This window comes from Lepisosteus oculatus, chromosome 12 (genome assembly GCF_040954835.1).
Source record: "Lepisosteus oculatus isolate fLepOcu1 chromosome 12, fLepOcu1.hap2, whole genome shotgun sequence".
Lineage (NCBI taxonomy): Eukaryota > Metazoa > Chordata > Actinopteri > Semionotiformes > Lepisosteidae > Lepisosteus > Lepisosteus oculatus.
The window spans coordinates 18,118,226-18,262,404 of NC_090707.1; the positions used below are offsets into that span (position 1 = coordinate 18,118,226).

The following is a 144,179-nucleotide window of genomic DNA, read 5'->3' on the forward strand; positions in this document are numbered from 1 at the left end:
CAGTATGTCTAAATGGCTTTACAGTTATTTTGAAATATATAAATAACCAACATCCATAATTCAGTTAGTGGCACTCTCAGAATAAAAGTGATCGTGTGGACAAAATTTAACTTTTCATACTGATTAAGCAATTGCCTGGTCCACTGTTAACAGCTAGGCACTATTGACATTGATGTCTTATACAGGTACTATATAAGTACTATGTGCATTTATTACGCATTTTATAGTGTCCAACTAAACCATAGTAAACCAAAAGTTGTAGAACATGTTATTCGGAAGAGCATTATTTATAGAGGGTTTGAATCTTGCAAGGATTTTGTAGTTGGCTGTACACGGATTTGTGCCTTTTTCAACTACATGTACTACACCTTTAACCTGTGGAAGATTCCACACTCAGGTGTGGAATGCCACACCTGAACTGCTGCAGATTTTGTGAGGGAAGTCATCACTATAGGAGACGTCTAACAGGATATCCCAAATCATGCCACTCAGATCAGTTGGGTACATTGCCAACGAGGTAAGTTGAGCCTGTCCATAATTGGTGGTGGTTACTGCTACAAAGTGCATAGTGAGCTCAAATAAATTACCAACCATGTTAATGAGCTAATGAATGACAGCACTGAATACCAATATCTCAGTTGTGTGAAGCTGTGTCAAAACCACGACAGTTGTTGAATGCTACACCAATGCCACCAACAGTGATGTTGCTCATGTTGATCACGGATAACTATGATAAAAAATACCCATCATGGTTATAACAGAACTCAATCATAATGAATCAAACCAGATCTATAATAGAATGTTACATGCTATTATCTCTTGTGTTTAGCAGATGCTCTTATCCAGGGCAACTTTCAACATAAAAGGTTTATAGAATTGTACATTAAGATTGTGAATTGTACAAATATGTGAATACAATTAATTGCATTAATAAAATACCAATGAAGTTAGCCCAAACTGATCAAGCAAAGTGTCACACAAATTAAAGGGTAGAAATTAGAACAGTGTACACATAGTGCAGACACAACAGTATATACAGTAAAACACCCTGTAGGTACTGTATGTGCACTTTGCTTACAGTGTATAAGTTCATTTGACAAGTTGCATTGCTGAAAAGACATTAGCATTAATAGAAACTGAAAAAGAATACTGTAATGCCATGTAAGAGTAAAAGATGTAGCTGAAAGCTAAGTGCACCATTACTGTCTTAACAGATTGGGGGCACATGGCAAAAGAAGGTCAGGGACTGAACATTTCTGGTTTTTGTTTTAGTTTTTTCGCCATTGCGGACCAAGGACGGATAATCAAAACAGTCTGACAGTGAGAGACCTGAGAGGGGTACATAAAGCTTGTTAGAAGAGGAAGATCTGAGAAGGCAGGAGAAGGTTTAGAGATGTGACCAATAGAAAATCTATTGTTAATGTCATTAACAGCAATCAAACCATGAGATTCAGTATCTTGCAGTCAAATAAAGTATGAGGCAAAAATGTTTAGTACAGTACGTCTATTTTCACTCCATATTTCACACCACAAATCTATTTCAATGCCATTTTACAATTATGCTTTGAAATCTATTACCTGCATTTATGAATATACAACTGTTTACTGATGCACAATGAACACACAACTATCTAAATATAAAACTAGTAAAATACTGTTCAAGACATGTTCATTCTTTAAGAGAGTGATTGTGACATCACCTATAATAGTTGTTCTCAGAATGCCTAGAGAGTGTGTGAGAGAAGCTGTGTGGAGCATGATATATTCTGCTTTTATATTCACTGAAACCAGTCTAAAAAAAACAAGAAACTCCAGTGGGGATAGGTCACTTCCTGGAAAACAGAGGGTTGCTACGTCATCACAATTATTTGATCCACCAGCGTAATGATTTACAGATTATCATGATTAAATCACTAGAAATCCCAGAAAGAAATAACACTTTCCAGACCAGAATGCCTGTAGCTCACCAATTCAATTAAATCCAATGAATTTATTGGTAAGACCTATGAATTACAGTATGGTCAAAACAGATAGAATTAGCATAACATCTACAGGCTTAACAGATTTACAGTACAAATACAGTACATCATCGGATGTTTACATACAACATACAACACAGAGTAAATGATCTGCATGCTTGGGGCAACACTTAGACAGATAGGAAAGAGTTTTGTCATTTTTTGTGGAGCTGAGGGCATCGGAGGTGACAGCAGAAAAACCTTAGTAACATTTAGTGACAGGTGGATGCTGCACATTGGAGGGGAGTCCCCATTACCTGTAATGCGATTTGAGTGGAGTGTCCAGATAAGCTCTATGTAAGTGTAAGCAACTCTTATAATTAATTATTAGTAATTTATTCACCGATGAATGCCATTTAGCCTTTGATGTGATGTAAACTTTGACCCTGTCATTTAAAAATTGCAGATTGGAGGCTTAAACCATTAAGAAAAGGGATCAATCGACACACATTTTTGTCTCTTTACAAGTTTTCCTCCATTGCTTATGAAAACAATATGAAATGTGAAATACTTTTTGAATGCATAAAAGAGACAATAAATTTTCATTAGGGAGCAAAAAGAGGTTAATTCCACATTGATAAGTAGTGTGAAAAATCATGCTTCAACTGATGAGCCTTCTTAAGGTTAGAGGGAGAGAGAGAAAGGGCACAGGAATATAAAACAAAGAGGGACAAAAGAAAAAGCATGTAAATGGACATGGCAGGCGATAAAGTGTGTTCAAAGAAATGGAAACCAGAGTGGACAAACTCTGAGATAAGTGTGAAAAAGTGAAATCTGTAAATGAATGGAGAGGTTTTGGAAAGAAATGAGTGTATCATTGAGAGCGGGTAGAAGGTGTCATCCTAGTTTGAGGATAATCGGCTTCAACAGTTGAAACATCATACAGTATGTCTTCCTTTATACATTTTAGCATGGAAGTAACCTCTATTTGCTCCTTTGCAGACTGCATGCTGACACATGACTACTCGATTTACAAGAGAAGGGGGCACTCCAGTCATAAGACAGTTAGCGCTTCTGTCACAACTTTCTTGGGTTCTAAGTTTCATTCAGGAATTGGTACAGCTTGTTGCAGTTCTTACCAAGAATAAGTATCTTTTTATAATGGATGATGATAACAATGTAATATATAGTTGTTTACATCCATATAAACCACATAGATCAGGGGTGACCAACCCTGGTAAAAAATAATCAATTTGTAAAGACTTGGGACTTATGAGTTCTTATCAATTTACCAAGTTAATTAGTTAAAAAAAGTCAGAAATAGTTGACTGTAGTCCACATGAGTGGGTGGTATTTTAATTTCAGACCATTTCTACATTCACTAGTTCAATGGGCAGCTGAGCAAAGTTTGGGTTGATAACTAACACTGCACCATATTAAGTAAGTTTAAGTTCAAGTTCACGTTTATTATACAAGTATACAGTGGAACAAAATATAGTTCCTCCTGGTCCACTGTGCAAATATAGACAGGAAACTGACATAGACATTTTAGACAGGATACACAAAGTGCAGACAGTGCAAACTACTAAGGTAAGTACATAATACAATATACACAGAAATACTGGGGGAATTTAAGACCTGTTTCTGGAATTGGAGTGGGTGCAAGTAGATTCCAGGATGTTGAGGAGCCAGATACAGCCTTACGGGAAAAAGTTGTTACAGAGTCTGGTGGAGCTAGCCCGTATCCTGCAATATTTTTTTCCAGATGGCAGGAGGGCAAGAGGTAGGAAAGTGTATGGGAGGGGTGGGAGGGGTCATCTACTATACTGGAGGTCCTGTGTATGCAGCATATAATACTGTAGGTAGGCAAAATTGTAGGTAGGCAGAAGAGGTTGAAATTTGGATTTGACCTAATCTTGAACTTTTGTCTAATTAAAAAAAAAATGTCTCTATTTGTTAAAGGAGGACTACATTCAAGCCAATACAATGTATTTCTTGATGTTGAAGGATTTAAGAGTCTCCTATTTCGGTGGCATGGTGGCACAGTGGTTAGCATTGCTGCCTCACAGCATTGTTGCCTAGGGTTCAATTCCAGACCTGGGGTGCTATCTGCGTTGAATTTGTTTGTGCTCCCTGGGTTTGCCTGGGTTACCTCCAGGTGCTCCAGTTTCCTCCCACAGTTCAAATACATACTGGTAGGATAATTTGTTTCTGGGAAAATTGACTCTGGTGTGAGTAAGCATGTTTGTTTCTGTATGTGTCCTGCAATGGACCAGTGTCCCATCCAGGGTGTAACTGCCTTGCTCCCGTTGCTTGCTGGCATAGGCTCCGGCTCATCTGCTACAGTACCTTGAATTGGATGAAGCAGTTAGAAAACGGATGGACAGTGTGACCTACAGTATACACCCTGCTTAAATTATGGCTCTCCAGGACCTAGGTATGCCACATAGATCTTGAAAACAGTAAACTGTTTTACTGCTGAATCTATTAATTTTCATATAAATTATCTGAAAAATATCCTCAAATGGTACAGTGCCTCTGCAGTCAGTATATACAGTGCCGCACAGTATGTTAAAGATTTTTACTATAACATATTCAATTGCAATGTTTAAAGCCAAGCACGTAAAACACCACAAGAGCTGGAAATTTATACTTAGTACTGATTCTGAAGCTCAAGCTTAAGTAGTCACATTTGAGAAAATATAATATTTTCCTTTTTCAATGATTTCAATGAAGTATAATGAATGCCAAGAGTGGTTCATATTGAATTGGCAAACCTTGCTAAGAAAAGAAGAAGTCTTGTCAATCCTGTTTCAGTTGAAGATTTGGTAAACTGTTTCATAAAATTAATCCTTTTCAAGTCCCAAGTTCTCCCTTTTTCAACCCCTTCATATTACCAGTACCATTCTCTACCAGATGTTCCGTTTGTTTCAAAGATAAGAGGAAACCAAGTTAATAGGCACTCCTTGCCCTTTGCCTTATCATACCACCTTTAATAATAGTCAATCCCTTTTCTGTATTTGAATGCAATAATGGAAAAGCCAGCAAGAGGAAATTTAACAATTTCATTTGTGGTTCCCAGAGTAAAGGTTAATAGAATAATGAATTTCTCTGAAACTAAATTCAGATTCTTCCTATCGTTCAAACAGCAGGTGTGGAATGACTTGGTTGTAAAAAACATATATCATTTGCATTCTTTGAACACTAACTTCTATGAGAAAAACTGGATTTCATTGAAACAGTTTAATGAAACAATTTTTTTCAACTTATGAATTTTACAGCAGCTACGGTTTTCTACAGTAGCTGTCAAGAATTGCCTGGTTTTGAATAACATGTTTTTCCATGTTTATTACTGTAAGGTGACCTGGAAAATAGAATTTCCTAATCTCTTTCTGCTTCACAATGGTTAGACAGACAGAGCACAGTCTCTGGGAGTGGAGGGACTAATTGTGGTCAGTGAACTCCAGTGCATTTAGCAGAGAAATACTGTATCCAGTTCATGAGTCAACTTTATGAACACAATTGCTCAGCTGGTCATAAAATAAAATTATTTTACAACAGTTGAGGACAGAAAAGCTGAAACAAATCTGCACTTCAATAATTTGCTACAGTTTAAGAGCAGGTATGCATGTCATTATAATTCTGGGCCTCTTTAACTTGCAAAGGTTTGCTTGGCCTCATTTTCTTTTTTTCAGATGCCTAGTCTTCTACCTCGAATACCTGCAGGACTCCAGCCTGTCACTGGTTTCTCCTTAAGTGAAAAGCAGTTTCAGTTGTTGATTTGTTATCCAATTACATCTGACAACATTCTACACTCTCTTACCCCCAAATTAGGTCAGGTCTCCTGATGACCTGCTTAGTTTGTGAAACCCAGATAGGGGGTCAAAAATAATCCAAAGAATAAGTTTTTAAGAACAAATCCTGTCAAAACAGTTTAACAAAAATAAACTAGAATACAAAGCCTTACATACATACAACCAACAGAGAATTCATGTCAGATGAAAGCAGTCATCAACTTATATGACCCTTGCAACCAACCAAGTTCAAAGAAAAAGTTTTGAATTGTGGGTATCATAATATAAAGCAGAAATAAACGGGGACTATTGCAATTTAAAACCTCAGAAACCAACTCATATTCATACTGATAGGAGTGTAAAATTAATATTGTCTTGTTAATTTATTTTTTATATTTTAAAGTAAATTAATACATGATATAACCTTATTATGCATTAGATACATGCATTATTATGATTAGATAATGTCAAGTATGCCTCACAGAAAAAAAATAGTAAGAACAGAGTTAAACTTTTTTGTTGCATAGTTTTATAATTACACATACATGGCTAATAAAATAAAGATAAAAATGAGTCATCATTAATGAGATGGATGATCCTGTTTCTTGGAAGCTGAAGTATATATAAAGATGGTGAAGATATTTTCATTTTAGCCTAATGAGCACCAAAATTCCACTTTTGCAAAGGTATCTTGTGGCAGGTGGCACTAAAATCATGAATTCCATGTGCAACAGCAGAGGACACACTGATTTCATTTGAGTCCAAAACTATGGCAATTACTTTTGTTGAAACGCATTCTTGTAGACACCATTATTTTTGACGTCAGTGAGGCTTTCTTGCTCATTTATTGTCAGGTCATGTGGGAAAATGCAGGAGAATTTGAGAAAGGGTATCAAGTCAAGTTCTATACGTTGTCCATTTTAGGAAAATAATGTAACTGCTGTGCCAGGTCTGTGATAAGCTGGCCAATTTCACATTTAATGTTATCCTACAGTTGAAGGTCATTCGTTTTCAGGAATCCATGCAGGCTTGGAAACACCTCTATGTTCTTATTTTCAACACAAAAGAGCCCAGAAACACAGTTTTTCAATCAGTGTTTGGTATCAGTTTTATGTTGCACACTAAAAACTTGTTTGTTTCAGCGCTCATAGACTAGGACTTAACTCATTTAGGTAAGTGAAAATGTTGGACAGAAAACCTAAACACAAGAGCCATGCAGCATTATGTAAACATTTAAGGAGAGGGAAAAGGTGATTTGTGAGGAACAGCTTGACTTTAGAAGGTAGGTAGAAAAACCTGGTCAAAGCTTTGTCCCAAGACAGCCAACACACATTTGTGTGGAGCAATAGATTGATGTGTTTTGCTTCCCATTTTGTCACGCAATTCATAAAAGTTGTGAGAATTCAAAGGATATGCTTTTCTAAAATTTACAGCATTGTCCAATACTTATCTTACGTTGGCAGGGATGTGTTTCTTTTTGTGTGATCAGAGCTTCCCTGTGTATGTCACAATGCACCCACATTGGTGACTTTTATTAATTTGGTGACTCCAAAGGCAATCCATTACACATCTCCAAACCATTGAATTTGCTCCATCACTGTAAATTCCAAAATTTTTTGACCATCCATGATGATTTCTGAAATCATCAAGCATATGAAAAAGGTTCAGGTAAGCAGCAGTCAAAATAAAATGTCTTGTATCAAACTTTCATAAATGAATGTTGTGATGTTTTCAGGGGTTGTCAGGTCACAGCCGACCGGGACCTCAACATACTTTGGCAAAGTACTTTGGCCTCAAGCCTTTTATAAACAATATCCAAAAAAACTAACTCAAGCTCCCACTTTTAGAAAGAATAAGATAAACAAACAGAATTCTTAACATAAACACCAAAACAATATTACTCACTTTGTCCTTTTTGGTGTCCAAAATAAGCCAACACCAACATCATTTTTAGGCCACCAAACTGTTTATCCATCACAATTGAGACTGTTGAGACAGGACATGAGCAGGCCATTTCCCCCCACAGCATCTTGGGATGTGTAGTTTCCATGTCCCCTACACAGAGGAAACACATTTTTTTTAAAGAGACTGGGTCAAAGAAGGTGAAGACTTCTCAAAACTGTAGGCTCAAAGTACACTCCCTCTATAACCATGGCCCACATTTTGTCACATATCCCCCTCCCCATCTCAGACCTAATGGGGTGGGTGACCTATGCCCAGAAACAATGCGGCCTGGAAAGCATTACCATGTTTACAGTCCTCTCTGTGTTTCACTGTAAAGTTACTGTATAAGTCTGTAGGCTGAGAAACCATCATGTTACCCTGGCACTCTTTTCTTTTTCCTGGTGCATTCACTGGAACGGAGCTGACGATCTGTCACTAATACAATTTTCTGCCCAACAAATAATGAGGTTCTACCACCCATTTGATAGTCAAGTATTCTTTTTCTATGGTAGCATACTTTTTTTCTTGATGATTAAACTTCCTACTAAGGTAAACTACTGGATGTTCCTCATCTCCCAAACACTGTGACAATACAGCTCCAATGCCTACTTCAGAAGCATCTGTGTGAAGGATAAAATCCTTAGAGAAGTTGGGAGTCTTTAAAACCGGCTCAGAAAACACAGCACTTTTCAGTAGCTAAAAGGCTTCCTCAGCATCTGGAGACCACTTTACCGTCAAGGGACTATTTGCCCTAAGTAAATCTGTAAAGGGGGCTGCAACTGTAGCAAACCTGATAAATCCCTGATAGTACGGGGTGAGGCCCAGAAAGGCCCTTACTTCTTTCTTGGCCAGAATTTGATTGCATCCAGTTTACGTACCTGAGGTTGAATCATAACCCTACCAATGGTATAGCCTAGATGTTGCAACTATTCTGAATTTCAATGGGTTGGCTGCTAATCCTGCCTCTCGTAGGGAATCAAGAACAGCTTGACCTCGGGGCAAATGAAAGTGCCAGTCAGTACTACAGTATGTATCATGGGATCATCTAGATATGCAAATACTTACTGTTTGTGGGGTCTAGTGTCTTATTCATCGTTCTTTGGAAGGTTGCGGGGGCTCCATGGAGACCAAATAGCAAAGCCTTAAATTGGTAGAGGCCCCCAGAAGTAGCAAATGCTGTTTTTTCAATGGTATCTGCCAGTACCCCTTCGTAAGATCGAATGTGGTGATATACCTGGCTGCCCTTAGCTAATCTATCAACTCTAGGTATAGTGTATGCATCAAACTTAGAAATACTGTTAAGATTCCTATAATCATTGCAAAACTGAATAGAACCATCAGGTTTTGGAACCAACACTGGACTAGACCACCCACTTTTGGATTCTTCAATCTGTCCCAGTTGTAGCATTTTCCTTACCTCTGTAATGATCAGCTCTCAACTAGATTCCGGTAATACAGGGTTTTATGCATATCTTTTACCTTGGCTCAGTGACCATCTCGTGTTCAATAATATGGGTTAGTTCAGGTACATTAGAGAGTACTGCTTTGTTTATAGGCAGAAGACTCTTCACTTCCACTTTTTGGCTGGCAGAAATAGTCTCTGCCATGCTTACACAGGATTACCCACCCTCACTAAACTCAGTCGTATGTCGAACTGCCACTGATGTCTCTCTTTCTCTATAACATTTTAAGAGATTCACACGATAGATTTGCTCAGGTTTCCTTCTTCCAGGTTGCCTCACTTTATACAGTAGTTGGCCTCCCACACCCTCTCAATTATCTTATAGGGTCCCTGACATTTAGCCAGAAACTTACAATCTACTGTAGGACCAGTACCAGCACTCTATCATGACTCTAGTCATGCACCTCTGTTACCTCTGGGCTACTTGTACCTGTTTTAAGTGTTCCTGGACAATGGGCATCACAACTGAAATGCGCTCCTGCATTTGGGAAATATATTTGATCACACTACAGTGAGGTGTTGGTGGTTGCTCCCAGACCTACTTTGCAATATCCAACAACCCTCTAGGTTGTCCCCCATATAGAAACCCAAAAGGAAAAAAACCTGTAGATGTCTGTGGGGCCTCCATAAAGTCAAAAATCAAATACAGGAGTAAGAAATCCCAGTTTCTGTCATCATTATAAATGACCTGGAGTAGCATAGAAAATAAGGTCCAATTTAACCTTTCCACCAGCCCATCTGTCTGAGGATGATACACTGATGTCCTGATATGCCTTAGACTTATTCATTTACAAAGCTCTTTCGTTATCTTGGAAAAGGAGTTTCCTGGTCAGTGAGTATTTGTTTAGGGAAACCCACTTGAATAACATCAGTTCCTTCGCTTATAGCCTTAGAACAGGTGTTATGCAGAGGAATTGCTTCCAGATACCGTGTGGCATAATCAACAACAGGATGTTAACATTAACAGGATGTTCTTATGGCCCCTTGCCGACTTAACTAGTGGGCCCACTAAATCCATTGCTATCCTTTCAAAAGGCACCTCAATTATTGGGATTGGAATTAAAAGATTTCTAAAACCTGGGGAAGGAGTTGTTTTTTTACATTCTGGCCAGGAAATACAGATTTTTGCAACATCAGCAAGCCAATAAAACCTTTTTAAAATTCTTTCTTTGGTCTTTTCTCTCCCACGGTGTCCACATCACACATGACCAAGTGCTATATCTAAGAAGGTCGGTCTAAAAGATTGTGGGATGAAGCAGTTGTTCTATTTCTTCAGTGCCCCTCTTGTTGGCATGATACAAGCAAAATAGGGATAGGCCAACTTGAACATCAGGTCCACAGGAGTCCTATCAATTACCTTTATACAGTATTAGCCTGTGCATTTGCAAGGATAGGATCCCTTAACTGGGTGGGACCAAAATGTTCTGTGCTGATTCCAAAATCGGGGATGCTGCAGAGTATCTAGCCTGACCTAAATGTGTTTCGTCTCCTACCAAAACTGGAACAAGGGTTTATTGTACCCTTTCATCACCAAACAGATCTATATCTTTACAAGGAAAAGAGTCATTGTCTTTCTCCTGACTACTAGTTGGATATATGCTACTATCCTTTGGTTGCCATAATGTCTTTAATACAGGGGAATCTCTCCCCAAAATGACAGGTTTTTGTAACAATATATAAAGAGATGAGACAGGTTTACCAAATACTGTGAGTAAATTTGTCTAGTTGTAGTGCAAAATACTTACTGCTGATGTTTAACTGTACAGTACATCTCAAATTAATTCAGAAGATTTTCAGCCATGTCATCAATGTTGTTTGATAATGGCATTACCTGAATCGCTTTTCTAGCTTTATCCCTAAGCATGGTGCCAATGTGGTCAGCTTCTGATTGTCTGTTTAACATATGATAATGATGGTTTTATTAAATCTTCAGCTATTATATGAGGCGTTTTCTGACCTTGCCACTGTGCAACTCACTACAGTTGGTATGATACATCAAGATCCTTTATGTTGTCATCCCTAGAGCAAAATATTTTCTTGCATTCCAAATATTGCAAAATGTCCATTCAAATCATTCTTTTGGATTGTCTTTGTGCTACACGTGTTGTTTCCATATGTCCTCATAAAAGAGATGTTTGAAGTCGCTTCACTTATAACACACACAGTAGCTGAGGAAAATCATCAGCACCAGTCCAGGTGAATCCTATCTTAAGGAATGTTTTGTCGTATTTGTCGTATTTGTTAAATTTTTGGAAAACGTCCCTGATGTGCCTTTTCAGTATCACTCAGCGCATAGGAGTCTATGGATCCACAGCAGGTATACTGGTACTTTTTGCATTTAACATTCTCTGTCTTTTTTCTTTTTGCAGTTTAGTGTTCAATGTAGTATTTATAACTTATAACTGAAGTGATTATAGTGGAAAACAATCTGTTTGACATGAGACAGTAATGTGATAAACAGTGTAAATATTTTTTTTCTAAGCATGGAGTGTTTCCAAAAAAACTTAAATAAAATACACAATTACATAATGTCTCTTTATGTAGCCCTAGGAGATGGCTCACATGCTTCTAGTGGTAAGCCTATCACAGTTTAAGAAAACAATTCACACTAAATTTGTGGTGCAGGGCAGCTTTGTAATTGAAAGCTTGAAGACTTTGAATGTCTTTCAAACTTTTTGGTTGCTACTTAGGAAAGCATTAAATTACAGTCTATGTCTTGTCTTGGCAGGAAGCCTTCTGAAGCAGACAGTAGCACTTCACTCCTCATCAGGAGAGGATTAAATTACTGACCAGGTACACATCTTTCATGTAATTAATGCCAAAAGACTGCCAATCTGTTTGTTTTTTTCTCACAAAAACAGTTTTGTATTGTTTCAAGACTGGTCTATTTGGAAGAAATTACATTTGTGGGGTATTAGTATAATTGAATCCTCTTAAATCATGTGCTGTCATTCTCTGAATGTGTGTATCATACATGAGTTCTCCGTATATTATATTTTTGAAAGTATTAATGATCACAATCTGATAAATGAAGTTGAATCACATTTTTCAGCATGAACTTCACACTGATCTTTACATCATAATCAATTATTTCTACATAATCACCTTTCTAATATGTCCCAAATGACAATCTGATTATTATTTTAAACTAACCCCAAATGCTTCTCCCATCTTTAACTCTACCTGCTGCATAGCAGTATTGATGTGGTGGAACAAACTTGCATTAAATAGCCTCATGATGTTACCAAATGAATTCCGTTTGATCCTTGGAAAAGAGAAACAGCTGTTAAAGCAAAGTGATGATCTCTCTTTTTATTCTGTGCACTTCTGAATACTGAATTATATTATTCGTGTATCTTTTTTAAACATTACATAAAGGATAAATTTGTGTTTATTAAACTAAACCCATGAGCACAATAGGAACCTTTTCAGAATCATTTCTGTTAAATATGTACCATCTCTTTGGATATATAGTACCAACATGAGAATGTTCACAAACAAAAAATAGGTCTGGGTGTGGAAATAAAAGGATCTTTGTGTAAGCCTTTTAATCTCCCTCTTTGATTAATGTTCGTGTCTTTCAATCTGTCAGAAATGTGTCTCTACTGAAATGGAAACTCCACTTTATTAATACTTATACTAGTGACAGCCTTGTAAGTTTTACCATTTTACAAAATAAAAACAATAATCCAGAAATTGTCACGACCACCAGCCAGCAGAGATCAACACGTAAGCAACTAATCAGCACCAGCAGCGGATTACTATTAACAAGCGCCGCCGCACGAGTTAACACACCTGCAATTGCTCTACCGTGCGGCACGCCGGGTTATTTATACCATTCTTACCTGATTCCCGTTGCTCGGTATTGAGTTCACTACATGTTGCTCTGCCTAGCGTTCTTACCACCCCCCCATCCCCCATCCCCCATCCCCCCCCCGGTTCGCCACCAGTGCCTTTACCAGATCTCGACCTACCTTCGCCTTCGGACTATGACTCAGCTCCTGTATTTGCTCAGTACGCTTTCTTACCTCCCTGCGACTCCTGCATCTGCATCGGATCCTTTTCACCTCTACAGAGCAGCATTACAGAAATCAATGGTGTATTTGGACATTTAATGACTTATCTTTACTTGTACCTTTGAATAAGGAAAGATTACTGTATATTGTGTGATTATTTCTATCATGTTATCATGTATTTTACATTCAATTATGTTTTCAGAATATACAGTGTTCTCAAGCACCTAAAACAGCTGATCCAAAATCAAGATGATATGTTTTTAAATTACATTTTTTTCTGATTATTTAAGGAGTGGCAATTTTACAGATTAATACAGAAAGTATCCTTTCTGTATATATCAATATTTATGTATAAACTCATTTCAAGATCCTGGGATCTTGTAGCCATGTATTGAACTTCATCGCTTAATTTAAAATTTTATTTTTCAAAATCAAATTCAGCCGCCTGTGATCTTATACATGAGGCTTGTTATTGTATTTATTAGAGTTTAGTGTTTTTTAATGCTTTTAATTTTGGCCTTTAACTGGAATGAATTAGCTCAACGTGTGTGCTCCTTTGAGATGGCTTAGGACAAATGAATCCCAACTGAAAAGGTTAAATAGGGATATGATTAAAGTACCCTGACAAAGATTTTCAATGTAGATGATATTTTAAGAGGCCACTTTCCCCTGGCACAGAAAAGAATGAAGATTATATGAGATAAAGCATTTACATTTTTATTTGGTTAGAGATTAATAATGCTCAACTTATACTGTTATTTATTCATTGGTCCAATGTCTTTAACCAAGGAGACTTTTATCATTCCAGATATTCCCTTCAATGTTTAGGAATAATGATTGAAGCATAATTTAATTGCACTGTATCTTAGATTATAAATAAGACTCACATTACAGCTGCAATCAAAGATGGGCTTTTGATGGGGGGACTTGCCTTTGACACTGGTAATAAATTTATGTCAATAGAGAAAATCTGATCTCTTGTTTTTAGGTGAGCTGTATTCATTTAATTACTTGCCCATCTGTCAAGATGATTAAAATCTAAATTTTTCTTCCTGCATCTCAATCCCAGGAGTTCTTGAAATAAATCAATTTCCTTCCTTCAAAGCTGTTTCTGAAGACTTGGGTGTCTCTTTTGTCATCATTCTGTGTATGAAGCAGTAATTCATTTTAGTGGAAAATGGTACTTATTTCTCACTCTAAGGCTCTGGATTATACTAAGTCTTGCAATTCATTAAAAAAACCAATCAATTGTTAATACATATCTGCAAAATAAAAACAATAAAATAGGAATTTCGTTGTGGAGTTGTGTGGTTAACACCTGCCACACAAAAGTGTAGTGATTTCCTCCTTTTGTGGAAGTGAGGTGAGTGAAGAGTAGATTGGGGAGCAATTATGAAACTCTTATTATTCTGGGAGAGCAGTCAATCCTAGTGACAGTACATGGCTAGTTTCTGTATCTGTTGCTAGAGACCTTTTCATCTTTACCATGATTCAAATTTGTGAAATTTTTCAAAGAAACAAAAGAGAACTACTGTATTTATGCTGTGATTGTCAGACATATTTTTTCTTCTATAAATGGGGTACTCTGAATTACAAATCAGATACCCTTGCTATGTTTACTTATCATTTTCCAGAACTTTGCTCTGTTATTACCCAATAACGTGTGTCTACATCAAGGATACTATATAATAAAATACAATCACAAAAATAACTTTTTTATACTATGCAGATCTACTGTATACTAAGGATAGCTTAATATAAGACTAAAATATAAAAACATGACATAAGCTCATAAATCCATTAGCATTTAGTAGGACAGAAGCCACTATGATACAGTGTACACTATGATACAGTGTACTATTAGTACAATTTTCCTTTTCATATTTTACAAGCCTGTAAAATACACTGTTCGGTTACTAAAAGTGTGTGGATCAAGATACTCATGCAATATTGTGCAGTGATAATAACACTAAAAGTAGCAGAAGACAAAAACACTGCATATGTGTGTTGCTGTGTGTCTATGGAAGTTTCCAACTACTGACTGATTTGAATGCATACTAGTAGTTTTAAAATCATGATAATAATTTTTCAACTTTGCCATTTGTAACATAGCACTGACATTTTTCTTCTCTGAAATATTTTCTTGATGCATTTTTTTATTTTGTGTCCATCTATTCACAAGAGTACTTTTTGAAACATTTTGAGATTTCATGTCACTGTGGTCAAGAAATATTGGAAAGCTCCAGGATTGATTGGGAGTCTCTTTCATCTCTAATTTCCACAGACTGCTACTCAATTTCCACATGAGGGATTCTTTAAAATTGTTTTTTCTTTCAATACGTTCATACAGAATTGAACATTTTTAATACTGCATTTCTTACTGTGTATGTATAAAATCTGTCTTGTCTACTTTAATCAAAAAATGTCAGTACAATAGATCGCAAAAGCTAAAATCTTTAAAGTAATAGTTTCTATTTCATATAGATCATAATTGTGAAATAAATTTTTACAGGTTACTTTAGATACTACAATTATACACAACGCCAATATTTGGCAATATATTGTAGTTCCTTTATATGCATTTCTGTTCTCACTGTTTTGAAATTAAATCGTGCAATATTTAACTTTGGCTTTGAGTTTGATCTTATGCACTACTTAAAAAGCTACTTAATGGTGGAGTTTCTGTGTTCAAATTAAATGCTAGTAGTTATTATATCAATATAGGTGAGCATGCCTGTATGCAATTTGGGATGACATTTTTGAAAGTTTAAATGCTATTGTGGAAAGCATGCACAATTAGTTTAATCCAGAACAATAACAATAAATAACATTTTTTGTATTGAAAACAATTATTATGAACTATTAATTGAAATTTATATTCACACTTATGCATCATGACATTTGAAAATACAGTACAGTTTGTCATATAAACATACTATGTATTATTATAACATTAAAGAAAATCTACACTAAGTGTAGTACATTAAGTACAAATAACAACTGTTCAAGTACAATAATGTAAAAGAAAAATCCCCAAATGACAATAGTTATTAAAACTTTCACTTTATATTAATACTCTTATAGGCCTCCATTGAAGCTTAACTACATTTAACCTGTAAATGCTTTGGAATTTGTGAAATCCCCCAAAAAGACTGTTGTACATTTTTCAAGAACAGCAAACTGTGAGGTGTCAGCAAATCAAATTCAGTATTATATACAAATAATTTATTTTTCTATTTTTAAGTTGAGTTCAAGATATTCACTGTTAGATCATAAGCCTTACAATACGTCCTTCTCCTTTAGAATATACGTTTTTTTCGTGAGAGAATATTATGAGCAGCACATTAAAAAACGTGTTGAATCAACAAATGTTCACCAACCTCTTCACTCCAGCACAGGAGAAATAAGAATCATGTACACAATAATCAAGTTTAGAGTGTTTTGTTTTTTGCTAAGGAACCATAACTGATTTCTTTGAGCTACTCAGCAGCATGCCTTGACAATACATGCTTAATACAGGTAGATCCAGTCAACTGGGCATTTAAGTGCTTCACAATTTTGGTTTTTGGGATTTTTTTTAAATTATATTTTTATTTTTGCAATATATAGAGTTGGATGTCTACTGTATATTATGTAGGGTTAGAGAAGTATGGAACAGGATTGTAGGTTTCGTGGAACTAGCTGTTCAGCCTTGTTGTTGAAGCCGAAACCCCATCTACTTTCATGGAAAATGGCTGATGAGATCTTTGGATCCATTAGTTACCAGATACCAAATGGGCTAGGAGGATCAAATTGCTTCATCTCATTGTTAACCTTTTTTATGAGTACATGGCAACTTCAGAGTAATTCCACTGATGCACAAACCTGCATATTAATTACAATGTTATCCTCTGACAGGACAGAATGAGATATACTAGAAATACATTTGAATGCTTTTTCAATCAATGAGTCTCTATAGGACTCAATGAGGCCTCTCTAAGGGACATACATGTACAGTAACATATGGCTCTGACTTTCAGAAAACTATGCCCTTTGCTTTTAAGCTGTCCTTGTCACAAATAACTGTTGATCAGCTTTTGCGCTTATTCATTTTCCAAATTGCTTTCAGTTAAATACCAGTCTTATATAATCTTTTATAAAATAATAGAACAGCTTCACCAACATTAAGAATGTGTTATATTGTTAAAACTGTACTGGTATACTTTAAATGACTAAAATTAGTTGTAACAAGTATTTTTGTATTATTTTATACATCGTTATATTTCTACTTTAGACCATTTTTTAGCATATTTAGAATATAGAAATCACACTCCAGATGTCAGACTAACACCACTGTCAGAATAAATATGCTCCAAGTCTAGAAATATTTTGTAATGTTGTTTTGTTTGAATGGTTTTTAAATGTTAAAGTTATTACTATTACTATCTTTTAAGAAGTTTGCTGAAACTCATTTTTCAAAAATGCCTGGAAATACAATCGGCCCACAAGTCTATTTTTTGACAGGAGTCATCAAAAGACCAGTCATACAATCTGTAATTCAATGACAGCTGAATCAATAAAGGAATCTAAGGGGACTATGAACACAACTTGAAACCACAGACATAAAAGCAATCTGTGGAACAGCTGTGGCATGGCAATTCAACTATATCATAAGATATTGAGAAGAATAAAAGAATGTTAAGAGTCTCTGACCCATACGATTTTTTTTCATGAAATAAATGGCAGTCAACTGGAAAGCAGTCAATGTCAGTAAGGCTTTTACACCTATTTGTAAAAGGCAATGCTATACTGAACATGGCTGTAATATGTATCAGACTTACAAAGTTTTACGTTTTCAATTTAAAGGTATCATGTTTGACTTTTCTTATTTGACAGATTTGGATATAATGGAGGCAAGGCAAATTTGCAGGTTATTAAATCTTACTAAAATGAAAAGTAATAGTAAAAGTAGAACCTTAGAATACCAATGGTAGCAGTGAATGGTAATAAGGGACCTATAATTTTTGACAAATTCTAACTTCCAGTGTTCCCACCTCTGTGATTATGGAAGAGTTTACAAATGTAAATAGGTGCTGCACCGAAGGCTCCATTCCAATGATTATAAAAAAGCATTTTCAAAGATCATTGTGGAATCTATTCCCACAACATGTATGTAATTAAAGAGTAAGTGTAATACACAATACCCAAACTATGGATACATAAAATCAGCACAGAACTGGGTGACTGGGTTTATTCAGCTTATTCTTTGGTTTATTCAGCGGTACAACAAAGTAAAATCAGTTGTAGTTCATGATTTCACTATATTTGCTATATGGAATTCCAGCAATTGAACATACTGAATACTGGTACAATTTCAGGGTTATTTATGTAGAAATACTACAGTGTGTTATTTAAACATGTGTTTTAGTACTTTTTCAAGGCTTATATAATAATGTTTTCCAATCCAAATCAGGAATAAGGACAAATTCTTAGAGTTTGAGCCCCCGGGAAGCTTTCTGCAGAATCATATTGCAGTAGTCACAGCTGCTATTTTATTTGTTTTTGTTTATTTGTATGTGTTAGCAAAGATCCCAGAGAAAGGCTTCAGTTTTTTAGAATGAGGTTAAAATGGAAGAATTTTCATAAACATGAAATAGATATCTAGTCAGAATCAGAATCACTAATTAGGCAAAACTGCTTACTTCTGACAAGAGTGGCCACTATTTGTAGCTGAGGAAAAAAGAAAACCTCTTGTTTTAACCTAGTCCAATCCCAAAGGGTGTTTATGAACACCTGAACTGTATGCCTTACTAAACTGTTAAACGTTTGTTAGTATTTTCTGCCCTCTCTCTCCAATCATTATTTGTTTTCCGCGTATACATTTTCAGTCATTCTGTTGTATTTGTTAAGGTTCATTAAGACAGTCTAAATAACTACTGAAAATATAATTTTCCAAGACTGTACGCATGAGGTGCATGAGCAGTGTACATCAGTGTTATGACTCTATCAAAATACTACAGTTTCATAATGGGCTTAAGCATAATAATGTTCTCAGAAGGTATGTTGGATGAAAATTAAGAATAAAACGTTATTGTTTCTTACCTTACTGTTTTGACATATTGTACATTCCTTTAACATTATTTTTATTACAGTACATATTTTCAGACATCAATTCCCTTTTTATGGTGTTTACAAAAATAAAAATAAAAAAATATTTAAAATTCAATTAATAATATTAAATAATAATAATTGCTTACACTTATATAGCGCTTTTCTGGACACTCCACTCAAAGCGCTTTACAGGTAATGGGGACTCCCCTCCACCACCACCAATGTGCAGCATCCACCTGGATGATGTGACGGCAGCCATAGTGCGCCAGAACGCTCACCACACATCAGATATCAGTGGGGAAGAGAGGAGAGTAATGTAGCCAATTCATAGATGGGGATTATTAGGATGCCATGATTGGTAAGGGACAATGGGAAATTTGGCCAGGATGCCAGGGTTAGACCCCTACTCTTTTTGAGAAACGCCCTGGGATTTTTAATGACCACAGAGAGTCAGGACCTCGGTTTTACGTCTCATCCGAAGGACGATACCTGTTTACAGTATAGTGTAAACAGGTATAGTATCCACATGGACCACAGGGTGAGCACCCCCTGCTGGCCCCACTAACACCTCTTCCAGCAGCAACCTCAGTTTTTCCCAGGAGGTCTCCCATCCAGGTACTGACTAGGCTCACACCTGCTTAGATTCAGTGGGTTACCAGTTGTGAGTTGCAGGGTGATATGGCTGCTGGCCCAATTAAATATTGGGGTTCAATTCAGTAGTTTCCCGTAGTTCCTTAATAAATAATTAAATGTGCATGATGTAATAATGGTAATATCTGCAAAATGTTTCATATTTTGATTAAAAAAAATGAATAACTTGATATCACAGCCATATTTTAAAAGGACATGATTAGAAATTTGATATGTAATCTCTCAGGTCATGCTTGTTATAATATAATTCATGTATAATATTCTAATTCTTCACAGCATCCTTCATTTTATGCTTCTGTGTTTGGAAAGCAATACATGTGCTGTGGACATTTGGAACTTCTAAATTTATGACTGAATATGAGACTACTCATAGTCTCAAGTGACATCCAACACTAACAAATGTACCTAGTTTTTGTGATGATAGAGTATGAACAATCAAGTGAAACGATGATACATGTACAGTAGGAAACATGCAAAAAAAGTTAAAGCACATACAGATCCAGCCACTCAGAATGTGTGCCAGATAATGCAGCAATTCACTGTGCACACACCTCAGCACATCATACCACACTGCACTTTTTTGTAAAATATTCTGTCTTCCTGTACTCTTTTGTAAAACCACCAGGTGGCGCAGTGCATGTTTAACGTGGTTTGTGAAAGCATTTGGGCTGTTGCCAGAAAATGCCTGGTTTCAAATCCCAGTATACTGCGCCTTCTGAGACTATTACATTATCTTTTTCATTATGTTGTATACTTTTTAGACTTTTATTAATTTTAAACTGTATGTTAAATATTAAATTAATTTAAATAGAAATTAAAGCTATTTTACGACTACAAAATCACTCAGTTATATAAAAATTGTTTATCATTATACTGTAGCTTGTTGTGAACGCAATATGCTTCTTTCAGGTTTACATCCACATTGAGATGATCTATATTTTTATATTTATTTTTTTATATATTTTTGCAAATTTTAGCAACAAATAATCAGGAAACAATTTAACTTTAAATTTTCATCATGAAAATATATTTTACATAATTGGCTATAATATACTGTATACCTAATGTACATACAGTAGATGGTAGTGGTAGCTAAATACAACAACAAAGTACACAACAGAATTCCACTTTCTTCATAAACATTTTATGCATCAAAGTAACTTTCCAACATTTTTAATAACAATTATTATATATATTTTTATTTTCTTTGTGATTCTACTTTGAAGGTAAATTGAAACCAATTGTAAATAAAATGACTCCTAGATCAGCTAAATGTATTTAAATTATTAAATTTAACTTTCTTTTTACTTGAAAGTGTCTAATACAGTATATTTTTATAATCAAATCCTAAATACACTAATAACTATAAATTATAGTTAGTATGATATTTACATTGACATTGTTAGTAATTTTATATATCACAGTACATTAAATATTCACCTTACATTCATGATCATTTAAGCCGACAGTGGCAATGAGGAGTATTAGATATCAGGGAGATATCAGGGATAATTCCACATTTATATTCCATATTAAGAAGATTTAAACATGCATAGTAGAGAAACAGATTAAATGAAGCAATCATTTCACTATCCTACCTATTGATTGTCTTTGGCCAGTGAATAACTAAAGCAGTGTGCTGCATTACAGGTAACATATTTGGAAGAAATACCATGTGTTCTGAATGGCTGCATGTGTACATACATTCAGTTCACTTTTCATTTTTGACATATACTGTATGATCACACTGCCAGATGAGTAACTTGGAAATATTTAATGAATAAACACATTATGATGAGAGGTGCAGTGTATATGAATTAAACTCCCTGCTAGCCTCCATGTAATTTTTTTACCTGGATCCAATTAAGGGGCATGTCAGCATTTTGCCTCCTGCCAATGGATTGCTAATGGATTGCTGTGTATTAAACATCAAGCTGTGAGGGTGAAGCTGCCTTGAGTACAAGGGCAGGCCCAAAGCCCAGGAATGTAAGATTTAACAAACAACTATTTGCATGAATTATCCTGCCTGAATATCTTTGTTGTTATGTTGCCCTGCAACTATCTGATGTATCATAATATTAAAGCACAAATGCCATCATTTTGTCTTTTCAACGTTTTCTGTGCCCTCTAATACAAAATGATACCATACCAGTAGTCAGTAAATGTGTTCTCCAATTCTCTTTTTTTGCATTTGTGTGTTTATGAACTGAGATGACTTCTACGAAGCCTCTTAGAAGGTGTATGCTGGTATTTATTTTAGTTTTACTCAGGACAACATCCATTGATATATTTTTTTATTATCATGTTGATAAATTTAAGTATAAAACATAATTATTCTGTTTTATCTAAATATTCAGTACATACAAGGTACCCTACACAATAAAAACAGTAACATATTTTACAATAAATTTTACAGGGAGATTAAAAATACATCAGATGTACAACATGTACAAATTTTCATATTACAGCAATTTCAGTTGAGTACATACATACATTAATGCTGAGTGTCTTTCAGTCTTTTATATCAAGTACACGGTCATGAATCCATAAACAGGGCTGGTAATTAATGTACAGTGTTATTTTGAGGATTTATATTATAAAGCCACTTGGTCACTTCATGCTGTTTTTATAAAAATATCCTCCTTGTATATAGCAATGGAATTAGCACCCTGAGGTGCCAATCAGTGGGCAAGCAACATACCAAGAATACTAATATTTTGGCATATAGGCCTAATACATTGCAGTATCATTGCATAAAGCGCATAACTGCATTGAGCATTCCACAAACAACACGATCAGGAACAGAGCAGATCTGATTCTTAAAATATTGTCAGATAATATCCTGCAGTTTGGCATTTTGTTTTAACATTTCCAAAAAAAAAGCTGCCAGGTGACTGTATTGTTTAAAAAGCAAGTTTTCAGATAGATGCATTTACAGAATATGAAAATACGTGTCCATGTAATAAGGCAATATATTGTGTATGACTACGTGTTTTTGTGAACTTGAAATTAACAACCACATACAAATGAAAACACCCTGTAAAATAACCGTGCACAGGTGGAAAGTATTGAATTTTTCTGCCCTAAAAACATATTATTGTAGATAAAGACAAAAATCATAGTATTCTAAAATTCATTTTTATTTACAAATACTGTAATATGACAATTTAACACTGAAATGTAGGACAATACCATACCACTATGTATGATAGAAACATGTCTGTTACTTGCTATTTGCATTGCACTTCATTCACCTGCAATTTCCATTTTAGTTCTTCATTAGTAAAAATATAAAGAAATGACAATGTCATTGTGCATAATGAAATCTGGTTACAAAAGAAACATTTTTTAAAATTATAGACCGTTTTAAAACATCTTTCTCTTTTGTTGCCCTAGTATTACCTCCATTAACTGCAGCAAAACAAAAACACATTAAATGTGACTAATACTTTAGGGCTTGGAATTAATCTGTAATACTAAATAGCATAGCAACTATTAAATCAATTTAAAAGAAAACAAATGTAAATACATTTTGAATAACCTGAAACAATCTAATAATGGTGTAGACAAATATTTCTAAAATCTAATATTAGAACAGAGATTGCAATGGAATGACAGCCGGGTGTGAAGGAAGCATTGGTGAAAACACTGCGGAGCGTGGTAAAGCGTGGATGGTCAGGGAGGTTGGATGCAATGCAGCTGGTGCCACCACTGGCAGCTGAGAAGCTGGTATGAAGGGATGGTGGCTACCTGGGCACATTTCTGCTCCTAAAGACAAATGAGGCAGAGGTGGTCGAGGCAATGGAAAGACCTGTTGAACGATCTGAGGTTGGGGCTGGAGGAAGGAACATGTCGCCGCTGCCATGGCAGCAGTGTGATGCTGGAAGATGGTGTGCTGGATCGTGATGGAGGCTGAGGACATGGGCTGGGGCAGGTGCACAGGATGTAGAACAGGAGGTGACACAGGAAGGGGGGGAGCTGCAAGGATTGGTTTCAACATGGCAGGAAACCTCTGGGCATGGAACACCTGCCTGTGGGCTTGGACGTGCAGGGTTTTGTGTTTCTCCATGTCCTCCGAAGAAAGCAGTAAACTTTGGCAAGAGCCTGGGAAAGACCCAGTCATCTGTGCTGACCTCACACTCTCATAGTTGATTTTTGCATCTTGACATTGAAAAGTCTGATGACATTTCTGATGGTGGCTGTTAGGCCTGAACTGACATGAATGGCTGCGAGCGACGGTTTCTAAATCTTGTCCTCTAAACTGCATCACTTCTTTGCAGGACTGCTTTTCAAAACGTGTTTTTTCAGAACTCTTCTCATTTCTTATTTCTGGTCTTACATTATGATTATAATTTGGACTTGTGTTTTTACTTTCAGTTACAAAACTAGAGCTCTCTGTTTGATCAGCTTGCTTCACAAGCAAAGATTCGGGTGAAGTGCTATCGCTGTTGGAAGAGCTTACAACCTGAGAGGGTGTGGAATTACTAACACACTCAGTGTACATAACCACTTCTTGGATCACATTGTTTTCAAAATTATCAGTTAAGAGATTGAAGGAACTTTCAGAGCTTCCATTAACCTCTGGAAAAACAGTTGTCAATCCATTTTCAGACTCAATTGTTTCCGTTGCAGAATTTCTAGAAAGACTTTCCATACATACACTCTGATTGCCTGCATGAATTTTTCTCCTTCTTTTCCTTCTCCTACTCTGTTTATAAACACCAGGTCTGTTTAGAGCACAGGAACTTTTACCCAACGAAGTACATGTCATGCACAACCTTCGTTTCAAACATGGCTCTTCTAATTCATTTTGACACCCATGTCTTCTTTTTAAGAATTGGGTATGTTGTTTGTTGTTTTCTTCTCCACATCTTAGAGGCACTTCATCTGACCTTCCATGGATAATGCATGGTTTTTCTTTGCAAGCCATATCACAGCAATATGTGCAGCGTCCCGTTGTGTTCATCTGCTCTGTTGATGGATTATATAGATTTTTTTCACTGCTCCTGAGTACCACTTCATGATCAGTGCAGCTTTCATTAAAAAATGTTTCAGTGCCTGCTGTGCTATTTATGCTACCTGCTGCTTTCGTCTTCATTCTTGCTGTATCCATCGCTTTGTTACTGCCACTGCCATTTTGCTCTTGATTTTGATGTGATTGCTTTGACTCTTCTAATGGCTCAACTTCTGCTGAACTGTCACTTCCAAATTGGTCATTAAATCCGTCTATACACTTTCCCTGTTTGGGGAAATGCTTATATTTCTCTGTATCAATGTCATTTTTGTTTCTTGCCTTTTGTGTTTCATTAAGATGATACATTGCTTTCCTCCTTCTCCTCCTTTTGCAAGTTTGGTAGTCTTGCCTGTCCTGCTTCCAAGATTTGTCTGAACTTTTTTTCCAATTTTTTGAACACTTACTAGAGTGTTTGTGCTTTTTCTGTCTAGTATCTATGCTTGAGTGTCGTTCATGTGACTGATTGTTATTTATTTGCAAAGATTCACCTGGCTCCTGAAAATTGATATTTTGCTTTGCAAAATCAATATCTTTTTGCATAGGATTGTAGCCACAGCCATCTGAAGGCTTTGTGCTGTGCTTATCACAATGTGAGAGCTTTTCTGTACCCCTAAGAGCTGTGTTAACGCAAGAATTATCATCTGTCAGGGGATCTTTTACTGCTGGCTTAACAGCATGTGATTCAGTTGCTTTTCCCTTGTTACTCTCTGATTCAGCTTTATACCTTGAAGATTTAAAGTCAAAATGAAGAGGATTACAGCTGTAGGATAAAGGGGGCTCTGTTTTTGTAAAAGTCAACATTTCTGAGGGCCACTGAAGTATAGTTGTCCCATCTTTACTTAAGACTGAGGAAAAAGGTTTATTTGGCTTCACAAATATACATGGGTTTTTATCTGTGCGGTTTGTAACTTTTTCAGTGGACTCTGAGCTATGCAGCTCTAAGCTAGGAATCTCAGTACCATTCAGCGGTGAAACACTCAGAACCCCAGTCCCATTTTCTTCTGAAATGTTTATGCCCATTTTTGATCTCTCTGCTAACTGTTCACTAGTTTCTGATTGAAATTCCCTGACACTGCTTTCAATTGAATCTGGCAAAGTTTCTGTAAGTTCAATCTCTTTGTTGCTTATATTTTCAGGAAAGGTGGGCAATTCAGATGAAGAGGAGATTTCTGTGTCCTCGGGATAAATCAGAAAGGTACATAAACTTGAATTGGGGTCTGTGTTGTTTGGTGTCACAGACACATCATATGGCCTTTGGACCTGTGAAGTGGCACTTTTGTCGCTGAAATTTTCCTGTTGATTGTCAGCGATGTGAATTTCTTCCCTGTTATTTTGTCCTTTTACTGCTGTAGGAGTACCGGCTATATTGCAGTCACTCAGAACTACCCTGTTTTTCTGTCTAAAGCTTAGTTTCATTGATCCTTCCTCAGCGTTCTCACAGAAGACAGCTGCAGATGATTCAAGTTTGACAGACACTTTCTTTGGAAATGAAAAGGAAAACCCAATTTTTTGTCCATAGCCTTGTTTCTTTGTTGTGCTGTCATGTGGTCCTTCAAATTGTTCACTCTGGCAGGCAAGCTGGACAGGGGGTGCGTCCTTAACTTCTCCTGCACCACATGGAGGAATCACTTTGATGTGTTCTGTTTTCCCATCACCAAATGAATGGGTTCCATTGTACATTTCCTTAAAGCTATCTTCCACAGCCACAGTAGTCGACTTAAACATTGGTCCACTTCCTGGAGCACTGAGATACAGACAAAAAAGGCTTAATGTAAACATAAAACAGAAACATCCAGAAGAAAATGTCAAAACATTCATAAACCACGAGTTTTACTTTCTTAAAATTAGACAAATTTAATATTGCTAAAACTAAACACTAACCTAAAAAGTTTCCTATTTAAAAACTACACATAGACAAGTCTCTATTCTATAAAAAAAGTAATTCTAAAGTATTTTCAGTAATCATCATAAAAGATCTGCACCCACCATTGAACCTCTTTCCGTTGTTCTGCCAGTTCATGTAAACGTTTAAGAGCTTTTTCCTGCTTCTTTTCATCTTTTCTTGATTTAGAAGCAACATTTCTGGCAAATTCTCTGTGTTTCAGTTCTTTAAGTCGCTGTTGAAAAAAAAGAGATAATTTTTTTAGATCTCCAAATGTATAAAGAATTGTTAGTTTGTGTGCTTATTTTCCTTAAAATGTGTTTTAAAAGTCACTTTACAGAGAATCTTTTTTCAGAACCATCCATTATTCAGGGTAGTTATCTAGTTTTATGAGACATTCAGAAACACACCAGCTGCGATTTAGAATGTCTTCAGTATTAAAGAAGGTAATAAAGGTGTTTACATGCTAATGTTATGCTTCATCAAACCCATTTTCTACATAAATGAAAAGTAGTTTCAAATGAGATTGCTCAATTGCATGAAATTGCCCAATTTATTTAAAATAATACCATTAGATGAGCATTTACACTTGGCTTCCCAGTTCTATTTCTTATCTGTTTTGAATCTCAAAGTGGTATTATATGTCTTTTCCCTGTCATCTGTAAAGAAGTTGTTCATAAGTGGTACCCTCTACATTACTTGTGTGAATTACACCATGTTTCCATGGATTATTTTTCTACACCTTACCAGCATGGTATACAAACCATAGAGTTATAGAAGCATGCTAGGATGTCCCCACAAAAGCTGTTTAATCATGTACTGTAGATAGCTGAAATGATGCAACATATCAAACTGTAACCGTGGCAACAGCTACAGTTACTTTTAGTGACCATTTCCACTTTCTGTTATTTTACACGAGACATCTAAAAGATAAAACAAAGCAGTGGAAACCCCAACAGTATTTTTTTGTCTTGTGTGAAGCCTCATGGATACAGAGGACACATGTATGGAAGGATCCTGACATAACACAGTGCTGGTTTTGCAGAGTACAGCTTTTTATAAAATTCATTAAAACAATCTGACATACTTTCACAACAGCAGCACAATAAAGTATATGCTACATTATCATGGAAATGTGGTATTTGAATTCTTATTTCAGTATTTATTGGGACCATCACATATCTAATACACAAAAACTATCAAAAAACCTTGACACATTAAGACATACTGAGCTACTACATCACATAATGTATTTTCATACTGTATGTATCAACACATTGTGGAATTGTTTAACTTACTTTCTGTACTTCTGAATGAAACAATTAATATTTATATTTGTGTGAAAACTTACAGGTCCAGTATTTCTACTATTTATTTGACAGGTACAATATTTCTACTCATTATTTCCTGTAAAGGCATGCTGGTATAACGGACATAATAACAGTATTCTGTGTGACGACATCATACTAAAATGATCACAAAGTGCTTTAACAATAAAGATAATGGTTACACAAATACAAAAGTATATTCATTTATGCTGCTACTTGAAGTTGCCAGTGATTCTATTTGCACTCAGTGTTCTGATGTTGTATGTGTATTTTCATGTCTCAGGTTACAGCTGTAAGCCCCACAGACCCATGTGGAGTGAAATAAGAAGTGTAAGCAGACAATTTAGACTCGCCCACCTTTGGACCACATTCAATTATTAAGATGTTACAGACCACTCAGGCTCCCACAGGCATCTTGACACTGGCTGGAGAAGAGGGGCATCCCTTGCTAATGGCACCACAATCTTGCAAGCATCCAGCAGGTCACAGGAGGTAATGTGGGGCTGGAGCTGACAGGACTCTGGTCAAATAATTCATCCCTACCCTTGATGAAACTTGGTAAAACCTGAAACCAGATGCCTGGATCACAGAACCAAACGAGTGCCCTTAACAATTGAGTCACTTGGCAGCTTCCACCCCACCCCCATCCTGCACTAAGTTTGACCCATGATATCACAGCCATGTGATTTGTCTGCTGTTGTGCAGCTCCTACAGGGCTATCAATCAATGCCTTTTCCCATACCATTTCTCTGCATGCCACCAATTAATGGCTACTGCTGTGTCATTGGATTTTTCTCACTGGATATCAGAAACTTGAATAAGCAGTTTTATAGCAAAGAATAAAAACGTTTAACCTTAAACATGTATTGGTCCCTAATAATGCAACAGTTTTATAATGATCTACAAAAAAATATAAATACAATATTAATACCAAAGGACAGCTAAAATACTATGACTCTGCCATTTAACTGTACTGGGAGATGAAATTATAATTATGAAAAGATAGCCTTAGCACCTTGTAAAAAACCTCTCAATAAACACCTAATAATCCTAAAAAAGAAACAAGAAAAAACAACGATTTGGGAAACTGAGAACTGTTATTTCGTATTTCATAGCAAGCAAAAATCATGAAATATTTTTAAAAATCAAGTTTAAAAAACAACTAGTCAAGTTCTATTTAATAATCACAACTAGGCAACAGCTCAAAGTGTAACTCACTAGCAACAGCCCAGAGACTGCAGCCCATGACGTATTTCAGTTGTGACGTGCAGTAAAATTTGGCATCAGAGTAAATTGTGATTTTCTGAGAGGATAAGAACACCATAGAGGACACAAATAGAAGGAAGCCATTTAGCCCATTTTGCCGATTTGGTTTCATGTTTCCTGCTTCTCCCCAGGCATGAAATCCCCTTGAGACTCGCCCAAGAAAAGGAACTATAGAGTGTAGCCAATCAAATATAATGTGCATCTCTTTACTTGTACTGTACCTGTAATGTACATATTGTACAGTGCCTTACATGCCTGTAAGAGGTAATCAGAATACCTCAAAAACCAGGCAAACAAAGGGGGTTGACATGCAAACTCTACAGACCCATGTGCCTCAAACTAAAATTAAATCCAGGCTCCAGTAGAGCTAAACAGTACAGTACAGTATGTCACTGTGGATGCAGGATGAAATGTGTTTGTCCCAGTCTTGCTGGAAAAAACATACCTTATCTTCACATTCTGGAATATTTGTGCTCGTGAGAATCCTCTTAAAATAGTCTTAATTCCATTCTTCTTGACAAATGTTTTCCAACTCTAAATTTTCATCATTATTGCTCAAGCTGTAGCATGCAGCACAAATTCGTGTAACAATAACGATTGAATATTTTCACCATGAGGTCTGTGTTTACATTTAAAACATCTGGGATAGTTATACTGTTCTGGACAAATATTATTTCTATGTATTAAGAAGAATAATTTGAATATTGAAACTGTCGGTTATTCCTGCCATACAGTACTAGACTATCCCAGAATCTTATAGTTCCAAGTACACAGAGGTGGAGTATGGGTTTTAAAGACAATTTTGTTAATATTCTTCCTTACAGTCATTCTTGTTTTACTAAGCCTTCCTAATCTGTATATTGACACATATTAAAGGATTGTTCAAGACTCCTCTGACTATTCAGTAGTGGAACAAGGAATAGAGTGAAGAAAAATGAACAAAATCTCTCTCAGTTCCAGTTACACTTTGCATCGCCTAGTGTTTTAAAAGTTTTCACCTGTGCTATATTTGTAAGCAGCCAAGGGAATTTCATGACCATTAAACATTCTGCTCAGGCAACCAGATGTTATATATAGTTCAGTGCTGCTGTAACCTTTCTTATTTGAAGCAGCTTCAGTGATTGCATTTATAGTCATTTGGATTCATAGCTGAGGAAGTCATCCGGTCACATCAGATATAATTTTGTCATGTTAACTGGCTTCAGTTCTTACAATAGGCTCACAGGGGTAACTGATTTGATCCCTTCTGGATAACATTTACACACTGCTGATTTTGTGTGGGTTGTACAGATCAGAGTTTAATGTGCTTGTCTGAGAGAAACTGCCTTGCAGAAAATAGAAGCTGTTGGCTAATGCTAAAATTATGTTCCTGTTGAGGTCTAGAAAGGGCACTTGTCCATCTTTCCTAATTGAATAATAATTGGAAAAAATATATAAGAAGTATAAAAGTTTTAAAATGAAATATAACTTTATGTAATACATTTATGAATATGTAACCTGTAATCTTTGCTGAAATGGTTATACAGTATTGGAAATACAGTACAGAAACAAAGGTGAGGAGAGGAAAGTCAACAAAAAAGATGAAGCAAAGGTTTCAGAGGAGTTACTGTTCATGCCCACTGAGTCCATTTTGTGTTAATGTGTATCTGTCTTGAAAGTTATTCATAACATCATTAGCAATGGTCACATATTATGAATTTATGATGAGAAGCATGACCAGTTTTGAAGGTTTAATGTCAGCTTTCTGCTGTAATTCTGCTGTACGGAAGGGGAACAAGGGCATTGTCAATATTAAAAATGTGTTTAAAATTGCTTTTTACAGATCTGTTTATTTGATTTTGTATGCCCATTTACATACACTGTGATTCCTAAAAAATTATGACCGAAAGTAGTTTTTACCATTTTAGAAATTGTCACATACTCTACTGCTTGCTGTTTTATTATAGGTTTGTCAAAGGGAAAGTTTGATGATGTTTAATTCCATTTTCACATGATTGATGAACCAGTGTTTAATATTGCCATTAATACCTATTGACTGGAAAAGTAGCGTTCATCCATGCAAAGGGTGACAAAACTTAATCTAGTAATTATAAACCTATAAGACTTGCTTCTATCACATGCAAGGCTGTAGAATCAATAATTAGAAATAAATAAAAAAAATAATTAGAGGATTATCTGTATGGAAATGGAATTCTAGGGAATACTTAACATGTTCAGAAAATATACAGCAGGTCTTGCCTGTTACAGTTTTTTGAACAAGTAACAGCAGTAAACAATGCAAACCAAGCATATGATATATGTTTGGACTTCAGAAGGTGCTTTAATAAAATAGTAAAGAACTGGATACGAGCAGGAAATAGAGAGTACAAATAAAAAGTGATTGCTTTGAAGTGGGGTGATGTAATTGTTGTCTTACCACAGGGATCCATGTTAGGACCACTTCCTGACTTATACTTTATCTATGATTTGGATTCAGGCATAGTGAATTCAATTCATATCAATGATGTGGATTCAAGCATAGTTTACACTGGTTAGGTCTGCAGATAATAGTAAATTAGGAGGATTAACAAACATTATAGAAATTGGAAAATGTTTAGATACAATTAAAGACTGGGCACAGTTGGCAGATGATATACAGTAAGTTAACAAATGCAGAGTATTATGTACAGGTAAAAATAATTAACCTACAGTACAAATATAAAATGTGATACTTAAAATAAAACACAACATACAACCAATATTTACAGTAGTTGTTCATGTTATTTACTGTACTGTATATTTTTCAGATAATGTGGGGAAGCAGTAAAATAAACAGAATATTAGGATATACTTTATAAAGTGCATAATTTAAATCAAAGAATGTTATACTTACATTGTAAAATACACTAGTTGGAACATTGTGTGTAATCTTGATCAACACATTATACTGCATTATCCATGTTCAAAATAATTTTTAAATAATGTAAAAACTGAGAACATCTCTTCACATAAAGCTTTGTTGATGTCTAAAATAAGTTACCCAGCCATATTGTAGAAGCTGATACCATCATTTCTTTGAAAAAATGGGTGGATGAAATCCTTGTTATCAATTTGTTTCTAGCAACCAAACAAGCAAGACATGTCAAATGACCTTCACTTTTTTGTAAAGCATCTTGTGTTGTTTTGAACAATACATTAGGATTGTCCCTCGAGTGAACAAAAATAATATTAATTCCCTTTTTCACTTATATTTTCCAAATCATATGAAGATGGCCATTACTACTTGCGTAAATATATTTTCTCCATTATTCAAATGATTTATGTCTTTTCTTCAAACTTTTCAGTTGAGTGGAGAGTTTTGTCTCTTTGTCTTTCTGTGATATTAATTTGAATTCCTCATCTGTGATCATAGCTCACTATATACAGTAGTAAGATTTAGACACTCGTTAACAATGGTTTTATAAATAAGGTTAAAAGGTTAAAAACGCTGTTAGTATCTTAATAGTGGGATTTGGACACAATGTTAATTTTTCTGAATAATATCCAAAGTGTATTCTGTTATTCCTCGTAAAACACAATGTTGACGATTAAAATAAACAAATTGTGCAAACAATTTGTAGACAATTTGGCTGACATGTTTTTAATGAACCCACTGGCATAATTGGCGATATTGTTATGTTTCATCCAAAATTATACAGTATATTATATAAAGAGTAATGTAGAAAAAGTATTCTGCTATAATAAATGTATTACATTGGCATATCTTATTTTTCATTTTTATAACTATGTACAAATTCTAATTATGGTTTCCGAAATCTAATTATGAAGCTAAATGCATTCCACATTGAAAAGGACATTTAGTTCATTAAATTGTAATGGAGAATTAATATTTAATAAATTATAACCCACATAATGGCTGTAACTTTTAACTTTTAAGACTAACACAATTTACCATGGAAATTAAATAATTACAAATGTAACTTCAATTTTGTAAAACTCAGTGGCCATATTAATCCTTTTCACTAACTGAACTTTTCATAATTATTTTAATGGCTTTTTACAAATTTCCCAGTAAAACTATGAAGAGGAACATGTTTCAGCCAAGAACACGGAACTGAGAGCAAAATTTCAAAGTACGCAAAAGAACAGAATATTTGTCTCATAAAAGTCCCATAAAAGAAAAAGAATCAAGAAGTGTGAATTTGTTTCCAACTCTTAGACTACTTATACATTAGGAAATTAAAAAATTAAAAAATGATTCTGTAATGAACTGTTATGTAACTTATGATCAGGTCTCACACGAGAAGAAAGAACAGTAGGAAAAAGTCTTACTGTATGTCCCTCACACTTTTCGTTAACACTTTTCAAATATCTAGCATTGTAATGAGAACTAACACTATTATTACTGATGTGACTAAGAGTTTATCAAAATCAAAAATTTAAGCTAAAGGCATTTTTCTGGATAACTAACAAAGTAGCACTTAACATATCTGCAGCATCTGTCAGTACTAAGTAACCAATAAGTGGTGTTCGTGTATTTCTAGTAACTAGTGAAGAAATCTTTCTCTGGCACACAGCAACCTGTGTTTCAGTAATTTAGTGTGGTAACAATACATTCACTTATTAGTGATTCTACACTGAAGAGTCACCAGGCAGACAATTTTAATAAAGAAACCATGCACCTCTTTTTGGGAGATGCAATCCACAGAATTAATGATATGGGAGTACTTGAACATTAACTTATTTTTATCCCTCCAAATGTCCAACCACAAATATATTGATACAAAGAATACAGTATGCAAACACAAAGATCATAGACATTTTTGTTTTCTTAATTGCTTTTTTCACCTAAGGAATATATACAGACTCCAAAAGAAAGTAAATTAAAGTAAGTAAAAGTAAGAAAGTAAGTATAACAAGGAGATAAGTTTTTGACACTTTTTGATAAAATAATTTTATATCGAAAACAAAGTATCTGATGCAAAAAGCTTCCTTTTCTGTATCAAAATATTCTCTAAACACAATAGATTATTTTGTAGTCAAAGAAGGTTCACAAATCATAAAGGGGCATTACCTGTTTGTGTGCATGATCATATGAATTAATGTGATTGTCGAACTCCTGGTGTTTGTAGTACTGCTTGTCACACAGTTCGCAATAGAAGTTGGCCTTTAGGTCTTCTAAAGCTTTTGCCATAGTCTTTTCCTTCTCAGCATAATCCTAGGAAAAGTAAATACAAATGTAATCTCCAAAAAATATAGTTACAAATGCAGGTCTTTTCTATAGAAGAGTAAAATATTGAACAAAATATAGCAACCCTTCAGAAAGCTTTTCAAATTGTATTGAATCAGTATACAACTTTATTCAAGCTTCAATTATAAGATGAACAGAACAAAGAAACAGAACAAAATACATTGAAAAAGAAATAGTCGTTGTGAGGCTTGAAGTAGCTACATAAGAAAAGAACAACTATGATTTGTTTTAATTATAATCATTTAAGCTTTGTGTTTCACTTTTATTTTATATTCCTTACTCATATTTGGCAAACTATTGTTTTTTGCTACCAACATTTTTACAGTAGGAGTAGTTATTTGATAGCATGACACTAATACTTGTGTACTTTATAAAACTACTACTACTAATACAGTACTATTAATGAGCACATTTCAAGACACTTTAAGTGCTGTACAATAGCAAATATGAAATACACAACAGAAACAAAATGAAAAAACACCTTAAAAATTCACACAGTAAACTCAAGAACAAAACTAAATGATGCATTAAAAAGCTTTACTAAAATTATGGGTCTTTAAGTCATTTGAAATTGTCGACATTAATGGAATTGGGGAGTAAATTCCACAGTGTTTTGGTGCTGCACATTAAATGCTCTATTGCAATTGTGTGTGAGCTGGTCTTTGACAAAGTTAGAAACTCTAAATAATCGCATCTCAGATGTAAAGCTGCTTACTATACTAACACAACAACTCCCTAAAATAAAATGAAGCCAAAACAGTAAGTTCTATCCAATACAGGGTCATTGGGGAGCTGGAGCTTATCACTGTGAGAAATGGACACAAGGTAGAATACATCCTAGATGGGATGCAAGTCCATTGCAGGACACCACCATACATACATGGCCACTGTATGCACATACACCTGAGCTAATTTTCTCAGAAGCCAATTAACCTACCAGTATGTCTTTAGGCTGTGAGAGGAAACTGCAGCATCTGGAGAAAACCTACTTGAACACAAGGAGAATATACAGTACGTACTCCACGCAGACAGCACCCAGGGCCGGGTTTTGGTGTTCGTAGGCCCTAGCACTTTCACTCCAAAATGTGCAAAAAGTGGGGTAAACAGGAAGTGAATTATTCCGATTGACGTGATGCACTTTAAACTCTTCTAATGCTAAACCACATGATTGATGGAGCGAGTAGACCGACCATCACCTTGATACTTCTTGTTTCTAGAACAGCCGCTAGATAGCTTTTGATTATTAATTTGGAGCACCTAGAGTCGATTGCAAGCATGTTGTTTCAGCGTTTTTCGTGAGTCCCTGGGGTTTCCCTCCTTCGTAGGCCCTACAAATTCCATGGGCCCTAGGCATTGTGTCTACGGTGACTAATGGGAAATCCGGCACAGACAGCATCCCAAGAACTGAATCCAGGGCAAGATATCAAATATTTTTCTTGTATGTGACCAGGAGGTCTTTAATGCTATATAATTCTGGATAAACTGAAGTTTATTTAGTGGGTTTAGAGAGCAAGGTTACACAGGTGGAAGAAAGATTGTCATGATCGCTAACCCCTCCTCTTAAGGTAGCTCCAGTCCTTCCTTGTTCCCTCCCATTGTTTGCACCTGATCCCTATTCCCGTTCCCCCTTAAAAGCCAGACGCGGACCTCACTCCTGGTTCCTCATTGATTTCCACATCATGAGAGCCCAGGGTCTTGCTGCGTCTGGCTCCGTTATGCTTTTAACTTTCTGTTCCTAGTTCCTGGTTCCCCTCGCCGGTTCCGACCCGGTTCGTGTTTTAACTCCCTGGATGGATCCCCTGGCCTTGGACTCTACCCTTTGTCTCGGATTACTCTTTTGGATTTCCTTGTTCGCCTGGACTCACTTCCCCTGGACACCTGCACTGCATGGACACGCCCCCCGTCTCCAGACCTTTTTCCTGCATGACTATTTTTCCCCTTGTGTCTTCACTATTCTGGATCGTGTCGTCTGCATAGGGCCCAGAAAGAACTGTTCGTTACAAAGATACCATTGTCTGTCTTCTGTCCTATTTAAATTTGTACTGTATATGTTGTATGTCTGTCTCCTGTGTGGTTCTGCTGTACTGACAGAAAATTCCACCAACTATTGTTGCGTGGCAATAAAGAATAATCTAATCTAATCTAATCTAATCTAATCTTGTGATATTTCTAGCATTTGCTTCAGATGCTAGCAAAGCGTGAAAAGTAATGCCAGGGCTTCTTATTTATGAATATTTCTAAATTGACTTGCTTTTCACATAAGCCTTGAAATATATGCAATATCATATACTGTACTGTAAATATTTAGAAGTCTAGAAAATTCTGGAAAGCTCAGGTAGACAAAAAATAGCAAGTACTATGGAAATATATTGAGACTCAGATTTTCAAATTATACTATTTATGTTTTATAAAGCATTTGGTTAATATGTAAATTCCTCTTACAGTACAAACACAAATTGTATGGAAGATGTTTTAAAATAAAGCAGGTTACACGTAGAAAAAAAGCATAGAAGCAGGGAAGTGGTGGTGGGTTCCGTCAACTAGAAAATGTGATTTTCATTTTCAAGAGGTGAAAAAAGTATTTGATCAGCAGAAAAAAAATGTATAAAATAAGTAGAAGTTCAAAATGTGTAGGCTAACGTTTGTGTAATTTGTAGGTGAATAATAGGGATGGTGGAATTTTGGTGTTTTTCTTTTGTTGTTAGCTTTGGGATCAAAGCTATCAAAGTGATTACAAATGTTTCATAAAAACTACAATAAATATAGGACTGGTGCCTATGGCCTTTCTATCAATTTGGTTTGTTTCAGATTTAATAAGAGACACATAATATTAATGTCATTTTGATTTATGTTTATAATCTGCTAGGGAAAAAAATCCTCTAGGATCTTTGGTGCAGAATTTGTGCTTTGACAGAACAGTCCCCTTCAGTCTTTTCACTGGGCCTCTCATTTTCTCGTTTATTAAATATTGATTTACAACAAAATGTGTATGGGAGTTTTTCTACCAGGGGCAGAACATATTTCAAGTGTAATTTATTTCATTCTTAAAAGGCATCAAATTAAAGATGTAGGGATTCATGCAGGTTTAAAAAACTGCATATTTACTCAAAGGGGCTTACTCAAAATAGGCTCTTGGTGAAACAGTACGTATCTAACGTATTTTTAGAAGACGAGTCTTCCATGTTAGTGGGTTTATGTAAAGAGCAGCAGTTGCACTGAGTTATGAGTATGAATCCTCTATTAGCTCATCATCCAATCATCCAATCACAATGCTAAAATAGACAGAACAATCTAACTATATAAATATAAAAAAAGGGCGAAGCGGTGGCTCTGTGGCTAAGGATCTGCGCCTGTGGCTGGAAAGTTGATGGTTCAAATCCCGCGGTCGGTAGAGGAACCCTATTCCTTTGGGCCCCTGAGCCCTTAACCCCAACTGCTCCAGGGGCACTGTCCAATGGCTGACCCTGTACTCTGACCCCAAGCGTCTCTCCCTATCTATGTGTCTGTGTCTCATGGAGAGCAAGCTGAAGTATGTGAAAAGACACTTTCCTAATTCAAGAAATTGTACTGTATATGGTTAATAAAGTGATCTTACCTTATCTTGCAGCCTCCCATTTCAAATTTTTGCACAAATACATTCTTACATGCATTATACATGGAAAAGACAGAATTAGAAATCATATGACCGTTCTTTCTCTTGTAGTGTTGTTTGGATGAAGAATTAATTAATATTCATATGGGTAATTCATGGCACCTGCTGCTCTTAACTATTACTATAACCTGGAAAGGTGTGATAGATGAATGATAGATGAATTCATATGTATACAAGATCATTTCAGGTTAGGCAACTAATACTGCTAAACAATTCATTGTAATTGGCAAGCATGATGAAGAATTTTCTGCTGTGTATCAAGAAGTGGGAAATTAATACAGTGTGATTTTGCTTAATAAATGGATTTATCATGAATGGAGCAAACAATGTAAATCTTCTCCATATTATATCAAGCTATCTTAAAATTTCGGCCGTGGAGCCTTCTTCAGGTGTGAGAGAGACAGGGCAGTAGGCAAAGGTAAAGTAGCGGGAGAACAAAGGTTGGGAGGGAGGAGGAGTGAGAGGCGGGAGCAGGGGACAGAAAGAGAGGCCAATCAAGAGGTGTGAAGTCAGAATGGGTGCAGAGAGGTGTGAAATGAAACTTCCAATGAATGGAGAAAATTTAAAAGAACAGTAATCTGTCGTTAAGGGAAGGGAGAATGTGTGATCCTAACTGCAGAATAATTTTAGTTTCGGTGGTCTTTCTGATGTATGAGTTCGGAAAACCGTCTTTGAGAACACAGACGGAGAGATTAGTGTGGTCGTGGCCGTCAGAGGTGAAATGAGAAACAATGGGCTTGGAGAGATCTTTAATCTTCACAGCCCTGACGTGTTCTCTGAAGCGGTCTCCGAGTCTCCTTCCTGTTTCTCCAATGTAGATGGCTGGGCATTTACTGCAAGAGATACAGTAAATAAGGTTGCTGGAGGTACAAGATGCTGTCTGGGTGATCCGGAATTGTCCTGAGGGGCCTTGAATGAGTGTGGTGGTGGCTGTGTACTTGCAGGTGATACAGCGAGCTCTGTTGCAAGGGAAAGTGCCTGGTGTGGATGGTTGTTGAGGGCGGTCAAGGGAGCTGTGAACAAGGAGATTACGCAGATTAGGTGGTCGGCGATATGAGATGATAGGGCGATCAGAAAAGAGGGCCCCAATGGAGGGATCATCCTGTAGGATGGAAAAGTTCTGGTTAATGGTCCTGGGGATAGGAAGTGTGTTAGGGTGGTAAGGAAGCACCAAGGGAATGCAGTTGTTACGGCGGGAGTTCCTGATCGGGTTGATGGTCCGGGGGGTGTTTTTGGCTCGGGCAAGGGCCCTGTAAATCACACTGCTGGGATATCCTCTGTTGATAAAAAATGAGTACATTTCGAGGGCTTGGTTCTCGAAGTCGATGTCGTCGCTGCATAGTCGTCGTAACCTAAGGAACTGTGAAAAAGGAAGAGAGTTTTTAGTGTGGTTGGGGTGAAATGAGCTGTACAGGAGGTAGCTGTGTGAATCCGTGGGTTTGTAATAAACTGAAGTGGACAGTCGGGGGTAGTTGATAGACAAGTGGATGTCTAGAAACGGAAGAGTGGTGGAAGATATGTTAACCGTATATTTGAGGGACGGGTGGAAGTTGGTGAAGTGGTGCAGGAAGAACTCAAGCTGATCGTTGGAGCATGTGGCGGCACCGACGCAGTCATCAATATATCGTTTGTAGAGGTCAGGGACATAGCCAGTGTAGGAGGCGAAGAAGCGTTCTTCTACCCAACAGGTCAGTGGAGTTGCCATGGGCACCAGAATGGGACCCAGCTATGCCAACATTTTTGTCGGCTGGGTAGAAGCGTTCTTGTACTCATTTTTTATCAACAGAGGATATCCCAGCAGTGTGATTGACAGGGCCCTTGCCCGAGCCAAAAACACCCCCCGGACCATCAACCCGATCAGGAACTCCCGCCGTAACAACCGCATTCCCTTGGTGCTTCCTTACCACCCTAACACACTTCCTATCCCCAGGACCATTAACCAGAACTTTTCCATCCTACAGGATGATCCCTCCATTGGGGCCCTCTTTTCTGATCGCCCTATCATCTCATATCGCCGACCACCTAATCTGCGTAACCTCCTTGTTCACAGCTCCCTTGACCGCCCTCAACAACCATCCACACCAGGCACTTTCCCTTGCAACAGAGCTCGCTGTATCACCTGCAAGTACACAGCCACCACCACACTCATTCAAGGCCCCTCAGGACAATTCCGGATCACCCAGACAGCATCTTGTACCTCCAGCAACCTTATTTACTGTATCTCTTGCAGTAAATGCCCAGCCATCTACATTGGAGAAACAGGAAGGAGACTCGGAGACCGCTTCAGAGAACACGTCAGGGCTGTGAAGATTAAAGATCTCTCCAAGCCCATTGTTTCTCATTTCACCTCTGACGGCCACGACCACACTAATCTCTCCGTCTGTGTTCTCAAAGACGGTTTTCCGAACTCATACATCAGAAAGACCACCGAAACTAAAATTATTCTGCAGTTAGGATCACACATTCTCCCTTCCCTTAACGACAGATTACTGTTCTTTTAAATTTTCTCCATTCATTGGAAGTTTCATTTCACACCTCTCTGCACCCATTCTGACTTCACACCTCTTGATTGGCCTCTCTTTCTGTCCCCTGCTCCCGCCTCTCACTCCTCCTCCCTCCCAACCTTTGTTCTCCCGCTACTTTACCTTTGCCTACTGCCCTGTCTCTCTCACACCTGAAGAAAGCTCCACGGCCGAAACGTTGTGTTCTCTTTCTTCTTTTTTTTCAGCATGGAATAAACCTATTACTTGTTCCTTTGCAGCCTACGCATGCTGACGCAGCTACCCACCTGAACTACAACTGCCTATCTTAAAATTTGGCTAGCAGCAACTTAAAAAGAGGTTTTAATGCACTGATATCACTCTCATTATGTGGATAAGCATCTTGTAGCATATAACATCATAGGCTACAGAAATTGCTAAAAAAATATATTGCTTTCTAAAGCCAGGAAATAACAATGTCACACAAAACAATTTTATTGAAATTTATTTAGTATTGTTTTATTATTTTACTAAGAAGTAAAAAATATTATAGCAAACGTAAAAGTCAAAGAAGAAATCTTGAAAGCAAAATAATCAGCAAGAGATGAAAACATGTAAAATAAAAATAATAACATAAAAGATAACAGGAAATAGGTGGTTAAACAAATATTGCATTTAAATCATTGACTGTGATGTACATTTTTTTTTGTAAAATGTTAACAGCCTTTTGAAACACCTGTTTCCTATTTTGATTAACCTATCAATGTTAAGGGGGTTAGAATAAAAAAGGTGTCTGAAAAATGAACCAGAAGATTTAAACAGAAAGCATTAATCTCTGAAAAGAAAACTGGAAGAGTGATTCAAAAATATATTATCTAAGCTCTATTACAGCAATGAAAACACACAAGGAAACAACTAACATAGAGCTATTAAAATTACAAGACAAATTAAGCTGTAGAAACTGTAAAGTCATTTTAGTGTATAAACACATCTTTACATTCTGTGTATTAATGTATGTTTTGTATGAGACACAGTGGATATTTAATTTTTTTTTCTTTGTTGAAAATGTATTTCTTACTGTAACCTTATCCAGATATCAGTACTCAAAAAGCCATTTGTTTTTACCTGGATTAAAAACCATATTCATTTTTGCAAGTCACATTGCAGTGCTGTCGGAGTTCACTCCTGCATAGTCCTATCCTAAAGGACAGTGACTGGAGGCAATTGTAGAGAAATATATTAATCAACATAATTGCACCATTCCCATGCTAATAAAAAGTCTCTGTCACAGTAAAATTAGGAAAATGTTCTAGTGGTATTTAACCCAGTCTCATTGATTATGAAAATAAGAGACAAAGAAAACCATTACTCATATGTGGTCAATGAAACATTTGTCTTTTTTTAATTTTATTAATACGTTTGCAATACAGAATTACAATATATTATTTCAGCTATTTTCAGGAAATGCATCCATTTTCAAGCTGAAATGGACCCCACTGACATCTGTGAATATATCCCAAGTGAAATCATGTTAGCGGTTGTACTGCAGAATTTCAGAAATATTCCTTTAAAGAGACCTGGGGTGACTTTTAAGCCGAGGAACACCGGATAATTGAGTTTCCCAATACTTGAAGCAGAAGTGGATTGTATCTGAACCTGTAAATCTTGTGTGCCATTGTATCCAGAGCAATAACTAAGACAGAAATATATCTGAGCAGATGTCTAGTGACATACTGTAGCTATCCGCTGCAAATAAAGAAAAAGCTAAAAATAACTGCATTTCAAGGACAAAATATCATTTACAGTAAAATAATATTTGGATTTCTGTTCCTCAGGATCTCAATTTTATAACAGTATAACCCTAGCAAACATTTAAAGTGCTCTAACATTTAGATTATGACGCCCACTTTCCTTTTACAATTTTGAAGGAATTTAGACATTATATATTGTACAATATATTCAGGTGATGGTTACAAACATTTTTCCACTTACTGTAGTTTTAAGTCTCATTGAATGATTCCACATTATGTAAAGGTATAGGTATAGGTATACCTCTACAGTAAGTTTTACGGTATAAGTTATAAGTTCGTGAGTATTAAATTGCTTAATTTTTTGGATTCTCAAAATGAATACAAACACAATTGTGGTAACAGAAAATATTATAAATATATAAATAACTTATAATTATTAAAACATAATAATTGAGGGTGAAAATAAAGTGTTGTGTTTATAAGTCGTTTAGTGTATTACATGTACAGTACTCACAATGAAACACAAAACAAAACCAATCTGCAATTATAAAAAAAAATTAACAATATATGAGAATATTTGAACTATGTGAAATAAAAAAAACTCAATTATAATAATTATTTTTTTCAATATGATGCATATCCTGCTTATCACATCTCTGTTCAACTGGTCGTATGAGGATTTATGTCATGTGTGTAATTACATTATTCCAACATTATTACAGTGTAATTACATTATTCCGAATTGCTGATGCAGCTTTCTTCCATTCTTGTCATAATTTTGTTCAGAAATAATGATATACATCACAAATAAAACACGCAATATACAGTAGTTATATTTTTGCTGTTTTTTTTTGTTTTCTATTAAATGTATTATTATTATTTTTTTTAGATTCCATCTCCCAATTTGAAATCTTCAGCAAATCATCAGTGTGGCTTTACCTTCTGTACTACATCAAATAACCCTCATATCATCATAGGGCATTGAGGACTATGCACCATGTTCTCTATAACCTGCATTTGTCAGGGACATCTGTAATGTTAATGCTTTGAGACCCACATTATAGAAGAATGAATAGCTGCTGGAAAGGGATGTGTCTTTGATTTCATGGGGATTTTAAAGGCCCAATTTTTGCATCATATCTTTTCCACTTTCAACCAATCATTTTTATACAGTAGCTTCTCTGGGTAAGCTTCAAGGAAAAATAACAGCTGTGTGCCACAGAGGGTGGTGTTGCAGGTTAGTGGTGAATGAGGGTCTTCTCCTTTTTACAGTATAAAGTAAATTGGAATCCTTTGGTATGAAAAGAGCAACATAAATGCAATTCATTAATATTGATTATAGGATAGTATTTTTCTTATTCTTATGATTTATTTTTGCTTGTTCTGAAATAAAAACCAAAAATCATGAGGTAGTATTAAACAACTAAAATCTTTTTTTTTATTTAAACTATAATTAATATGCTTTTCATGAATGGTATTGTTCCCTCTTTACCTGAATTCAGGGTATCGAATACTGTACATAAAGTAAAGTACAGGTAAAAATGTAGAAATCAACAAAAGATAAAAGTATTTAAAAAAAAACAGGTAACACTTTAAATCTCTTTGAGGAAATAAAACATGAACAAACGTCCCTCTTTACTCTTTATACAAAAACTTCCTAAAATATTGAAAATTGATTTATTTTCCTTAGTTTCAACAGCATTCAGTCACTACTCAACAGATATAAAAAATATTTTCTACTGTACCCCTTGCACGTTTGAGAGGATGTTCATAATTTACACAATGCAGTGTGACAGCAGGAATAATCTGTTGTAGAATAAAAAAAATGTAATGAAGATGCTAATCACACCATAAAGCCTTTCTTCCAGGAAAAGCCCTTGATGTTCCAATATTGGTCAGGATTTATTCAGTTCAACATATTGTAGTACTAAACAGGAAGCTGTGTAAGCAAGCAACTTTTGCTGCCTTGAATTCCCAGAATGAATGTATTTACCCATTCACTTGCTTTTATTCATTAGAGCATTTCCAAATAGAGGTGCATTTTTAAACAGCTGCATGGTCCAGTTTTGGTGGTTTGTTCCTTCTTATTTTCAGTAAATGTGAAGGCAGCACAATTTATATTAATATTTCGAGACATTCTATGCAATGTACAGTATTATTAAAACTATATGTGTCAAAGGTCACATCTTATTGGATTATTCCACTGTGACATTGCCTATTTTGTTTTATTGGAAATATCCATTTATATATAAATATATAAAATAGTCAGTTAAAGTGTCTTTAAAGCTTTTTGTGCAAGTCTAACTGTTGCAAAGTGTTCTGACAAAACACAAAGAATATTTTAAAATAAATTATGCAAAAGGTAGTCATGAATTCAAAATGTAGTGACACAATTTAAAGATTAGAATTTATTAGTTATTAGACCACAGCTGGGATAAAAAACTAAGGTGCCCTGACTATAAAACAACACTAAAATAATTTTTTCCTCCTCTTTAGGTATGGTTTCCATTCTGGATGTTGAACGCAGAAATAAAAGATAATTTATAAATATTGGAAAATAAAGAAACTTTAAGATATGGAATAATTAAAAATATACATTGTTCTATAAAAAGAAAACCTATTTTTAAAATTAAAAAGTAACAAAAATAACAATGTGTATTAAAGATATTTAAACCTAAACTACTGCTACTGATGAAGTGTTCTAATTTGAGAAACAACAAATATACCATTACACTTTTTTTCTCATTAAAACACTATACAACTTTTGATGAAAAAAATTCTCTCAGTAAACAGAAAGAGAATGTCTTCTGGCTCTGATGGTGTACACTGATGTCCTGGATGTTTTTAATGTTAATTGCCCATCTACTGTGAGAATTTCTTTTTTTCTGTTTTTAACTCGTTGACAAATGTGTAATACATTTTCCTTATATTGACTTTTGGAAGAGTTTCTATTGGGGAATCACTATTGTGAGCAGCATAGTGTGTAATTCCTCTAGTTGACATATTACTGGTCTAAGGTGAATTGTTTAAATGCTTTAAGGCAATGTACATAGTACAGCTGGACTACATACAGTATGTGCAGCTTGAAATGAAGTGAAGGCTTTATAAACAACTTACTTTCCCTCTAGGCAGACATGCTGAACAGAATTGCTTCTCTGATTCTATCATTCATCATTTTTTCTCAAATCCTTTTTCCCTAACAGCAAACTAAAATGCTTTCTCTTAATATGACCTCTCAATCTCACCAACAATTAAAACCAATACAATATTATATATTTTATTGAACTAGTTTTATTAAAGCTATTGCATGTGGCATCAGTCAAGTCCAAATGACTCAACAGAAAACACAATGTTTTGTTATGTATTTTATTCAGGCTTCTATTAATGTGACATTAGCTAAGCTTAACCAGTTATTATAAATGAAAAGCCAATAATGTTCTTATATGTGGTTTACTGCACACCAATTACCCTGAATATCAATGGAAAAATAATGTCTAGATCAGATTTTACAGATCAGCCTGACTGATTACAATAAAATATTATCTGAAATACAAATGTGCAGGATTTGAAATGAAAAGGCTTACCTTTTCAAAATATATAAATGTAAGTAAACATAATGTTTCTAGAGTTAGTTACGGCTATTTAATAAAGAGCAATGAACCATACCCTGTCATTATGAAACAATGTAATCCCTTATATTATCCATCCATTTTCTAACCACTTTATCAAATACTGGAGCCCATGCCAACAAACAATTGATGCAAGGTAGCATATACAGTACACTGGATGGGACATCAGTCCATTGGAGGGCACACAAAGACACAAACACACACTCACACCAGGGCCGGTTTTCTCAGAAGTCAAATGAGCTACTTGTATGTCTTTGGACTGTGAGAGGAAATGCTAACCACTGCACCATTGTGATATCCATCTCTTGTATTATCAAAATCATAAATTCCTTTACAAACAAGTCTTATTAAGGTATATATTCCAGATATGACCTCTACATTTCACCAAAAATTAAAAGGAATGCAATATTATACAGTATAATGCATCTGATATATAATATTGCATCTGACATCTGATGATAAGAGAGGCAGGAAAATGAGGACATTCAAAACCATTACCAAATCACCAAGTGAATGTGGCAAACAACTTATCATCAGGTTTAGTCTCTTACTCTTTGAAGCAGATATTAATGACCTGGTGGTATAAGTGCTATGAGGGTTTTATGTGAATGGCTCTGGACTGTATGCTCCTTGGCATCAGAGTCTGTAGGTTTGAGGATCAAAAGCAACGGTTTTCACCAAAACCAAACGATAAGCCGTTAATTAAATGGCTGAGCTGATTGTACTCAAGAGAATATAAAATGTCCTGGTGATTTCCAGAGAGGATTATTTTGATATAGCCTATATATAAAGCTATCACATACTGCTGAAACTCTTAGGAATGTCTCCCTTTATATGGTCCTCCACTTTAAAACATCATCCCGCAGTATCCTGCGTTTTTTCTAATATTTAGTTTTTGTCCATTTTTTTTTAAATTAATGGAGATTTCACTCATATACTTTGGACAAAAAGAAACAAATGTCAGTAGCATTTTCAACCTAGAAAACATTAAGTTAAATTAATTATTATGTCAATTAGTAAATGGAATGCCCCAGGGTGACGTTAACATGTTGAACATGTAGGTTAACATAAAAGGTATCGCCATTTTTTGAGCAATGCTATAATATTTGGGGAGGCATGGATGAAGCTTGTATGTATAGTACCTAAATTGTATGTATAGTACCTAAATGTGACAACAAGAGCTCTGTGTTGACTTTTATAAATGTGACAGATCAAAATAAATGTTCATTACATGCGTCGACAGTGCAACCTACAGTAATTCTGTGTTTTGTTTCTTAACATGGGCATACTGTTGGTTCCTTTCTGGCCTTTTCAAAGTATCCATCCATAAATGCTGTGTATGACCTAGTCTGACTGTTATCTGCAACTTTTTATGTCAGTATGCTCTAAAGCATCTTATTAAATTGTAATAACAATAAGTGTATTTCCCATTGTGTATGTATTGATTTCTCTATGAGGCAGTGAGAAGTGGCTTTGTGAGAGAGCCACCTGTTAATGGAAAATAGAATGAGGCACACCTGGTCAGACTGAGTAATTAGCACTCAGAAAGAATGAGATACCACAAGATGGAAAGGAGCTGTCAGGACAGGCTCTGCATGGAATTTGCCACACTGGGCTAATTAAGAGATTTATAAGAACAGTTAGGAGGGAAAGGGTTTAAACTACTGTAGATCTAGCCTATAGCCTAGAATAAGAGAAACTGAGAGTTCCATGGGAGTTCTCATTAGGAAAGAAGTGGACTTGCTCACAGGCCTGTGGGACTCAGTCAGCTAAGGATGATTAAAAATACAGTTTAGGTTGTAGTGTGAGGTGTCACAAAGGCTGGACAGGTGGGCTGTATGGCAGTTTGTCTGCCAAGCTCAGTGGGGTTGACATGTGCTGCTGTGGAACAAGGTTGACCAACTGAATCTTGGCTGACTAGAGGCATTGGTACCTGAAGGAGTGTGGCAATGATTGGCAATGTAGTAACATATCTTCTCCCCACAGCTGAGAGAGAGATGGCACACACTGAGTCCCAAGTACTCCCTAATCCCTACCATCAGCAGACCTACAGGGATGTACCTGGAGAGTGTATGAGCAAGAAAGAACAGTGAACCAGCTGCTGCTGTGTCAGGGACACAAGTGTTGATTACAGAAAGGTGTCCCTAACCAAACAGGATCACAGGAATAGTGATGAGAAGTTAGTTGCTGTTAGCGCAGATATGGGGCTTGGTGAAGGGTTCAGTTGAAGTGAATATTGAATGTTCTAGTGCTTGGTGATTAATGAAGCTGGAAGGTGGAGAATTGATGAGTGTTCAATATGTGTGATAAGCATGACTAATGAAGACAGAGTAGAGAGCTGCTGAGGAGAAAATCAAGTGATGTTTTACTGAGTAAAACCATGTGAAAATTTGAGCATTTGAGATGGACACATCTCTGCCAGTGTCTCACCTTAGGACTTACAGTGCTGTAGATACAGAATCAGTGGTTGTCACAGTTGCCAACCAATTTAACTTTTGCCATAGGCAGTGAATATGTAAAATGCCCTCCAAACATCTTGCGAAAATCCACATTTAGACTTCACTCACTATGTCCTCTAATCATATCTCTCATGGTGTTTGCAGTCAAAAGTTAGAATGAAAACCAAAGAACTTTGTTAGTGAAAAGCATGTAAGCTCGTAGCTGATAGAGATAAGAATGTTAATCAGGACCATAGTAGAGAAATGGGGCATACCAAATTTAACAATCTGGAATATAAGGAAGAAAGAAAACATAGGTATTATTACTTATTAGCCAATAAAAATCATGTGCAGAGGATGACTGCAGAGGATGCTAGAAATATTTTACCAAAGAAAACCCTAAAACAGCTGTCAGTGACATCAGCAACCACCTCCTTCATGAAGGTAACAAAATGCCCATTTAGTGGAAAGGGAAGACAGCAGAATTGCAGAGGCTACACCACAAAATGAAAACCTCTTGTTGGAAGCAAGAATAGAAATTTAATTTAAATTTGCTTAGAAGTTCAAATATGAAAAAGGTTCTTGAACAAAGTTTTATGGACAGATGATACCAATATAAACCTTTACCAAAGTGATGGTCTGTGGTGTCCTGGTCTGGACATGCATGGACATGAATGAGCTTCTGCAAACTTTTGAACTTTTTTTACTTACAGTATGTGCTTTAGCATACAGGTCTTCCATAATTAATGGTTAGTGCTCCACCATGACTCATGACAATGTCCAAACCTGAAGAAGGCTCCATGGCTGAAACATTGTTTTTTCTTTCTTCTTATTTCAGAATGGAATAAACCTATTACTTGTTCCTTTGCAGCCTACGCACGCTGAAGTAACTACCCACCTGAACTTTATGACCAATGCTACAAAGGATTTTTATCTGGAAAAAAAGGTGAAAAATCTAATGGTGGCCATGTCAACCTCCAGTTTTTAATGCAATAAAGCATGAATTCTACTTTAAAAACCACTTTAAAAAATGTTGAAGCCAAAACAACCAGAACACTCCAAGAATAGCAAAGAATTCAGGCTAGGCAAAGCATCTCAAATGATTACATAAAGAGGGTGACAAACTCCATATACTGTAGTTATCGCCTAGAAAGAATATAGGCTTTGGTGCAAAAAAAAAAGAAAAATCACTAAAAATATATTTTCTTACATTGACTTATATAGACTTATATTGACTTTTACACTCTGAAATTTCCTCAAAGTGAATGTACCAATACTTATTTTTTTTAAATTACTGGTATCATGTCTGCTTGCACCGTAGGATTGCCATCCTCACTGAAAACCCCAAATGACACACTTGTTAATCAGGCCACTCCCATAACAAAGAGTACCTGAAAGTACTATAATTAATGTTTTTCACTTGGTCTTGATGGTTTGTCACGAGCTTCTTCTGGCTTTTGTACTGTGTTTGGTTTTTTCAACTTTCGCTTTTGGATTACCTATGGCTCATTACTTGTGCTTACTATGGCATTCAAACTTTCCTTCCAACTCAGTTCTCTGGTGTTTGCATTGTCTTTGGCCTTGATTTTTGAGTTTTTATAGATGTGATCCTTGCCTTCTTACTTCAACCCTGAACCACTGGATCCATCTTTTTTTGCAAACCACCCCCCTTCTTGTAAGTACAGTACATTACAACTGGATTGAATATACAGTAAAGTACTGTATGTTTTGAATACTATGGTCAAATGTATGCAAAGAAAAACCCCAAATAATACATTTATATTTGTCTCATGACTGCTTTCATACTGCTTTTGGTACCACTGGAGGTTGCAGGTTGAACGTACAGTAAATGCCATTTATAAGGATTTTATCAATTTAATAAATTAATAATGTACTAATAGAAAATTGTAATTTGAATGACATGAATTACACATTAGTAATGAATCCATAATCATGACCATAGCAGGACCATACCCCTAGGGCTATTTAGAGAAGGTAATTTGTTCAATCTAAAACAATTTAGAAATGCATTAAAAGCTGGCTTATTATTCTTCTACAACAAAACGTAAATTATTACCAAAATGTTTTAGTAATTTATTTTAACTACCAGCCTTATTTTTGCAGCTGTGCTCTTTCACTCTTTTACTTTTATGGTGATTTCTCATTTTCTTGCACCAAAGTTTTATGTTCCTAGGATAAAAACAGGAACTGTAGATGTATCATTCTATTTAAAGAAAGCAACTTCAATTTTATTGAAGTAATAACTTTGGTCATTAAACTGTGTAAGAATTAAAGAAATACACAGTACAGGAAAAACTGCTTGGTACTGTTCTGTTTCTCCATTTCACATTTCTGGTTAGTGGTTTTATGTGGATACTTTCATTTTTAACATATCTACACATTTTTCATACCTGCTTCACCTGCATAACACTTCACTGATTTCTCTTTTTTACGCTCCAGGTGCTATGACAAATCATTCTGTGCAGAAGTCAAGGAGGCAATTTAAGCTATAGTGACAAAGAGATAAACTTATCAATCTTTCACGTGCCTACAAACATACCATGCTGGATCACAACAATTCTTCAAAGCAAATTCATTAACTTGACTTCATCTATCAACTTTCCTGTGGAGGCTGATACTCTTTTAAAGCAAAACTCATGGCTGAATTGTGTATTACTTACTAGCATCTACTGAGCTACATTTCACAGGCTAAAAAAGTGTCTCCCTAACTGTAGTCCTGGAGAGCCCCAATCCAGAAGGTTTTATCAGTCACTAAATCACCAATTTCTACAGGCTTGAAACAATTGAATTGTAACTATTTAAGCAAGTGATTTGGTAAATTAAGTAATTAAAAGATCATTTGGAATCAAAAGATCATTTGGGACCAAAATCTGAGTACCAGTTTTGCTACTGGAAAATGAGGAAATTACATTTAAAGCTCAGCAGAGTTAGCTCCTCTGGAAATCATTCATGCTGCGAGTGGAGAATTTCATACATGGTAGAGTTTGAGTATGGAGAACGAGAACTCATAGAATTGAAAAATCAAGCAAGGAAGCACATTTATTTTCTTATGGAGAAGCAAGCTGAATTTGAATTGGGAAAACATGTCCACATATTGAAGTCTGTGGTGATCTAAAAATGTTATTAAAATTGTTCACTGCATAAGGCGGAATAAATCTCAGTGCTGGGAATTTAAATAGTTGCACAAGTTAAGATAAGCTGATTTACTTTATTGCACAAGATAGCCAAAAGGGCAATAAAACCAATTAGTAATCTATTCTTACAAAGCTCCAAATTAATAAAAAATGTTAATAGAAGAGGCAGGACCTAAGATGTATTTTTTCCATACAATGAGAGATCATCAGTTTAGAGTGATATGCAATGAAATCTCTTAAACACTGTCCTGTCCAAAAATGACCACATTTATTTTCTATGATATCTAAAAAACTTCTACATTTCACATTCTTGTCAATGCTTCTACAAATAAATAAGTTTTCTTTCAATACGGCAGTGGATTTACTACTTTGTAAGTCTTGAGGTTAATGTTTCTTCAGTCTTAAAGTTAAGAAGCAGCAAATTAAGTTATTGCAGTTAAAACGAATCAAAGTTTGAAAAGAAAATATGCAAGGCATGCAGTGAACTGGACAATGACAAACTAGAGCCAGAATTAGCCAATGAGTTATTCAAACCATGCAGTGAAGCCAATCCATTCTCTGGACATCTCATAACAAAGAATGTTAATTTTCCATTTTCTTGCAGGAAGAAAATTGGTCAGGAGGTATTTTAAAAGACAATAATAATAATGATAATTGCTTACACTTATGTACAGTATCACTTTTCTGGACACTCCACTCAAAGTGCTTTAAGGTACTACCCTCCACCACCACCGATGTGCAGCTTTGCTGGATGATGCGACGGCAGCCATAGTGTGCCAGAGCACTCACCACACATCAGCTATCAGTGGGGAGGGAACAGAGAGAGAAGCCAATTCGTAGATGGGGATAATTAGGAGGCCATGATTGGTAAAGGTTAGGGGGAAATGTGGCCAGGATGCCGGCGTAACACCTCTACTCTTTTCAAGAAACACCCTGGGATATTTAATGACCACAGAGAGTCAGTACCTTTGTTTTACATCTCACCTGAAGGACGGCACCTTTTTACAGTATACTGTCCCTGTCACTATACTAGGGCATTAGGACCCACACAGACCGCAAAGTGAGCACCCCCTACTGGCCCCACACCTCTTCCAGCAGCAACCTTAGTTTTTCCCAGGATGTCTTTCATCCAGGTACTGACCAGGCTCACCACCTGCTGAGCTTTAGTGGGCTGCCAGTTGTGCATTGTAGGGTGATATGGCTGCTGAGATATCAAGAAGCAGAGCTGTCCAGTTGATGGACACTATCTGCTGTCTTAAGAAGGGAGCAGATCTTCTGAAATATGTTCTATCATAGGAAGATGGATTCAGCCATGGAACGTGTAGCTGTGGTTTTGAAAATTTGTTTTGGAACAGCTTTATTGGAAAGAGTTTTGGAGGGACAATTTGGTCTTAGGGAGACTTCGTGAAGCAATTTATAAGAATATTCCTTATTATTTGAAAGGTTTTTCAGGCACTGTTTCAATTTGAGATTATGGCACTCTACCCATGGGTGTGTCACAATATATATTTAAAAGCATAGAATGTATTTCAAGGAATAATACATCAAAATTGTACAATGCAGTAGTAAGTGCTCAGTAACAGTTTTGGTCACCAAAACTGTATTACAGTTGTGTTACAAAAAGATATTATGTTACATGTTCAAGTAGGTAGCTGCTTCAGCATGCATAGGCTGCAAAGGAACAAGTTAAAGGTTTATTCCATGCTGAATATATAGCCTTCACACCCAAAGAAGGCTCCACAGCCAAAACGTTGTGTTTCCTTTCTTCTGTTTTCAGCATGGAATAAACCTTTAACTTATTATGTTACATGTTACAAAAAAGATATTGTAGCTCTTGAATCGATCCAGTGAAAATGTATCTGGTTGCTCAAAAGAATCCTATTGCACTGACAGAATTAAAGACCTGATTTTGTTTTGTCTTGAGCAAGGAAAACTAATGATTACAAAACTAAAAATACTGATTCAAGTATTCAAATGTATTGCTGACAAATTCACCACAATTGACTTTTTTTGATTGAATAATGAAACACAAATCAGTGCACTGCAATGTAATCTGTACATGGTCTTCCATATACAGTAAATACCGTATACAATTAAGATAAAATAATTATTTTACTTGTACATAGGAAATCCATCCAGGTGGCAACCTTAGCCAGAAGGTTAATCTATATTAACACATTTTGGTCCAGTTTTATACATTTTAGTCAGAATCTTTTTAGCACAAAAAGGAAGTATTGTAGTAATCACAGGATATAAAGGTATTTCAATAATTAAAGTAACAAGTCCCATGTTAATGCATCTTACAGCTACAGGCTGCAGTCAAAATTAAAATCTACAGTACACAAAGCAAAACAAGAAAAATATCTAGTTACACAAGGATGTTTTTAGAATCATGATTTTGAATATGAAATGTTTTTGGTGTCGTTTTGAGTAGTTGATCATCCATGACTGACTATGATATATTCAAGATACTTCATTGGCATAATCACTAATTCATTTCATTAGCAAGTGGATTGGGCTGAGATGATGAGGTGATTTATGCTATTGAATATCAAGCTTGGTGAAAGGGAAGAAAGAAAAGATAGACAGTAACCAACATAACTAATTCCATTTATAATAGAAAGTTATGAATCTAAAGACTGTCTTTTCACTGCTTCAGAAAGTGTTTTCGGTGTTTTTTTGACACATAATTAAAAATTATTAACCTGTACATTATAATATAATACAATCTCTGCTACACACCCCAGTGGGTTAACTTGGCCAGTTCTTTTTGATAATCTTTATGATGCATTTTATGCATCTTTGCTGTTGCAAGACAAAACTTATGTGCATGAAGTGTCACATTCCACTAACTGTGTATGTGTTCTTGTTTTCTGACCATGATGGCTTGAAATTGGAAATTGAATGTGCGCATTTAGCAATATTGTTTGACAGATGATGGATGGAATCCAAATACACCAGCTTCTACGAGCTGAAGTAGAAACCAAACTTGTCTGTCTCTAATTAACTCTAATACTAAGTCGATCCTTACAAAGCCCAAAACAGATGTCAACCAAACCTTTAGACCTCTAAAAAATATCGAAGCAATATCAGTTTTACAGGATAACGTATTTTCTGGTAGTCTTGCCATCTGTTCATTTTTATTTTATGTTGGGTTTTTGTACTCAGTCTTATTGTAATAGAATTCACAACCAGCAGGGGAGGTGTTTGAAAGGCTTTAAGATTGCATTATATCACCGTCATTGGTGAAAATATCAACATGGAATAAATAGGAGGTAGAGTCGCAAGCTGGGTGTAATGTATTACACATTTAATATGGTTTTCTATTACATTGAATTGGAATGTGTTTTCCATTAAAGGACGCAGAGACTGAAGTATGTTTCAGAGAAATGAAAGTCATCTGAACAACTGACAGATTTGTTGCTGTTATGCGAAAAGCACAGAGAACCCAGAAAATCATTTTCACCTGCATGAAAAGCAATATATTTTCAGTAGAATGGGTAAACAATACAGAACATTCTACTTCAGAGTATGGTATACTTACACAAGTAGCATTTTTCTGAAAACATTGACTAGTTATTTCAGTAAATCTCTGATAATAATGCTTCTGATACTAAAAATAAAACTAAAATGAAAAAAAGTTATGCGAGGTTAATAAATACAGTTGCTGGAGAATTAATCACCACATTAAAGTTGTCAATTATACTTATAAAATTATCTATCCATCCATTTTCTAAGCTGCTCTATTCAGTACAGTGTTTCAGGGGAGCTGGAGCCTCTCAGAAAACAACATGCTCAAGGTGGATGGGAAGCTAGTCCAAAATCCAATTTACTTGCATGTCTTTGGACTGTGGCAGGACACCAAAGCTACATATATCTGTATTTTATATAAACTGAGTTAACATGGTTTTAATGATTAAATGCACATAATATGTTTGAGTATAAAAAAAAACTTCCATTACTACTAGTAGCACAGAAAGTGTAGAATAAGAAAAAGAAACAGTAATGGTTATCCATTTTTTTCCATACAAAGGCTTTAAGAAATATTGGAGTACACTAAACTCTTTCAGTTCTTTTAGTGGATTTTACATTCTTTTTCATAACGTTCAAGATACTCTCAGAATGTCATCTGGTCAGTGCAAAGTTAAATGTCCAGAGAGGGATCATGGTCACAGTGGAAATGTTGCCATATCAGAAATTCCCACGACTGTACCATTGGCAGTATCCCCTGAGCAGTCTGGAAACTATTCAAACTCTATTATATAAGTGTGAAAGAAGAGATACTATTGTTGAATTGTGTTAAAAAAAGGTCAGCTTACTGAATAAAAGAGAGATTTTGCTGAATCCCAATAAGGAATTGTAAATATAACTCTGATGAAAGGTGTTCAGAGTACTATTTAATTGGCTGCCTTGTGGATCTTTGACCAGAGGGACTAGAGCAATTGGCTCAGTACTACTTCTTTAGTGTCACAGAGCAAAGGATAAATGATACGAAACAGTGGTAGATGCAGCAAGGGAGAAATTCTGCAATAGGACTGACGACAAATACAGTGTTGTTCTTCAGTTATACATTAGGGACCTGAACTTTTCTCATGCATTGAAGCATTCCCAAATAGGAATGTAATTCACTTTCTTGTTCTGCTACCTATGTCTTCTATAGCCTGAAGCCTACTTTCTGATAACAGTATGAAGTAGCTGTACTGCAATAGACGTACTATAATAAAGATTAGGATGGAGGTGAAATCACATAAAGGCACGTTTAATACTTGGCTTCACACAATTCAGTTATCGATTTAGGGTAAGGAACATTTTAAAAATGAGTAACATACAGGAATGAAAAATTTAAGACTGCAGAATAAGAGGTTGATGGCATATTGTATGAGCTCTTTTAGCACCATTCTAAGAAGCTTTAGCAATTTTTAACATCAGTTATCTCATCTGATTTAGGTCATACTGTATATATTTTTTTAGTTTAAGATCCCCTAGCTCAATTTGAACGAAACCCATGTCATTAGCCATATTAATAAGGTGGTGACAGAAAATAGGGCTGAAATCCGTATTTAATTTAAATATTTTAAATTCCATTCAAGAAATTCCATTCCATTTCATGATTTGCAGCAAATTCACCTGAAGTTATAGAAATGACCATTTTCTATTTTTTGCTGTTTCCAAATTAAATAAAAAATCATGCTTATACAGTAGGTAGCTGTTCTTCAACTAAGGGTAATGATGTAATGATGCATTTTTTACATGGATTTTAGCTGCACTCTTGAGGACAGCCTTATGGGCCTACAGTACCTGAGCAGTATTTATATTAATATAATTACTTTTACCCAGTGCTTTTAAATATATTGGTAGAGTGGAAGAAGCAATATAAAAATGGGCATAACAAACTTTCATGGATTATTCAGTAGCTCTTTCTTTAAATTAAGATTAAGAAAACATAGGAAGCTCAGTAAATAATGTAGGAGATAGATAGAAACTATTGACACCCTGTAAATGAAGATTTGTCTTCATCTGACAGCTGGAACATTTTTTAGGAAATTAATTTTTCCTTCCAGCAGCAGCAAAAGCAGCACAGTGTGATAATTATTGTCTGCAATCAGTGGAAGTTGAGAAGTACAGCAGTTCGCTTTTTATTTTAGTCACTGCACAGTAGCTGTGCAAATCACAAATAACAAGCTGCAATTACAGAGGTTGTCTTTCTTTGTGATGAATCAGAGCTGACATTACTCATGCTGAATTTGAGTTTTCCCTGAATAAGAAATAAGGAAATAAAAACAAGGTTACATCTGCATTCTGCCCTGCCACACAGACAACAATATTAATATTGATAAACAAATCATTAGCTGATTCCTGACACTGAAAAATAGACCTTTGTTAATGTACAAAGTCTTAACACAAAAATACTGACACCAAAGTTCCAAAGCAAACTTTGGCACATTTGCTGTGGTCAATTAAATGTTCTGTAATATATGTCTTTTGTATGCTAATAATAAACTGTCTTAAAAAGAGGGTCTAAAGTTGCCAACACCTTAGCCGTAGTTATGTAAAGTAAAAAAGAAAATTACAACTGATCTTGGGCCCAGTGAGTACTCTGAAAACAGTATGAATGGTATCCTTCAATGATCCCTTTGAATGTCTCCCAGTAAAAACATTGAATAAGGCACCTCCTTCTTCATTATGTGCTAAACAAGCTTCAAAACCATAGACAGACATACTGTAGCTTATAACCATATATCCGGCTGACATGCAATATATGATTTCCATGTATTATGGAAAAATACATGGAATTACATGATATTACAAAATAAGCAATCATTGCACGTTATCCATGGTTTTAGTAATTGTTTTGCCATTGTGAGTCACTTTATTTTAGCCTCGGAAATTCTTCTGAAAAAAAAATAATGAAAGAATCTTTATAGTTTGGAAGATTTTGAAGTTCAGGAAAGGATGTTGTTATAAAACCTGTAGGGTCATGATATGACCCAGGTGACATATAAAATCTGAGCATATGTGAAATATGGCCAGCAGCCATATCACCCTGCAACTCATATCTGGCAACCCACTGAAGCTAAGCAGGTGTGAGCTTGGTCAGTACCTGGATGGGAGACCTCCTGGGAAAAACTAAGGTTGCTGCTGGAAGAGGTGTTAGTCTATGTAGGTCCTACTGCCCCAGTATGGTGACGGGGACACTACACCGTAAACAGGCACCATCCTTCTGAGACATAAAACCAAGGTCCTGACTCTCTGTGGTCCTGACTCTCATTAAAAATCCCTGGGTGTTTCTCGAAAAGAGTAGGGGTGTAACCCTGGCGTCCTGGCCAAATTTCCCATTGGCCCTTACCAATCATGGCCTCCTAATATTCTCCCTCTATGAACTGGCTACAGTACATTACTAGTGAGCGTTCTGGCGCACTATGGCTGCCGTCGCATCATCCAGGTGGATGCTTTGAGTGGAGTGTCCAGAAAAGCGCTATATAAGTGTAAGCAATTATTATTATTGCATGAGCTGTTTTTATTCTTTTAATTTTAATTTCCAACAATAAATACAATAAAAAGATTTCTGTAATAATGTTCACATTCACGAAGTTTTAGAGATCAAAGGATAGAACTTTGGAGGATGGATATCCTAATATGGATGCTTCACAAAGACTTGTATTGTACATTACATTACGTAGGATTGTTTCCTGTACATTGTACTCCCAGGGTTGACAGCCTAGTCCCTACTGGGCTAGTTGTATTATTCTGGTTTATTAAGTTGTTAAACTGGTTTATTTCCTTTCTTGTCTGTTTACACTCAAATGCAAAGTGTATTTTTTTTCAACACAGTTAATCTTGACTGAAACTTCACACAGTCATATTTCTGTAGCCAATACTTTGTCTCTACTATCATCCACATTAATGCACTCTACTATATTGATCTCAATTTCCATAACTGCATTTCTACTAATGTCAGTTATGAAATGATTGATTTCAATAAATGTATTAAGTTAGACTTTAAGGCCTTAATTCAGTAGACACTATTTCATTACTTCTTGGCTAAGAGAATCTGTATTTCTTTGTTTCAAAGAAAGTTACAGCACACATGCTTATATAGAGTAATAAATAAATTCAAAGGCTGGATAATAAACTACAGTATGTCATTGCAAAAAATTAAACTTGTTTTCAAGACAAAATCAACAAGCATAGCATTGTGAATATAACATTACAAAAACATGAAAATTTAGTTATTTATTAAAACATCTGTTTGCATATATGAAGCTAAACCAGCAAAATGACATAAACATGATACAAATTAATTTCTAAGACTGCAGTTATTACTGCAAAATAGCCTTCCCTTGTTGAAGTTTTCACATTTGTGTCTTTCTTTTCAGCCTGTAAATTGCTTGTTCTGTAGTATATGAAACTATTCAGCAATTTACTGATCGTCCACAAGGAAAATTAGTCTCCAATTATTAACATACATAAAAAGGTTAAAAACCTTGAGAACACTCTCTATATCTTCCTCATAGCTGATAAATGACAGAATAAGTGAAAAAGAAACTCCACACACCTATTGTAATCAATAAGACTAGAGCTGTAAATCAGAGCTTTAAGTATTTAACCTCAGTAAAAAGTGTTATGACTTAAATATTTTACCTTCTGTATGTTTGGAGAAGTACTATTTTTGATATTTACAAAATAATATTTTTTTCCACCACTTTCATGACCCCTCACCTTGTCATACATATATTTCTATACTGAAAACTAACATAATAATTTAGACATAATGCATATTATTTCCATTGTGGTACATGCCCCAATGCACAGTTTTGACAAACAGAAACAGTCTACTATGCAGCACCCATGCCACTGTTTCACAGTCAGTACAAGGAGACTAAACATCACAATTGCAAATCACACTGATGTGCTTTATCCCTTTGGTTTCAGACTAATAATACTTACAAATTCCCTGCCAAATGGAGCAGATAGTAATTAATCCATAGGATTTAGAGAACCTCTTCTGGCAATTCACAGCTGTCTACATACACCCTTTCTTCTTTTAGCTGACAATTAGGAAGGAAACATCTATCATTCCCTGACATGGAAAAGGGGTCAAAAATACAGATGACTATAGCAAAAGGGTAATTTCCTTGTCTAATATTAGTTGGGCTTTCTCTGGGATATGATGATCAGATGGCTCTAGGGAGGCATTTCTGCTCTGGCAGATTAAATTCAATTCCACTTTAGCAGATACCGCAGAGAATCCTACGTCTTTGCACCACCACAGTTAAAAAGATACATATAGAGATTATGGGAAAAAATCTATAATTGCAATTATAATCATTTACTGACAATTCAGTTTCATCCCAGAACCTTGATAAAGAACTATGGTAAGGTATTGTTTCTACAACAAAAGACGGTGTGAATACAAGTTATTTAACCTTGTGTTTCAGTGAAGGTCAACATTTGTTTCTCCAGACTCCAGTTCAGGCAGCATTTGTATATAAATTAACATTTATTAAAGTCGAAGTCAAATGGTCATGTCTGCAGTCCCCTACAGACTTCCTGAACAACTCCCCTTATTTGCATACACGCATTTCTGAAGAAAAAACGAATTCTTTGCTTTCTTAAATTAAAATGGCATGATAACACCATTAGTTTTTCACCTCCCTGAAAGCTGTCTGTGTTGATTAATCAAAAAAAGGAAAAACCCATTACTTTAATGACCTTTTTTTCTACCTTCTTCTGTGGTACACTGTGTTCTTTAGGTGGGAAGCAAATAAAAAAAAGGTTTTAACAACAATCCCTTACGTTTTTAAATTGAGCAATTTCACAACTTGGGCTCCAAAATGATACCAAAGGACTCCTACCATAGAGTCATGAAAAACAGAAAACAGATCTTGCAAAGAATTCTTACGCAAGAGAAATGACAGTATAGACAACCTTGGAAGCGTATTTGAAAAGTAACACTCAGCAAAGAGAGAGCTACTGTATCACAAATGACCAAACAGTAGCTTGCCATCATTACCACACAAAATTGATTGTAGTTGTGTAAATCATCCCAATAGCATTGTAGCTATTGGGCATAAAGGATGGAATACTTTAGGGTTACTTGAAACGTGATTCACTTAACTTTCTTGAGATTAATGGAGTTTAATGAAAGTTCGTGAGGGATGACAACAGCCACGCTCAATCATTCCCAGCTGTCAGTAATTAGCAATCACTCCCTTCATCCTTCCTCCACCGAATACTATAAATACCAAATGCGATGTCTCTCTTCCTCAAGTGCGACTTTTGCATATTCAAGTGCGTCTTTTCATGTTGCAGAAGCCCATGCTTTTTCTCTTGCATTTCAATCACCTTTGGACCTGGAACTTTTCTGCTCCGACGAAGAACCTTTGGCAGCACGGAGGATTCCCCTACACTCCTCGACCAGCCCGTTCCTCCTGCTTTTCATTCCAGCACCCTGTCGCCTCTATCCCCTGCCTTCCTACCAGAAGCGCCCATCTCTGGCTAGCTCCCTCAAGATTCAACTCCTCGCTTAAGTCCACATTCTGCAATTATCATCCCTGCCTCACCGCGAACCCAGCTCTCCTTCCTCCATGGCGAATTCCTCAAGCAGCCCCTACCTCATACATAAACATTACGACCGCAGTCGCGCATATCCGCTCCTCCTTTTTCTCCGGTTTCTCTTACGATTACAGACCTGATGCCGTGATCTGAAGACTTGTGACAGTCCAGTTAAAATAAACACTTTCAATTTTCCAGCACCCTCTGCTGACATAACCCGCAGAGCTGTTCTCCAGCCCATGCTAGAACTTGCGCTGCAGTAGCTACAGAGTGGAGATAGCCAGTCGGGTTCTCATCATTTCCTGGACATCAAACAGCTTCATTAACCCAGTTTTCATTGGTTCCTCAACAAAAGGGTTCACAGCCATTTAAAACGACCACTTACAGGAAAAAAAGGGAGGAAAGAGAAGAGAGAACGAAATGTGAATATGCAAAAAAATACAAATGAAAAAGAGGATCAGCATACAAATCCATGGAGAGGCGCTCCAGCTCATTGTCTCCCACCTGGCAGCCGCCCTTGGCCTCCATCTTACACAGCTTCTCCAGGGTCCTTCCCCAGGGCGAACACTGAGGGAGTGCTTGTAGATTGGGCCTGTACCCCGCTCTATACCAAGCCTCCTCTCTAAATTCTGGCGCCTCCGCGCCACATCTCCGCCATCTCTGCCTTCTCTTGCAGGCCCTCGCAGGCCCCTGCAGGGCTTTCCCAAGACCAGTACCCGCCGTTCCCGACCCATCCATTTGAAACATCTAGCATCTGAACATCCAGATACTTCTCCTGTTAAACAAAATGGGCTGCTCTCGACAAATGCACGCTCACTTCGGTTTCCCGTTTCTGCTGCTACTGCGGCAACCTCCTTGGTGCCGTGCCTGTCCGGCGTCCCATCTCTGGCCCAATCAGCAGTCATCCTGCGTCTTGCATCCCTTCCCTATTTGTGTTTCCGTCTAACCCAACCCTTATGTCTCGTGTCCTCGTCTCGTTGTCTTGATCCCCCGGTGTTCCGTTTTATAAAAACAAAACACATTCCAGGCCGCTGCCCAGGCTCAGACAGAACTGCTCACGGGGTCAGGTCTTTGCCTTGGAAGCTTGCGTTTTCAAAATCTGCGTCCCATTTTCCCTATCTCAGGCCTTTAACTTGGCCCCGGATCTATTCGTTTCATTTCTGCTGCTACTGCGGCCATCTCCTTGGCCTCAGGTCTGTCCAGCGTCCTACCTCCGGCCCAGTCCGTAGCTTTCACGAGTCTAGTCTGTTCAGCCCCACCACTACCGGCACCACCTCTTTCATGTCCATACAGGTAAGTCTCATGTTTCGTGTCTCAGTCTTGACCGTTACCACCTCATCAACAGGTAAATCCTTCGTCCCATGTCCCCATTTCATCCCTGTCTTTTACTCCCCACCCCCCCACATGTCCAATCTGCTCCTCCTTCGTTTGCTTCCCCATCCCCAGTATCCAGTTCGGGCTCCAAGTTCCTTTCTCTCACCAATCGCCCTCCGTCTTGTGGCCTCTTTATCCCTCTTCCCCTATTCAGCCTCAGTCTCATCCCTGCTGTCCTCTGTTGCTACCAAAGCCACTCCCCCTCAACGTCCGCACAGGTCAGTCCCTCACCTCATTCCCCCGTCTCATGCGTGTTTTATCCCTGGCATCCGTTCTGACCCCAGGCCCATTTCTCTGGCGCCACCACCTTTCGGCCCTAGGTCCGCCCAGCCTCCTACCTCATCCTACTCAACAATTGCCCCTCGACTCAAGTCCCTATCCCCAACATCCCCGGGATCATGCTTCTTGGATCCAGTACTGCTCTCACTTCACGTGACATCAATACATGTAAATTCCATGAGCTACAGTACCACAGCCGGAGTCCGGAGCTATCCAACATGCCTAGCTGCCCAGAGGGGGGGCATCCATTGGGCCGGGACCCCCAGAGGTTTATTTTCTCCCAACGGGAGTTTTTGTTTTCCTCTCAACAGTGCCCGCATGGATCTGTCATAAGGCCATCAATGCTCGCTATCCAGTTCCAAGAGTCCCAGCAGTTAGCTCCTTATACTTAATTTATCGTCAGATAGCAAAAGCGTCACTTACCATAAGGTTTACAAGCCTCCACATTTCCTTCGAGCCAGCCACTCCGTCCTTTCAGGAAACCCTCATCAAAGCTATAACAGCTATAAAAGGCCAAGTCGCTACTGTCTACCTCGATCTTTCCACCTGATCACTGTGCGAACCAAGCGCAGGAGTCTTCAATTTCCACTGCTGCTCCTGGGGGACACAATCACAAACACGGGCCCTTACCCATCCAGATAATACCAGCACCACTAACCCGATCCAATAATAGCAGCGATTTCCTTTCCCGTCTACGAAGCTCCTATACGGTTTCTCATCATTTAGACCCCGTGTCGTTTGAATTCCCTTCCGTCAACACCTCAACGCTTACTCATAATAAGCGACTCGCCTAGGCCAACAGAAGCCAACTTCCATACAGTAAACCTATACAGAACGCAGACAGGCACTCTGACTGGCCTACTGCCGCAACAACCCATGTGTCACAGATCACACCTTCTCTCCTTCAGGCCCTTCCAAATTCTGCATTGGTGTTTCGGGGTCCCGCTTGGTTCTTTTTGGGGGTCCTGGCCTCTTCACCCTCAGCCATGCGAGTTAAGCCAAATATTTGCTCCACTACAGTTTATTACACTTTGATCTTGGGCGTTGTCATTCCTCGTAAACTTTAATTTGTCAAAGAAAAGTTGATTTGTAAACTGACCTGGAAAGGAGAAAAGTAAGATCACCTTGTGAGAAGAAGATGAATAATTGACTTTTTAATGATCTTGTATTACATAATATTAGAACAATGGCACACATTCAAATGCATTGGCTCATAAAATGCTATGATCTACTGTATACAAACTGGGCTTAATGAAAATATTTCATATAACCTCTAATAATTATAAAATGTACTGAAAGCTCCAAGTCACATAGTAATTGCAATTAGTTTCCCTTTGAGCTATAAACTCAATGCTCCCTTTAAGGAGGCTTTCAAGAATCAAGAAAACCAGTATAAAATGCAATTATTAGAAAAAAATATAATTTTAAGTGAAGTCTTGACCAGAAAGTTTCAAATGAATGTTACCAGCCCACATTTATAGATAAGATATAAATGGGATAAAGGAAGAAATCCTTGACCTCAAAAAGTAGCCATAGATCTGGCAAAGACCTGTATGAAGCATATTATTCAATAAATGGGCAAATACTAGCAGTTGTGGAATTTTGTTCTTCATAATCTGCTTTTGTGCCATCTAAGAATATAAATACCATATACAGTGCTGTCCATACGTATTTGGACAGTGACAATATTTGGTTTGGCTCTGTACACCAGCACATTGGATTTGAAACAATGACTATGAGGATAAAGCAAATAAAAAGATAGATGTATTTCCTGTTTAGTGAATGCAATTTATTTTCACAAACAATAAAAGTAATGTTTTTGTAGGAATTAACTCTTTATATGTTATTATATCTTTGTAAAATTTAAATGACTGCTACTCAATCTACAGTATGTGTGGGAAGCAAATTTTGTGTTATTACTACAGAGTCTTATGGTTTAGGCAAACTAGCAAATCAATAAATCAAAACTTCCAGGGTCAGAGAGTGCTCTTATCTTTATTCTAACAGGAATTATCATTAAATTTAATTTAGCTTCTTATTTGGATAAGAAGTTAAGTCATATTTCAATGTCTTAATCAGCTATGTATTCAAAAGTGTGTGTAAAATATGCATCACTTTGACACTTTAGGACTGGAGCTGCCTATCTCTGCAATACATATAAGCACTTTGATATCACTTCAGCTTTGGATACAGAATGTATTTTTGCATTTTCTTACTCTTCTATCAGGAAATGACAATTGAATCTCCTGTACTTATTCCTCAGTCCCAGTCCCAAAAAGTAAATATAAAGCAACAATCAAAAAAGACATGTATGTTGAATGAATCAGCAGTCATCATAACCACCTTTTTAAATTATGCTGCATAGCTAGGTAAAGTTTTTATGTTAATTTTGAAACACACCCTTAATTGCAATATTTCTCTGTCCAGCATAGAGACACTGTATGCCAATTCTCTTAGAAATGTGTTTTTTGACAAAAGACATTTACTTGAAGGACAGTAGCAATTAAACAAGTGGCTGCCTTTCAGAATACACAGTTTGATGCAAATTGTTAAAGAATGGATATTTTTTTCTTGTAATTAATGCTGCTATGCAGACTGTATCACTGATTGTAGCCCATTGTAACTCCAGCTCTAATTGAGAGCAAATTGTTCCTCATTATTTGTCTTTTCAAACTCTTCTATATTTTATCGAAAGAAGTGTTGTCTGTATTAACAGTTTGTGTCTAAAACACGCTATAGTAAAAGAATCATGTATTTAATACTAAGCTTGTGAAGTCCTGTGGCATTCAGAGATAAAGCAGATTTACCATCTAACAGAATGATTGTGAATAATTATGAGGAATTGGTATGGGCATCCTAAAATTAATACACCTAAGAGTAAAAGATCACTAAAGTGATATAAAACATGGGGAATATTGATTATTATTAAACTGAAGATGGTGAAAATATGCCAAGAATATCAAAGTTTTCAATGTGATATGATCCAATTTTTTGTATGTTATATGCTGTAACCAGATTGTGAATGGATAACATTTTTTACACTATATTAGTATACACAACAACTATAGTATGTATTGTATACAGACCTCAGGTCATCAGTTTTAATGTTAAATTTTTTGGGGAAACTCATGTCTCAACAGTTCATTATTATGATTATCGAGAAACAAATGGATAAATTATTCTGAATTTAGTTTAAAGTCATTTGTGTGCAGAAGAACACTGATGATAGCTCGACAGATACTCTTTATTATAGCACATTGCCATATTAGCCTGTCCTTTAATTTGTAGGTTGGAGGATCCAAAAGTTCTTTTTCTGTGTGATCCCCTACTTGATTTTGTGAGCTGACTCCTAAGATGTCTAAAAAGGAAAAAGTAATGAGGCAGAATGGTTAATTGCTTGTAACAATGATTTCCCCTAAAGAGACTTCTGCAGGATTTTTTAGAAATCTAAAAATGCAATTATGACATGGTGACTAAGCAGTGAGCAGTGAATTGAGGAAGTGACAACAGAGTATTTTTGGCATCAAAATCCTGTTTTAATATTTTCATGTAATATAGCAGTCAAGAATGTATCCAACTAATTAAAAATCTTTGTTAAGCTAATGTGTTGCCCATTTTTGTTAATAGAAATTATTTTTCAAAGAACTAGTAAGCACAAAGAATAGCTTGTGATCCGCAAAAATTTGCATTTAATCTGCAACCAGTGTTTTTGTCACATTTGTTGCTGTGAAAAATCTCAGGAACATCAAAAACAAATGCATGAAAGGGTATTGCCAGCAAAAGGCAATAACGAAAGCTTGCTTTTGACATTGTAATTGTAAATGATATTGTAATTATTTGCTATCTTAAGTTTTCATTGAACAGTGAGAAATTACTATTATAAGCAACTTAAAATAGCCTGGCAAACTAGTAATACGTAATATGAATAAATACATATCTTCCCATTTTTCTCATTCATAATTCAGAATTTGCACTGTTAGAGAAAACTACAATCACATTACATTTACAACTACATTTAATGTATCTAATCTGCTTCTGACTGGAGTTGGTCATAGTCTTTTAAAATGTTAATTTACAAAAGAAGACATGCTCAAATTAACACAAAGGAGATGCATAAGCAACCAATTTACTTTTTGGCATTTAATAATAATAGCCACATCATAATTGCAAACAAACAGATCATTTGAGAAAACACCCCAGACTTCTGGCAGACAATACCAAATCTATGTTGGGATAATCTCCAAAGGTTCTGAAAATCTATTACAATCAAAATGATGTTCATTAGTGTTTACAACAATCATGTTCGCTTACAATAAATCCACTTGTTGAGGGTCCTGTTATCATCCTGATTAAATACCACTATGGGAAATTCAATTATGGTGATAGACATTTATATGGTAAGATCAAAGAAAATATTTGGAAAATACTTCCCTCTCAGAGGAAACTGTGCAACAGAACTACAAATAAGTATTTGCTGATAAATCCCAAGGACATCAGGAGTCAGGTGTCAAAAGCTATAAACATCCAACAGTGGCAGTTCAAAGGAGAAAGTGTGTTGTTTGGGATCCTGTCATGAATTATTAGCAGCAGTGGGGCTCCTCTGTGTGGAAGCACAATCCATGTGGCAGCTTGTTCAGGGTAGGTAAAGAAAGCACATCTGGGAGAGAGATCTCTAGGGAGATTTGCAAGTGCGTGCTTAACTACAACACATGGTGCTAATGCTGAGGGGCAAAGAAGCTACAATTGATGGAAGCAAGCTTCCACATACAAAAACGTGTTGTGCACGTTTTGAAGAAATTGGAAGTACTGTATTGACAGGTGGCACACTGTCATTGTGTTTAGCATTGCTGCTTCACGGTATTGGGACCCTACTGTATGTTCACGTCTGGAACTGAGATGCTATCTGCGTTGAGTTTTTAATGTTCTCCCCGTTGGTGTGGTCTGTGGTCAGGGTACTCTGGTCTGGGAAAATAGAAAACTGTCCCTATGTGTGAGTCAGTGTTTGTGTCTCGGAGTCTATCCTGGAATGTCCCATCCTGGGAGTACCCTGTCTTATGCCTGTTGCTTGGAAGATTTGGCTCCAGCTCCACTGAGATCCCGAATTGGAAGAAGCAGCTAGAAAATGGATGGATGAAATATTTACAGGTCAGGGTATTCATTGACTTCATTAAGATGGCACTGAGTTTTCTGGCAAAGTATCCAGTTGATTTCAATTTCACTTCATTGCCAACTTTTGGTTAAGATATAAAATAAAAATTTGTCATCTGGATTTTGTTTGTTTTAGTGGCCACAATTGTTTATTCCAACAAGGTCTTTCCCATTAAAAAATGTTTAAAATATGATGAGTGTGATACTCCATAATTTCTATTTGTAAGTGAACTATACAGAAGTCACAGTATTATTTGAGAAAGGGTAAAACGTGTGAGGGTGGTCATTTTTTTAAGTATTACAAGAATCTGTACCATTTGTAAATATAATCAGTCTTTTTCAATTTTCAAAGTGACATGCACTTTATTTATTCAAAGAACGAATACAACATTCAGACTGCTCCTATGTATCAATATAACACCAGCTATAAATCAAATATATGAAGGAAACTACCTGTCTAGCTTAAACACTGCCAGAAGAATGAAAGCACAATTTTCACTTCTTTGGCATCACAAAATATAGAATCAAAATCACTATCAGTTCCATGAGTGATGCAGCTTTTTCTTATCCTTTCAGTAGATGTTCTCAGCACTGACACTGCATTAAAAATAAGTCACCAGGGAAAAAGACAAACAGTTTTTGAAAAAGAAGCTTTGGCTTCAAATTACTATTTTACAATAATACATTTTAAAAATCTGCACATACAAAATCAATAGGTATAATTTGTAAGATACTGAGGGAGGAATAGAAACATATACTTGGGATTTCTTTTGGGATGTACGTTTCTAAGAATGTTTTTTTTTTCAAGCCTTAAGCACTAGGCTCACAGACACCATTTAGCATTCATATTGTATTATGTAATGTTAATATTGGTGAGTCCAGAACTAGTGCTTTGTATAAACCAATTTTTATATTTTATAGATTTATATATACATGTTTAATTTTTAACATAAATCTATAACAAAAATATGTCAATAATCCAGCAAGGGTATTAGTATTGTAGATTGCAAATGCAACCTTTTTTATATAGCTGGTATTTTTTCATGCTAGTTCTACATAATATTGTACTTAAGAAAGTGATACTTTTGAGAAGACATGAATTGTATTAGAAGCAGTTTTTAAAAAAACAGAATTTATGGAAGGTAATTGTCACAACCATTTAAAACATGAAAACCACTTTGCCCTCCTGAATTAAGTTGTCTTGTCTGCTAAACGTGCTCAATGTTATTTTACTCTGCATTTCCAAATTTACTTGGAAAAGCAGTGAGAGAAACTTTTAAGAAAATCATCTTCAAATGTTTTATCTTGGAACACATTTTACTCCTCTTGAAGGGTCATTAAAATTTCAACTAAAATATTATCCTTTGCAAACTCAACATACTTTAATTACAGCTACTACTTGTTTGCATCTTCTTGAGAATACACGGCCATTGCACAATTCAATTACAGTTTTCCCCATTTATTTTTTCCATTTTCAACTATTGCATTAAATCACAGGATCATTAAATCGTAAGCGAAAAAAAAAACTCACGATATCTATAAAGAAACACCATTTAATTTCATTAAGTACCGACACACAAATGTTTTAGTCACAAATGCACAGTCAAAACGTGAATATATCCAATGACTGATTCTGATCTGCTCATTTGATGTAAAAGATGTATCATCTCTTTCATTTCTAAAGCAATTTACATGCTCATTTCCTACTCTTTTATTTAATTTAGCAAGGGATTTGGAGATGAAAGGGAAACATAATATTCAGTTACAATTACTGTTCTCTCTTTAGCTGGGGATTTGCTTAAATAACTCTTCTGCGCTGAGAACAATTCATTGGCTATATTATATATCTAATCCCAATGAAAGATGTTACAGTTTTATTGATTTTTGAGATATGTTTTGATTAAACAAAATGTTACGTTCTTCTCAAAATGTTAAAACAATTTAAAGCGCTTATTTTAAAGCTTTGCAAATGTAAGGGGTAAGAATTTGAGTAATTGCATATATTTTATAGGTGAACATTTGGTGAGATTTTCACTGTTGCCTGCTTAAAATCTACTGTATCACTGTAGCCTTCTTCCTCAGTTTCACAGTTTGGATCACAGGTGATAACAGAAGCAATAAGGTGAAAGTCAATAATCAATATGAATTATTGGTTCTATTTCAGAAAGATCAACTATCAGTAATGAGAATAGTCCTGAGAAGTTTGTGCTACTTTGTGCCAGATACATTTAAAAATATCCTATCAAAAATGGAGTACTCTTTCTTCAGAGGAATTTCTTCAGAGGTAACACTGACTCTTTCATCTATCATGACAGGGATAAGTGGTAAAGGAATAAGACACTAAAATCTGTAAATCCAAAAGTTTTTTTTTCTAAAAATCTGAATGAGCCCGAAGGAAAATCTTGGTTTTATTGCTGTTGTTTATTTTTACTGTATATAGTGGTTAATTTATAAATAACTAAGCTAATATACAGTATATTATAGTTTTATTTCAATGGGTTGTTTATTTTGTGAAGCTTGATGAAAAGGGACTTGCATTATTTGTTCAAAGATAATTTAAACGTGATTTACCAAAGCCCTGATTACAATTTGATGTCACAACAACTATTTATAACTTGACATTTTAAACAGTAATTGAGAAAACTGCCAGATTTAAAATTCTGATAATTAATCATTTGTGTGCTACTTCATTATGTATCCTGAATTAAAATTATGCAGATCTTCATACTATTTCCATTTACAGGTTGATAATGAATAGCATGCAGAATAAACACTTCAAAATCAAACTTATCATTATCCATCCTCCAATTCAGGGTCACAGGAGAGCTGGGCCCTATCACAGCAACAGGGTTTTAAAGCAAAAGAACATCCTGGATGGGACACCAGTCCATCGCAGGGCAGCCACATAGACAAATATACTGTAGACTCATGCCTGCAACCAATTCTCTCAGCAAATAACTTGCCAGTAGATTTGTGGACTGTGGGATGAAACCAGAGCACAGAGAGGAAGCCCATGTGAACATGAGGAGAACATGGGGAACACAAACTCCATGTACCCCAGGTCTAGAATTGAACTCGGGGCCTTAGCACAGCAAGGCAGCAATGCTTACCATTGTGTCACTATGCTGACCACTTCTTATTATAAATGTACTGTAATAGTGCATAGCAAAACCTAATGTGTAGTAAAACTTGCAAGCTTCCACACAGACTTCTCCAAGAACTGCAGTGGGAAATTGAAGAGTTCTTTCGTATTCTTGAACATTTCTCGTTAGATAGAATTTGTATATTCATCACAATATTTTAAAATAGAAATTTGTTTTCTTTGCAGTGAAATATTTGTATGGTGTGACCTAATGTCCTGTACTTCATGTTTTCTCTGTCTCATTTTTCCTTACATCCATGCATTTATCCAAAGTGATCAAACCTGTTTTTTTCACACCTCATTTAATTTGAATTTTTCAGTTTCTCCCAAGCTGGGAAAGGCTGTGTTTGCAACCCCACTATAATGCTCAAATCGCTGGATCGTCTGGCATTTGCTTAAAAGGTCACAGAAAGTGAAGTTATAGAAATCCATTTAGTCATGCTGTTACGTTCCACTAACATGCCTCTCAGATTGTGTAGTGAGTTGAGATAATGATTTCTACTTTCTTTTAATGTCCTGAAACCCGGGTGTACTGTATAAGTGTAATTATTTACATTTGTAAGATATCTCCATGTTGTCCCTGTCACTGTGCAAAAGCCTACCATAGAACCATTTGAAGCAATTACATTTACACAGTGATAAAGAGGAATTTCCTTGCTGTCACTGACATTTTGCTCTCAAGCACTATTGTGATTTATGCATAAAGAGGGTTCTTGAGCTTTAAGGAAGTGAAGGATTCTTAAACTCAGTTATGTTATATTTTTACCATAGTTCCTAATCTGAAGGTAGGAGAGACCATCATGTTGTAATCACATACTGTGACATGTGTTGCAAAAGTCTTGTGTGACAGAAGCAGTTAATGACTCCTCTGCACTCCATCAAAGCAATGCATATTGAGAATAAGAATTATTTCTCTTTTGTTGCTTTATCTTAAAACCTATTAAGCAGTTATTAACATTAAGACTTGAGGTTCACAACCAAAAAGTGCTGTTTCAGAATAATACACTATTATAACCTAGAGTACCATATTTTAAATATTCTAATAGCCAGGTCTGCAATACATTTTCAAATATTTAGATTATTTTAGAAAAATTCAACAAGTCAAATAGACTTACTAAATTAATAGAAAACCATAGGGTTTGATAAATAATTTCCTACATGTCAACATAAACCAATTTATAAACTGTATAAAAATAATCTGAACTTGAAATGAATGTGAAACAGACAAAGCTATTGTAAATCTAGTAACTGGTTAAATTTAATGTGCTTATTTGCTCCACGTTTTCATATAAAAGTATTTTACAGCCTCTAAAAAGAGAAAGAGCTACTGTTACAGCTACTTTTAAATGAAGACTGTAAATATTCAGAAGTATACAAAATCCATAAAAATAAAATTTTAACAAAAGACCTTAGTTTTCTCAGGATTAGTACAGTTTTTATGAATTTCCTACAGTATGTGAGTGAGTTGTGTGAGTCCTGAACTGCAGTATTTTTTTCTGTCAGTCAAATTAATCTATTCTTTCAGTTTTGTATTTCTTTTCAGATCTCCCCGTCTTTCAAAAAGCTCAAATAGGCTTGATTGCTTTTATTTTTCCTTGGCTTCAGCATTTCTACCTCAGACGCTTTTTTTTTGTGCTACTCATATTTTCATGTTTCTCTCTATATTTCTTAAGGTTGAACCTAAACCTTTTTGCTGACTTTTTGAATTAAGAATAAAGACGTTTTAAGGAAGTGCCCTTTATCCACTTAAATCTGAAGTTGTATTGTGAAGGAAGAGACAAAAAGAGGGTAAAGATACTTTAAACACAGTATACACTGTACAGTATATACATTTTTCAGTCAGTCTAATAATAACAGTTTTTGGCATTTTTTCAAAGCAATTTTCACATTCTAGGTTGAACTACTGTATACTGTATGTGAACAGCAACCTCTGCAGTGTCACTTACAAAAGGTCTTATTTTTGTATTTTAACTATACATATGAAAGAGTTTAAGTAACACATTATCACATGTAAAGTCAAAAACAGAGGGGGATTTTGAACCTAGAACTTCCTAGGAACAACTCCTAAACCCTAACTTTAACCCCCTTAACAGGTATTAACCCAAAATAATTCAGAACGACTCAGAACCATTACATAATTTTCATCCTAAAAGGGCCGTACTCTTATAATAAATAATTAACAGTTACTGTAGATGTACATAACTATAAAGAAAGATACAGGTGGCTTCAAGCTGCTTAGCCTTTTATCATTCCACATAAATGTGTCAGGCCAAGCTATTTCCAGTTGTTCAAATTCTAAAAATACGTAATCAAGCAGTGAATAAAAAGAGACATTGTGCTTACTACTTTAGTCTTTAACTCGTCTGATTGAGGAAATGTCAGTGCTGGTTGGAAATCAGCGCTCACACATCCCACCTCAGTTATGACATACTGTGTATGTGTACTGTGTAATGGCAGGGAAGACTGATGCAGCGGTGAAGTTGGATGGGTGCAACAAAAAATGTGAACAGCGCCTTCTACAGCCAGGGGCAAATTCGGTCAAATCCTAATAATGACTAAAAGAGCCAATGAATATAAAGCAATAATGTTTCTAGCGCTTTGGCTTTAACTCGCTTAGCTAAAGAAATTAAAGAACTGGTCAGACAGTAATTAAAGTACTGGTCAGACATCGGTGCTGTCACATCCAGACAAGAGAAGCACCAGAACACTGACACAAATTTAGAACACTGAGTTAGAACACAAGAGCAAGTCTGTTAGGCTTTGGTTTTGCCAGAACCAAGCAGAATGTGCGTATAACTAATGAAATGCGAGGATGCTCTTGATATAAGAGGGGGCCCATTTCATCCTTCGCTGGAAACGGGCCCCCGTAAGAGGAGTGTGGCACCCAAGCACCTACTGTACCTACTGTAGGTGCCTAGCAGCCACACCACGCAGAAAATAAATAACAGAAATGAAAAAAAGGGCCTCACCTACTGAATTAAGTGGGGACTTTAGCTAGATCTCAAATATTTGTTTTGCAGACCAAGAAAGGGGGTTAGCCAGGACACTGTTATTAAAACTCCCTATACTTATAAACAGTGCCATGTGACCTTTAATGACCAAAAAGCCAGGATTGTGGTCTAATATTCAAGTATGGTGGTTACTATATGGGTGTGTTGTTTTTTAAGAAATTCTGGTTTAGAGGGAAGAGTGCCTCCTAGGTATACCAAAACTACTAACAATTGTAACCTACTGTATGTTTTCCTTGGATAAACTGGTTTCCCATCCGAGTCCTTTCAGTCTTATTGGAGTACTGGGATTGAGGTACCTCGATCTGACAAGAAGTTGGGAATGCTTCCATCAAACCTGAGCACTCCCACAGATACAGTACGTTTTCCAATGTCTGAGGTGATAACATGTAATGTGGAAAAATTAATCGAATAACAGAGAGATAACTGGATGAAATCTGGTTTCATAATGCACTTTTCATCCCCTTTAGATCACAAGTCTGCAGAGGGGGCGTGCTATGTTCTCTAAAGCCGTCAGCTTGTGATTGAAAAGCTTAATGTGTTACACGATTGTGTTACACTGTGAACAAATGGCAGCTTGCTTGAGAAGGATGTGCAGTAAGGATTTAAAAATGTACTAATATATAATAATAAAGCATTACATATTATTATAAAATTAACATATTTGTTTGTTTTTCATTTTATTTTTACATTTTACAAACAAGGTCAGTTTAACTATTTTTAACTATTTGCTAAGTTGAATGTTTGAGTTGAGTGTCTTGATACCAGCAAGCAGCAATTTTTTGCCATGGTCTTGCTTTTACCTTTGCTCAGTATTAAAAAAGGACATCACTGACATAGAGAGCTAAGTTTTGTCATCTCCCCACGTGTTATTTTTACTTCCCATTATTCCCATACTAGGAATCTGTATAGTGATGCTTTCTCAGTCATGCGCACATTTTGCTGAAATGGAAAAAAGAGACAAATTCATTTTACAGTGCAATTGACTACAATAGAACCCTGTAAATGTGATACACGAAGGAATAACAGTGGTGATGCAATACAATTGCTTAAAACCCTAAAACATAGTAAAAAAATAGGACCCGTGCAAGAGAAGAATGGAAACAATTACTTTTTTTCAGGTCAAAATTTAAATAGAGGAACAATGTACAATTGTTCTAGAAAAAAAACCCATCTGTACTGTGTATGATACAAGAAGACTCCCTAGGATCCTGCAAAGAAACAGCTGGATGAAATAATATGATAAGAAAAGATACACATACCCAAGAAAGGAATATATGCTAAACTTTCTCGTGTTCTTAAAACAGCAGATGTGAGTGGTAGAAGCAGAAAGTGGGACTAGATTTAAAGATATCCACATAAACATTAACCTGAAGCTCATCCCAACTAAGAATGAACCTGAGGTCTGATTTGTAGCAGGTAAACCTCAGACAGAACACATTAATGAAGATGGTGCCCCAACATAGAAATTATGTGAAATCGCTTGGTTTTATTTCCCCATTTAAAATTTGTGCAGGTCTTGAAGAGGTTGTGCTAGCAATACATAACTCACTAAAAGGATGAACAAGAAACCAAAGGGCACACAAGGTGATTCTTAATGGAAAGTCAACTCATGGAGACAATGCACAATCTGTTACTAGTGTAGCAAAATGAATTCCCTTCACAAAAGAAATCAATACTCATTGTAGCCTCCTTCCTGTTACACAGTAATTTGTCTTTTAAACAGAATACTGTCACTTCTACTAGGACTCAGAAAATTCTCTGCTCTTAACTCCTGAGAATACTATTTCAGTATAAAACAGCTTCAAGTTATACTTAAACAGTAAATTATAACTTCACAGTAGACCTTGGAAGACAGCGGTATACAGTAGTGTTATTTTCTGTAAATCTATCAGCTAGAAGTGGATTGTTTTTCCTGGTTACGAAAGGCAGAAAACATAATACACATTATCTTGATTCAGTATTTTATGCCCAGGATAATAATGACCACACTGTTTGAAAATAAGCATCGCTATATGCAGCAAAAATATTGCTTACTAAAATCACTTCTGCAATGGCAGAAAAATTATAGGAAAGTCGAGCTGTTAATGTTGTAAGCCTACTCTATTATATTTCAATGTGGCTATGGTAACAAGTAGGTACTGTATATCTTCACCCTTAATAAATTATTGCCTTCTCTGTTGATCTCAAACCACATCTTTCTTTTCAGTTTGTTAATTCAGTTCTCAAGTGATCTCTGTTGTATATAGTTGCATCCATTAAAAAAAAAAATTATGATTTAAAAAAAATGCAATTAAATCCATGACTTAAAGATGATCATGGAAAAAGACCTCTGTATTTTAAATTAGAGGCTCCTTCTGAAATTATTCCTTAGGAATATACGTTCTAGGAATTGTACCAAACATTTATTCTTTTAGATACTTAAAACTATATTTATAGTAAATGTGCACATATATCTCACAACCTTCCAGACATCCATTATGAGGATGAAATCAAACCACCTTGTCTCTTCTCTTCCTGAATAGTACTACTTAGAACATAAATAAAAATACATCTGCTGTCTGTATGAAACATACAGTAAGCGTACAGTATTCTGATTCTTGTCTTCTAGTAGCTTTTGTTTTACGATTGCAGTTTAATGTTATCTTATGTCAGTCAAATTGTGCTAATGTCATTGAAAACATTGTATTTTAATCAAGGCATCAGAATGAAAACATGGCTAAATGTTCACTAATAAATCCTAATCTATGATTAATATTTTATTTGAAAAAAAATTAACAATTAATTGGAGAAAATGGTCCCCAATTAAGTTTTATAGTTCATCTTTTTACTTTATCCTTTGAAATAAATTATTTACAGAACCTTTTAAAAACTATCTTTACTAAAATTGATGAAGTAAATAATGGTAAAGGTGGTCATTGGATGAGTTGGTTGAACAACTAGTTTTGTTTTTTGAGTCAAACTGTTCTTGGAGAATTAAATTAATCTCCTTCAAGACATTTGTGAAACATCCTGCCTTGTTGAAAATAGCCCATTAATCAGCAATCAGCTAAGAGCTTTTCCTTCAAAACTAAGAACAAAATGTCACAGATTTCAGCTGAGAAAAAGAACTCCAGTTGTAAATGTCACAAGACCCAAAATCAACAGTAATAACCACTTTGATCAATAATGTATCATGCTGTCAGGTACAGATGCATGCAGCATTAATTAACTCCCCCATGTGAGACATTGTCTAAGACAGGCTTAAATGTTAACCCACCTTTACTGTGAGCCAACAGAGCAACTGTATTAATCTTAGTATAATTCTAATAACAATGTGATATAGGTCTCTTTATGTGAAAATGAGACGTAGGTAAGAATTACTCTTGGTGTACAGTGTTTAACTTTTCACCTTTAAGATTATATTCCACTACTGGTATGTCCATTTATGGTATGTACAGAATTAATATACATATAACTTGTGTACCCATGGTGAATATTTTGCCAAAACTGTTTCAGAGAAGAAGTAAAAAAACATATTGAATTACAAAAACCTCTCCCTCGGCTCCCTTTGCTGCTGTCATTTAAAAAAATGACAAAAAAGCAATTGAATCATTTTTTACATGTATGACTATATTGTCCTTTAAAAAAATTACAATTGTTACATAAAAATTACAGAACATATTGCCAAAGTTCTTTAAGTACAAAATGTTTGGTAAAAGTTCTGTTGTCTAGGAGTTTTCCCTGATTGTCTGCATTAGCTACAGTATGAAGATTTTCATCTCTGGACCTGGAAACTGCTACAGTATGTAAAGTTGTGCATGAGCAGAAACTGGTTCCAGTAGGAAAACACCAACGTTGTTGAAAGTCTGACCCTGAGATTTGTCGATTGTGATGACAAAAGTTCAGATTAAAGGAAATTGTCTTCTCTTCAAAGTAAACCCCAAGTTTTCACTGAGAGCTAAATCAATTCTCGGGATGAAAACTCTTTCTCCTCTGTTGCTTCCAGTTAAAATCCCAGCATCAGTGAAATGTACTGTAGACGTAGTGTCTTCACAACCAATCTGGTTCCATAAAGCAGTTATTTTTTGGGGGGATTAAGATTTCTGATAAGCATCATGATAGCTCCGACTTTTAAGTTTAGCTTATGAGCACGCATACCTGAAGGTGTTTGCTCGTTCAAAAACTCAGTTGGGAAGTTTAATAGTGTTTCCTCATCATCTGTTACGATGGTATCCACACTTCGTTATTGCTTAGATTCTCCAGGAATAAGCTGCCTTATGATTTAGCAATGAGGCATCTTTGTTCTTGGAAGTTAAAATGATTTTACTGGAGGGCTCTGAAATTGATTCTGTTGTCACTAAATTCTCTGCCATAGATTGTATCAATTATGTTGTGTTGTATTGGTTAAAATTCTCAGGGATTTCAATCAAAGTTTCATCAAGGCCAGCATTGTTGTTTATTTGCCCATCTCCAGTCGAAAGAATCCAATTATTGAAAGCTTCTTGTCCTACAGATCACGTGTTTGATGTGAGGCGTATTACTTGTACATACTGTACCTCCATAATTGTGAGCTCTTAATGCATGCTTCAGTGACATCAGTATTCTATCCTTTTGCCACTACATTTGTTGTCTGTCGGAAGACTCCTCCCAGCAGTAATACCTTACCACCAAATAGTTGATCATCTGTCATGACTTTTAACAGGAGATCGATGCATCTCAGAGCATTTGTTTATAACATGGATGCTTCATTAATGAAATGCAAAAGCTTCCAAGGAGTTCATCTTCATTCTGGATACAGACGTTTCGAGGATCAGAACAGATTTGAATCCACTATGTGCTATTTTTCCTGCTGGGAATTCATAATTGGTCATGGATCTGATAAACCAAGGGATGCACAACTGGAGGCATGAATTTTCCAAATTTCATCGATGTCTTGCGATGCTCTGTTTCTGGATATTTGCTCGTTGAAATCTTGGCTGTAATCTTCCGTCATATCATCCGAAAACTCTTCCCAAAAAACCAAAGGATCTCTTGGTTGATTAAAAACGCAGATCAGGGCAAAAGTGTGTCGAAGTTGAGTTGGCATCTGAACAATAGCTGCTTCTTGCAAACGCAAGACTCTTCTTGAAACAAACAACTCCATCAATTGTTCTGGCAAAACCTTGAACTCCTTTGACATTTAGAAGCAGTATACAAAGGTCAGCACCTTTCGGACTTACCGAGTACATTCTTGGAATGATCTTATCTGCTGTTGTTGTTTTTTGGAAACATTTTTTGGAACATTTTACTGCGAATTGTTTATTCTCAATTTTTCTGGTAAATAAAACCTATTTCAAAAGAAATCAGGTCAAAAGCTTGTTTAGTCTTTGAGTTATTCAAATTCAAAGAAGTGTTCCAGACAGAGGGACATAAGCAAATTATTGTATAGATTGTTTGTATGTAGTGGGGCAGCAGTTGTTTTTATTGGTTTTAGCATCTTGGAAAGCTTTTTAGTCTAGTTACTACTGTTTTAAAGATTTATTTAAATGGATTCAGGTTAAGTGCACATATTTATCCATGGGTGTAGCAAAGCACTTGGCTCCTGCTTTGGCTGAGTGTGTATCATACTGAAACATAGAGAATCGTCTGGTTAATGTCAAACTCTATGTTTGACACAAACCAGTTGCAAAGATTTGGATACAACAGTGATGGTTAGGCCAGATGGTTGAACTGAGAAGCAAGGCTGGGTCTTGCGATTGATATGTGTAGCCCCCAGCTGAGGAGCCAGTATTCTCTGTCATGTTTTATGAAAGGGAAGACTGGGAGAGGTGGAAAATGGATAGCTCTCTACCTTGGGTTAACACCATAGGTCTGGAGTTCCTGCCTTGCCTTATTGTAACAATTGAAGTGTAGCTCTTGGGTGGAGTCATTTTGGCAACCACTAGGTCAGATGGAAAGGTATCCCATCAGCAATCAAAGAAGACTTGGTGAAGTAGTAGCAGACCTGACTGCTGCTGTGTTAAGAGCTAAGGTTTGGATTTTGGTTAATGTCCCTGGCCAAAGAGGATCAGCTGAGTCATGCTTCTACTGGTAAAGAATATCACTAGTTAACGTTAACCGATGGGTTAAGACTGAGGGTGAAATAGAGCTATATTTTCTCTCCTCCAGAAGGGGGATGGTTTCAGTTACAGATCCCAGAGGGAGTCTTGTCAGAGTTTCCAGATCCTGTGCCTGATTGTGGTTGGAAGACAACACCAGTTTGGCATAATTCCACGATATGTAATAGAGGCAGTTACAAGGGATCCCTTGAATGTAAGTCTGCTGATTTCGGCTGACTGGGAACCCTGCAGTTTATAACTCCTCAAGTTGCATGGAGGAGGTAACCCTGTAACACTCCTGGTGATTGGTCACAGGGGAAAAGAAGACCTTTCTCAGTGCTGAAAGGCCCTATTTGCTGTTTGGTTTAAGGTTACAGACAGAACAGGTTTATATGTGCAGGTTGGTGCTCTGTGGCTAATGATCTGCACCTGTGGCTGGAAGGTTGCTGATTAGTATCCCATGGCTGGCAGAGGAATCCTACTGCGTTGGGCCCCTGAGCAAGGCCCTTAACCCCAATTGCTCCAGGGGTACCGTATAAATGGCTGACCCTACGGTCTGACCCCAAGCTTCTCTCCCTGTCTGTGTGTCTCATGGAGAGCAAGTTGGGGTATGTGAAAAGACAAATTCCTAGTGTAAGAAATTGTATATGGCCAATGAAGTGATCTTGTCTTATCCTATATAAAGAAGGTTATAGTTTACTGGTTTGGGTTAGAAGACCATCTCCTTCTAAGATCTAGTAAAGCTTGGGATGTCACAAAAAAAAATGAACTTTCCACTTTCTAATAATTACATGTATATCGAGATAATTTCAGAGATTCCAACTATAGCGAAAGCTCACTTTGGTACAGATAATAACAATACATTATTTTAAATGATTCAAATAGCAAAAAGTCTGTGAGAAGTGCTTCTCAACCTAAATTGTGTCTGTACCGACAGTGTACATCCTTTATAGATTAAAAAAGATTAAAAAAGTGCTAATGAGCAAGCAAAGCAGTACATGGCTTAACTATAACTTTTTGATTCTTTGAATGAGCAGTGGTTGAACTTACCTCTTCAGCACTTTTTTTGCAGTCAGAGGTGTTGTCTTTCATGTAATAAACTGCTTACAGTGATTGCTTGTGTGGTTTCTGTTTAATTCTTTGTAAAGTGATCCCGTGAAACAGGGGAGCACTGCTTCCCAGTTAGGAATTAAACATTAACATTAAATAATTAATTAAACATTAAGGCAAGTTAGAGCTAGCAAATGTTCTGTATTTACAATAGGTGATGTTCTTTAAGGGTATGCAGATATTCTGTTATTCCATTATATTAGCAAATCCTGTATCTTTCATATATATACTGTACAGTATGCATACGGTAACATTAAAAATAGTTTGCATGAAGCTCAGAATGCAAATTGGAATTAAAGATGACCCACTTGTTAATAATATATTACAGTAATAGTTCCAACACCTTCTTCTGGTTTTAAATTGGTCATGCAGATACTAAAATGTAATCAACCAGCCAATTTCCTGTTGTTCTTATGTGAATGGTTTGCAGCTGTTTCAGTCTCCAACATTCATTCAACCTACAGTACAACTTAACAAATTAAGTATTCCTGAAATACAAAGTGCACATGAATGCATTTTTCCCCTGTTTTGTTTGGAGTTTTTATTGAATCCATACTCAACCATTTGAAGTTGATTTTAGTATGTGTATTATGAAACATGGTGTCTTCCATACACAGTAAGATTTATAAAATTAATTTTTATTTGGGAGTCCTCTCAACCCCCCAAAGTTATGAGTTTTGCCCAATAATTTCTTTTTTTCTTCAGATTTGCACCACTGCTTATCATTCCAAACCTAGAAAAAACAACTGAATATGTGTTAGTTCATAATTCTTTATTAGGGCTGACTTGTATCAGATTATGTTTCTCACAGTATATGTTGAATAAAACCACAAGTTGTAATTTACCATTCAGCACCACAGCCAATAAGCCCTATTATTTAAAACTAATATAGCCTATATACTGTACACTACTGTTTCAAAATTGCTTCTTTATTGCACAGTATCTATTTATCTGTTAGTTTAAGTTACATACAAGTTCATACCCTTACTCATGCTGTTTATTGTTACTATCCTTTGAAGATGAATTACATTATTGCAGGCTTCTCAATACACCACACTACACTCATCCAATACTATATCAAGACAGATCTGGCAGCAAGCCAGTTTCTACAGAAAAACATTTTGACATTTGCTTGGGTTTCCATCTGTCAGACTTACTGTGTGATTGCCTGGCCACTCCAGTACTGATTGAGGTAATCCCAAGAAGCAAATCAAATCACTCTGTACTCTCCCCTACTAATGCTTCAGGTACACTGACTACACATAAATTATTTATCCCGAGCAGCACTGAAACATAAATTAAACTACAAATAATAATAGAAAAACAGCCTAGCACAGGAATATAGAGATGATATCACATATAGCCTCTTTTATCCCAATTTATAGGGGAGGTTTGCCGGTGTTAAATAAAATTCACCTTTCAAGGCTAACAATAAAAGGATTTCCCTGGGGAGTTTCATAGATGCCATATGAAGGTATTAATTTTGACCGCAGTGCAAAGTTATCAAAGGCATGCCTGACCTTAAAGTGTTGCAAAACTACACTTGGGGCAATAATAGCAAATGCTTCACCATACTTAATTTGACAAGCACTTTATAAGGCATAATTAATTTTCCTGGATGTAAGAAGAGTATGCTTATGATTTTTGTCAAGTAAACATCCAGATATTTTAATGATTCCATCACAATATCGCTTAAAACAACAAAACAAATGCAATTAAGGCAAAGAGTGGAAATAGAAAAAAATCCAATAAAAGCAGCAGCTGCAATCAAAACAAAGGGCAGCTAAGGATTATTGTTTTACTTTGCTTTTCCCGAGTATTTTTAGTTTTATGTACTGTACCTCTGCAGAGAGTAGCCATGTCTAAACAAATGTGTATAATTAAGAAATAAATGTAACTGCATATGCAAATATGATAGAACTGCCTTGAAAAATGAAAAAAAAACTTCAGATCGAGGCTTTATAATCTTAGTCCTTAGCTATTTTTCAATCAGGCTTTTGGTTGCTTAATTGAATTAATCATTTAAGAAATTAACTTATTAATTATTATTAACTTTTATCAAATTTTATTTTATTCTTCTAAAAATATGTTTTTGATAGGAAATATTTTTTCTAAGTAAAATTAAATCTTTGACTTTTACTGGACTGATTGGCAATTGTTTCTTATTGGCTTTTAAAACTGTAATGACGTTTTTGGGAAAACCAATAATCATTGGTTGATGTATGAAAAAGGGGAAAGAATAGTTTTTTAGCAGTTATAATTGACAAAAAGCACAGTCATCTGGGATCAATAAAGACATGGGACCAACATTTGGTAGATAGAACACTGTCAATGAAATGGACATGAAGATCCACTTATGTTGCTGGTTTCCTGTATCTGATAAAATGGGTTATATCCTTCGAAGATATTAACTGTGAAGATCATATTGCTATTTGTAGCACTGTCATTGTTTAGTGTGTAATTGAGTCAACAAAGTTAAACAAAAAATCCCAAAGTTAAATTCACAAACCAGACAATCTCATTTGTGTGTGTAAACTCAATTAGAAACACCCCCTTTCTTTCAAAATGCAATTCTCTGCTCACAAGTCTTAAAAATGAGTTTTCTCTGCACTGCCATCTTATTTTGGAAGGAAATATCCTATGGTAATTACCCTGAAGAAAGGTGCAACAAAATGTATTAATATGAAAGCTATACAAGTGCAAGGATATATGGTATATATGAAATATATTTGGAAATCATTCTATATATGGAAATATATATCCCTTATTTTTATCCTGAAAGAATAATTGCAAAACTGATTACATAATAAGACTTCAGAAGAGGTCCTATACCATTGAACTGTTTGCTTTACACATCGGGGTTAAATTAAAAACCAAGTGAAACAGAGATCTTCTCAAGCTGACCCTGCATTTTGGTGTTTTACTTTTCTCTGTTGTTTTTTTAAGCTTGAGATAAGGAGTAGATGAATAAGAAATATACTCCTCAGTAGAATCACAAATAAAAAAGATACATTCAGCACCTGTGCTTTGCTGGAGAAAATCGATTGTTAAATCTCATTGAGCAAGCTAATACATGTACAGCAAAGTTAGTCTTACAAATCAGCATTTGGTGCATTAATTTAGATATATCATATCTAAATAATACATTATCTAATATATAGAACCTTGAGTCATTTATTGTAAAAGTAATTATTTCTGTAGAAGAACTTTACTAATTACAGATGAATTTAATCACTGTACTTAAGTGTGAGTATTTTGAATTCAAAAGTGAAGACAGTAATACAGTCTAATACATAAAAAGCATTTAGAACCTGTAATTCTGACCCAAATCATGTGCAACTCTGTCATTTCCCCTCAAAAATGAATCTTTCTGAAGCTTTCAGTTCCAGCCAAAGAGGGAGAAAACAGGGAATTTAAAAATGAACTTTTTTAAAAAATAAAACAATAATTAAGAATTTAAGAGACCATAAGAGAATGTAATAATTAATACAAAATATTATTGTGTGTATGTATCTTTAATCTATTGTACATTTAGAAGGTCACTATACAGGTCATTGTACACCCCAGTACATCCATCAGAAAACCTTCTGCCTTACAATGTTTACCCAATAAAAACTATAGATCACTGAGGCACTGTTAAGCTTCAGACACTAATCGCTCCAAGCAACTTTGTTGAGTGTGGTATGCTGAATGGAGACAGAAGTCTATATGCAAATAGGCATTAGTACAGCAATAGAAAAAAAATAAAAAGAACATGGTAAATGATACCCCATGTACAGAATAAATAGCTATGCAGTTACTTCAAACAGAACACTGGAAGTCCAGTTTTTCAATAGTTTAGCATTCCACACAGATTGTAAAACAGTGCTAGCTTTGAGGCAAAGAACCATAAGAGCATGAAATAATTTGTCTTCAATCACACTTATTCCTAATAGTTTCAAGATGAAACACCAAAGGCTCTCTGCATTCAAGAAAATGTAACACATTTATGTATTTCATAATGTAACGTAGCAAAAACAGTCAATAATTAGCTTTTTTATTGTCTTATTGGCACTCCTTCTGTGGCTCAAAAAATACTGGGAAGTTATTAGTTTAAAAGGTATGCTTCAACAAAGATTAATGCTTTAGAATTTGATGTCTCAGATGAATACTATTACAATTTTGTATCATTGTGTACTTATCATTGTGTATTATTCTTAAAGGCTAATAAAGGCTTAAAGAGCATGTACAGTAGTTTGCAAGGTGAATTTCTATGAGGGGAGAACTACAATAAACAAAATCACATCACAATCTTAAAATTGAAGTAAAATATTGAAATAGGTACATTTCAGATTACATAAACTATCCCTATAACACTGGAATGCAGTTTTATTACAAAATCAGAAGGCAATAAAAGAAGTCTATTTAAACACAATTTTATATGGCCTTTACTGTAAAAATATTATAACTCGGAGATTTTCATTTAACAAGTCTAATTATGGTTGCTGCAAGCAAGGTGTATTTTAAAATGACTGTTACACCTGCTCAAAAAATATTGTGAGCATCACTTTCAGTGACAATGGTGAAGTGTCAGGTGATTCTAAATGATTGTGTCCACAATCTGGCCCTGCTTTGCAGTGCAGGAGCTGTCTGTACTAGCTGGAGCTCAGCTGTAAACACCAGCACCTCTGGTGGTCTTCCTGAGCTAACCTTTCCTATTCTAAACACAATGATCTCAACTATCCTAAATACGCTTACATTTCAGAGGGTATTTACAGCACAACTACAGCCGAAGGGGTTCCCTGATTGTAGCAATTTCAACCCCATGCTCTGCTCAGGGACTGATTGTCTTGGAGGAAACTCTCCAAGTATTTCATTGCACATACTATATGTACAATGCTCAAAATAGTTCAGTCTTTTGTCAAATACATATTCCCGATGTCACACCTTGGAAACGTTTATTGATATGCTCTTCTACTTAAGAAAATACATCTCGCTGCTTCCCTACCCTTTAACTGGCCTAACAACTTAATGGAAATTGTACCTTCATGAGTTCAGTGTATTCTTGAGTAAGAAGGGCTTTCATATGCTCATTATTTGTTTTAGAAACGGCATGATGTGTCACGACACTCCACGCAACAGAAGCACATTTATATGATCTGGGATTAAGAGTTCTCCAACTTGAATATGGTAATTGCATTGTATCATGCCAAGAAATTGAATGGGATGAGACATGGATAATTAACAACTTTGAATGAACATTTCCATTGCATTTCTCATGGGTTTTGTATAACCTGTTCTGAAATGATGTCTAATGTGAAAAGACCTAGAGATTCAGATTTTACATCCTCCAACCTTTTTTTCAGGAGTTCTACACTATGCACAATTAAAGTAAGTCATAACTTTGACATTTGCTTTTAGAAACTGCTGTACTATAAAGCTATAGTATATAGTATATAGCTTTATATAGCTACAAAATATTTTTTAACCTGATTACAGAAGCATATGGCAGGAACACCAATGTACATAAAACCCCAATATCTCAGATTCTCTACAGCCTATTTTTACATTATGCCACATACAGTACTAACTGTTAATTTGACCTGTAGTGCAGTTATATATGATGAAAGCAAATAGTTGCACTATATGTATGCATGTATTTTTTCTTCATGGTTCTTTTGTCTTTACAAAGATTACATTCTTACAATTGTTTCTATATAAAACACACATTGTTTTTTAGACATCTTATATAATATAATTTGATTTGTCTTTTCTAACTCATGAAAAGCCACACAGAAATGTATATACTGTAAAATACCACAGGAATCAACATGAAGAACATATGAATGTTGGGCAAATTATCTCACTAGCAAGAGCCCTCTTGTAAATATTCAGGTAAGAATAATTTCTTATGCAATTATTTTGTTTAAATACATTTTTTCTGCAAATGTAAAATATGTCATCTTTGATTAGCCTCACAAAGGTTGAGGTAAAAGGTTTGGGTCAAAGAATCGAATCAGTCTTTAAAGTAATGTCAAATATTCTACATTATAATATTATCCTCATCGGTCAATTATTAATCAAGCAGACTAGTTAAATTCCAAGAATTCAATATCTGCTCTTCTTTTTATGTAGAACAATGTTTGTATGAATATAATAATATATATGTATAACATTATATTTTCACATTTGTTTGTTGCAATTAATTAATAAAACCACAGGAATCAGGAATTAATAAAACAAGAATGCTGAAACTACAATTACGGTAGTTGTACCCTTAATTCTTTCAAGATTAAAAAGGATTTAAGAAAACTACCATGGCAAAGTAAACAATTGCTCCTGGCAGAAATCAAAGTCAAATTTAGTCTCTTCAGGAATATTGTGAGTGAAAGCAAATAAATAATTGAAAAAATAAAACCTCAGAAGATCTATTAAAAATATACTTCAATTAAAGGTATCATGTCAACCAGTTGCAAGCTACTGATGTACTGCACACAATTGCAATAAGGATATTCTCTATCAAGATTCATTTTGGGCTGTCTACATGAAGAATAAAATGAAGGTGATAGGAGACTTCCCATATATTTTGTTACAATGCCTATTTTGTGTTACGCCTGTTATGAAGGATTTAATGCACAAATACAAATTACAAATTTGTTAAAAACAAATATTTTTAACAAGTTTGTGGTTTATGCTCTTATGCCACATAAAACCAAAACATTAACCTAAAAAGATGCAGTATCCAAGATTCTTTAAAATATGTTAAATACTAAAAGGAGTAAAAAAAACTCTTGCAACTTAAAATGCATTATACAGTCAATTCTGTTCACTTATGCTGTGAAATACAATTTTAGTTTCATGCTTTGTACGAGACCAAAAATCCAAGAGCTGCAAACAGTAAAGCTGTAGCTTTGTGACTCAGAAATACGCTGTTTATTTAGATTAATGTTTTCATGGAAAGAATAGTGTGAATGAGACATACCCTTTGGTTTTTCACTACTGTGTGAACACTAAGCCACTTCTTAAAACATATTATTTTCTGTCTGATTTTAAATACAGTGTCTATTTTTATTCTTTTCTAGAAATGACCATTATGACGCAAAATAAATATTACTGTATATATGTACATTAAGGGACATTAATAAAATAATGTTAAATAACTCAAAATCATAAACGTTTTACCCAGCTAACAGTTTCCACTTAAGCAAAGTGCCCTCAAAAACGTGAAAAATGCTAACACAAACAATGTGGTCCATTGTGGAAACCCCTTCAAACCTCACTCTGTGTAACAAGGCTGTCTTTAACTGATATTACAATTCTGTTTGCAAGATGTTATTTTTCAAGGTTATTCCAAAATAACTTTGCTTTGATTATAATATATATGAATAGTTGTATAATCTCAAATTCATGTAACATTCCTGAAACAACATGTGGGGTTATGCAAATTAAACAGTGATATTCTAACAGCTAAGAGAGGCTGGCAGGCACCGACAGCTTTAAATTAGCATGTGCAACATTTATCCTGAGTGAATAGAGTAAAAAAGGTTCTCCAGGTTGGAATGAGTGATTGGAACTAGGAGCTATTTTCTTTACCTGGTCATAGCGCATACTGTATGTGTGCAAAAAAAGTACTTCTGAAGTACCGACCTGTCTCATTTGTAATATGGTAAAATACTTCAAATAAATAAAAGCACTTTACTGTATATCATTGATTACATTTGTGAAGGGTGGGGGTGTTGAGAGAAATTGCAATTCACTGCTTTTCAACAAATTTGAATGACTTTGTAGTCAAATAATTAATATGGACAGAATTCAAAACAGTGGTTTCGTATACCCCAGCTGTTAAACTCTGAATCTATAAAATGGTATCTGTTTGATTGGGGCATAACAGCTGTATAATCACACACTTCTTCTTCAAAAAGCAATAAGCCCCTGACTATGGCAGTTAGAAAATCATTGCAGCAAAGCAGAAGGCTGACTTTATCAAATTTCCCTGTGATCAGTCTGCGTTCACACATTGCAAGGCACTCTTCGCTCTCCCCTTCATCCCTTCGCAGCACAGCTCGCAATTAGTAGAAAATAAATTCTGAGGAAGAAACAGCCATTTAAACAGACAAGATGTTAGTGATTCAGATGTGTGCTACTCTACTACTCCTGACAGCCAGACCATTGAGAATACAGCATGTTGTAAATTATGCAAAGGTTTGTACTCAGGTTAAAAAGCCCTTACACTGCGTTAACCGAAAAATACTGGGGAGGTGTTGGAGTTTTACACTCCTATGTATCTAACTGTAGAGCTCATAAATCAAAGCATGTCTTTTTCTTTGTGTGTCTCTTGTCATAAAGTCAGGAATGCATGTACTCTGTGCAGGAATACAGTCTGAAGATTAATGACAAGTGTATCCTTTCCAGCTGAAATGAAAAAGAGCAGCCAATAAGGGGAGTTGATCAGTTTCACTAACAAAACAGTTGAGATGTTTATTTTTTTGAGAATAGTAAATAGGTTGCGCTGAACTGGTCTTCAGAGATTGGTATAAAACCTTTGCAATCATCGCTGTTCTAGTTCTGAATAAGACAACTGGTTTAAACAATTGCATCACCGAATTTGAAATTTCAAAGTATTGTATGCTTAAGGTGAAAGTCTGTTTTTTCTTCTATTCTTGAAACATCTGTTATTGTATTTTGTCTACTAGAACAATTCTTATTCCATCCTGAACAGACTTTTATAATTGCTATTAAAACAGCTACTCTAGTAAGAAAAAATGTATTTGGGCAAATGCATTGCAAGATGTTGTAACTGATCAGTTACAATAGGTCACTGAAGTTACAGAAAACTTTCCAGTGTAACAAAACTCTTTAGAAATCCTTTGCCAGCAGTGTTCTATTTTCATGCTCAATCGATTATTTCACATTTACACACTGACAAGCAAGCAAACTCTAGAGGAGTTAAATCAAAGATACTTATATTGTCTTTACAAGTTAATTCATGTAGTGTTGAAGCTGGGTTTTGAAGGAGGCAGGATACTCTTTGTATTACAAATTAGCTGTGCATATGATGATTCTGGCTTAAGCCCTACAATGTATATACAGTAGATGCAGGTGACAATGATGAATTGTTCCAATACATCATCATAATAATATACTTTGACAAGAAACAGAATTAAATCAACAATGGAAAAAAAATCAAATGATATGTAAAAGTGACTCAAGAAAATCAAAACTGATGAGAAAAAATGTGGGATCAGACTGAACCAAAATTAGATGTACTGAATGGGCACCTCTTGTTCTGTTCTTATGTTATTATTCAAAGCAACATGAAACATCTCTAGAATGCAGAGAAACTTATAACAGTATAATAAACTTATGTTACTGTATGTTGAAAATATAGCTTTTTACAAATGCAAACATTAAGCACTTCAAAAAGAGAAGTATTAAACAACTAATTCTTTCATTCAATTTCATGGAATTCTGTCATGAATATTTTAAATGATTAATTAAACATTACAATTTAACCACTAACCAATGTTGTGAGACAGCATAAGATGTTAACAGATACAAAATTGTACTGGAGTAATCACAATTTGCTTAAGAAAACAAACTGTGCTCTATTTAGTCTTATATAGTCTTTAAGTGTGACATAATGGATAATCTCTTTACAGTCATATTTTCTATATGTAACAAATTTCTTTAAAAACGAGGCTTGTAAAGACACTGTATTTTCTGTGCTGACTGCCTTTGCATTTTCAGCTGCTTAGTACAACAACTCCCTAGTTGTTTGGGGTCTGCTTTGAGTCTTGCAAGCTCAGCAGCCACACTGCATGAAATTAAATCTTTTGCTAATGATAACAGTTTGAAACCTTTCATGTGATGCTGCGCTAAGCTGGGAAGGCTTAGTTCCCCTTTAAGGTGCCAGTAGATTTCCTTTTGTTTTCCTTTCAATGAACCACAATAAACATTGCCTGAGAAAATAAAAACCTTCATCAGATTTAACAATATTGCTATAATCCAATATGTTCACAATCCAGGCTAAAAATAATTTAACACTAAGAATAATTACAAAAATACATAGAATGTTTAATTGAAAAAGATGACTATTTGTCTGAGACAACATATTTATTTTTTAATTATTTGCGCAAGTGAGAATTTCGGTTGTTACCTTTTGGAGTGCAAAAACAAAGGTTAGTATGTTTTTATTCAACAGGTGATTCCAGACTGTATTTTTTGACATAACAATTATCAGTGTACAGGTGTCTTTAATTACGGGAATAAATGGACATTGACTATTTAGGTTATGTGAATAATAGGATTGCTGTTATGCTTGATAATATCAATATAGCATACTGCTGCAATCTTGTTTCTCACTGCGAATTTTCTTTTTTCAAATTATTATACTGTACTGTATATTGATAAGATTTCTAAGTTGATGTTAAAGGTTAGAAATAACTCTTAGGTGTCAGTTTATCAGTTTTTACAGTAAATATTTTCTGCAACAGAAGCTTTCAAAAATAAATATTTCTGAACCTGAAAGGCTTCCTCTGCTTGTACTCAAACTAAAGCTCTTTAAATGTTACATTTTGCTGTTCTGTACAGCACACTCTATGGACAAAAGATTTACAACCGCAATATACAACTTGAAGCCAGGCACATATATTTATTATGGATCTCTGTGAAATTGGAAGTAACAACCACTCTCATGCCTGCTAGCCTCCTTAATTTTAGGTTAAATGACATCAGGGTTACAGCAATAATAATACAATAACTTGGAGTTATTTCTGTAAGAGCTGGACTGATTCACATAATTATTCTTAGCTAGTTGCTACGTGGATTTTAGGCATATCGTTTCTATTGATTGGAAATGATTTATTGGTTTTTTACCACCATACTATCAAATGCTTGAGATATGTTAATCTTTAACCACAGATTTTAGATTTATAAAGTGCACTCAGGATTTGTTCCACTCAGGAGAACATTAATTTTTCATGCAAAACAAATATTTAATTCTTATAAGGGCACATTCACCTAGAAATGATGCTCAGAATGAGGTGTAATAAGCAAAAATGCAATGCATTTTCAATAACACTTTAAAAGGTTTTGAGAAGGAGTACTATGAAGTTTCTTCAGGTTCATAAATCTATTGGGAAACATAAATTCAACATTAGATTAAGACTTTTCTTCCCAAACCAAAAAACAACAAAATTGCATTTAAACTCATTCTTTAAGGAACCAAAGAATTTAAAAAATAAATATTATATTCTATCTAATTTCTTTGCTTTCATCTTGTGCCAGATATGTTCACCAGTTAAAAAGGGTAAATGTTAGATGGTATAGTGACAGAGAATCCATGCTTATCTGCTCCAGAGTTCTTGATAGAAGCATAATAAGATAACCTAGGGGTTAAACCCTTATAAGCATGATTACAGTGGATCTGAGAACATTGGGGAAAAAAATCTAATCAGATTTTGTATATGTGGATTATAATCTTCCAAATCCATCTGTCCTAGATTGACCTACAGTCACTGGTTGGAACACTTCTTATTCTTCCCATCTGTGATAATACATACTATACTGTCATCATACATTTAGTAAGATAAAGTAGCCCTGCAACTGTGTATAAAGTGAATTTCTAACTCTTTTATACAGTTTCAAAACAGGCAGTTTTCAGTGTTTTAGTTAAATCTCTAATAACTAACAGCTTTTGCATCTAGCTTTGTAAGACCTTTTAACATACATCATTGGAATAGAATATACTGTAAATAATGTGCACATAAGTAAAAATACTAATAATTACCAAGGTCTTGTTTCCATTCTTGCTGAGCGGGCCCCTGAAAACTCCCTTGATGTTTCGAAAGTGACCATTGCTGAGGTGTGTGGAGCTGATGACAATATAATAACAAGCCATATGGGACCCACAGCTTCCATGCACAGAGTGCACACAGTTCAGCCAGACAAGAAGCAAATGAAAAGGAAAAAGTATGTCCCAAATTCTAGGCTGTGTAAACTCCAGTGATCAGAAGAACTGCATTACCCTTTTGTTTTGTAAGGGTATTGATAAGTGCTTTACTCAAGAATCAAGTGGGAAAATCTTTATTTTTGTCCCCAAGAACTCTTCTCATTTCCAAAGTGGTCAGGCATCATTAGGTAGCTGCAGCTGAGCTGAGCCATTCACGGCTTTTGTTGATTTCCTCATTCAGTCCACTATGAAAACAGCTCTGGCTCTCCTCCACTGGCATCGGCAGCAGAACGTTCAGCTTGCCTCACTCAGCTCTGCCTGAAGTGCAGCTCCGCTCGCTGCAAGCTTCTCCTGCTGAAAGAATTCTGATGTTCACTGTGGCACAAACAGGCATAGTATTATAGAGTACACTGTTGCTGGTCCAATGCACTGAGCCAATGGCAAGAAGCCACTAGTCTGACAGCAAGGGCTGTAGGAGAAGTACATCTGTCACACACTGCCTCTCCAGATCTACTGAGTCAGCCCCACTCACGAGCCAACCAGGATGCAGCAGGCTACTGCAAGTAGCTGTGGTAGCAGCAGCCATATGAACTGCTAGAAATCAGAGGATCAGGTAAGGAGCCTACAGCTGACAGGCATATGCATGTATAACGGGAGTCATGGGTATTATTACAAAGATATACTGTATGCTGCTTTACCTCCAATTATTTTAATTGTCTTAATCTGAGTAAGACGTATGTCTGATAAAAAAATATTTTTTCTATTCCTAAACCTTCTATAATAAAAGTCATTTCAGTGTCAATAGCAGTATACCAGTGTTAACAGCATATGCCACCTGTCTTAAATGAAATGTCTTAATTAAAGGTTAAGCTCTTCTATAAATAGTTGTCTTTGAATGTGTTGATTAAGGGCATTAATCTTAAAGCTCGATAATTACTTCTGTGTAAATTGCTGTTAATACAACTTTGCAGTTTAACAGGCACATCTCGTATTTGTTACATTTTAAAATACTGCCAGAAACAAAGTGTAGTATAATACATTAACTACACTAAAATAAAAGGAAGTAAAAGAGAAGCAAATATCAGAATTAAGTATTTTTAAAATGTAATTTAAAACTATTGATTACCTCTGATTGATTTGGTGAAAAATTATTCTGTAAGTATGCAGCGTGAATTTTGGCTCAAAGTACCTGAAGAGCGGCCAGGGATGTAAGTATAGAGCAAATCCCTGATGTAGAAAGGAGGCACACCATTTAATTCCTTGTAACTAAGCAACAAAATGTCAAAATCAACCCTGAATTTCACAGGCAGCCAGTGAAGAGATGCTAGAACAGAGAATGGTTATAGATTAAGTTAAGACTCTCAATGCAGAATTTTGAATGCTCTGAAGTTTGTCTAGTAGAGTATATTGGAGAAAATAGAAGGAGGAAAGCATGATAGAAATTGATTGTGGAGGAGATAAAGGCTGAAACAAACCTTCTGGCATAATATACAATAATGCAGGATTTCAGACATGTAACCACTATGGAGTAAAAAAGAATCTTAAATACATCCAGAATAACTACAGAAAGTGAAGTTTCTGACCTCAGAACTTCTTTTGACCTGAGCTCCATCAATAACCAGATAACCATTCTCATTCTGCTCAGCTGGTGTCTAGATTCAAGAACCAGTTTTAAGGCAGTTTAGTCAAGAATTCAAAATTTTGCTGAATCCAAAATCTGCCGTGAGACATACAGTACTGTACAGCTAGGTCAATGTCAGATGGAGCACATTTATACATTTCTGTTGAAATGGAAACAATTTCATTTAAGTACAGTACACTGTTGCAGTGGCTGTACAGTATGTAATGACTGAATAATAAGGCCCCCAGATGAAACCCTGGTGAACACCAGAGGTTAACCATTTTGTTTAATATTGTTTTATGAGAATTTTACTTGCAAATTATTTTTATATTGTTGTAATACCACTCTTATTCCTCATTCTCATTCATCTAACATGTTAAACACCTGTATATTCAGAGTTAACTTGCTTTTATTGAAAATTCACTACATTGTGATATAGTTATTTTATTTAGAGTAATTAATATGCTAAATTGCAGTACACTATTATTAACACTTCAGATAATGACACAGGACGGGAGATAAATTGTTCACAAATAATTGAGTTTCCTGTCATCAACATAGATGAATCTCACACCACATAAATGGTGCTATTTATGTTTTGTTAGAATGACTCAATTAAAGATCAAGGGTTAAGGCTGTTTTTCAGATGAACATATATAGAGAGTTAAAAGATAATGGTTGTTATTAGCTAAATACAGTTAAATAACTACATTAATTGAAATTAGAATTGTAATAACTATCAACTAATAACTATTAACTCTTGGCAAAGGTCAGGTTTAATTATTAAATAAAGCATAATTAGGGTGGGGATACAATTTAGAAACAAGTCACAGAATGGATTATGACATTATAGTAGACAAAAAATAAAAATAAGTATAGTGTCAAAACATACTGTATACTGTATATATACATATGTACAGTATAAGCCAATTCTAAAGTACATGCTGATAACCTAAATTAATCATTTACCTAAGTGTCTTCTTTGTCCTTTTGGCCCTATGAAAAAAAATGAGAGTTTCTTATAACCAAAATTAGGATTATATTTTTAAAAAGAGGCTTTTGCAAATTTGGTGGAGGATTGAAAGCAGTACTACTCAGTTATTAATGTCTAAAATTACAATCACAATATAAAGTAACACATTTTTCACATTGTCATGTTTCACTATTCTTTGGATAATCTTTCACATTATGCTAATTGAAATGCAATATTTGGAAGAGGAGTAGGTTGAGAAATCCAGAATACTTTTAAACCACATGAAAATATTAAAATTGACATAGAACTACTGTATATACATTGCTTTTTTGTACTTTGTTATAAAAATGAAAGAAGCTGAATTATAAGGTATAAATGATTATTTATGAGATTTATAGCAAGCACTATAATAAAGCAGTATTTAATAAAGCAGTGTTTAGACATTGGTATCCATAAATCTCAATTGAACGTAGTGTGTAGTTTTAAACAGCAGAAATGTTAAAGAAAATGTCATATTTGACAGCTTGATAATGACTTATTGTTTTTTCCTATACAATCGGTAGCTTCCCCTTCTATTATTTATGTTTGTTCAGCTCTGCAAAAATACAACAATACTAATTTTAAAATATAATCTCTAAAAAAACAAAAGATACTGGATATAGTACTACAGTATATGTTGGTCATTTTCTTACTTTTTCCAAATCCTAGAAAAAATTACTACACAAAAGTAAAGGAGGGTGGGGAGTTGTGGGTTGAACAGTTTCATCCATGATAAAACAAAAAGGACAGAGAATAGTCATTAAAGACTATACCAACGGAAAGAGAATGAAAATGAAGCTGCATGGAATCACCGCAGGTCTACACTTCAGACAGCTTCCAGTATTTGGAAACCAGTCTGCTTAAGCAATGCTGAGGCATCTTGCGAAAGAATTACTGCAACAGATGTGAATTTGTTGTTAGTAATAAAACACAATTCAGATACTGTATACAGTGAAAACCCTGAAGCCTTCGACAGATGAAAGGCAATCAAAAACATTCCCTATTCCCCGCAACTCAGCCTTGAAAAGAAGTTGAGTGGAAGTAAAAATTCAAAGAAAGAAACAGTCAGGGAAGTAAGGCTTAAACATTTTATAGAATTCAGTGAATCTGCTAGGTAGAAAAAATAGTAAAGATGAAATCACAGTGTTGGAGAAATATTTGCAAGATGCAGAAGAACTTCTTTTAACTCCTCTGTATGCAGTTTTGCAAGGAAAAACATCAGGCTCCCATTGCCTAGCATTTTGATCTTTGTAGGTTTTAAATCATGGAAGCCCCAGTGTAGATTGTACCAGAAAAGTACAATTTAGCAGCAGAAGATATTGTAGGAGCAGTGATGATTTTGTCCCTAATACATTTCCCAGAAACCATACTATACCTGAGATACTGCTGTTGTGGAATCAGTCAGAAGAGCAACCAGATGCATTTCAGAACTTAAAGGAAAGTCCTACTCTGACAGGCTGAAAGAACCAAACATTTTTAGTTTTGAACAGGGAAGACAAAGACAGGATTTGCTCCAAGTATTCAGAATCCTCAAAAGCACTGACAAAGTCAACACAGTGTAGTTCTTCAACATAAACAATGAAATATCAACCAGAGGACATAAGTGAAGGATGGCTCAGTGGCACAATGGTTAGGATTGATGGCTTTCAGTGCTGGAGCACTGGACAGGATACCATCCTAATGCAAAGCCCACGCAAGCACGATCTAGAAGCCAAATAAAACAGCCAGCCATTGGAAAGGTAGAAGAAAACTGTAGCACACAGAGAAAATCCATGTTAACATGACTAGAAGCTCCATACAGAAGGAGAACTGACCCAGAATTGAATCCGGGATCTAAGAGTTGTGTGTGAGTAGTATTAGCCACCATGCCACTGAGTTGCACAATTTCATAGTCCTCATAATTAACTTGTATACTCGTAATCTATTAAATCATTGAATGTATAAGAGTATTATACTGTACGTATATACAGTTCACTACAGAATTATTTTTCTTTGGACGCTCAACAAGTGGTTAAGTGGTTAGCATTGCTGTCTTGCAGGGCTGGGGTCCTGGGTCCAGTATCTGGAGTGCTAACTGTATAGAGTTTGTATGTTCTCCCCATGTTCATGTAGGTTTCCTCCAGATGCTCCACTTTAATCACACAGTCCAAAGTCGTACTGCTAGGTTTATTGGCTTCTGGGAAAATTGGTCCTGGTGTGTGTTTGTGTTCATGTTTGTGTCTGTGTGTGTCCTGCGATGGACTGGTGTCCCATCCAGGGTGTATCTTGCCTTGTGCAAATTGCTTGCCAGGATAGGCTCTGGCTCACCTGCAGCCCTGAATTGAATAAAGCTGTTTTAAAATGGATGGATACGTTTGGGAAGTTGATTTTTTTTTCTTCAATGTATTAGTGAAAATATTTGATGGGCATTTATCATTGCATTCATTCTTATAGACCGAAGAATTTTTAGCATTTATCTAAAGTGAGTAAAAAACTGCAAAATGTTGTTGCCTTAACACATTTTGTCAGTGATATACAGTAGAAATATACTTTTATAAACACATTGTTATGATGTGATACACTTTTTCACCAATACAGGATTTTTTAATAGCAGCATTTTAATAAAATCTGAATCGAAATGCCGTGAATTATTGCTTTCAGCAAGGTGTACAGTATATTATTGATGACCCTGATTAACTGCTATGATTGAAATTAAAAATGTTTTTTTTAAATAAAGCTGAGTTTTTTTTTACACTAGCCATACTGTATGTACTGTATGTACAGTATGGAAACAAATAACAAAACATATTATTTTTATTGTTGTTTCTGATTAACTGGTATGAAATTCTATACAGAACATTTGTCATTCCATTTCTTCAGTTTTAGACTTTCAACTGTTGAGGGTAAAGAATAGTGAGATTGGTGCTCACAGATAATAATGAGGGGGCGGATGTGCTGGAGGGTTCTGTGTGCTTTATGTGTTGTGTCAATGGGCTTTCACTCCTCTCTTTATACTGTATAACTCCACTGAACTTACACCCCAAATCAACAGAGTCCTGACTATAACAGACACTTAGGTACTATTTTAATGGGTTTGTCTGTAACAGACTCAGATCTAATTTAATTCATCCTTCTGTAAGAGATTCAAGTACAGGCTCATGAACCATTAATCTGTTGCTTTCTCAAATCTGCTGTGTTCATAGACTTCAGTAAACTCATCTCTATTTTAATGTTATAATTCTCCAGACTGCGTTCACATTCTGCTTAGAGCTCAGCATTGTATCATGGAAGGACTGTAGATAAACTTATAATCTGCCACTGCCACTACCATGTTTCACTGTTTTAGTGCATTTGTGATATTGCTTGGCATTTATTCCAAAATGAGAAACTGTCATTCCTTGGTATTAATCAGAGACATATCTTGTTGTGACCATGTACTGGATAAAGCAGTTCACAAAATGGATGGATGGGAGTGTTATTACTTTTCTATGGAGTGACGGCAGAGCAGCAGAATTGTTTTTTAAGTGGTAACAGGACCACATTATAAAATTGTTGCAATATTCTAAATGGGATAGTATACATTGCACAACTTTAACATAACATTCTATAAGCTAAAGTATGCAATTTTAATTAAATAATCTAATGTTCAGTTTCTCGTTTCTTATTGGAAGAAGATGTAAAACATCTAAGGTTTTTTAGTAGTTTTCTGTCAGAGAAAATGAATCTCTGCTAGATTAGTGCTTTGGAATCTAGTCAGGTTTATTACAGTTGGCAAACGAACACAAATTTCCTGCTTGTTCTTAGAAGCTCAATTTCAGAACATCAGTTTAGGGACCTTAAAAAAGACCTTAAAACGGCTGATTAATTACTTGATTGAATGGATGATTGGCTTTCTGATAGAAAGTCAGCCAGGTGAACAAACAAGCATTCGCATGGGGCCAGCCAGAGGCTTCCTGTCTCCTGAGCTGTGCTGCTCTCACCCCTGATGTAACATTAAGCATATTCATATTCCAATTACCTTCCTACTTCCTGAAGCAACTTTTTAAAATCTTCTGAAAATGTTAATATACCATAACTTACAGTAGTTCAAGTAGGTAGATGCGTCAGCATGTGTAGGCTGCAAAAGAACAAGTAAAGGTTTATTCCAGGCTGAAAAGAGAAGAAACACAATGTTTTGGCTGTGGAGCCTTATTGGGGTGTGTAAAGAAGAAGGAGCCCAAAGAAGGCTCCACAGGCAAAACAAGGTCTATATATATATATGAGGTTTATACAGGTTAACGGTTACAGGCTGTGGAGTCATGGATTGTGTTCCTTCAGTCTGAGTCATGGTGAGTCCTTGGTAAAAACCTAAATGAAATGTTAATTAAATGCATTGGCCATTTCCCTATCGTTGTCTAAAGGTGTTCTATTATTATCTTCAAGATACTTCTTACTTTACTTTTATTTTGCTTCATGACCAGTTCTCTGAATGGTACCCCAACTCTATGATCACAGTTTTCCTTCCAGTCCCTATACTTGCCTATTCCCGTGTTTTTTCACATAGGGTTTGTTTACATAGTGTATAATAATCACAATTATGATATTTGAAATAGGTATGGTTGATAATATTCTTTTACTAATGTGTAAGTTTTAATAGCATCTAGGAAAGATTTAATGGCTGTAAATAGTATTTTAAAGTGAAGTATTTGTTTCCAACATTTACATACTGGTTTAACCCACAACAGGGCACATTTGGACTCTCTAGAGAGAAGAAACTGGAGCATTTTAACTACAAAGCGGTTAGAAGAATAGAATCCAGCTGATGGTCATCAGATTCCTCTGAAAAAAGGCTCAACATACAGGAGAGGTTGTCTACCTTTGCTATAGGAAAAGATTGGTAAAGTCTTGTAGTGAGAAAAAGCTTCTGTGGTCAAAGGATTGAGGATTCAAATGAGACAAAATAAGAAGAGGTTAAGAGTCCGAAACAGTAAACTAACTGCTTCTGTGTCAGGGATGTTGGTATTGGTTTTTGATATCCTTGGCAAAACAGGATCAGCCAGTTACGTTAGGTTTCAGAGTGGAAGGGAAATGGAAAGACCAGTATGACACAGACCTTATGTGGGTCAGAAAAGTTTATTAAACCAGGGTTGGGCTGGCCTCAGTTCATTTGTTTCTTATAGAAAAGGGAGTTATACTATATAGGTCCTTTGATGACCAGTTACTTATTTAAGGGCTGTAACCGTTTCAGATGATTAACTTGATTGTTAACCAGTTATTGGATCTTGTTAATATGTTGCCTTGTATTTCTATAGCTTTGAATGTTAACCTTTTAAGAGTTAAGAGACTGAAAGCGAAGACCCTGAAAAGACTTATGTAAATCCATGTCAGATTCTTTAGTGTTATCAATTACTTGTTTAACATACTTGAATTCTACATACAAGCAACGTGACCTTCCCCTTCTGAATCCACATCTTTTTAAACCACATTGTTGTGTAAATATTCTATGTGTTTAATTTTCACTATTATGTTCATAATTGTATCAGAAAGAGAAGCTAGACTGATTGGTCTAGTGTTTCTTGGATCAGTTTTGTCACACTTTTTAAGAATTGATGTGTATTTACAATTTCCTAATTGTGAGTACCATTCCCATCCTATTTGAGAAAAAGAATGTCCTTGTTTCAAAATTGATCAACTGGATCTACATTTGAACTGTCCAGGAGTCTGTCCATTTAGTCAGCAAGGTCAGCAGTCTAGGGACTAGGCATGAAAAACATTATACAGTCATCCAGCCATCTCACCCTCTCTTGTCTAAAGCTGCCTCCAGCTTGTGGCACTCACACAATCTCCCTAAAGGGCAAGCTAACTAGGTCCTGATAAATTTGTGCTGCAGTAGACATCAACAGGATTATTTGATGTACGAAAAAAGAAATCCTGCTAGGATTTTAAAAATGGGAGAGATAAAGAGAAAAAACAAACAAATTTACAGGACCAAATTGTAAACTGTAAATTTTCTTATTTCTAATTTCCTGTTGATTCATTCATGTATGATGTGTTATACGGTTCTTTACCAAGTGGTAACAAGAAAAGGATATTACGTGTACTTAAATAACGATGTGAAGTATTCAGAAAAACATTGGAAGATAAATGTGAAAATAAAATTGACATTCTTACATTTCTAACACGCAGCTACATTAATTTGTAATTACTTACATGCCTCTGAAAGCCTACCTACTTTGTTAGAAAAGTTTTCTGGATTACTCCTTATGAGGTGAAAAAATCATGTTGAGAAAAAAAACACAAACAAATCTTTCTCTGCCCCTGCTTGTCCAAGGAACAAATGCTATTTATCCATCCATGCATTTTCTGACCACTTTATTTAATACAGGGTTGTGGGGAAGCTGGAGCCTATCCCGAAACCCACACAAACACTGAGAAAACATACAAACACCACACAGTGTCCCAGGTATGGAATTGAACCCAGCATCCCAGTACTGTGAGGCTGTAATTCTAACCACTGTGACACCATGACACCTTTCCAAATCATATTTATGTTTAACTGAAATCGACAATTGATCATTACAAACCTAAAAAGGTTTAAACACTTTTCCTTCTGCTACACAGGACGCCAGGACACTTACCGGGGCTGTTTTGTTTCTTAACATAGTCACTCTACACAACAAAACACTACTGCAACCACTTCACAAGATTATGGATGTGTCACAGAGTGAAATGGATGGTCGTTTAGAATACCAAGGGCTGTATGGATGTTATTTGCATTAATGGGCATTGACACCCCAGTGTTGATGTAGTTTCATGCCTTATCCTGTGCGTTTCCTGCCCTGATCAAAGGCCCTCTCAGCACAATGGTAACCATAACATTCAGGGGTAATGTGTGGAGTTGTCAACAGGTTTTACTGCATCTATTATTGAGGTGTGTGTGTGTGGGGGGGCTAAATAGAGGATATGAATGAACAATGCATCATTACACCTGACCATCTGTATTCAGACATTTTCTGAATGAACCCTGGGCAGTTAGGTCCGCACACACCCAAAATATCGCAGGGATGCTTCCACCCACTGGGCGATGAGTGAAGAGTTCTTGTTGTGAGGGCTTCAAACAAAGCCCCAGTCAGCAGAGAACTTGTAACTTTGGGCAAAAAGGAAGGATTGCAGAAGTCTGCAGCAGCTGGACCCAGGAAGACTCACTTGGACGCCAGGGAATGGAAGCAGTGGAGGACCCCAGCATCATCTTTCTTCTACTGGACTTGGAGACAAATAGGTTAGAGGGGGAACACTAGAGACACATTGTTCAGGATGCCGGGACTGAGAAAAATGCCAGGAAATGTACTGTTTCCTCACCGTGGCGTAAGGAGCCATGCTAGGGTACCGACTGGAGATGGTTCTGGAGAATAATGCTGCTGGACTTCTCCTCTGTGAGGCTGGGTTCTGATAACCAGGGACCTTGGACTGCTCTATGAGTAAGTTGGGTCATGTGTTCTGTGCGTGCAGTGAGCAGTCATAGAAATGGCTGTGTTACAGGGAATGCCTTTATGGGAAGGGAAGGCTGATTACTAAAAATAAATGCTATATTAAAACTGTCTTGTCTGGTCTGTGGATGCACTGGTATCTCTGTGCAATGAATAAAAGCTGTGACAAGGGAAAAAGTGTCCTAGCATCCTTCATAGTTAGGTGATGTGGTTGCCTACAAAGTAAAGTAATTCCTGAATTTAGAGTTCACACAATCCACGACAGGATGGCTTTGTAATTAAATTATATTGGTTGGTCTCTGACCCATTCCTGCACTTCCACTGTCATCACTAAAGTTGCAACCTCAGAAATTTTGCTTTATCAGCATCAGAGATAATAACTCAATAATGTGAAATCTTTTCACATTAAAAGTTCTTAAGTGATCATTTTCAGTGGAATGCATATTTTGACTACTACAAATGGAACACTTAATTTGATATTCCTGAAATGCCTTTGTCTTGGTGGTTTTAATCCTCATTTTAATACAGTATATAGCTTCTAACGAGATGGCTTAAATCTTGTTCAATAGTGTATCTTGATTGACTAATACTGACTAATTCTCTACCAGATGTTAAATGTAACATGCTGACTTGTAGCTGTTTCTATTTTATTTTTACCAGATATCATTAAATATAATCTCAACTTTTGATTACATTGTTTAAAGTTGATATAAAAATAAAGCATATTGTTTTCAATTCATTGTGCTGTAATGGTTTCTTTGTTTAATCTACTGACAAAACCTGCAACAACTGAATAGACTCCTGAGTCACTAAATGTCTCTTATTACAGAAAAAGATGGTAGTATTCCAATTCATTCAACTTATTCAAAACGGCACACTTTTGTTCATCCTTTGTGTGATTTTTCTCAAGTATCAAGTATCTTGTATCACAACTTCAGTATAATCTTATTTTATAATTCGCTATATTACATTTAAAAAATGGTATTGTAGCAATACTGCTTGTCTGTTGCTAGGAAGGTCTGCAATTGTTTACTTCTTGCTTACATTTGCAGATTCTCCAATAACGGATAAAGACATTACATCCACAGAATTTTTTTTTAGAAAATATATAATCTTTAATATATAATGATTAATATACCAGCCAATGTAGGGCTACCTTTTGCAGGGACAGTATATTACTAATTACATGTTATTTCATAATCAGGTTTAGGGGCAATTTAAAACTATTATTTTTCTGATTTTGAGACAAAATCAGAAGATTCCCCCCAGATCATATTTTGTACTTTAAAGGTTTAAAGGCCCTTTTCTTAGTTTAGTAGGTACATGTCGTTGTCCTTCTCCTCTTCTTCTTTCTCTGTCAGGGGAGGTCAGGCAGCTCCTCCTCCTCCTCGATTGTGTTCACATCCGGTATCTCTGTCTCTTCTTTTCCTAGTTTAAGAAAATCTAACATGTCCATGTCAGGCTAACCAATTGAGGAAGAACAAGAGTTGGGAAGAAAAGGTTTCAGAATATATTTATGTTTAAATAAACTCTCACTACACAATCACACTCCAACATATTGTACAAACCACATCCAAACATTCTATAGACCTTCTACAGATGATTTTAATGATGGGAAATATGCAGTTTACATGCATTGTTAAATGAATTTCTGGTGATAAAAAATAAACTACATTCTTACTTATTATTACTATTCTTAAAATGTGTAGAAGTGTTGTGCAGTACTGTGTGTTTCAATGCAAACAATACCAATGGAATCCTCAAGATGTCAATCTGGAAATTCCCCCCAGAAACACCATATGTTCTTCACTCACTAAAGCTTTCAAACTCGAACACCATCTGAATGAATAATTGCTTTGATAAATCATTTTTGGAAAGGAGACCTTCTTGCTAATTTGACTTCCTGAGGTAAGTACTCTCTGTAAACCAACACTTTCATTTAACAAACATGTTCTCTGTGGTGAAAGAACCAAAAATGCATTTGTAGCTAAAAGGCCAGCTAATTACTAAGTAGAACTTGCTGGAAGTACCAAATCAGGATAATTGAAAACTGTGGTATTGATTCTAATGAGGTGGTTTGCAAGAAGAATCCTATGTCCAAAAATGGCATGCTTTCTCATACCCAGTTAAGTACAAAGATCTGTCTTCTTAACAGAATTGCAATTTGTGCTGAATCAAGAATTAGTTTGATCTGTAAAATACATAATTTAATACTGTTCAATGCAGCACAGTCTCCCTTTTCAGCCTATGTCTTGAAAGCCCTTCATACATATTCCAATTCCTCTATATCTTAGTGCATTATTGAGAAATAACTACCTTTAAAATAAAATGCACCGTTAGCTCTACTTTAACATAAAATGTATCATTCAATAATCTAGCAAGTATGAGCTATAAATATGCAACAGCACTTTAGAACACCAAATTTGATTGCAGTCTGGAATGTTCTTCTGGTACTTAACCTAATGTTCCCAGTATAGCCATGCTACATTAATACCAGGTGTTATATTTTTAGAAAAATATGTTCTTTATGTAAAGACTTATTTTTGTAATTTATTATTGCTGTCCATTTTAGGATTTTTACAAACAAATTCGAAACCTAACTTTTTAACATTTAAAATGTGAGTGAAGCTGGAAAATACTCTGAAGAAAGCCATTTAATTCAATTTAACTAGAAAGGGGACCAGCACCAGGGGACCAGACTGAGCTCTGTAGTAGCTTATTCATTACATTTTCTTCACCCACATAATGTGTAAAAGAAAGTTTTGTATACACAAGGGTGTATAAGAAAAAGTCTGTAATGGGAGGGAAAAAAAAACTTGTTAAATAATACTGTCTAAAATACAGTGCTCAGCGTATGAAAAGTGCATGACATGTCTGGACTAAGATCAAAGAAAAAAGAAAGCAACAAAAAATACTAACTAAGAAACCCACAGCTGTAAGACAGGATAAAGTACTTTAATATTATTTTTTTATCAAGTGAAGACCAAACAAAGTCCAGCAATGGTCCAAAGTTATTGCTTCACCTAAGAAATGTTTTCCAATTCAGGGTGGAGTGGTCATATACTCTGGGTCTCTTCATGACCCCTATACATAAAAATATAATGTTTAATAACTCTCACTAGGATAAGCATCTTTGTTAAGATGGATGACTGAAAGTTTGTTTGGACCTGAATTAAGCCCATAACTCAACATCTAACTTCAATTTTATTAATTAAATGTATTTGTTTCCTTATCAAGTTTGTTTAACCATTTTAATTAAATGTTTAGAAAGATTTTGAAACATCATATGCATTATAATCTTGTCATTCCTAATCAAATTTGATAGGCAAACGGTAAATAGACTCCAATGCAATTGTAGAAGAAAATGTGTATTTTTATTAAGTGGGGGACATACTACTGTATTTCTGGTTGTGAAAATGACTATTTAGTTGTATTATTGTAGTTAGCCATTTAAGGAAAATATTGAATTTTCTTTTGTTTGCTGTGGAGTATACAGTACATCCAGAATAACCAATGTCCACTTTGAACTTGGGCAACCAAGTTCAAAGGGTGTCCCCTTTTATTGATCCAGAGAGAGAACAAAAAGTAATGAAAAATGCATCTAAGCAGCTTTTCAGTTGGCCTACTGAGGCTTCTGTAGTCTAACTGGAAAAAAAAGCACACTTTCAGTACAGAAAGGACTATTTTATCTTCAAATATCTATAGTTATTGAAAATGCATAAGGGGTTTCACCAAAGAAAAAAAATAGTTAAGGAAAAGGAAAGATGAGATTTAAAAAACTGTTCTGTAAAGTGCAAAAAATGAGCATTTTTTCCTTCATTGATTTCATTCAGCAAGCTCCTTGGTTGCACAGTTCAGCCTCTACAACCATTGTGTGTATAATCCAGCTGACAAATCAGTTTAACAAACTGGAAACATGACAAAGACAATTAAAAAGTGCAGCACAGGTTGATTACACAGAGACATTGAAAAAGCAAATCCAAAATAAATACTGTGTCTGCAAGGTCCAGAACAAATCAGTGCTGAAACATTGAATGTCATCATTGACAGCTGTAATATACACTTTCAAACTAACCAGTAGAAGTACAATTAAATTGGCTAGCTAAAATATGATGCATAATAATCTATTGTCAGATTTCTCTGAATTTCCCTTTGCATCCAAACAGCTATGTTTTATACACACACAGACTTACAAAACCATTCAAATAGTACACATAAGCATTACATTAAATATATATATATACAGATGCAGCCATTCAAAACGCATGCCAAAACCCTGTACTGTGCAAAATTATCTACAGTTTAGCATGATTGGCTGGCCAAAATGACTGACAGGTGGCACTTTAATCTCTTTACTGTGCTTGTTTAAATCCACTTAATATTGAATATTAATATGGAATTTTACAACTAAAGGGAACTTTTATTAGTTGAGTATAAAAAGAAGAGGAGCATAACGTGTCTTAAGGTCATAAATGATATTAATTTGGGAATATAAGCATATTATGTAAACTCTATATGGCTAGTATTGGTAGTTTGAATAAAAAATACACACCAGTATTCCACTTTCTTCATAAACATTCTAAGCATCAAAGTCTTTCATTGGGTTGCATACTGTGGTTATTTTGGAAAAGTTTTCACATGACTATATTAAGTTTGTACTGTATACTTCATAAAAAGTTATAATGTTTTAACCTTTTCTATGAATACTTGCAATCGTTATCACAGTAAAAGAAATGCATACTTTTTAGAATTTGATTAATAGGGAATATAATATGGAATCGTATATCTAAAGAAATTAATAGCTATATAATTATATTCATATAGCTCAAATTATCACAGTAGTAGACTTCCTATGTAAACATCTGCATCAATTTGACTCATTCACCCATGAATTTTTTGCCTGTCCTCTTCATCTATAACTTAGGTTGTCAAGGGGTACGTTGGAGTAATGGCTTGGGCATATGACTTGTATGCTGGAGGTGGGGGCATGAACCCAGCTCCCGCCATGAGTTTTTTTTAACAAATAAACATTTCTTTGACAAACTAGAATAGTAAATATTATCGACATTATATTGAATTTGTTGGTATTTCTAAATATCACAACATGTTCAAAGTTAAGTGATTTATTAATAATAACTAATAATTTCAAACTGCTTGTATTTTAAAATTGTATTTTGTTCGGGGTGATTTGTCACTGTTTTCACAAACTTCAATTTATTAAATGTCTATTTTAAAGACAGGGTTTTCCAGACCTCTGTTTAATTTCTGAAACTCCCTCTGTATTCCATGTTTTAACCTTTTCTATGAATACTTACGCATGTTATCGCAGTTAAAAAACTCATACTTTTTAGAATCTGCTAAATAGGGAATATAATATGGAATTGCTTATCTAAAGAAATTAATAACTATATTAATTCAAGGATCTAAATATATAGCTGGTAGTATGAGGTAGTTCAGGTGGGTAGCTGCATCAACATGCGTAGGCTGCAAAGAAACAAGTAATAGGTTTATTCCATGCTGAAAAGAGAAGAAAGAAAACACAATGTTTCAGCCATGGAGCCTTCTTCAGGTGTAGCTGGTAATATTAGTGTAATCCACTTTCTTTGTAAACATGTTTTATTTTTAATTTTAATCAATAATTAGTATTAAAATTCTCACTGTGATAAATTGTTGCAATTCCACATCTTGTAAAAACATTAATTTGTAAGACTGTGTCCCAACATACAGTATGTTAAATCTGACTATCAAAAAACAAGGGTTCACTTTTTTTCTGTCTCTCCCTACTCTAACTCACCCACTGCAATTCGGACACAGAATGGTTAAAAATGGGAACAAGTCAGGCAGTCAGAGGGAAGGGGGAGGGGTGAAACTGTTACCTGTCCTGGATAAAGTGGTTAGAAAATAGGTGGATTTACACCTGTGAATGCCGTTACAATTTTAATCAATATGGAAGGTATTATTAATAATAAATTACCTTGGACGGTCTGTAAACTTTTTTTAGATTGAACTTTTTAAGTTTTATAGAGGAGACACATTGTGTCTTTTCTTTCCAACTTGGAATTAACTTTTTACCCACTAGTATACTCCATTGCAGCCACTTTATGTAACGCAGCTCCCTACTCCTCACAAAGGCTAGGCTTCTCAAAAACACACCCCGCAGTGTTTGTGTAGAATGCAATTCTGCTCGGGGGATGGGAAGTAAATTTCAGTAGCATGCTCTGTTGTCATTGTTGCTGTTTAACATAAGGCAACCAGCAATCAAACGTCCTGTTTTTTCTTAACACTCATTTTACACAGGTGCCATTCGCACTGCTCGCTGTAGAAACCTCAGGCTGTGCTGCTTCCCCCCCTGATGGAGAGCAGTATTTCCAAACCCTCTGATTGAGAAAAAAAGACCAGGTGATCTGTCATACATAACAGGAAGAGAATTAGTATTACAGTGCCCACCGAAAGTTCTCAGGGATGGCATTAGGAGCACCTGGTTGGACCCTTTGTGGCACTGAGACTGCAGATAGTAGCTAGTGATTGACGTCCAAATCCCAAAGGCAAAAGGCAAAAGTCGTAGTCAAGGTACAAGAGCTAGGTTGGGTATCACAAGAGAGTCAGGTCGAGAGTATCCAAATCCAAAATAAGAGGCGAGACGAAGTCAAAGCAGGAGGAAACAAGGTCGGGTAGCCAGAAATCAGGTCAGAGTAGTTTATGTGCCCAAGAGAAAGTCAAGGGTTATCCTCAATAGGAAGCGGGGACTGAGTGGAGTGAGAGGGTATAAATAGTGAAGAGCATGAGGAATGACAATTGATTAATAGGGGCACCGGTGTTGGCGGTGAAAGGTGCTTGTAGGAATTTGGTTGGTGGCAAAAATATTCAGTCCCTTGAGTTTTATTAACAAGTTATGTTGCAAACTCACATAGAAATATATGTGGTTATTTTGTCACTGATTTACACAAATTCCTCTATAAAATCAAAGTGGACTGAAAGTTCTGGGAATGTGTTACATATTATAAATTTTAAAGAAAAAGCTGAAAGTACTTGATCTGGTAAGTATTCACCCTTTTCTATGATATTCCAAACTGAGTCCAGGTGCATCCAATGCCCCTGTGAGATCACTCTAAAACATTAATGTTTTTGCTCAGTCAGAGCAGAAGATCTACCATAAGATTAACATTCTAAAATGCTGTGATAAAATTGTGAAAAGGCATAGATCTAAAGAGTGATAAAAAAGGATATCTAAAGTGCTGAAAGTTCCTAGGAGCACAGTCAGGTCAATAGGAAATGGAAAGAATACAGAACCACCCAATAGCTTATCCTCCCACACTGAACAACCAACCAAAAAGGACTTTGGTCAGAGAAGTGACCAAAAACCCAGAGGCAAACCTGACAGAATATATTGTTCCACGTCTGAGATTTGATTGTTGTTCAAAGACAATAATCTCTGAAGCACTACATAAATTAACCTCTATTTGAGTGTCTTGATGGAAACAGATGAGCACACCCATTGAAAGTATGTGGAAGGTTTGTAGTTCAGCACTGCCCCTCCAACTTGACAGAGCTTCAGTAAATCTGCAAGGAAGAATGGATGAAAATTATCGATGTGCAAAGCTGATACAAACTCAAAAATGTAAGTTCTATTTAAGGTGTTTCTACAAAGTATTTACCCAGGGGGTGAATACTTCACTAAATAAGATATTTACATTTTTCATTTTTACATAAATATTTGTTACACAATATAAATATTTTGCCTCTATAAATTGTTGTGTATGTTGCATAGGGTAAATATAATTTCAGTACATTCAAAATTCTGGTCATAACACAACTATATTTGCAATTGTTTGGGAGGGATGAATATTTACTAAAGATACGGTATAAAGAACTAGCACCACGCAATTGTGGGGAATCCCAAAATACAAGGTTCTTTAATTGGTTGAGCAACACAGGAGTCAATTACATAGAAGTAATGCAGGATTCAAACCCACCAGGTTTATCAACAATAAAACTGTGTACAGAGAATTTTGCACAGGAAGAAGATACTTTACATATGAATAAACCTGTGTCTCTTCATTATTACAAATATGCATTACAATATCTCTGACACTGGTAAAAATTAGCCAACATATGAAACATTGCTAGAAACAAACTCTGATCAGCTAAAATAGAGACAAACAAGATCAAAAACAAACAGTTCATATCTAAGAGGAACACAGACTTTCATTCCTTAATTGACACTTTGCAGAACTAACACACAATAATTTTAATATTACCACATATTAAAAGGCCCAAACTGGTCAACAAAAATATCTTTTCCTCTAGGATCCTTTGCTACTCTACTGAAGTCTGTTAAGCACAAGCTTATCGCAGAGTAAGGAAGAAGAGTGCTCACATTTCAGTCTGCAATGTTTATGCAAGAAAATCTCTCTGCTTGTCTACTTGCTTCACACAACCGCTCCCCCTTTTCTTCCGTGTCCATTTCTCTCCTATTTACAAGATCATCTTGTCTGCCTGTATGTTGTTAATGACATAGAGACAGGGGTGATAGGTGGGTTGTGGACGGGATCTGGAACAGAGAAATTAAACAAAAGAGAGAAAGTAAAGAGGTGGCATGATAGCACATTGGTTAACATTTTTGCCGTGCAGTGCTTGGCCCCTGGGTTCAGTTCCTGGGTTGCTATCTGCATGGAGTTTGTATTTTCCCTGTGTTCACGTGGGTTTCCTCCAGGTGCTCCAGTTTCCACACACAGTCCAAAGACATATTGGGAGGTGAATTGGTTTCTGGGGAAAATTGTGTGTGTGCGTGCTTCTCTGTGTCTGTGTGTTCCCTGCAACGGACTGCCATCCCATCCAGGGTGTATCCCGTCCAGCACCCTTGCTTGCCAAGATAGTCTCCGCCCCCCCCCCCCCAACCCTGACATGGAATAAACAGTTAGAAAATGGATGGAAAGAGGAAGGAAAGAAGAGACAGCACAACACTTGCCAATTAACATGTAAAAAATAATCTTGTAAGTCACTATGTAACATGTACTGTATAGTCACATACATATACTAAATAATCAATACAGTATGATCTGGGTACTTCCAAAGTAAAATTGCTTTCCATCTTTCTTCTTCTGTTTGACCATACCAAGGTACTTCCCCTTGTCTGTATATATGTGAGCATCGTCATGCTCACCTACAAGGCTTTACATGGCTTGGCACCTCAATACCTGTCTAAACTTTTATCGCCCTACTCCCCACCTCGCAACCTCCGCTCTTCAAATTCTGCCCTCCTTACTGTCCCCCAAGCCCGTCTACATTGTATGGGCGACAGGGCCTTCTCCTGCTATGCCCCCAAGCTCTGGAACTCTTTGCCCAAGGATATTAGAGAGTCACCTTCTCTAAACTCCTTCAAATCCAGACTCAAAACCCTCCTTTTCAGAAAAGCCTTTACTTAACTGGTTCCATTCTTCACCCCTCTGCTCTTCTTAATACCATCTTCCACGGTCTCCTCTATTGTTATTGTTGTATTGTTGTAATTATAATTGTGTCCTGTCTTGTGAAATTTTCTTATTTATTGTTGTAGTCTTCTTATTTATTGTTATTGTCATCCTGTAAAGCGCTTTGAGAAGCCACCTTTAAAGGCGCTATATAAAATAAAGTTTATTATTATTATTATTATATGTGCTGAATTCTCAGATGAAAAACATTTATTTTGTTCAGTGTGGTAACACATGATTATGGTGTGGTAGGATGAAATAGTTATATTATTAAATAGATATTATTAAAATAATAACTACAGTATATGAAGTTGCACAGTATATTATAATAGCATGTAAGGAAATGCATCACATATTCTCAACTTTTATGCACTGCAAGCACTGCACGGCACTCCAAGCACTGCACGGCAAAAATGGGAGACAACTTCTCCCATCCCCTCTATGACAGGCTTGCAGGAATGAAGAGCACGTTCAGCAATAGACTGATTCATCCACGGTGCGACAGGGAGCGCTACAGGAGGTCATTCTTGCCGTCTGCCATAAGACTGTACAACGCATCCACCTTGCGTCTTGGCAGAGGCAACATCGACAATGACCTGTTTCTGGACTAAACGCATATACACATCTACTGCTACATCTGTTCTCTTTCTTTTTCTTTTTCTTTTTACCGTTTACAACCACTTTTGTGCAATATATGTGTCACGACCACCAGCCAGCGGAGATCAACACGTAAGCGAGCCAATCAGCACCAGCAGCGGATTACTACTAACAAGCGCCGCCGCACGAGTTAACACACCTGCAATTGCTCTACCGTGCGGCACGCCGGGTTATTTATACCATTCGTACCTGATTCCCGTTGCTCGGTATTGAGTTCTCTACTTGTTGCTCAGCCTAGCGTTCTTACCCTTCTTTTGCCTTCCTGGAATTCTGCCTGCACCTTTTGCCTTCGGACTTCGGATCTCGTCTCGCCCCTTGGATTGTTTGCTATCGTTGCCTGTTTTGGATTTGACCCTGTAGCTCTCTTTTCGACTACGATTCTGTCTCACGTTTTGGATTGTTCGCCACCAGTGCCTTTACCGGATCTCGACTTACCTTCGCCTTCGGACTACGACTCAGCTCCTGGATTTGCTCGGTACGTTTACTTACCTCCCTGCGATTCCTGCATCTGCATCGGATCCTTTTCACCTCTACAGAGCAGCGTTACAATATGCCAGGGACCTGTGCAATACATTTATATTTATATTTATATCTATGGTTACATCTAGATTTATATTCATACGTGTGATACGATTTTCTGTGTACTGTTCTGTTCTAGTTTGCTCTTGTGTGTCCGGACTGTGAGTAACTCTTGTATTGTATTGTATGTGTAGCGGCGAGGCTTAATAATAAGGCAGAATTAAGTGTTTCTGAGCTTCCCAAATGAGGCCCCATTTCTCTGTTCATCTCTGTGGTGCAGCCACAGAGAAACCATTCATGCAAGATGTTTTCTTTTGATAAGGACAGCTCCCAAAGGGGGATGCACTTAGCTAAGCCTGGCTATCATGATCAATGGTCATCCATTGGTGCCTATCTGTCTAGGGAGTGCGAGTTGGACATCTGGATTGCATTCCTAAGTGTCAGGACTAAGTGACTCATATCTCACCTTGATCAACCAATCAGGGACTGGTAGGGCCGAGTAACCCACGTGGGACTCTGATGCCCATGGAACTTTCAGCCAATCAATGAGCTGAAGTTCCTCCAGGTAAAAACAGGCAACACAGAGATTCAGACAAGATTCAGATTCAGATTCAGATTCAACAAGATTCAGACAAGATTCAGATTCAACAATTCTAAAGGGAATTCAAAGGAGAATTCCAGGGCAGGACGGCCCAGGAGCAGAAGGCTCCCAAGGGCAGGACATTCTCGCAGCGCGCCTCCTGACCATCCTGAGACTCAGCCCGGACAACCACGGAACGGCCAGTGTGTCCGAGTGCCAGAACTTTCCTTTGTTCTAAGAGTCTAGAGTTGAGGTTGCCAGAGAGTAACCAGCAGCAGGCCTCGTGAACAGGTCGGAACTGTGGACAGCTGAATTACTATTCAGAACTAGCTCTTCATCAGGAACGAACCGGTCCTCTTCCTGACTTGCTGGGACCCACAGTCATCTTTTCTCCTGTGGACAAACTTTGCTAGTTAAAGCCAACAATGAGCATCAGCAGCGCACCGTCGCAAGCCGCACAGCACAGCCTGGCACGGAGCCAGAGAGCGCGGATTGGACAGCAACAGCCTGAAACTGTTTCTTTGAGTCCGCAGGAGATCTCAATCCCCAGAGATTGGATGAGTATTCAACTTCAATGCATTACAGCTCGAGAATTCAATTGTTATCCAAACCAGTTGATATCAATTTAATTCCTAAGAATTATGTACTTGTTTGAGTATCTAATGTAGAAGTTATAACCAAGTTCATTTATGAAACGGTCTTAATGAATGATATACTGAACGTATGTCCTCTTGATATGTATAACTCTTTGTAACTGACCGAATATATATCTTTTGTATTCTGATAACCCTCTCGATAAGATCTGTTAGGTTTATATGCATATTCTATGTATTAATAAATGTATCCTCGTGTATTAGTACCTGTGTGTGCTTGTTGTTTGAGTTATGTCGCATGGTTGGATTCTAAAGCCATCAAAAGAATCAACTTTGTGATTTACTGCTACAATTAATAATTGTCTCAGTAAATGCCCAAACCCTACAGAACTGGTGCCTTCAGAGAGCCACTATGATTACATATTTGGCGTCCCTGAACCGGTTTTCCCTACATTATTTGGCGTCCCTGGGCCGGCTTAATCTACATTATTTGGCGTCCCTGGGCCGGCTTAATATTCATATGTATTGTACTATTATTATATAATTCGTTACACTGTGGCTGTGTTGTGTGTGTTAAGCTGCTGTTGCACTGTAATTTCACTCACGGGATCAATAAAGTATCTATCTATCTATCTATCTATCTATCTATCTATCTATCTATCTATCTATCTATCTATCTATCTATCAAGGTGTCCAGCCTGAGTAGCCTGTGTCTGAATCATCAAGGCAGTTCTTGAAGTTGTATTGACTGAATGTAAAAGATGATGTGCTCCACATATACTCTACAGCACATAAAAACTGACCACTGTATGAAAGGAGGATTTATTATTTTCATTTTTGTATCTGTCTGTAAGACTTCATGTGGGAGTAGATTCTGTATCCTTATTTTTATTTTAATTTTCAATTTAAATTTTAGGTGGATGTAAATGCATAGTTCCTCTAATGCATTTTCTGTTTCCCTTTTCAAATGCTAGGTATGTATTGTTCATCCCATATCAAAACTGAAATGTAAAGCCTATTTGGCAGGCCTAATGCACATAGAATCCGCAGCAGTGAATTATATGATTTGATGCAATATGTACAGTATGTTATGTATTTTAATGGAATATGTAATGATTTGTGGTTTATGTTTAATGTGCAAAATGCATCTGTGGAATTATTTATACAGTATGTGACCGGCAGGTTGTTGTTAATGCAGAAATCCTCTGATGCATTTCCTGTTCTTTCCCTCTTTATGTACTATTGAATAAACCAAGACAGAAGATAAGATCCAATCATTGCTTCATCCTTAATTCCATCATCCATCAAACACAATACAAGCAGATGCATGTTATACTATATTCACTTCTACAATTTAATAAAATAACAGCAATCCATTTACCCTTTTGAAATCTATTGATCTTCATACACAGCTCCCAGTTTAACTTGATTTCAGAAAGGTTCTTACTGGATCTCAAACCACACTAAGGGTATTTTTCTGTCTGGAAGTAACTTTAGAAAGAGAGAGAACTATTTACATCCTAATTGTGTTTAGACTGAAACATATCCAGAGAAGCTACAATTTCAGATCCTAAAATGAAACAGGAAGATAATATTATCTATAAATTCCCTTGATGCATGTATGAAATCAACCACAACCTTATGTAAACAAATAACATTTCTGTGAGCTGAAAAGTCATGGATTTGTTAGCATGGATTTGTGGCAGAAACTTCTTCAACTTTAAATGATAGGTTTTACAACAATTCCCATTTAAACTACTGCTAGGACAGACTATATCCAGCGATTGTGTTAAACGCCATCTTATAAGAATATTAATAAAAAGATGAATAAGAAAAACAAAATAAATTGGTGGCTTTGGCGGTTTAATGTAAGTAAAACTAACATTAGTTATATAGGAAATGTGTTACAAAATATATTACAAGCAAGTGGAATAGTGGAACGTGTGAGGTCAAAGATAGTGATCTGCAGGTAGTACTGAGAGGATTTAAAAAAAGGATCACGTAGAGTTCTATCATGGACAGGGTTTCTAAGATCTGTCCACAAATACTCTGATGCCATGAGGGGCAGAATCCTCAAGCGGTGTTACTTATCTGAGAACTCTTAAAATTTTGGGGAGTTTCCCCTTACCCAAGATGGAATAATAATAATAATAATAATTTATAATTGCTTACACTTATATAGCGCTCTTCTGGACACTCCACTCAAAGCGCTTTACAGGTAATGAGGACTCCCCTCCACCACCACCAATGTGCAGCATCCACCTGGATGATGTGACGGCAGCCATAGTGCGCCAGAACGCTCACCACACACCAGCTATCAGTGGGGAGGAGAGCAGAGTAATGAAGCCAATTCATAGATGGGGATAATTAGGAGGCCATGATTGGTAAGGGCCAATGGGAAATTTGGCTAGGACGCCGGGGTTACACCCCTAGTCTTTTTGAGAAACACCCTGGGATTTTTAATGACCACAGAGAGTCAGGACCTTGGTTTTACGTCTCACCCGAAGGACGGTGCCTGTTTACAGTATAGTGTCCCCGTCACTATACTGGGGCATTAGAACCCACATGGACCACAGGGTGAGCACCCCCTGCTGGCCCCACTAACACCTCTTCCAGCAGCAACCTTAGCTTTTCCCAGGAGGTCTCTCATCCAGGTACTGTCCAGGCTCACACCTGCTTAGCTTCAGTGGGCTGCTAGTTGTAAATTGCAGGGTGAAATGGCTGCAGCAGACATTAGCAGCTCCCAGTAGACTAGATACTGGTAATCACTAGAACAGAAATCAGTTATGTACCCCTCTCCAGCACACACAAATAGAGCACTGAACCAGGAAGTGGGAGAGAATGTACAGGAGAAGAAGCCAGAGTGAAACAGTGACATGGGATCATTGCGCTGGCCTCCAATACTGCATAGGCTGCTGCACTAATAAGCCAGCCTCAGGGCTGACTTGAGCCACATGGTTATATCACAAGGTTTCAATCCAAAGATAACCTGTGTGCTACAGCAGGTGTTTTATACACTCTTAACATATAATCAGTAGTTTAGATACACAGAAAATTTAAAATGTACTGTATCTTTTTAAAATAAACATTATATTACTATAAACAAGGCAAAGGTAGTACTGGAATCCATTTCCAAATTTAAACCCCAAGATACTAATATTTCAATAATCTAATCTGATTGTAAATCATGGTAAATCTAATATGATTAAAAAGAAGTTTTGGATATTGGCTAAATTCTATTTTTCTTCTTTGGTTATGTTTTTTTTCACTGTCATCCTTGGCAGAGATACGCAGTACATGAATGTTTATTGCACACTGTGAAGCACACTGTGTAATTGTGCTTGCAAATGCAAATAAGCCATATTATGAATATATAAATCATACTGCTAAAGAATGTTTGGAACATTATTTTAAATTATATTTACGGTGCATTACGAGTGATTTAAAATCTTCAAATCTTATTGAGAAACATACAGTATGTATGTATACAGGAAGCTTAAATATATTTTTTTTACATTTCACTCATTCAAATATAAGTTTTCAACTAAAGATCTATATATTATTAGTATAACTATTGTGCCACATTTTCTCTCATAGGAGACAGAATATATACAGTATATATTTGTAAAATGCTGGAAAGAGAAGAAAAGAAACACTATTTAGGCTATGGAACCTTCTTTGGGTGACAACAAACAATAAAATATTAAGTATTGTATCCCTTTATACAGAACCAACCATTAAGAATGCTCGAAGAATAATGCACAAAACTCCAAATAGCATACTTCATTTTACAGGACTACACTACTTTGTAAAACTGCCGGGTGGTGCAGTGAATGTTTTAATGTAGTGTGTAGAGGAATTCTGAGCTCTTAAATGAAACATTTTAGGTTCCAATCCCAGTCAATGCCTAGTCGTGTGGGGAAAATGTTTGTCCTATAATAAAATGTATTTTACATACTATGTTGAAATGTTATTAAATTTATCTATCACAGTATGTTAAATATTAATTTAATATAAAAAATAAAAGTAGGGCTATTTTACAAAGTAAGATTATGCTGCTGGATATATACAGTAAAATAATTGCCTATTTGTACAGGCAGTTTTTTGCTGTATATATATTTTGCTGTGTATAAATATATACAGCAATATTTTTTCAGATTTATATTTACATTCAAAATACTGAGATTTGTCTTAATGCTAATTTAAGTAAAAATAAATTAGTGCACCGATTACTGCCAGCAGCCATATCACCCTGCAACTCACAGCTGGCAGCCCACTGAAGCTACCTCCTGGGAAAAACTAAGGTTGCTGCTGGAGGAGGTGTTAGTGAGGCCAGCAGGGGGCGCTCACCATGTGGGTCCTAATGCCCCAGTATAGTGACGGGGACACTATACTTTAAACAGGCGCCGTCCTGCGGATGAGACATAAAACCGGGGTCCTGACTCTATGTGGTCATTAAAAATCCCAGGGAGTTTCTCGAAAAGACTAGGGGTGCAACCCCGGCATCCTGGCCAAATTTCCCATTGGCCCTTACCAATCATGGCCTCCTAATAATCCCCATCTATGAATTGGCTTCATTACTCTGCTCTCCTCCCCACTGATAGCTGATGTGTGGTGAGCATTCTGGCGCACTATGGCTGCCATCGCATCATCCAGGTGGATGATGTACATTGGTGGTGGTGGAGGGGAGTCCCCATTACCTGTAAAGCGCATTGAGTGGAGTCCAGAAAAGCGCTATATAAGTGTAAGCAATTATGAATTATTATTATTATATAACAGATAATTTTGTTTTAGATTATGATTATAAAAATGTATTATACACACACTGTAGTGGCTTCAAAACCACACAGTATCATATTGTATTGAAGGGTCTCAATAAACACAAAGGGTCAATTTTTCGTTGTCTCGGGAACCAAAGCAACACAAAAGCTACTTTGTACAGTACAAATGGAACATATTATTAATACTAAGTAAAATAAAGTTCTTAAACTAAACAAATAATATAGTTGTTTAGAATTTCTTGCATCAGAGTTGACTACTTTTAGCTCATTCTTCATTACAGACCAGCTTTGATTTTGTGACATTTAAAGACAGTGAATTGAGGTCCTATGCTGAACTGTTCTCATTAATGTTTGTGGCCACATTTCTGATTAAATTAACTCGATTTAGTAAGTGTCTTGGTCGTCTTCCCTCCTCTAGAGGGCACTCTGACCATTTTGTAATTTAGTTTCATCATTATGTGCACCTGTTTCCTATTTTTCTGTCCCTACTTAAGTTTGGCATCTCCAGGCCTCAGGGCTCGGTATTGGAAGATGGACACCACAAGGCCTGCCTATCCCCCAGGCTCGTGGGTATCCCGAGGGCAGGTCTTATTCTCCGGCATCCTGACCATCTGGGTTCGGGGCTTGAAGCACCTGGCTCCATTATGATTTTAACTTCCTTGTTCCTGATTCCTCGTCCCAGTTCCTTTCTTTATTTGGATGGATCTCCTCGCTATGAACTTTTGGACAGCTTCCTGGTTTCCCCTTTTTAGATTGCTTTGGACTTGTTCGCTTGCACCACACCCCCCAAACATAGGAACACTGCAGTCATGACCCCCTGTCAGATCCTGCCATGTTTCCCTGTTGCCCTTCTCCAGTCTCTTCCGGATTTTACCGTCTGCATAGGGTCCTAAATACGCACTACACGGAAGTCTGGAACAGCTCTCGAGACAGTAAGGGTCACTCAGAAACAATGTTCAGCACAAAAAATTAAATAAGAAAAAACTTGATCAATTTGGGCATTTAAATGTCTAGTAACAACCACTAACTTAATCTGCACTTGGATTTATGAAAGATTACTGGAATGTTAAATTTAACTTACAGCAGCCTCCCTGGTTCATTCCTCATAAATTAGGGGGGTTAATTAGCTTTGACCTTACTGTCAAGGCTGTCTTTTCTTCAGCCAGGCAAGTTAATGATAAACATTAAAATATTAAGTATGCTATCCCTTTATATTAGTCGTCTTGTTGCGTTCAAATTAGAACAAAATTACTAAAATATTGGTTATGAAGTGTACCCTGAAAAGAATGCAAACTAAAAAAAATCTCATATACTGTACAATCCTTTTTCTGATTTCAAGTCTTCTGCACCCTTTTTCAGTGTTTTACATAAGAAATGCCACAAAGCAAATGTGAGCAACACACAAGGGAAGGGACACAAAACAGTGAAATGTTATACTGATATTCATTACAATATAGAAACTTTATTGAGGACTGACTGTTATCATTTTAAGTACAGAATATTGATAAACAGTACTGTATGAGGCCTGGGATTGATCAAAATGTCATCTCACCAAGCTCACTTGTTAACTGCTAATTACACATTACAGTATGTACAGTATTTGATGGCTGGCCTCCCTTTTGAAGGGAAAAAAAAACAATGGAATGGAAAAACCCAACATCAAATACCAGGTTTAAAATTTTCTGAAGTTGTTGGTTGATTTCTTTTGATCTAAAGAATTTCTTATCTTATATTTCACAGAGCAAGAATAATGAAGGAAGGAAGGAACTTTTTTACTTACCAGGGAATTTTGCCAGGACTCTATGATTAACATGAACTCTCACATGCGGCTGTGGGGATCTTTATTGTCCTTGTAACATACAGTGCCTTGTTATAATAACTCATCTGGATAAAGCTTATCCATTTTAAATCTTTATTATTTTTCAAAGATCATTTCTCCTCTCGTTCTCAGATTTGCAAAGCTGTGAGTGGCAAAGTAGCCTTGCATTTCAAAGACATGCTAAACAATTTAGTTAAATCAAAATTAAACAACAGATTAACATGAAGGTTTCTTTACATCTGTGTATTTTCTGAACAAGCTGAGCTAGATACAAAATACTGTATGAATTTAATGATCATCCTTAAAAAAACTATTACATCTTAATACGAAAGTGGAAAACAAGTTTTGTGAATATAGCAGTCAATGATACTTACAATATACTGTATGGTCCAATAAAGAAATCTAGATACCAGTGCCATACTATTACTAAAAGTCCATTCATATAATTGAATCTATGCATTACTGTTAAGATGTGCTGAATATGCTGAATATGGTTTGTGTTGTAGATATTATGGAAAAGAGAATGCCTGACCAGCCATCTCAGGGTATATATTATATCTCTTGCTGAGAAATGTTCTGGAAGAAATATAGTAATTGTACATCTAGATTAGAAAGCAATTTTATTCGCATCTATAGATTAAATTTCTCATACAGATTCTCTTTTTCTTACTGGATGATAGACACTTTATTTGGTGTAATATGAACTGCTATTTTTTTCACAAAATAAGTCAATAAAATAAATTGACTAAAGAATAAAACCACTTAAAGAAATTGGTTTTGTGAGACAATCACTTATTTTTTATTGCTTAATTCATTCATATATTGATGTAGGAATTAATTAACTAATATTGAGTTGGGAGACTAACTGTTCAGGTAATTCCTTGGTCTTCCATGCTTAACTGTTGTCGTTACAGATTAAAACTACACGTCATGTTCCTTTTCTCTTAATGCAATAAAAAATGACCCCTGTCAAATTTTGATTGATTCTTAATCCTTTTATCTTTCTGACATTTTATTTTAATAGGTGGTTAAGGACTAACAAATTAATAACAAATCATAATATTCATAATCGAACTATGATATTTAACTTTCTTTAATCTTTTATGTAGATTATTAATATAAACTAGGTTATCTAGATTTATACTTGGACAGATAAATTGGGTTACTAATGACTACTAACAAATAATTATCTATAACTTGTGGTTTCACAGACTCAGATTATTACTTACCCTTGACCTACCAAATGATAATGCAGATAATTTAGATAAGCAAGTCAAAGGATATTGTTAATTGAGACAGCAAAACAGCTCCCTCACCTTAGATAGAACCATTACAGTGAACTGCAGATCATTTTAATGAACAGCAGACTTGCAGTCTATATAACAAATTCATTTTTATATACTGTACATGATGCATTGTTTAAAATTTTAATGATTACTATGGAATAATCTATGATAGAATATTTGCGACCATCACCAAAAAAATGAGCACAATACAATAACTTAACCTGAATATAATTTTACTTTCAATAGCTAAAAAATAGAATAATGATTAATTTTAGACATAAACTTGCTATAACCATGACAATAGCATTAAACTGAAATTATCAGATTTGTATTTTTGATGGATATAGTATATAATGATATGCTTTACAAATCATATTTATCATGTCTTTGCCTACAAAAATAAAAAAGCAGAGAACTCATTGTAAATTGTTTGAAACAATCACTTGCTGCGTATCTGTAATGGTAAATATTATTTTTCTCATAGTTCCTATTGCTGAAATTGTGTTGATATAAATGTTTCAAAGCCCACATCTTTTCATTATTGTGTACAGTATATTCCTCTTTCTCCACTTTTATTAATAAACAGCTCAACACAGTAAGATTTCAAGATCAGGAAATTTATTACAATCAGAAAGGCTATAATATTAGCAGAACTCGTAGACTACGCTTATTGTTAATCTTAAGCATTGTCAGTGTATGAGAAAAGATAAGTTAATTGCCATAAGCACCACGAGTGCAAAATCTATTTCTGTCCCATCTTCATACACAGTAGAAGGAAAGGAAAAAACAAATTAATATAACAGCAGCTGCTTTTCCCGGGACATAATTATATTGTACTCATATTTTCATAATAAAGAGACAAAGCCATGGTATGCCAACATAAGGCAGCATTTGGAAGTGAGTGCCTGCAGAGACAAAAATAAGGGAGATCTCTCAAAGTAAAAAAGGGTAAAAATCAATGAATAAAACTCAGACAAAAAGCAGGTGATTCACTCGAGACTCTGAAACTGATACCTTAAGTGATTGCAAAAGCCTGGGCTGAAATCCCAGAAAAAAAGAAATGATTGATCAATAAATCCAAGCTTATACAGGAAGCCTTTATTTCCCAGGCCTTGGACTCCTCCTTTCATTGTAAATCAGAAGACATGCAGCTGAAAGCAACAGCAGTGATTATGCAAGTAGTCACACCCTAATATCTTGTTTTTTTGAGCTGAGGCCCCTAAATTGGCATACTTTTTACAACTGGCTTCAGCTGACAAGTGGACCTAATTGTCATAAATAAACGGTGGAATAACAGCAGTATTTTTCTACCCTAGAATAAGTTTTTAAATAATTAGATGTTTGCTCTCTGCACCCACTTACTACAAAGCCTAAGTTGCATTGCAAAATGCATCAAATAGCAACACGTCTGAATGTTACAGGAAGTTTTACACAGTAAGGAAAGCAGCAAGCACAGCTTCCCACAGTATCATCCCTTATTTAGATAAGATCCAGTTGGTTGTTTATGGCTCCGGTGGGAAATTTTTACACTTCAGAGAAAAACTAATATTAACTGAGGTTATACAGTATACTGTCATATTGGGCTGGTTTTCCACTAGAAAGCATGAAGACATGCTGAACCTTTACAACCCAATAAACCCCAAAATGGTAAACTGAGTCTTTTGCTCAGACCCTTTTTTTAAAGACTGCCACAATAACCACAGACATGCTTCTATTGTTCAGCAATGTTCAGCTTGGTGGAATAAGTGGCTTGTAGACTGCTGAAGTATATTATCAAGATCATAATTACGCATATTGCTTTGGAATAATATTTAATATTATAGCATGAAAGGTAGATTTAAATGACGTTTAAATGTTTTTTCTTACCAGCAAAGATCCTTTCAACATGATGCCCTGTACCTTTTTAAGGCATCACATTGAAATGTACTGTATGAGTTTAAAATATCCATTTAGTTCCTTCTTTTTATGCTTAATCTTTTTAGCTGATTCTTAAATAACACTATTTATTGAGAAGATTAAAGAAAGGGGGTAGACAAAATCATTCATTGTTCTGTTTCAGAACTCAAATATGAATATGAAAACACCATACTACTGTATAGTGGAGTGCAGTGTTTTACACAAGCAATTTCATAGCTATTAGATTGACCTTGAACTTCACTTTTTAATGATGATTTGTAGTTGCTGAGAAAAAAGATATTTCATTTGGTTCCCATAGGATAATGCAGTTACATTTTCTCTTTTTTGTTTTCCTTGTTTTCTGAATTTTAATGCCGATTCAGCAGTAAACGATTTTCCTTTCTTGACAGATACTATAATGAATCAATATTGTTTCTTTTGTTGTTAGGCTACAGTACATAAGCTAAAATCTGCTTCACATAAAAATCTTCTTTAAATACCTCTCTTGATGCAATGTTAGTCAACTTTCATTATGGTAGGCACACTACAGTATGATTATTCTACCTTTTCACTTTATCAGTAATGGTAAGATGGTCAATATAAATCTAGATATTACACATCTTAGTGCTTATACTGCTACTGTCATCACATTCTATTATTGATAATGATAGATAATAATAGGTACTTGATATTGAGGCTTACATAAGTAAGCGGCTCTTTATGCACTTGTCTCCTTTAAAAGAAAATGAGGTTCAAATAATTTTCTTCACAAGTATCCTCATTTATGACAAAAATGTAATGTTTGATTTTTCCCATTAGTAATGCATCTAGCTTCACTGAAAGTAGCCTATGATAGCACTGAGAAGTGTAAATGAGTGCTATGCACTCCATAGCACTAAAAACAAAAAGCTTGTGAAACATTTTTTTAGTATTCCCAATTCCTCTTTATGCACTTAGCTAGATAAACAAATGAAACTACCACAGATCTTTAAACATTAGGAAATCATTCACAATACCTCTTGATTACAATAGAAAATGTGCTCTCAATGCGCTGAAAACATAAAAGACATAATAGAAAAACACTAAAGAAAAGTAGTTGTTATTTCTTACATTTGTTTTGATGTGGGCATTCAATATCGATTTTTACAGCAGTGTTGTCTTGTGAGTATGATTTAATATAACTAAACACGATATTATGTTATTTACCAGATAATTCTATTCTAAATGTCTGTACTGTACCATTTCCCAGCCCTTCATTCTCACCATAAAACCAAGGCAATGACCAATTTATTGACACTGTAAAATAATGAAGGACTTCTTCAATACTGGGGTTGCTTTGATTACCATGAAGACCTTTTTAGGTCTTTTATGACCTTTTATGTCTGCATTCTCCACATTCAGCAAATGTGGTTCAGGCCATAAATTACACAATGGCAGAACAAATAGAAGAAGATGTTTCTCTCCTCAACTATTTAGTTATCTCAACTATTGTTCTGGAAGATGAAAACTGTAGAAGGATTACTCCTTCAATTAATGTGATCTCCATTTCATTGGAGGCAGCTGTTACAAAAGGTTTATCAAGTATCTGGATTGAGGCAGAATTTTATTTTGGCAGCTGTAACTGACCCAGTCGTGATTTTTTGAATTTTTTCCACTCTCTCGTTCTGGGGAGGTCACAAGAAAAAGTGCCTTAATCATAATCTGCCTGACCAATTTGATGCACCCACAAAGATCAAAGATTAGCCAGAAAGTGGACAAGGGAGGCTGAATGGCCTCCTCTTGTTTGTACCCTTTCTTGTATTCTAAAAGAGCTTGTGACATGAATAACAGAGGGTGGATAGCCAAAGCAAAGGATGTTGAACATCTTTGAAACAAAGGATATCCTTTGATTCTTTATGTCACAAGCACTGTTCACAGTCAGAGTGCAGAAGGACACCAATCCTTTCAGACCTAAAGAGGAACAAATAAAACAGTGAGGCAGTTAATGCCTGTTTGAAGGTGCATTTTGAAGATGTATTCCATGAGAAAGGCTACAAACAAGAGGAGACCACACAACCCACCCAGCCCATTTGGTAGTTAGTAGTTAATTGATCATAAGGATCTCATCCATCCAGTCTTGAAAGAAGTCAGAAGCTTCAACAACATGGTTCCAAACTCCCATAACTTTTTGTCTAAAGAACTGCCTGTTCTTTATTTTAAGAGCACTAACACCAGGTTTCCACATGTGCCCTCTGGTTAATGTTTGAATAATCTTATGTGTATGATAATGTATTCATTTCCTTCACATAGCACTCAATTAGGGATGAAATTAGAATTCTACTTATTTCTGAGGTGATAAATGCCATCTCTCAGACTGACAACAATAAAACAGGAGGTTACTGAATTATTGCAGAGATTTCTAAGCATGGTAGGCAGGAGTTATTACTATATCCAGTCAAAATACTGGAGTGAAAAACCAGGAATGAAGAAGCAATCATAGATTATTTAAAGAATGCCATGATTGTGACAATCTTCAAGACAGGGGACAATTCAGTCCTGGAAATTACAGTGAAAATTACTGGAAATTGCAGTAGTAAATACAGGAAATCACAGGTATGGTAATTATAAAAAATATCCAGAACTGATAACATTCTGAAGTTCTTCATTAGCAAGCTCCAAAATATACACAGCTTAATTCAATTTCATGGTGAGTGTCTAAAGAATGTAGAGATTTACTGTACTTTCTTTACCTTAGCAGTTACCTTTACAGAAGAAATCCAGCATCACTAGAAATCTGCAAGTGCTGACATTGGCTATCCTTATATCAGACTCTGGGCTCCCAAAGAAGTTTCTTTTTCCCAGTTTAACCAAACCAATCAGACTAAAGAAGGAATGATGAAGCATTTATTAGCAAAGATTTAGTCAAATATATTTTTTAAAAAATATTAAAATGTTTTAGATTGTGGTCCTTAATCATTCAAGATAGAGGTAGGATATCTGGGTGGGAATGATATAGAGGTCGTAGATGTCACGGATGTCGGAAGGGACGAACCGTGGAATGGCAGGAGAGCGGAAAAAGACCCTATGCGAAGTGGCAGAACAGGGAGTTAGCCCGGGCTCAGCAGTGCAAAGAGTTCTGGAGTGCCGTATAGAAACCTATGCCCTCAGGCCACGGACGGAGCGGCGACCTAGTGCTAGGCAGGTCTCAGGACATCCGAACGTCAATGCTGAGCGAAGGTGAATGAGAGACCCGGGAAATATATAGCCCCAGAGAGAGAGACCGGAAGGACAGCAAAGCACAGGAAACTAGGGACAGGACAGAGTAGGAGCACCTTCTGGCTGCAGAGGGTGTGACAGTAGAATGAAGGAGCAAAATGATCACAATGGAATCATACAGTACACATCAAAGTACATGTATCTCCCAAGGTGCAGTCTCAACTGTGCAGATTCTGTATTGGTCATATCAGTCACCTCTGAGTTTGTGTAAAACAATAATCCTTGACAGGAAAGGACAGCCAATGAATGATAGAAATCCATATTTGAGCTATGGTTAAAACTATTAATGGCATTCTTCTGAAAAACTGCAAGCTATCCACATTGGCATGAAATCAGATAAGCAACTAATTTAATTATTTACATCCTCTGTTGGCCACATTTATTAAATGGCACAATCAATAAACAAACATCTAGAGGACTTAACTACAGATAGCCCATTCCGTGAGGTCGAGTAAATATTTTTTAAAATTATTTTAAGTTTATTCATAATGTTATCATTTTTAAATAATGGCTCTTAAACTTGTTTGGGTGTTTACATTTTTCATAATTCTCAACTTCTCAATGAAAATGCAAAATCAACGGTTACAGTAGTCAAAACACAATAACGTCTTTTTTTTACCGTTTCTCAGAACATATTTAATATCAAATGCCATTTGTACTACTGATGGATTTTAGACACTGGCTTCAATAGATTGTAGATTAATTAAAAGGTCCCTAGTTTCGAGACAAACAACAGACTGTAAAATCAAACAGTAACAAATAGAAAAATAACTCAATATATGAGTTATATTATTTATCCATATTTAAAGTTTCTGCTTATTATGGTAAACTTCTAATTATTTGAAACAGAAATTTTGCTAGACATGAAATGCTATACCAGTACAGTATATAACATCTATCAATCCATCCATCCATTTATTTTTAGTAACCACTTTATTCTTGGATACCCATGGTGACTCAGATTCTGGCAGACATAGGGAACAAGGTGGAACTACACCCTGTTTGGGATGCTTGTTCATCACAGTTATATATAGCATTTCCAGAAAATATCATATTTTCTTTTAAAGTATGTTTTAAACATTTTTAATTAACAGGACTTACAGTAAATGCCATATTAGTATAAGAGCTAATTAGCTAAATTTGTATTTAACAGGAATGATTCATTATAAGAGAGAAAATACATCTGAGGGACATTAAATACAATTCTAAATGTTCCCTTTGATAGTTTTGATAAGATGCATCAATTAAAATATAATTTTAATTATGAGGTTTATTGATTATTAACGCAAATATTTTTTTTAGTCAATTTCTTATATGCAAATGTTATAGATATATATTGATTGGTGTATATTTGTATGGAAAAAATCTTTTTGTATACTGTGCTTAAAGGAATTCTGTTTCAGGCATTAGACTGTATGATACAATTATTAATAATTTTTGCAAATAAATATTATTCTGTCTCATCTGTTTTATTCATTGTTGTATGATATTTTGCCTTGAGATTACTGTTTTGAATGGACAATTGTTTTCAAATGCACTTGGTATGTGCAGACTGTAGTTTATTCCCAAAAGGTTCACTGGAACAACAAAGCTTAATTTGACATACAGTACTCTCTAGTTCTCTAGTAAGTAGTCAATATTATAAATCCTGTCTTTACAGTGATTGTAAAGCTTTGTACTGTAAGTGAATATGGATAGCAGCAATGTTCAGAACCTAACATTTTATTTAAAAAAAAATAATGTTGCAAACCATTTGGACAAGCTAATGGCATTGTATAATCTCAAAGCTTTGTGGGCATGGGCTTCTAAAGTGTGAAACTTGTCAAAACAGCATCTGTGCTGCATGGCATTGTGTTGATTTCACTAAATACAGTGCTTGATTTAAATAGCTTTTTATGAATAGATAATATCTCACAATAAGAAGCTATTAATAGTAATTGCCATTATAGCACTCAAGACAAGACCTACTCCTCAACTTTTGTCACTTCATTTATCACACTTCAGCTGTCTTAACCTCCAAGTGAAACACAACAGAAAAAAATATATATTGAGCTTCAAGAGGAACATTACCTTACTGAATTTCTAAACATAACATAAAAGTATATGGATTTTGGATATTGATTAAATCTCGTTATTTAGTGCCTGGCGGCACATGCATTAGCATTGCTACCTCACAATGCGGGGGTCCTGGGTTCAATTGTTAGGAGGGTTATCTGCATGGAGTTTTTTGTTCTCCCTGTGTTCACATGGGTTACTGGCAGGTGCTCTGGTTTCCTCCTACAGTCCAAAGACATACCGGTGCAAAAATAGACTCTTGTGTGAGTGTGTGTATGTTTGTATCTGTCTGGTGCCTTGTGATCAACTGGCGTCCCATCCAGGGTGTATCCTGCCTGTTGCTTGCCAAGATAGGGTCCAGTCCCCCCTTTGCTCTGTATTAGATATCGCTAGAAGAAGGTTGGATGGATGTCTGCACAATTAAAAGTAATTGCACCTGTTACACAAATAATGTTGTGAAAGTGTTGCATTTAAAAGTGATATGTTTCCGTTTAAATAAAAAATTAAGTTAAAAAAATTGTTGCTTCAGTAATGTGGGAATAAATGTGTACTTGTCTAGTTCTTATTCACTTAAAGACATTTCAATAGTATTACAGTTTATGTAGTCTGCCAAGAGGATTTAAAAGCTCCCATTATAATGTTCTAAAAGTCAAGGGGTGTTTCATATTTATTTTTTGCAGACAGACTTTTGCTTTTGCCAATAAAACTAATCAATTTACCATAAAAAATTAAACAGCTCTATTTCGGTCCATCTGCTAATTAATACAAAGAGAAACTCAAGATCCTGAGGGTTTTAGAAGAGTCAAAGGTCACAGTTACTCTGGATGTCTGGACTCACTGAGAAAAAAACACCTGAATCATTACAATCTACATTATTTTATATACAAACATTTCATTTTATTTGATTGATTTTGCAGTACTATAACATGGCTTGGGATTATACTCTAAATTTACCTTACATAATTGTGAAAAATGTTTTAAAATATTCAGGTAGTACAAGGTACATACTGTATGAAGTGGATACACTTCATAATAGCTATAGTAATTATATTATTTTTTATATATGTATAGCCATAACAGCCCTCAAAAGTATATTTATTTTCCACTAATAAAAATGTAGGATAGTTAACATTGACCTCCACTGTGGCCTTAGGACAAGGAATAGCATCACCAACAATTACGTGATTTTAGTTTCAGAAATCATGAAACGTTGACCTCTTTTTATTCTGTCACTGACTGTAAAATATTTTTGGTATTCATATAGCTGGAGACATGGGAAAAAAAAGAAAGCAGCTTTGTTAACACTCAGTACTTCAGGATTTCAGAAAATATCGACACATATTTTGCTTTATGTAATATTCTTTTAGAACTATTGTTTCCAGCATTTTATATCTCTTTTCCAGCTTATGTGCTGTACCTCTGTGGCACAAGGGAAAAAACTGAGAGGCTGAGTGGGTGGCAAAATAAGATCACGGCTGGAGATGTGCCAGATTTTCTTTTAAGCAAGACATTTTGAAAACATAAAAAACAAGCCCTCAAAAAAGGAAAACTTGCATCAGTGAACCTAGTCTTCTTGTTTAAACTGCTTTTCTCAGGTGTGCTTCCCTTAGTTGTCCTGTTTTGTTTTTTCTAAAAGAATGATTTCTGATCGTGGTTGCCAAGAAGATCACAATTTAACGTTCCTTATCATTTAAAAACCAACTGGTTTGAATTGGGCAACAAGATCATAATCTCCGCTGATTCAGAAAACTGCCATGAAGCAATCAACAGACAAAACTTGAAGTTATACATTTCTGGGAATATGAACATACTGTACACCCATCTATCCATTGTACTGTATCCTTATGGAATGAGTTCAGTTCTATTTCAGTTATTTTTTTTCTGATATACAGGATGTACTGTAGCAGGCTTGCACGATAGTTTGGCAATACAGGGTTGACCTAAGCACATGCTGCTTTTATTATTTAGAATTTGTGGATACTGTTACATGTACAGCAGTCCAATGGATAATCTGCAAAGCCACATTTGCAGCAGATTTAAAACCCAGAGTGCTGTACTATACTTTTTCTGTTATTTTCAGAATAAAATTCTTCTGCACGAGCTCTATTAAAATACAAAAAATTGAGGTTAGCCCGCAGCATCAACACACAATGTGCCAAGAATGCCTTGAAACAGCTGAAGTACTTACCAACAATGCACTTAGTGGGTCAAGGGGAGCCTAACTAAGAAGGCACAAAGCAGGGGACAGTACTACACCCTGTTTGGATCCCTTGAGTCCAGAATACAAACACATATTGACTCACACAAGAAATTAATATTTGTGTGTGGGCTGCAATTAAGAGACACCAATTAATATGAATAATGTCTTTAGACTGTGGAAGTAAACCATGAGAGCCCATTAAAACTCAGGAACCAAGACCAATGAAGTGACATCACAACCCATTGCATCACGGTTCTTCCCTGGAATAGGAACTTTAAAGATGAAAAACACAGAAATACTTTTTATTGTGTTTCCTCATGTGGGTGGCTCAATCCAACAACATGCAGTAATGGTAAGCTAATTGGCCCTGGTGTGAGTGAATGTGTGTTGTGTTTGTGTGTGCTCTGCAGTGGACTGCCATCCCATTCAGGGTGTGTCCTGCCTTGTACCCATTACTTGGAAGGATAGGCTGCAGCTCCCCTGTGACCCTGTGGTGGATAAAACATTTTAAAATGGACGGATGGATTTTTTCTCATGTCAAATGTGAAACAAATCTTTCTAAATGAGATTCGTCTTGCTGCCCTTACAAAGTCAATATACCACTGATCACTTTTTTATTTGATTTTATTCACAGAACAGCTTTTCTAAAACTGGACTTGAGTATACTACTGGAACAATGCCACTAGCATTTTTGGTGCACCTATTGTCAAGTGTTATTTGAAATATTTGCAGTCTCAATAGACATTAAAGAAATGTTGGTTGCAATAATGCAGAACTTCAAAACAAAATTACCAGTAATAGAAGTTCTTGAACTAGATGGTGTTCTGAAAATATTTTCTGCTTGCAAGGAATCTCTCTGGGACAGATTTGTGAATACATTTTTTGTTTAATGAATGTAGTAATATTAGCAGCATTGTAAAACTGAGGTTGTGAGATTTCTGATTCAATTTTTAAAACTAAGAGTAGTATATACTGTACATGCAATTTTGGTACAATTTGCAGGGGTTATGTTAAATTTGCACTTGGGTCGTTATGTCTATTTAAATTGTTGGTGAAGCTATGCTAAATTTGGAAGAGGTTATGTAAACGTGGTTGTGATGGAGCAAGCTGAGGCTTAGTTAAAGCCTCTTCCTTCTTTGGAGTAAATTGGACACACCTGCCTTGATTGACTGATTTGCCTCCATTCCACAGATAGAAACTGGTTCAGCTGACTGACGCTGTGCATAACTGGACATTTCTCAGCAGTCAGGTGCAGAAGAGCTGGACTGTGTCTAAGCTTCTGCAGTTCAGAAAAAGAGAGTGTGTTAGTGGTATCCTGAATCGTAGTGTGATTACAGGACAGGAGGGTTTATTCAGCTCCTGTGTTTTACTATCAGCAGCTAACTAGCAGGCCTAATGCCAGTTTAGATTTAAAAAGTTAGAAAGGGGTAAAGACGACTAACAAGGATTTTGTTATGGATTTGATTGGATTTAGAAAAGATAGATGGATCTAGGGAGAATTAAGTATTTGTTTTTCTAGTATGAATCGTATTCCTGGATTGCCTTGAATTCTCTTAAGTATTTATACAGTAGTAGATTAGTGTTGTTTATAGGAAACTGGATGCCAGTTGGTAGGTTTGCCAGTAAGTCTTGGAGGAGACAGAGAACTTGTAGTGCTTGTGGAAGGGTCCCAGAGTAGAAATGAGGGGTTCCAGGGAATAAAAGTGAGGAAGAGAAATGGAGATCTAAGAGTAGTTTGACAGGAATTTGTATGTTTTGGCTCTTCCAGTGGAATAGACGACTGAGAGTTGTTACACAGAAGAGGAACTGAAGATCTTTCACTGATTAATACCTCTGTGATGGACTGGGCTGTTTTTTTAGAGCTGATCACACTAATCCAAAACGGGACAACCTGTACATACTGTATTAGTAGCCCAGAAGCGTTCCACAAGCCAACAGAGACAGAAGACACAAATGCCAATGTGTAATCTGGTGACATGCTGGCTCAGGGCTACAGTGTGTTTCCTCGGGGGTTAGTCCTCCCACAGTACTTTAATAACTGAGAAAAGCAGATGCTATCTTAATTTTAATCAAACGCTGAGGGTCCTCAACCTGGTGTGCATGAGAATAGGAGATGAGTGCAAGATGGCTTTCAACACTAGCTTGGGTCTTTATGAGTACTTCCTCATGTCCTTTTGATTCTGTAATGTCCCAGCCATCTTCCAAAACTTGTAAAACTAATTAAACTTCCAAAACTAGTAAGCAACATCTTCAGGGAATACGTGGATGTAGTTGTGTGGCATTCTTATTTATTCCAATTCTCTCAGACAACATACAGTACCAGCTGAGCCGGTTGTTGCAATGCGTGTAACAGCATTATCTTTATGCAAAATTAGAAAAGTGCAAGTTCCACCAAAGAGAGGTGAACTTCCTGGGGTACAAAAGCTCCTCAGTTGGCCTGCAGATGGACCTAAGCTAAATAGCGGCAGTGGGGGACCGTCCCATTCCCTCCTCACTTAAGCAGGTGCAGCACAAAATACTACTGTCACCTCAACATCTCAACTTCAGCATGGTAGTAGTGCCCATCACCGCCCGTAGCAGGAAGAGTCCCAAACAAGACAGGTGCACTGCCGAAGCACAGAGGGCCTTCAATAAGCTGAAACAGTACTTCACCTGGGTTCCACTCCTCAGACACCCAAACCTTTCTTTGCCCTTTCACGTTAAGGTAGATACATTCGTTGTGAGAAATGAGCTGTTCTGTTGCAAAGATTTAGGGTCGCCACCTAAACTCCATCTCTGAGCTTTCTTTACCAGGAAATTGTCAGCAGCGGAACAAAATTATGATGTGGGCAACAGAGAGTTTCTGGTGATCAAATCAGTGCTGGAGGACTGGCTGCATTTTCTGGTGAGAGCCTCTCACCAGCACCTTGTATTCATTGACCACAAAAACTTTACATTGAAAAGGCCAAAAGATTAAAGATCAGGCAGGAAAGGTGAACCCTACTTTTCTCCAGGTTTGGTTTCTCCATCTCCTACTGACCTGGATCGAAAAATGGAAAGGTCAATGTCCTGATTTGGATCTATTCCAAAGACAAGGATCCCTCAGATCCAGGCCCATCATTTCAAGCTCCTAGGGGCAACTCTGCTGGGATTGAAAGAGTTAGTGGCAGTACCACTGGCTTCCATATCCACTCCTTCCGAAGCACTGCCAGAGAGAGTGTTCATCCCTTTCTCTGCCAGACCAGAGGTACTGTCATGGGGCCTCAGCTCCAGGCTTATGGGTCCTCAGGGTATCCAAAGCTTACTGGAGTTAATCTGATGGTACTTTTGGTGGCCTTTGATGAGGGTCAACATTGTGGGCAAATAATCCTATTAGCCTAGCTTCTGTCATCTCTCCAGATGGCAGACATCTTCACTAAGGAGATATTTTGGCTCCATGGATCCATATTTGTCTCTCCAATATCACCTCCAACCAAGGCTTTGTCCTAGCTAAAGACATCAGTGTAGTCTTGATATTCTGCAGGCAATTGAGAAGCATTGAGGTAGAAGTGGAGAGGGACAGACACAACAATCCTGACAGTCTTGCCCATTGGCTAATAGTTATTGATGTTCATACCAAGGGAACGCTAGCACTGAGGGATGATATGACCATTGAATGCAGAGGAGAACTATTGTTTGGGTTATTTTTTTTCTATATGTTAGGCCTTTTTTCTATATGGCTGGTGTCTAAAGGTCTTTCATTCAGTGTTTGTGCCAAGGGAGAGATTTGTTGAAAGGTTGCGGTGCACCTTCTGCAAACCAAAAACCTTTTGCAAAAATCTAGAAAACCATGTCAACCTATTCTTGGGTATGATCTGGAAACCAAAGGACAGACAGAGCAGATGAATAAAGATCTGGAGACCTTGTCTCAAAACATCCTGCTCAACACCTCCACAGCCTAGAGAGTGAATTCACCCTCTGAGACCACTGCCCTCTCCAGGTAAGTATGAACTCTTACAACAATGTACTTCAAGTCTGGTTTATTATTCTAAAAAATATTAAATAGATTCATTCTTGCTTATTTAAATAGCTTTGTAAAATTTCAAGAAATTCTGTGAAAGTCCTCCATGTGAAAAATAGGCACACAGCAATAGTATGTTGAAGATAAAAAAGAAAAACAGGAAATTACATAATGATGACCAGATGGCTGTCTACTAAAATTCCTATTAAAAGGAAGAATAAATGCAATTGAAAATGTAATACTACAGATGCCAGAGTTTTAGCCTTTAGATTTAGACTTTGAATTTTTTTTTGAATAACTTTAATTTATTTGTTTCTTTTGTATTATTCAATTTTTAAATTGCATTAGATAATTAGAAGTTGACTACTGAACAGTGTTTCTGTATTCACAATATTTTTGTAGTTATACCAGATTTGGTATAACATGTCTGTTACTGTAAGAAGCCCTGTTTCATTTTGTTTTTCAGAGCACTGTATGTAATGTCATGCAACTTTTCAACAGATCTGTCTAGCATAAATATATGTCTTCCTAGCTGTATTGTGGAAATTACTGAATTGGTACATTTAGGTGACAATTTTGTGAGGAATGGCCCAAAGCCAGTTGGATCGCTCCATCTCATGGAGCCAATCTGTCAGCATTCACGTCTCAGGCTGTGCAAGTCTTTCTTTTTTTCTCTTCTAGACACCCTGCTGGTAACAAAATTGTCAGCTCAGGTTTTTATTTTAGTATTTATTGTACTACCATGTGCTTGCCGTGGTATTGTACAATGCTCTGTACATTCTGTCCCCTATTCTTTATCTCTTGTCCTGTGAAATGGGGGTCATAGAAGAAGAAAAAAGATAACAAAAACTTTTGCTGAAGAAGTCATTACAAACTAAATGATACCTCGTAAGCAGAAATCATTGGAACTAAGAACCATATTACTGTAAAAGTCTCTTCAGGGTTACTAATGAGCTGCCTGACTGACAGATGGACTAGTTTTCCAGAGTGTCAAAATAAATTCGTAAATGAAAACCATGACAATATAAAATTTGCTGTGCTGCAATAAGTAAGGCATATAAACACCCTTATCTGTTGATACAATGACACCCCCTCACCATTCTCACCATTCATTGAGATGCTTCTAAAATTTGAGATAATCTGAAATTATAGCAAAAATGGAATTAAGGTATAACACATTTATAATACAAATCTGCGAAGAAGGTTACATCACACATTTCTGTTCGCCTGTGTATATAGGTCTCACCTGGGTCCTCGGACCTTGTTTACATGCTGATGTGTCTTTTAGTCGGTGTTTCCAAGATCTTACCTTCATTACACTCATCCAGGCCTGGATTCCATCTCAACACTTCAGCCTCAGTGCCTAACTCAAAGACAGTTACTCTGTGCCCTCTATACTGGCTGTGTTTTTTTTTGGTCTCCTGATGTCATCAAACCTCCAGAATCTCCTGGTAACTTTCCCTGCAGTAGTTTTTTCTCCCCCTATCTCTCTTACTACTCTTGTTCCTTTCTCCTCCCTTTCCTCTGCTCTCCTGGTTTCCAGTCAAATGTTAAACCTACAGCACCTCCGACTCCAGCCTAAATATGTTTTTAAATATGTTTTCTCCCGTCTCCCACATCCTTCTTCCTCTGTCTATTGCAGGAGCCTCACTTCCACTGACTCCCACTCTGCCCCACTAGCATTAGCACATTAGCACATTCAATTTGCACTGGGTCCAGGATTCCTCTTCTACCGATGGCAGCTGTACCGATGGGCTCCCTACACCAGGGGCACCAGGGGATCCCAACCTTTTTAAAGTAACAATCCCTTTTAACATACACTCCAAAACTTGTGACCCCCTGCCCCCTACAAATGTACCGATTTACCCAAACACAACCCGTAATGCTAGCAATACCATTTTAAGACTCTCATAATTACAATAATGTTTAGTAGTCCTTTTGCTTACATTAAATAAAAAGCAACTTTTAAGCTGTTTTACCTCAGTCCCACTGACAAGCATCACTTATAATAGGATTTGGGCCTTTCAATATCCTTTGATAATGATGGAATATTTGATGTCAGATTGATGACTGATATTTGGAAATCACTGCAAACATCTTGTCTGTTGAGTATCTTTGTTTTGTCTCTGTAAAGCATGTTGTCATGAATGGCAGAATGATCTTTATTGTTTCATGCAGGGTCAAACACAGAGCAATGCTCAGCCCTTTCACTAGCCAAAATTGCAAGTATCCCTTATCCTTGGAAAATTTGCAAGATAATTCCACTAGAGATCTGCAAGCTCACCTTCACATGCAAGCTATTCAATGTCAATCAGTTATTCAAGAAAAGGATCCAAAAACCCACGTCTCTTGAAAACTTGTCGATATCTAAAAATCGTGATTTAAGGTTCTGTTGAAGTGTCTTCATGTGACAGACAAACTCACCAACAACGGGACAACGAGTACATTCCATTGTGATTGTTTTGACAGCATGGGAAGTTGTTGAAGCGCCTTTTTCTCTAGTTTGCAAACTCTCTACTGAAACCTGCAAGCAAATGCATCTATTATTTCCTTGCACAATAGGATGTTGGTCTCAGAGTCTTGATGGTATTTATTGAACTCGTATAAACTGAATACAGTATGTCCGCTAAATATGCAGTTTTGATTTAAAAAGTGTCTGTGACTTGCACTGCCAAGAAGGGATTGTGTATTTCCAAAAAATCCTTGATTTTGTCCTGCACTTCAACAAAGCGTGCCAACACTTGGCCACACAACAGCATGAAAAATACTTGAGTGTGTAAAAGCAGTGTCTGATGCTGCTTATCTTCATATCACTAAACAAAAAAGGTGCTTGTTGGTGGAGTGAGCTTTTATGAAGTTAAGAATGTTGATAATTGTGGACAGTATATCTTTCAATTCTTCTGACAATTTTTTGCTGGCCAGTGTATGTGTATTGCTCAATGAATTATTTAACAATAAGCCTTTTCTTTTAAGTGGAGATTGAAGCTGCCCCATCAATGCAAAAGGCAAAAATATTGTCATTCAAAAGTTGCTGTAATGTAGTGTAGGATTCAAATTATTATTATTAAGAGGACTTTTTGTTATGATCTTCCAAGATGATCACAGACCAGGAGGTTTTAAAGCTTTTTGTCCTAAAACACGCTAAGGATATACTGTATTATGCTGACTGGCTCCATTATGTCTTGCTGCTCTAACCTGGCTGATCTTTACTGAACATAAAACTGCTAGTGGTCTGAGTCAAACCTTCCTCTAAGACACAAAGCTGAGAAATGAGTTGGTAAAAAGCAAATTCTGCAACAAAAGAAATCTTGTGTTTACGAACCAATTGTTATTTTCACATGGTCATCATAATCAGAGTGTTGGAACTCTTTTTGTTGACGTCCTGAATATCCAGTTATCCAGCAAAAAGCTATAGCCAAGATGAACCTAGTCTCTCTCACCTGTCTTACTTATAGCAGGACCCAAGCAGACAACTAGGCACAAATTGTTTTAAAGAGCAATGGTCACAGACACTAAATTCTGTCAGATCTGTCATTAACAATGTTAGGCAAAGCTCTAAATCTTCTCTCTGCACTGGGACACTCCCAGCAAAGAGCGAGCTGCTGCCAAGTTGGAACACAGACCAACACAGTAGGAAGTTCCCAGTAGGAAGTTTAAACTCATCAAGGACATTTCACCAACTGCTCTTTGAGTATGAAACATCTTTATTCACACTATAATTCTTGAGAGTTGAAATATTATTCCAAATATGTTCTTGGTCCTGTTGCAAGTGGGACATGTTGCCACTAAGCTCTTAATGTTGACCCTCATCAAAGGCCACCTTTAATGACCATCAAAAGACAAGAGAGACTATATTAGATCTAGATGCAGAAACAAAATCCCCCAAAACACAGATATAGAATTCAAAATGCTGAATTAAGAGCAAGACAGTTCAACTGTGGAATCACTGGAACTGCACTGATTTTTAGATTAAATATGAGTGTGTAACAGAATGAATAAGAGGCAGTATGCTGTGAGTGCCAAAACACGACTTGATAAACTGGTGAAACAGGAACCAATTGCTGAGATGCAGTTGAAAAGGATGTTATTTTTTGGGTGGTTTCCAACTATGCCGTATGACTGAAGTATGACAATGCCATGATTGTGTTTGTACCAACTGTCAGACGTGCAGCTACAGTACCTGTTTGGAAGTAGGTGACCTAAAAGTGGTGAGCAACAGAAGGTGCTGGGTGACGTGGAGAATAGCTTAACAGGAAGTAAATGGAGGGCTACCTGTTAGCAGCACTAGCTAGTTTGAAATTGGAATTTTGTGGTTACAGAAGAAGGTGCTGTTGACTGGAAGAGATGCTGACCACTTGCAGAAGTAAGAAGTAGCTAGCTATATCAAATATAATTTTGAACTGAATGTCCCTAAGGGGGAGGAATATTAACAACTTGTTTGGCTAGAGGTGTGGAAAGGGAAAGAGTCAAAGACTGGTACTGGCTTCCAGGGTGAGGGTTTTAATTTATGGTAACAATTATGAATTGGAACAGTAAATTGTGAGAGGCTTTGACAACTGTTAGGAATCAATGAAACATAATAATTTACAGTCTCATGGATTCTAAATAAATATATTTATTGATGTTACACTAGAACCTGCATAATGAATCAACAAATGTAATGGAATATATTTGTGAAATAATCTGGTGTAATAAAAAGGTTTATCATTCACTCAGGGATTACAAAGATTAGAGTTTATAACTTCAGAGTTAAAATACATAGACTACAATGTGTTATGCAAAGGAACAGGTAAAGCTTTATTCATGATGAAAGGAAAAAAAAAAAGACACAAAGTTTCGGCTGTGGAGCCTTCTTCAGCTGTGTCCTGCTTGAGTTTCTACAGTGTGTTATGGTTTACCTCTTAGATTTTACAAGTCTCATATAGCTAAATCACATTAATATCCTGTCATCATGAACTGAGCATTATTTGTTACTCTGGTGAGGACCCATCATACCCATTGCCTCATCCTAGTGGCAACTCAGCTGGAAGTGAAAGATACAATGGCAGCACTAGTAGCCTCTCTAGCGTCCCTCTCTCTTTGCAAGACCAGAGGTACTGTGGCAAAGGGATGTATTAGGATCTAGCCAAACTATTGAAATAGGATTATAACAATTATATAATAGAGATTTGGGAGGAAGGTAAGAACAGAATCTCACATTTACACTCATCGGCATATCTAGGTTTCACACTTTTGACTTCCCGTAGAGCATTGCTTACATAGCCCTCCTGAAACACCATTATACTCCTGCAATAACTCCCTGGCTCATTTCTCATGAAACAGAGGGGTGGTCTGGGAAGGCTTATCCTTACAGGCTGCCAAAAATTCTCTCAGCCAGGCAAGCTACACCAAATGAACTCCACATACAGTATCTTGTCTTTCTTGTCTTTATAAGGACGTAACCAAACTACTGAATACACACTAATGACATCCAATGAATCAAGGCTCAGCATTCTGTCAAGAATGTCGGAAGGGATGAACCACTGAATGGCAGGAGAGCGAAAAAGACCCTATGCGTAGCGGCAAAACAGGGGTTAGCCCGGGCTCAGCTGTTCAGGAAATGCTGTATAGAAACCTACATTATGCCCTCAGGCCATGGATAGGAGCGACCTGGTGCTAGGCGGGTCTCAGGACACCCAAACCTCAATGCTGAGCGAGGAGCAGAGCAGAAGTAAATAGGCTACACAACAAGACACACCAGAAAGACATGAATAATCACTGGGAAGTAGGAACAGGACAGATGTAGAGCGCCCTCTAGGTGTACTGGGCGTGACATGTAGAATGCCATCTAAATACATTTCAAAATATTTTCCTAAATTATATGAAAAACTTAAATAAAGAAAGGTTGTCTTACATTAATGTAATAAGTACCTAGTCGAGCTTGATAATTATACTAAATATTAAGTTCTAATAAGCTTGTTGACCAAAATTTTGGGGCTAAACATTTCGTTGCTAGGCACCTACATGTGTATGTATGATGTTTTATTGGAAGACTTACTGTAGTAAGTCCAAAAGGTTGCTATTTTGTAAGCTTTATTATAAATATACGAGTTACAGTATGTGCATTAAATATTGTAAATTTGTTTTTTCTGATTTTTGATTATTACAGCAAACACTGTATGTTCATTTGGGCTGAACAGAGAAGAGCAATAAAGGATCTGCACATGAGCTGTTGTGTTTTTCAAAATACAATGTTGGACAAAAGATTTGTAGGAAACTGCACATTGAAACATATAGTACGTGTTACACAGTAACTTTTTTTTACATAGCATAGGCTACAGTTTAAACAAAGATTTTGGAAATATTTTGATACTAAATGGCCTGCTGTTGCTTTCATAGTCCCCTTCAGTAGACAAAGTTATTACAGCAGATGTAAAAATAACCTGGCATATAAACTATACTTAATGAAGTCACTAATAGAATAAGATTTTTTTTGTTGTGAACTAAATTATATTACATTTATGTTAGTAATATATGTATATATTTGATTATGGCATAATTATTGAGCTATAATTAAGGTTAAATTGCAATAAACAATTTTGTTATTTCAATCACCACATTAGCCACTACTGTGTCACTGTGTCTTGCCTCAGCTCTTATTATTATGCCCTGTATTTCAGCTAATAACCCTAATAATAATCTAATAATAAGGAGAACAACACCTGAAATATTTAAATAGAATATTTTAATAGGTGTGCTCTAATGTTAAGATATAAAAGTGTGATTTATGTTTCTTCATACTAAAGAAATAAAATTGGTAATTTATTTCCTTTGATATATTTATGGATATTTATGTCCTTTTTTGATCTAGCAGAACTCTAAAGTCTATTTTGCATAGCACTGTATGTTTTAGAGCTCCTGCTGGAACAAAAAGATGGTAAAAGGCCTCCTGTTAGAGAAATCTAATGTTATATGATCAAAGCCCACAGGCATGCTCTGCACTTCTGGCTCATAGAGCTTGTAGATCAGTTAAACAGAATTTTTGCTCTGTGTGTTCCAAATACAGTCTATCCTATGAACACCAGCATGAAACTTTAATTTGAATTCTTTTCAAGATCACAGCTATAAACACATAACATCTGAGTAAGAAATTTTAATAATTTTCTTAATGAGATCAAAAAGTGCATACT

The 144,179-nt window shown here is 36.0% G+C and overlaps 1 protein-coding gene across 1 annotated transcript; it reads right to left on the bottom strand.

Moving 5' to 3' along the window:
* Positions 1-22,241: 22,241 nt before the first annotated feature.
* Positions 22,242-94,412, bottom strand: znf804a (zinc finger protein 804A). Its single transcript, XM_015358856.2, has 4 exons — positions 93,684-94,412; positions 34,459-34,602; positions 26,916-27,046; positions 22,242-26,673 (listed from the first exon to the last, which is right to left on the bottom strand). Exons 1-4 carry the CDS (start codon positions 93,792-93,794, stop codon positions 23,505-23,507), a joined length of 3,555 nt encoding a protein of 1,184 aa, XP_015214342.2. The 5' UTR covers positions 93,795-94,412; the 3' UTR covers positions 22,242-23,504.
* Positions 94,413-144,179: the final 49,767 nt, after the last annotated feature.

Bases quoted from the DNA above. Each gene is read 5' to 3' on its own strand.
- znf804a (XM_015358856.2), bottom strand. From the start codon at position 93,794: ATGGCTTGTTATTATATTGTCATCAGCTCCACACACCTCAGCAATGGT. The intron at 27,047-34,458 runs GTAATGCCCCTT...TTTTTTCAACAG, and splicing joins ATGATCATGCACACAAACAG to CGACTTAAAGAACTGAAACA. The intron at 26,674-26,915 runs GTGGGTGCAGAT...TCTGTATCTCAG, and splicing joins CAACGGAAAGAGGTTCAATG to TGCTCCAGGAAGTGGACCAA.